Here is a 125,125-nt window from a genome sequence, read left to right as displayed (position 1 = left end):
TCACAAAGACACAGAACTGTGGTTGCTATCACATTTACAAAAGGATTATCCCAGGCATGAGGAAGCTGTCTTTGCCATCCATTCTGTAGTTCTAGTTCTCTTAGGTGGCTTTTTTTTTTTTTTTTAATACTCTCTTTTGCCAATTCCATTTCTATCTTTCCCTGTCAAGTTTGGAGACTGCCTCACTGGCAGTCTGGCCATTCACTTATGGAGAAACTGGGTATAGCAAAGATAAAATTCTCAAGAGTATCTCTCAGTGGATCTATGCTTGAGGTCTATTTGAAGTCCATTTCTGTAGGAGTGGCAGGATTTGGAAACTACACTAAGGGATTTGGGGGTTTTTTTGCTATTGTTTTTTCACCAGTGGATTGACCTTTTCCCCCCTCATCTCTCCTCACCTCCCAGCTTGAGGTATAATATAAGTGACAAAATTGTACATACTTAAAGTGTACAACATGATGATTTGATATAGGTATACATTGTGAAATGCTTATCACAATTAACACATCCCATCACTTCTCATAGTTACCTTTTGTGTGTGTGTGTGTGTGTGTGTGTGCACACGAAGAACACTTAAGATGTATTCTCTTAGCAAATTTCAATTCTTAAAAGTTATCTCCTCTCCGTAGATGTTCTTAGTACCCTATTCCTTCCTTCGAGATATTTGTTTCCTCACTTTTTAAAAGAAAAAGCAGCACTTTATGCCTGTCTTTTTATAGATAAATAACTGCACAGAGAAAATTACTTTTTCTTCATGATTGAATCCATAATACCTGCAATTAATAACTACCATCTATTGAGCCTTTACTTTTACATGCTTTCATTATTTTAATTAATCATAAGTAGATATAATGAATGCATTAGAGAGATGAGAAAATTGAGTTTTAGAGGGCTTAAAGTAATTTTCCCGAGGCCACAAAGCTTGCAGCTCCTGTTGAGTGTGGTAAAGAAATCTTTTATAAAGATAAGCCCACTGATATTATTTACTTTAGATAACAGCAATATAACTCACTATCCAGTTTCTACCAGATTTAAAATTGAAAAACACAGGAGTTCCATCATATGTTGGTTCTTACTTTCTTTTAGTAATGTTATTGCAAAATGTTATTCTAAGTTTAATTGGGAATGAAAAAAGTATTTATCAGCCACTATGTAAAAGAGGAAAAAAATCCTGAGACAGATTTTCTTTTGATTTGCCATATGCTGTGTCATAGAGTAATGCTCATTCTTTTACTCATCAAGTGTCCAAGGAGTGTTTTGTACAGGGTCTGAGTTTGGTAATGAGGAATACAAGACTGAATGGGAAACAGAACCTATCTTCAAGGAATTGATGATCTACTAAGGGAGATTATAAATATGTAAATAATTAAATTAAGTGGAATGCTCCAAGTTAAATTAAAAGGATAGAAATGCAAAGGTGGCATAAATTATTTTCGACTGAGAGGAAATCATACCTATGTTCTAAACATAAACAAGCATGTTTAGAATTTAGCTGTTAAATAGACCGAAGATGCTTTAGACAAATATCAAAGATTTGTTTATAATAAATTACAAAATTTTATTTAGTTACAAAAATCCAAGACATTTTCAAAAATGTAAATTTTATTATTTCCTTAAAGGCCAGTCTTTCATCTAAAGAAATGCCAAGGTTCATCTTATTTAGAATGTTAAGTGGTAGCATTTTGCCATTCTACAGATTCATCTGGCATTTTAGAGAATTAAATATTGTAATATAACCAACTGGAAGATTATAGAGAGCAGAGTGTGATCAGGAGTAGCACCTTGATATTTAAGGTACATCAAGATACTCAATAATTCAGATATTCTTAAATTTCTTCTTTAAAATTAAAAGATACCCAATCTCAAATGAGTTTATCCAATCAGTTTATCCAATGTTTTAACCTAATGCTTATGTCTCACCCTTTAAAAGATGTGTTGTACTCTTCCTATTGGCTTAGAATTTAAACCAATAAGGAAGGAGGAAATCTTTATAAATATTCACAAGGAAGGCTGGCATTGTGGATGTTGAGTAAAGATTGCTTTGTTCTTCATTTGAGTCTGACTTTAGAACTTTATAGTATTGATGTTTTTCTTTTATTGATATAGTAAGCAAACACTATTTTTTCTTTAAATATTCAGCCTGGGTGATGTCTTGCTGGCTTGAAATATATTTTCCAGTGTTAAGAATACTTTATTTCTTTTTGTTCAGACCTAAGATGTGATGAATTCTTAACAATGTTCAAAGGAAAAATCAAGAATTTAAATGCCAGTTTTTATTATCATGCTGATAATATTATCAGGATGATAATCATTTTATTATCATGTTCATATTTCATATGAATGAAATTAATATTAACTTGCTAGATTTCTTTGAAGTTTTTAATTACTAGGATTCTTTCATTACTAAAGTGGCATGTATCACTGTTATTAGTTTCTTTTAATGGCTGTTCAGAGGCAGAGATAATGTCAGGGTCTCAGCAATAGTTATTTATATCTTGAGATTCTGGGTACTTTGTTAAAATCTCTGCTGCTTCAAAATTAATAAAAGCATTGATAGGGGTGTTTGTATTTTAATTTCTTAACAGGGGCTCAAGGGACTTTTAAAAATACAAAAATCATACAAAAGGAAAAAAAAAACCAGACCTTTTTTTCCCGTGTGGTTTGTTTCATTAGAACATGTACCAAACCCGAGGTCCCTGCTTAAATATTTCGGGTTTCTAAAAAAACCACTAGAATGTTTTCGTGAGTTAGTGTTCCAGCTAGACCTAAATTAAGATAAAAATTCACTTGCATTTTCCCCAAATTTCCACTCAGTTTATAGCAATTACTAAAACAACACTGACAGTCTGTCTCTTCGATGCAAAGGAATACTTTGTCAGGGGGCTACTTCTTTCCTCTACGAAAAACACTGATGGTGGAACAAAAAGTAATTGCAAACGGAGGGGAACAGAGGTTGGAAAAAACAAATATGCATAATCACCACCCCCAGAAAGCAAGGGTGAAAAATTAGTGTGCCTGAAAACACTGAACATTTCACGTCAGAACACAGAAGCAAACAAAGGAAGGCAGAGTTTAGGAGGACAGAAAAATGGAGTAGGTTCTGGGGACGGTCTAATAACACAGTGAATGCAAAAGGGCAGAAAACCTCGTTGCTTTTTCTTGGCACCTGAAAACTGAAGCTCTAAGCAGGGCAAAGGTCAGCGCCCGCAGTTCTACGTTGCTAACATGGTCTCGTTTCTTTGTGCTTCCGCCAGCGTGTTCTGACCGCATGTCGGGGGCACCGGTTGGGGCCAGGCAGCCTCGGCCCCGGCTGCGGCCGCGGCTGCCGCCGACCCCTTTGTCTCTCGGCTCCGAGGCGGCCGCGCCGTGTCCGACGCCCGAGCGCGCAGAGGGGCAGCGGGCCGCGCGCCCGGAAACCTCCCGCGGACAGCGCGGCGCACGCGGAGGCAGGGTTCACGCGCCCGCCGCCGCCGTGGCCTTACACGCCTCGAGTCAACAGCTCAGTTACGCTAAGCTGAGGTCGCTTGGCTTGCCCCGCGGTCTCTCCCAACTTGCTGATGGGACTTGCGAGCTGGCGGGCCCGCCCCGGCTCCCATTTCCTCCCCCGCCTCAACCAGCGAGTACGATCTCGTGTTTCTGTTTTGCTTTTGAAGATTGGGAGAGAGTGAAGAGGCTTATATACGGCGGTGTCTAACACGGTTACCGCGCAGCTTGTTTCGGCCGAAATTATGGGCCCCTTATTGCTACGTTCACCAGCTCAAAACGGCTCCCGCCTTCCCCGAAAACCCGACGCGTTGAAAAGTGCTTGTTTCTCCGTGTGACCCCACGACAAGGAGAGGGGGAAACACGTCAGGCTTTCGGGCGAGCTTTTTTCGGGGGTGGGGGGCAGCTCAGATGCGGCAGGACCGGCCAGGCCGGGACCCTCTCTCAGTGGGGAGCGGGAGAGGCGGGAGCGCCCGCGGGCAGGGGTCACCGGGGCCGGCCCTGCGGGGCGGGCCGACGCGCCCCAGCGGAGCTCGGGGACGAACCAGAAGTCGTAGTCAGGAGCCGGCGTGGGTGGGGGAGGCGGAGAGCAGCGATCCACCTGGGCGACGTGGCAGCCATTCCCTACTCCCCGAGACCCCTCCCCATTCGGCCGCCCACCCGCCCTCTCGCGGCTGGTTGCTGCGAGGTTGCTCTTCCCCGGCCGGACGGAGAGCGGCAGTGTCTCCCTGCCAGGCGCCCGCCGCGCGTCTCCCCCCCCCGCTGCCGCCGCTGCTCGCCAGCCCTGCGCCGTGCCGGAGAGCGCAGTGGCGGCGGCGCGAAAGGGCTGCGGAATCGCGGCGCTGCGTCTCACACTCGACGACGCGGCCTCGGCCTCGACGCCCTCCGCCCGTTCCCGGAGCAGGTAAAGGCGGCGGGTGGGAGGCGGGGCGGCGGGACTGGGCTGAGGGTCCTGGAGGGAAGGAATCCCGGAGTCCCCGAATCCGAGCGGAGGGCCTGAGGTAAGCGGCGGGAGGCGCTGCCACCGAAACCCCAATCCCCGAACGTGGGGGCCGGCGCGGGTAGTCCGGCCCGCGGGCCCGGTCGCCCGGACGGAAGGGAAGTGAGGCGTCGGTGAGAGGCGGGCCATGGCGCGCCGCCCGAGGTCGGGCGAAGGCGGAAGCCGCGGCCGCTTTCCCGGCCCCCCAGTCCCTGGCGGGCCTCCAGGCCCTTGACACACCCCTCTCGCCCCCAGTAGCTTCCCTGTCAGTTCCCGCCCGGACTTGACCTCGAGGCCCTCCGAGCGTCTTCGGCTTTTCCCAGGCGGATCCTTCTTGGAACTTCGGGCCACCCTCCCGAGCACGCAGTCCTAGCAGAGCTGTTTATTTACTCACTTCCAATCCAAACACAGCCTCTCCGCACGTTCCGAGTTTGGATACCGCGGGGAGGCATTACCGGTTCCCTGTGTCTGTGCCGCTTGGATCGTCGTCCACACCCCCTCCCCCACGGCAACTTTGATCCTCGTTGGGTCCCTCCTTGAGCCCTACCGTGATCCGGACCCTCTCACAGGGGTCCGTGTGGAAGTCCGTCTTAGATAGAGTGAGTCACTCGACCTGGGGCAGTTTATTTCTTAAGCTCTTGGTTAAAACGTGGTGTTTTTTGGTTTTGTTTTTTTCTCTCCGAAAGAGAGCTAGAGTAATTTTTAAAAAAGTGTAAACGCCGGATCGCGCTTACTGTTGGCTTTAAAGAATCTTCTTTTCGGCAACAGTCTTTAGAGCTAGGATCCGATATTTGTGGCACGGACAGGTTTGTACACATTCTCGCCATGCAGTGGTTGTAATGTCTCCATAGCACAGTTCTGACTTGAAGGTAGGATTGGTTGGTTTTTTTACTCGACATCTTTAAGCCAATCAAGAAGCGCGGCTTGCCTGGAAACTGGATAATTCAGAAAAGGTGGGGATTGGTTGAGCTCAGAGAAAAAAATCCTGGACATGAACCTGGCTTCTCAGAAAAAACTGATTTGCAGCTGCCTCTCTTTCCCCACTTAAAAAAAATGTTACCTTTTCATCTCAACAGCAGGCTTTTCATTCATTTTTTTTTATTCCCACTGTTTTTCTATCAAACGCCCAGCTCTCTTTTTAACTCATTTTAACTTTAATCCTTCAGTTTTCAATGAAAGAATCCTTAAACGCCTTAAGAAATGTAAACATCATGTGTTTGTGTTTTGATAATAAGCGTGGTTTAATTTTCTTACGTTGTCTGTTGTTAAAGGTCAGAAATTAAATCAACAATTTTTTGTTCCTGTGCTAGAGCCTTTATTATTCAAGTGGCTGTGCTAGGATGGGGGGCTGCCATGATGGAGATGGTGAAAAGAATAGGAAAGAAGTGGCTGCTTTTCTGCATGGATGCTACACTTTAGTTCATGAAAAAAGACTAACGTATAAAACAAACAAAACTCAGGACAAATCAGCATTTAGTACTTACGAATGTCAGTTTGTGCACCTGTTGACTTTAGTTGCTTTGAAGGGGAGAGTAAAGAGGACCGAGCACTGGACTTCATATAGAAAAAGTGGGCTTAAGTTATGGAATGTTTTTTTCTTTATTAAAGTATCTGTACACAATAGAGCAAAATAAATATTATCAGTGTAGATGCATGTTTTTAATACTATCTGAGGAGTTTCCTTCTCTTAAAATCTCCCCTTTCTTCTTGATTATCAATGGTTATGCATGTCTTTTGATATGCAAAGCAGTTAGAAGAGAGCTACCATCTTTGCCTTCCTTCTATTCAGCTTTTTATATGCAAACTCACATTCTAAGTCTTGGGAATAATCTTAGTTTGTCAGGTCAAACATTAAATCTTAGCAGATCACATTATTAAATGCCTTTAGTAGTAGTTTTATTAGGAATTAAAGAAGAGATTGAAATTTTTTAAAAATATATTTATCATGCCAGTCTGTGAGTAAGCCAAACGTCATTAGAATTATATCTGGGGCTTCCCTGGTGGCGCAGTGGTTGAGTATCCACCTGCCAATGCAGGGGACATGGGTTTGATCCCGGGTCCGGGAAGATCCCACATGCCGCAGAGCAACTAAGCCAGTGCGCCACAACTACTGAGCCTGTGCTCTAGAGCCCATGAGCCACAACTACTGAGCCCGTGCGCCGCAACTACTGAAGCCCGCGCGCCTAGAGCCGGTGCTCCACAACAAGAGAAGCCACCGCATTGAGAAGCCCGCTCACTGCAACGAAGAGTAGCCCCCTCTCGCCACAACTAGAGAAAGCCCGCGTGCAGCAACGAAGACCCAACACAGCCAAAAATAAATAAATAAATAAAATAAATTAGAAAAAAAAGAATTATATCTGGACTCTTGACTTTTAATAACAATCCTTCCATCTTTTATCGGATTTTTGTAGCCATACCATTTAATTGTATAATGCTACTTTCATAATATGATATAGTATTTAGTAGAATGAATTTCCCCTATGTGTCTTTAAAATTTTTTTAAATATATCTGCTCTATTTATTAAATTTAAGAATTAGTTTTGGAGACTGACATGAATAATACTTAATTCTTCTGTTCTGAAGCAGGGTATCTTTAAAAAATTTTTTTCTTTTGTCTTTAAATTTGTTTTTTCCACCTGTAGTGTCTTCACTGTTCTCCATGTCCTCCTCCCCCTAAACTCTGTGCTAACCTACTTCAAGATTTAGGTGATACATGTTGTAAAGTCTTCTTTCCTTCCTTCCCCGAGCAGAGATAATCACGTACTCATTGTATTACCTCTGAACCATTACATACTTACTGCTATATTGAGCTACCTCCTCCCTATAGTAACTGAGTTTCACTGAATTTTACTCAATTTTTTTCTCTAACACTAGTCCCAAAGCTATAGTTGTATAGGTATTGAATAAATATTGGCATGAATAAAGGAGATATTTTACTTTAAAAAATATTTTTCCCAGTTACTATCTCTGTATGCTGATAATTCTTAAATCTCCAACCCAAAGCTCTTTCTTGATAACCGACTCGTATATCATCTACCTTCATGACATGTTCATTTGTATGCTCCCACAGGTAACTCAGACTGAGCATATCCCAAGCTGTAGTTATTATCAACCTTCCCTCTCCCAGCCTCAAACCAAAAGTATGAAACAAACTACGTCTTCTTTCTAGGGGAAGATTAAATGAGATAATGCATGTGTGCTAAGAATTCAGTAAATAGTAGGCGCTGCTAATAATAACTTGGCAGAAACATGAGCTATTCCTTTTCCTCTCTTTTTCGCTTCGTATTCTGATTGATCACTGAGCCCTGTTGAATTTTTTCTCCTTAATATCCCTTGAACCTGTGCCTTTTCCTCTATTCCCAAGGCTAACATCCAACTCCATGGTTAGCATCATCTCTTACCTGGATTGCTGCAATAGCCTCCTAAGTGGTATCCCTTCTTCCAGTCTTGCCTTGCAATCCACTTTTCCCACTGTAGCCAGAGTAATCTGTCTAACGCATTTAAACCTGTAACTCCCCTGCTAAAAACTTTTTTTTTTTTTTTTTGCCACACCGTGCGGCTGTGGGATCTTAGTTCCCTGCGCCCCTGCAGTGGAAGCAGGGATTCCTAACCACTGGACTGCCAGGCAAGTCCTAAAACATTTTTTGTGTGTGTGACTTTTCATTGCCTTCAGGATAAAATCTGAACTTAAAAAAAATTTATTTATTTATTTATTTTTGGCTGCGTTGGGTCTTCGTTGCTGTGCACAGGCTTTCTCTAGTTGCAGCGAGAGGGGGCTACTCTTTGTTGTGGTGCATGGGCTTCTCACTGCGGCGGTGGCTTCTCTTGTCGTGGAGCATGGGCTCTAGGTGCGCGGGCTTCAGTACTTGTGGCACGTGGGCTCAGTAGTTGTGGCTCGCGGCCTCTAGAGCACAGGCTCAGTAGTTGTGGCGCACGGGCTTAGTTGCTCCACAGCGTGTGGGATCTTCCCGGACCAGGGCTCGGACCCGTGTCCCCTGCATTGGCAGGTGGATTCTTAACCACTGTGCCGCCAGGGAAGCCCCTGAACTTCTTAATTTGGCTTTCAGGATCATGATCTGGCATGTTTACTTCTTCATCCTCTGTCACTTTCTCCTTTTGCCCTCAATGTGCTGCTAGTCATAAACAGTTACTTGGATTTCTCCCTCAAGATGCCACATTTGTTAAATCTAGGCCTGAGTACAGAAGCTTTCCTCTGTCTGGAATGCCTTCCCTAGCTCCCTGCTTCCTTCCCCTTTGGTTTTGTTAGCTGATACTTATCTTTCAGGTCTCCATAGAGGTGATGACCTCTCTAGGGAAGCCAGCCCTCTACTTGTTTGCCTAGCATTCTACATTCTCATTGTAATTGCTTATTGTTATCTCACCATGTACTGGTTAGGGTGTAACAAAGAAAGAGGTAAATTGACTATCTTAAAAAATGATGTGAAGGACTTCCCTGGTGGTCCAGTGGTTAAAACTCCATGCTTCCACGGCAGGGGGCACTGGTTCGATCCCTGGTCAGGGAAGATCCTGCATGCTGCGTGGCATGGCCAAAAAAAAAAAAAAAGGGCTTCCCTGGTGGCGCAGTGGTTGAGAGTCCGCCTGCCGATGCAGGGGACACGGGTTCGTGCCCCAGTCCGGGAAGATCCCACATGCCGCGGAGCGGCTGGGCCCGTGAGCCATGGCCGCTGAGCCTGCGCGTCCGGAGCCTGTGCTCCGCAACGGGGAGAGGCCAAAACAGTGAGAAGCCCGCGCACCGCAAAAAAAAAAAAGATGTGATTTGCATAGAGTGTATTAAAAAGGGAATTAAATAGTAATTTGGGGGTTTACCTAGTAGGGAAGAGAAAGACATTATATCTGATAGGTGAAAGTTTTCTAAGTAGGAAAGGCATATTAAGTAGGTCCTTTTACAGTTTCAGTGAAGTATACCTTTACATATAATTTCCATCTTATTCAGTTTCTCTGAATATTAGTTAGAGGTTATTAGTTAGGACTTTTTGGATTGCAAATAACAGAGATACAGTTTGAAATGGCCTATGGATGGAAAAGTTACTGGTTCAATAACCATATAACAGAAAGTGTATGGATAGAGATGACCATAAGGAGCTAAGGTGGGAACTTGCCCATAGTTAGATCCTTCCTATAATTTTTTTTTTTTTTTTTTTTTGGCTGCACCCCGCAGCACGTGTGATCTTAGTTCCCTGACCTGGGACCTGGCAGTGAAAGCGCCGAGTCCTAACCACTAGTTCTAACCACTAGTCCTAACCACTGGCGCCATCTCTCCTACTGCAGATAATGCTTCTTCACAAAGTGAGACCTGGTTCCTGGCACACAGGCTTACCTACTTAGAGACTCATGTCAGAGGATCTAGATAGAGTTGCTCACATGCCTGTCCTTTAACCAGTTCCTGCAGCTGAGGGGATGAGGTACTATGCCTAGTTCAGCCTAGATCATGTGATGTGCTTACTTATATAGCCAGGGGTCTATTAGCAGGAATCAGGCCCCTGGTGGAGTAGGGGAGGAGAAGGAGTTCTGGGCAGACACAAAGAATATCCGTTCTAAATCTTAACCACCCTTCTGACTTTCAATTTATTTTCCTAGATATTTTATTCATGGGAAAGAGATGCCCTGTATTATGGACCTGAGTATTCAAGGTACCGAAATGGTAAGTCCAGTATTTTAAAGAACTAAATTGGCTTTTTGGTTTGTGCTGGCATATAACAAATATTTGTTAAGGTTTTGTTTGCTAAATAGAAACACATTGTGAGATGCTTATAGACTAGTAGTCTAAACAAATAAATACAAAGGTGCTAAGGTAGAGGTGTATCTAGGATGCAGTGGCAGCTCTGTGTAAATCAGACTTTGGGATAGTGGAAAACTTTCCTGAAAGAAAGTTAATTGAGGCAAGAAATATGGGTTGGGTGGGATGGGGTAGAGGGACTTTTGGGGTAGAATATGTGTGAGGCACAGAGATATGAGATGGGCCAGGGGCCCATCTATCTAATTATTTGGGAAACAAATAATTAGATACAGGAGGGGTAGAGAGTACCTGGGGAGGAGTAGAGGAAGAGGACGGTAGGGGTAGGTAAAGGGCCAAATCATAGAAGTCCTTGAATGGTTTACCAAGGAGTTGGAACTTGATCTTGAAAGCAGTGGAGTCATTGAAGCATTTTAAGCTGGAACTCTCAGGCTTGAAGTGCCTGTGTAATATACACGTGAATATGTCTGTCAGGCAGATCTCGGAGAGAGCAGTGAGCGGTCCTGAAGAGAGATCTTAGTTCTCTGCCAAGGAATTGAATCTGGGTAGCCTGGATGAAAACCAGGAATCCTAGCTGCTAGACCACCAGGGGCTAGAGGCTAGAAGCAAAGTGGCCCTGGCTCTTGCCCCGGTTTGAAAGCAGGAATGTTTCAAGGAGGCAAAAACTGTAAAAACAGGTACAAATTTTATTATTAGAGACACAACACAACAAGTGGGAGAGCACACAGAGAAACAGTTTGTTTATTTAAGCCTGAAGCAAGGCAGAAATACACACCTGGAGAGAAAGGGTATGAGTCTCTTCTTTAATGAGGAGGAGCGCAGTAAAGAGGTGATTTAAATCATTTATATAGGACAGTCCTTCCGGGTCTTTGTTTACTTTAGGCCAATAATCTTGTTTCTTTTTTCATATCTGACCTGTCCTAGGACTCTCCCCAGCATGGGTGTGCAACTTTTTGCTAAGATGGATTCCACCGCAGAGGGCTGTTGGGGGTATGTCCACACTTATTATGGGGTGGCGCCCCCTCCCTTTTTGACCCCTCAAGGAGCTTTCCTGTGTATGTGCAGACAGGGAAGTTTTTGTAGACGTCAGGAGTGGTCATCTTATCTTTTTACTTCAGCAAACTCAGCTCTTGCCACTAACTTTGTCCTTGGAGTGTCTAGGGAAAACAAAGCTTCAATTTTACTCCACTTGACAAACACCAGCTGTCTAGCCCAGGGGCCCATCTATCTCCTATCTCAAGGCAGTTAACTATATTGGAGTTTGGGAGAGAATTCTTGGCTGGAGTCATAGGTACTGAAGCCATGGATTTGGATGGGCCTAGAAAAAGGTGGTGGAGCAGAAGGTTGGGAACAGAACCCAGGGTAACAATGACACTGAAAGAGTGAGCATGAGAAGAGCAATCAATGAAGGAGACTGAGAAGGGGCAGCCAGAGAAAAACCAGTAGATGTAGGCGGCAGATTGCATCGGATCAGGAAGTCAACAGAAAGTGGGAAGTTGAAACAATAAATTGTAAACTACTTTTATTTTAAGGAACTGAAACTGTCTAGGAAATACTGTGAGTTTGGATAGTGTGAGTTAAGAATACGCTTCATTGTTATCAATTCAGGGTGTATTGAGAAACCAAATTTCAAACAGTTTTTCCACTAGAGGAATTTGAACTTTTTAGAATTAGAATTTTTAAATATAGGGAGAAGATGATGGAGGCTTTTTGGAGGGTAGTAGTTGGTAGGAAAGAAGTGGTTGAATAGGGCATGGATATGGTTTATGTACAATCAGTCATATTGGGGTGTACAGAACACCTAGTAGATTATTCTGCGTATAGTTTCTGGAGCTATAAAGATTCAGTAAATCTATTTTATCAGGAGACCTAGAGTTGATAAATGATGGGATTTCTATTTGTGATTTTCTTTTCTGTTCTATTTCTGACTTAACCTCTCTTGAGTGAACATTTTCTTTCCCTTCTCTTACATTTGTTTTTCTTTGTAGTTAAACCCCTTATAGATTTTTTAAAATTGTAATAAACATATAACAAAATTTATCATCTTAACTATTTTTAAGTGAACAGTATAGTAGTGTTAATAATACAGTAAGTCCCCTACATATGAACAAGTTCCATTCTGAGAACGTGTTCATAAGTCCAGCAAAGTTAGCCTGGGTACCCAACTAACAATCGGCTGTATAGTACTGTAATATAATAGATTTATAATACTTTTCACACAAATAATACATAAAAAAACAAAAAGTAAACATTTTTAATCTTACAGTACAGTACCTTGAAAAGTACAGTAGTACTGTACAACAGCTGGCATACAGGGGCTGGCATCGAGTGAACAGGCAAGAAGGGTTACTGACTGGAGGAGGGAGAGGAGGTGGGAGATGGTACAGCTGAAGGATCGTCAGCAATAGGAGATGGAGGGCAAGCTGCAGTTTTACTCACGCCTTACTTGATTGGACATGCGAGCACATGTTTGTATCTTTGGAAGTTCACAACTTGGAGGTTTGTATGGAGGGGACTTACTGTATATACATGGTTAATACAACAGGTCTGTAGAACTTTTTCATCTTGCAGAACTGAAACTCTATACCCATTGAACAACCCCCCCTTCCCCACCTCACCTCTAGCCCCTGGCATCTGTCATCCTACTTTGTAAGAGTTTGACTACTATATTTGTTTATTGAGGTATAGTTAATGGACAATATTATATGTTTCAGGTGTACAACATAGTGATTGACCATTTTTAAAGGTTATACTCCATTTATAGTTATTATAAAATATTGGCTATAGTCCCTGTGTTGCACAATATATCCTTGTAGCTTATATATATATATATATATATATATTTAAACATCTTTATTGGAGTATAATTGCTTTACAATGGTGTGTCAGTTTCTGCTTTATAACAAAGTGAATCAGTTATACATGTACATATGTCCCCATATCTCCTCCCTCTTGCGTCTCCCTCACTCCCACCCTCCCTATCCCACCCCTCTAGGTGGTCACAAAGCACTGAGCTGATCTCCCTGTGCTATGCGGCTGCTTCCCACTAGCTATCTATTTTACATTTGGTAGTGTATATATGTAGATGCCGCTCTCTCACTTTGTCCAAGTTTACCCTTCCTCCTCCCCATATCCTCTAGTCCATTCTCTAGTAGGTCTGCATCTTTATTCCCGTCTTGCCCCTACGTTCTTCTGACCTTTTTTTTTTTTTTTAGATTCCATATATATGTGTTAGCATATGGCTCGTAGCTTATATTATACATAGTAGTTTGTACCTCTTAACTCCCTACACCTATCTTGCCCCTCACCCCCTTCCCTCTCCCCACTGGTAACCACAGATTTGTTTTCTATATCTGTGAATCTGTTTCTTTTTGTTATATTCATTAGTTTGTTTTATTTTTTAGATTTCACATATAAGTGGTATCATACAGTACTTGTCTTTCTCTGACTTATTTCCCTTAGCATAATATCCTCCCAAGTTTATCCATGTTGTTGCAAATGGCAAAATTTCATTCTTTTTTATGGATGAGTAGTGTTCCATTGTGTATATCTTCTTTATCTATTCATCTGTTGAGGGACACTTAGGTTACTTCCATATCTTGGCAATTGTAAATAGTGCTGCTGTGACCACTGGGGTGCATCTATCTTTTCCAATAAGTGTTTTCATTTTTTCTCACATATACCGAGGAGTAGAATTGCTGGGTCATATGGTAGTTCTAATTTTAGTTTTTTGAGAAACCTCCATACTGTTTTCCACCAATTGGCTGCACCAATTTACATTTGCGAGGGTTCCCTTTTTTCCACATACTCACCAACATTTGTTATTTGTGTTCTTTTTTTTTTAATTAAAAAAAATTATTTATTTAATTTATTTATTTTTGGCTATGTTGGGTCTTCGTTGCTGCACATGGGCTTTCTCTAGTTGAGGCAAGCAGGGGCTACTCTTTGTTGCAGAGCGTGGGCTTCTCGTTGCAGTTGCAGAGCACGGGCTCTAGGCATGTGGGCTTCAGTAGTTGTGGTGCACAGGCTCAGTAGTTATAGCTTGTAGGCTCTAGAGCGCAGGCTCAGTAGTTGTGGCACGTGGGCTCAGCTGCTCCGCAGCATGTGGGATCTTTCCGGACCAGGGCTCAAACCCATGTCCCCTGCATTGGAAGGCAGATTATTAACCACTGCACCACCAGGGAAGCCCCTGTGTTTTTTTGTTTTTTTGTTTTTTGTTTTTTTTGCAGTACGCGGGCCTCTCACTGCTGTGGCCTCTCCCGTTGCGGAGCACAGGCTCCGGATGCGCAGGCTCAGTGGCCATGGCTCACGGGCCCAGCCGCTCCCCGGCATGTGGGATCCTCCCAGACCGGGGCGCGAACCCGTGTCCCCTGCATCAGCAGGCGGACTGTCAACCACTGCACCACCAGGGAAGCCCCTTTGTTTTTTTTGATGATAGCCATTCTGACAGGTGTGAGGTGACATCTTATTTTTTTTTTAAGTCTTTATCAAATTTGTTACAATATTGCTTCTGTTTTATGTTTTGGTTTTTTGGGAGCGAGGCATGTGAGACCTTAGCTCCCTGACCAATCAAACCCGCACCCACCCTGCATTGGAAGGCGAAGTCTTAACCACTGGACTGTCAGGGAAGTCCCTCATGTGGTTTTTTTTTTTTTTTTTTTTGCGGTACGCGGGCCTCTCTTTGTGACCTCTCCCGTTGCGGAGCCCAGGCTCTGGACGCGCAGGCTCAGTAGTTGTGGCTCACGGGCCTAGTTGCTCCGTGGCATGTGAGATCCTCCCAGACCAGGGCTCAAACCCTTGTCCCCTGCATTAGCAGGCAGATTCTCAACCACTGCGCCACCAGGGAAGCCCCACTCATGTGGTTTTAATTTGCATTTCTCTGATTATTAATGATGTTCTGTAGGCCATCTGTATGGAACTTGACTACTTTAGAAACCTCATATAAGTAGAATCATACACTATTTGTCTTTTGGTGACTGGCATATTTCACTTAGCATAATGTCCTCAGGGTTCATCTATGTTAGAGCATATGACAGGATTTCCTTCTTTTTAGAGGCTGCATAATATTTCATTATGTATATGTGTGTGTGTGTGTATCCCACATTTTCTTTCTTTTTCTTTCTCTTTATTTATTTGGCTGCTTCGGGTCTCAGTTGTGGTGTGCAGGCTTCTCTCTAGTTGTGGTGCACGGGCTCCAAAGTGCAAGGGCTCAGTAGTTGTGGTGTGCAGACTTAGTTGCCCTGCGACATGTGGGATCTTAGTTCCCTGACCAGGGATTGAACCCGCATTCCCTGCATTGGAAGGCAGATTCTTAACCACTGGACCACCAGGGAAGTCCTTCCCACTTTTCTTAATCCAGTTTTCTATTGATGAACATTTAGGTTGCACGAACTTTTTTTTTTTAAATTACTTGTATGTTCTTCTGTATCAGCTAGTCTGCTGTCAACTCCTTGTGTGTATTTCATTTCAATTATTGTATCTTTCAGCTCTTACTGGTTCTTTTTTATATTTTCTTGTTTCTTGTTAAAATTCTCACTGTGTTCATCTCAATTTTTTCCAAGTTCAGTTAGCATTCTTATTACTAATGCATTGAACTTTTTATCTGGTAAATTATTTATCTGTTTCATTGGCTGTTTTCTTTTTCCCCAGGGTTTTTTTTTTCTTATTTTTTCATTTGAAAGAAGTCCCTTTGTCTTCTCATTTTGTTTAACTCACTCTGTCTCTATGAAATTAGGATACGTATCCCAGTCTTGAAGGGGTGTCCTCTGCATGTGAGTATGGGTCACATCTTCCCAGGGTGTGCTGGAAGCTATCACCTTGGTGTGAGGTGGGACTAGAGACTGAGAGGCTAGAGCCAGAGACAGGTGTGAACTGGGGCTTCTCCCATGTTCAGTGGCCATCACCGCCCTATTATGGGCATTGTCAGGTCCCAAGTGTTGGAGTTAGAAATCCTGAGGGTCAGGTCCTAGCTGGTCTGTTTTCTCTAAGTGTGCACTCTCCCCATGCCTGGCAATGGGGAGCAGCATTGAAGCAAGAGGAGCTGGATCGTGTGCCTGGTCCAGGCTGGGACACACGCTGGGACAGTTCTGGTATGCCAGTCAGAGCTCAAGACAGCTCCCTATCCAACATCTCCATGAGCACTAGCAATGGCTGCCCTTACCCCTTTCAGTACAGTGCTGGGCCCAAGTTGGCTCTGTCCCCCAAGTGTGAGATTGCATGGACTTTTAATTTGCTTCTACCTCTTGACTATTGTGAATAATGCTGCAATGAACATGGGTGTGCAAATCTCTCTTGGAGATCCTGTTTTCAATTCTTTTGGACGTATGCACAAAAGTGGGATTGCTGGATCATATTCTATATTTACTTTTCTGAAGAACCTCCATATCATTTTTCATAGTAGCTGCACCGTTTTACATTCCCACCAACAGTACACAATAACTTTATTTATTTATTTATTTGGCTGCATTGGGTCTTCGTTGCTGCGCGCGGGCTTTCTCTAGTTGCGGCGAGTGGGGGCTACTCTTGGTTGCGGTGCGCAGGCTTCTCATTGCGGTGGCTTCTGTTGTTGCAGAGCATGGGCTCAGTAGTTGTGGCTTGTGGCTCTAGAGTGCAGGCTCAGTAGTTGTGGCGGACGGGCTTAGTTGCTCCACAGCATGTGGGATCTTCCCGGACCAGGGACTGAACCCATGTCCGCTGCATTGGCAGGCAGATTCTTAACCACTGCACCACCAGGAAAGTCCCCACAATAACTTTAACTTTTTTTTTTTTTTCCCTCAAGGTTGCTTTGGCTATTTGGGGTTCTCTTAATTTTTAAAAAAATTTTTATTTATTTATTATTTATTTTATTTTATTTTTGGCTGTGTTGGGTCTTTATTTCTGTGCGTGGGCTTTCTCTAGTTGCGGTGAGCGGGGGCCACTCTTCATTGCAGTGCGTGGGCCTTTCACTGTTGCGGCCTCTCTTGTTGCAGAGCACAAGCTCCAGACGTGCGCAGGCTCAGTAGTTGTGGCTCACAGGCCCAGTTGCTCTGCGGCATGTGGGATCTTCCCAGACCAGGGCTCGAACCCATGTCCCCTGCATTGGCAGGCAGATTCTCAACCACTGCGCCACCAGGGAAACCCTCTTCTCTTAATTTTTATCCTTTAAAAATTTTTCTTTGATTTTCTTCCTTCCCTTACCACATGATTGAATTTTTCTTTTTCTTAGAACACATATGTAACCCGATACAACCTTTAAAATATGGAGTGTGCCCTGCTATTATTAAAACTTAGTATATTTGAATTCAGAGTTTCAAATTAAGGGTTGGTATTTGAATTTAAAAAGGATTTTTTACTTTGTAGAGGTAAACAAACCAGTTTACTTGAAGCATGGTACATATTAAAAACTTTTATTAGCAAAATACATAGACATATGTATAGAAAAGTAGAATAGTACATTGAACTCATGTAAACCCACCTCCTAGATTTAATGATTACTAATATTTTGCTACATTTGCTTTATATATGTGTATATTTCTATGTATATATAAATTTCCTGAGCATTTTAAAAGTAAATGGTGACAAATGAGGGGTTTTTTCTTTTTGTGTACTATACATTTGTGTTATAAATGTTATATGTATTTTGAACCTTGATAATTTCATTTAAGGATTTAGCTTGAAATTTACTCTTTTAAAAATTCATAAGATGTATTATCTTTGACATATCTTCCAGAAAAAGGATATTCTATATAACCACAAAACCATTATCATTCCTAGCAAAATTATCAATAATTCCCTAATATGTAATACTTGTACCATATTCAGATTTCTCTAATTGTTCCAAAGACATCTTTTATTGCCTTTAAAAAAAATAAGAAAATCTAGTCAAGAGCTACCCATTGTATCTGGCTGTCTCTTGAGTCTTTTTTAATTATAGAACTGTCTCTAACCTACCCACCCCCTTTACCACTCTCCCTCCTCCTCCCCATAATATAGATTTGTTGGCTCTGTTGAGAATGTCTGACATTTTGTATTGCTGATAGTTTCTTCATGGTCAGTATAACTTTTTCCTCTATCCCCTGTATTTCATATAAACTGGGAGTGAGATTTAAAGGTGTTTCAGATTCAGGTTAAACATTTTTGGAAGAGTAGTTCATTTAGCAGTGCTGTGTACTCATATTGTTTCACTTACAGGCATGTAATGTTTAGTTGTCCCACCATTTGGATGCTGTGTTTGATCACCAGGCCAAGGTGATGACAACCAGATCGTTTTATTGTAAAATTATGTTTATCTTTTTATATCTTGCAAATAATCTGTGGCATGGTACTTTGGCACCAGGTATGTCTCTATCAACCTTTCACCTAATGATTTTAGCCTTCATTGATGATTGTTGGTGATTCTTCATCAGCTATTTAATTATGGTTTACAATATGGTAATTAGTTTTAGATCCTATTACATGGTTGTCTTCAATAAAGAAGGTTTCCCTCATCAATTAGCGCTATTTTGTTGCCTTGAAATAATGTTCTACTTAAAAGGCAGAATAAATGCTTAGGTCTTTCCCTTTATATAACCATTTCCAGAGTGTAATAGTCATCTCTAATGGCTGTGGATGACGTTGGTCTTTTTTCTTTACTTTGTGGTTTTCTCTTTGGAATATGATATATATCTATATTATAAATATTGTATATATTTTGGACTTTGATTTCATTTGGGATTACTGTTTGATATAAATTTGCTTTTGTTACATATGTATATAATATATCATCATTTACATTTTTTTTAATAGTAAGAAGACATTATGTTGGATAACAGGAAGAGCTGTAGAGTTTGCATGTGTCAGCTGTGGCCTTAATAAGCACATTGATAGCATCAGTGATAGACAGATGGTAAGTTTATTGAAGTCTAGAGTGAGTATATTTTACACATAGGTTTTCAAGCTTTTATTTACATATGAGTGATTAAAGAAATCTCTCATAAGAAGGAAAATGTAATCACATATTTTGTTACTAGAATTTCTCAAAGAGCTTGTGGTTGCATAAAACATGCTGACCCAAGAAGTCTAAAGAACTGTATTGTGGTTTTCCCATTTAATGTGTGTTTTGGTGTCTTTGCTTCTAAAATACCACTTCTCACTCCTTCATATTTTACATATTTTAGCCATCCACGAATATTTTTTGTGCACCTATTTTATGTATGGGACTATGACTAAATGCCATATTGGAGTAGTATGTATCATAATCTGTGTTCGGAACATGGCTAATTGGGGAAATAAACACATACAGATGAAAATATGTCAGTAAAACCAACAATGGGAGAATCTAAAATATCTAAGGAAGATTAGTACTGGTAGTAAGTAATGAAGGAATATAGAAAGTGTTGAAGAATTGTAGAGAAATACTCTTTCCTGCCATTCTTTGGCCCAAAGCTGTATATGGTTCAGCAACTGGCTTTTCCCCTTAAGAATATGTCTCAGAGATCTTTGTGGTTTCTACATTATACCTTCAACTTTTTCATAGCTGCATAGTATTCCAAAGCATGATTTTTTTTTGCCATAATTTATTTAACCATTCTTTATCAATAGTTAGTATGTCCAGTTATTACTTATAATAGTTCTTATGACAGATGGATGCATTTTAAGGTTATTCGTTACCTTAATTTGGTTACATTTTCTATAAATACTGTCTTTTTTAGTGACACACCCTTTGGTGAGATTTAGTATCTACCTTCAGCTTATCAAGCAGTAGGCTTAAAATCATCTTGTAGGGTAACTTAATCCCCAGTAAAGATTGATGGTATTGGTTCTTGGTAGCAATTGTTTCTGAGAGAGATGTTTTCTGATCTTGTCTGGGATTGTGCCATGTTTGAGTCTTCTAACTTTCCTGTATGTTCCTTATAGAGAGATGATTTTTGTTTTCATTCCTTTTATGGTGCTTTTAAAGAACTAAAATACTACTGGTATATTTGATTGTTAGTATCAGTTTTCTTAGGCCTGTTATTTCTAGATGGTTGATACTGAGTATTAAATGGAATATCTTTCTTGACTGTTATAGACATTTATTCTGGTTATTTTTCCATAAAGGTAAGTTCTTTAAAATTACTAGCCTTTATAATATATACATGTAACAGATTTATTCATAAAATGATACAGGAAATTTTTTAAGTGTTTGGACTGTGTTGATGATGTAGTTTTTAGTAGGAAAGTTTTTTCCTGAAGTGGTGTTTATTGGTATATCCACTTTAATGGCAGTACTGACCATTACCATACCACTGTTAGAGTTCATGTTCACTTCAACTACTATTTATAGACTTCATGTTCACCCTGAATTTTTTTTTAATGGTTAAAAGAACATATATCCTTATCTGTTAAAAAAAAAAAAAAAGGAACTAGAGTTAATAAGACCTCTGCCTATCATGCTGAAATATTTTAATGATAATCTGTGAGCAAGTATGTATTGGTTAGCTTCTCTCAGGTTAAAACTGAATAATAGAGGTAGAAGAGCTTGGAAAATGTGTATATGAAATTTATATATATATTCATGGTATCGCTATTAATAACAATTTATATTATTTGTTTTTAGGTTCTTCATTTGAGAACCAGCCCTTTCATATTTCTCCATAATATATCAAACCTTCTTACCCATCCTAATTTCCCATATCCTTTTAGAATATTTAGGTCAGGTATGTATATGAAGAAGCTGCACAAGCTTGTTTAAACTAGTGTATTAATGAGGCCTTCTTTATGGAAAAATGAAGATATATAAAATCAGGTGATAAAAGTTAAATGTGAACATTACTTAGTGAATAAATAGGATTGAAGTAAACTGGATCTACAGAGCGATTGGGAGGTAGTGTCAGCTATGTATGTTTTTTTTTGGCAGTACGCGGGCCTCTCACTGTTGTGGCCTGTCCCCTTGCAGAGCACAGGCTCCGGACGCGCAGGCTCAGCGGCCATGGCTCACGGGCCCAGCCGCTCCGCGGCATGTGGGATCTTCCCGGACCGGGGCAGCAGACTCTCAACCACTGCGCCACCAGGGAAGCCCAGCTATGTATGTTTTTATACTTAAGAGTTTCTTCCCTATACTGGTTGGATACTTAAACTGCCTATATGTTTAGATCCTTTTCCATATAGGTAGACACAATAAAAAAAGGGGTGGAAGGATATATAGTTTGCAAGCTGGAGGAAGTGTATAGGGAAGTCCAGGATTCAGCTTTAATTGATATTAGTGGTTGTTTTTTCCCGTGATGATGAAAGAATGTCTATATTATAGATTATTTGGAAAATGCAAAAAGTAGTTTGTAAAAGGTAGATTAAAAAAAGTAGTAGTTAAAAATAAAGTTACCATTATCCAGGATTTCCTTTCCAATCTAATGTAGTCCAGTCCCATTTAGGTGTCTGTATAAATTATATTCGGTTTTGTGTCTTGCTTTCTTTTTTAACATAGTTTTTTAAAAAAACTCTAGTTAATAATATCCAAAATAGGGGCTTCCCTGGTGGCACAGTGGTTGAGAGTCCGCCTGCCGATTCAGGGGACACGGGTTCGTGTCCCGGTCCTGGAAAATCCCACATGCTGTGGAGCGGCTGGGCCAGTGAGCCATGGCCGCTGAGCCTGCACGTCCGGAGCCTGTGCTCCGCAATGGGAGAGGCCGCGACAGTGAGCGGCCCGTGTACCGCAAAAAAAAAAAAAATATATATATATATTATCCAAAATATAGTCTTTAATGGCTGTATAAAGTTCCATCTCATGAATCTACAGGGATATTGTATCTAGTAGAGTCTAGCAAACCTGGGTTCAGATCCCAGTTTTGCTACTTAAGAGCCTTAAGCCTGATAACTTACTTTTTCTAGTCCTTAGTTTTCTTACTTGTGAAATAGGCATAATATTAATTACTGTTTTAAGAATTAAGTAAAATCATGATCTTAACATTCTAGCTGGCATATGTTAAGTATTTAATACATTGTACTTACCATCATCAGATAGTTTTTTATCATTTCTTTCTCACCAACTATTTAGTTGTTTTCCATTTTTCTTTGTAAAAAGTTACAGTATTTTGAACATCTCTATATAAATATTTATGTAAATCTGTGATTATTATTATTATTTTTGTTTTTTTGCGGTATGCAGGCCTCTCACTGTTGTGGCCTCTCCCGTTGCGGAGCACAGGCTCCAGATGCGCAGGCTCAGTAGCCATGGCTCACGGGCCCGGCCGCTTCACGGCATGTGGGGTCCTTCCAGACCTGGGCACGAACCCGTGTCCCCTGCATCGGCAGGCAGACTCTCAACCACTGCGCCACCAGGGAAGCTCTGTGATTATTTTTTATGATGAGTTCCTAGAAGTAGAATCCAAAAAATGGGTCAAAAAATATAAGTAAGCTAAAATTTCTTGATACATAGTGCCATTTTGCTTTTTAGAAAGGTTATACCAGTTTACACTCATCACAATGTATAAGAATTTTTATTTTACTCTAGCCTTGCTAACACTGGCTATTGTCATTTTTAAAAGCTATGTTTGATTTAATAGGCAATATAAAAATGTTTTAATCCTATATTATCTCTTTTAATTTAGTTTTATTAATGGGTTAAACTTTTTAATGTTTATTATTTCTGTTTCTTCTTAGAATTCTGTACCTTAGAATTCTGTTGCTTTCTTGTTCTTGGTTCTTTTTCCCTGCCTTAATCCTTTATTCATCAGAAATTTATTGAGTGCTTACTATGTATTAGACATTGTTTTAGTATTGGTATTTAATTTTGATATTTACTATAGTTTAGTGATGGCAATGCAGGAGTGAACAGAATTGACAAAAACATTTTTTTTCAAAGAGCTTACTTTTAGTGTCGTATACAGGCATTAAACAAAATAAACATCTAAATTATAGAGTGATAACTGCTTTGAAGCAAAAAATAATGAAAGGGAGATGGAGAGAACTGTGTGTGTGCACGATTTTACACTGGGTGGTTAGGGAAAGCCTCACTACAAAGGTGCCATGAGTAAAGTCTTGTAAAAAGCAAGTCAGATACATATCTCGGGGGTGGGGAGGAGTACATTTCTGGCTATGAATCAAGTGTAAGGGCAGTAAAGCAGGAGAATACTGGGTGAGTTTAAGAAAGAGCAAGAGGGAGAGTAGCAAGAAATGACTTGAGAGAGTTATTAGGGAACCAGACTGTTTAGGATTGTAACTAGGCCATTTTAAGAACCTGGGCTTTTACTCTGCATGAGATGCAGAGCTATTGGAGGTTTTAAAGCAAAGAAGTGACCTGATTTGACTTATGATCTACTGATTCAGTGCACTCCCTGTCAGTGTACTGTCTGACGTTGCAGAAATTGACGAGCTGACTCTAAATTTCACATGGAAAATGCAAGGGGCCCGGAATTGCAAAACAGTCTTGGAAAAGGAGAACAAAGTTGGAAGACTCACATTTCCTAATTTTAAGACTTACTGCAAAGCACAATAATCAGGACAGTGTGATACTGGCATAAGAATAGACATATAGATGAATGAAATAGAACTGAGAGTCAAGCAGTAAACTCTTATTCTCATGGTCAGTTGATTTTCAGCAAGGGTACCAAGACCATTCAATGGGGAAAGAATAGTATTTTCAACCAGTGGTGATGGGACAACTGGATATCCACATGCAAAAGAATTAACTTGGACCCCTGTCTTACACCATATACAAAAATTAACTCAAAATGGATTGAAGACCTAAATGTAAGAGCTAAAACTACAAAATTCTTAGAAGAAAGCATGGCACATATCTCTGTGACCTTGGTTTAGGCAATGGTTTCTTAGGACACCAAAAGTGTAAATGACAAAAAAAAATTCATAAAGATAAAAAATATGCTTCGAAGGACACCATCAAGAAAGTGAAAAAGACAACCCACAGAATGGGAGAAAATATTTTATATTTGATAAAGGACTTGTATCCAGAAATATAAGGAACTCTTAAAGCTCAGTAATATAGACAAGTAACCCTTAAATTTAAAAATGGGCAAAGAATCTGAATAGACATTTCTTCAGAGAAGATATACGAATGCCAATAAGCACATAAGTGATGGTCAACGTTAGTTATTAGGGAAATGCAAGTTAAAGCCACAATGAGATACTATTAGGATGGCCATAGTCAAAAAGAGGGACAATAACAGGTGTTGGTGAGATTGTAGAGAAATGGGAATCCACATACAATACTGATAGAAATTGAAAATGGTGCAGCCACTTTGGGAAACAGTTTGGCACTTCCTCAGAAGGTTAAACATAGAGTTACCACATGATCTGAATATACGTTGAATTTAGAACTGGCAATATTTGCTGAATGATTAGACACGAGGTGTGAGGGAAAGAGGAGGCAAAAATGACTCAGTTTTTTTGGCCTCAGCAACTGGAAACTGCTATTGCTGCAGTTGAGAGGATTGTAGTTAGGGGGGGTCTGCAGTGGAGGATCAGAAGATCACTTAGACACGCTTGGTTTGAGATGTCTATTGGATACACAAAGTGGAGATGTTCAGTGGGTAGTTTGGTGTGGGTATGGAGTCAGGGAAGAGGTGCAGATTGGAGATGTAAATTAGTTAGCATTTTGTTAGTGTTTAAAGCCATGGAGAGATCACCAAAGGAGTGGGTAAGCCTGGAAATGCTCCACTGTTTCCAAATTGAGTGATGAGGAAATCCTGAGAGTGGCACTGTCCTGAGAAGAAGATAATGTTAAAAAGTTCTTTGGAGGAGGTATTTATCAGCTGAGTAAATGCGGCTAATAGGTCTAGACCATTAGATTTAATTTCATTTTCTCAATGTTGGTGTTAAAGAGATATACAGTCTGGCAACCTTGCTAAATTATCTGGGTAATCCAACAGATAATCTGTAAATTCTTTTGGATTTCATATGCACTCAATTTTAGTGTCTGAATAATGATGGTTCTATTTCTTCCTTTCCAATCTTTAGAACTTTTATTTCCTTTTCAAGTCTTAATGCTCTGGCCATGAGCTCTGGTACACTGTAGTTGATTATATGACTTTTCTTCTTTATTTTGTTAATATCAGGAATTGCATTAGTTGACTTTCAAATATATTTTTTAAATTAATTAATTAATTTTATTTTTGGCTGTGTTGTATCTTCGTTGCTCGCGTGCGCTTTCTCTAGTTGCGGCGAGCAGGGGCTACTCTTCATTGTGGTGCATGGCCTTCTCATTGCAGTGGCTTCCCTTGTTATGGAGCACGGGCTCTAGGTGTACGGCCTTCAGTAGTTGCAGCGTGTGGGCTCAGTAGTTGTGGCTTGTGGGCTCTAGAGCGGAGGCTCAGTAGTTGTGGAGCATGGGCTTAGTTGCTCCACGGCATGTGGGATCTTCCCAGACTAGGGCTCAAACCCATGTCCCCTGCATTGGCAGGCAGATTTTTTTTTTTTTTTTTTTTTTTTTGCATTACGCAGGCCTCTCACTGCTGTGGCCTCTCCCGCTGTGGAGCACAGGCTCCGGACGCGCAGGCCCAGCGGCCATGGCTCACGGGCCCAGCCGCTCCGCAGCATGTGGGATCCTCCCGGACCGGGGCACGAACCCGTGTCCCCTGCATCGGCAGGCGGACTCTCAACCACTGCGCCACCAGGGAAGCCCGGCAGGCAGATTCTTAACCACTGCGCCACCAGGGAAGCCTGACTTTCAAATATTTTGACAACCTTATATTCTTAAAATTAATTCAGATTAGTGATGCATTATTCTTATCAGTCACTAATTTTTGTATTTTATGTAACATCACTCATAATTTATGTATTACTACTTTTAATATTTTGTTTAGGAATTTTGTATCTATTTTCATGAGTGAAATAGGCTTGTAATTTTTCTTTCTTTTAATAACTTGCAGAGTTATCAGGTTATATTGGCCTCATAAAATGTGTTGGGAAGTGTTTCTTCTTTTTCTAGTCTCTGGAAAAGTTTGTATAAGATGGGTATTAGATTATTTAGTGGAATTTATTTTATTTATTTATATTTTTATAAATTTACATATTTATTTATTTTTGGCTGCATTGGGTCTTCGTTGCTGCTTGTGGGCTTTCTCTGGTTGTGGTGAGCGGGGGCTACTCTTCACGGGCTTCTCACTATGGTGGCTTCTCTTGTTGCGGAGCACGGGCTCTAGGCGCGCGGGCTTCAGCAGTTGTGGCTCGCGGGCTCTAGAGCACAGGTTCAGTAGTTGTGGTGCACGGGCTTAGTTGATCCACAGCATGTGGGATCTTCCCGGACCGGGGCACGAACCCGTGTCCCCTGCATTGGCAGGCGGACTCTCAACCACTGCGCCACCAGGGAAGCCCCCCCCCTTTTTTTTTGATATACAGGAATTTTACATTTAAATGTGGCTAGATGCGTTAGTACTTCTTTTTCTTTATGACCTTCAATTTGTACTTTTCTGTATATAAAGCTTCTTAGCTTCCTAAAGTGGGATATTCACTTGCCCCATGGAACTTATATTCTAGAACAGTGCTATCCAGTAGAACTTATGGAAAAGTTCACTGTGCAGTATGATAGTCATTAACTACATGTAGCTATTGAGCACTTGAAATGTGACTAGTGTGGCTGAGGAACTGAATTTTTAATTTTACATCCTTTTTTTCAAAACTAGACTTTTTGAGATTATAGATTCACATGCAGCTATCATAAATAATACAGAGAAATCTCCTGTACTCTTCACCCAGTTCCCTCAGTGAAAGAAGCATGTTTGCAAAACTTAGTATGGCATCACAACCAGGATATTGACATTAATACAGTCAAGATATAGAACAGTTCCATCACCACAAGAGTCCCTCAAATTACCCTTTTATAGCCACACCTACTACTACCCTCTCCTTTCTCCTCCTTAACCTTTGACAACCGCTAATCTGTTCTCTATTTCTATAATTTTGTCATTTCAAGAATGTTAAATAGGGCTTCCCTGGTGGCGCAGTGGTTGAGAGTCTGCCTGCCGATGCAGGGGACGCGGGTTCCTGCCCCGGTCCGGGAAGATCCCATAAGCTGCGGAGCGGCTAAGCCCGTGAGCCATGGCCGCTGAGCCTGTGCGTCCGGAGCCTGTGCTCCGCAATGGGAGAGGTCACAACAGTGAGAGGCCCGCGTACTGCAAAAAAAAAAAAGAATGTTAAATAAATGGGGACCATTCAGTATATAGCCTTTTGGGATTGACTTTTTGTACTCAGCATAATTCTTTGGAATTTCATCCAGGTCTTGTATATCAATAGTATATTTTCTTTTTATTGCTGACTAGTACTTCATGAATGGAAGTAACATAGTTTGTTTAACCATGTTACCCATTGAAGGGCATCTGAACTGTTTTCTAGTTTTTGGTTATAATGAATAAAAGCTGCTACAAACATTTGTGTGCAAGTTTTTGGGTGAACATAATTTTTCATTTCTTAGAGATAAGCGCCCAGAAGTGCAATTGCTTAATTGTATGGTAGTTGCAGGTTTAGTTTAAGAAACTGCCAAACTGTTGTCCAGAGTGGCTTTACCATTTTACATTCCCATCAGCAGCATATGAGCCATCCAGTTTCTCTGCATCCTTGCCAGGATTTGGTATTGTCATTATTCTTTATGTTAGCCAACTTAATAGATGTGTAAGTAATATTTCATTGTAGTTTTAAATTGCATTTACTTAATGGCTAATGATGTTGTAATCTTTTATGTGCCTATTTGTCATCTGTATATCCTTTTGGTGTAATGTTTTTTTCTGTTTTTTCCCCCCATTTTCTAACTGAATTATTTGTTACTTTTCCCCCTCTGATTTAATTAATCAATTTATTTATTTATTTTAAAATGTATTTATTTTTGGCTGCGTGGGGTCTTCATTGCTGCGTGTGGACTTTCTCTATTTGCGGCGAGCGGGGACTACTCCTTGTTGTGGTGCACGTGCGTCACATTGTGGTGGCTTCTCTTGTTGCAGAGCATGGGCTTTAGGCACGTGGGCTTCAATAGTTGTGGTGTGTGGGCTCAGTAATTGTGGTTCGTGGGCTCTAGAGCACAGTCTCAGTAGTTGTGGCACACGGGCTTAGTTGCTGTGCAGCATGTGGGATCTTCCTGGACCAGGGCTCAAACCCGTGTCCCCTGCATTGGCAGGTGGATTCTTAACCACTGTGCCACCAGGGAAGTCCCTGTTTTTACTTTTGAGTTTTGATAAAGTTCTTTTATATATTTTAGATACTAGTCCTATGTTAGATACATGGTATGCAAGCATTTTCTCTGTCTGTCACTTTTCCTTTCATCCTCTTAACAAGGTTCTTCACAGAACAAAAGTTTTAAATTTTGATGAAGTACAGTTTATCAGTTTTTCCTTTTATGGATCATACTTTTGGTGTTTTTGCCTAGCCCTAGATCCTGAAGATTTTCTTCTTTTTTTTTTTTTTTTCTAAAAGTTTTATAGTTTTATGGATTTAAGTCCTTGGTCCATTTTTTTTTTTTTTTTACTTTTTATTTTATATTGGAGTATAGCTGATTAACAGTGTTGTGATAGTTTCAAGTGCACAGCAAAGGGACTCAGCCATACATATACATGTATCCATTCTCCCCCCAACTCCCCTCCCATCCAGGCTGCCACATAACATTGAGAAGAGTTCCCTCCTTGATCCATTTTGAGTTATTATTATTTTTTAATAAAGTGTGAGACTTACTTAGGTCAAGGTTTATTTATTTTTTATTTTTATTTTTTTTTGCGGTACGAGGGCCTCTCACTGCTGTGGCCTCTCCCGTTGCAGAGCACGGGCTCCGGACGCGCAGGCTCAGCGGCCATGGCTCACGGGCCCAGCCGCTCCGCAGCATGTGGGATCTTTCCGGACCGGGGCACGAACCCGTGTCCCCTGCACCGGCAGGCGGACTCTCAACCACTGCGCCACCAGGGAAGCCCCTAAGGTTTATTTTTTTATCTGTGGATGTCTACCTGCTCCAGTTCCATTTATTGAAAAGGCTATATTTTCTCTATTGAATTGCTTTTGCACTTTTGTCAGAAGTCAGTTGGGCATATTCATGCTGGTCTATTTCTGGGTTCTCTCGTCTGTTTCCAAATCTATAATCTGTTCTCAGATCTATATGTCTGTCCCTCCCCTGATACCATACAGTCTTGATAAGTTTAGCTTTATAACAAGTCTTATAATTGAGTTGACTGATTCCTCTTGCTCTATTCTCTTTCAAAATTGTTTTAACTATTCTAGTTCCTTTGTCTTTCCATTTAAATTTATGAATAATCTTGTCCATATCCACAAAAAATCTTTGCTGGGGTTTTGATAGGAATTGAGTTAAACCTGTATATCAATTTGGGGAGAATTGACATCTTTACTATATTGAGTCTAACAGCCCATGAATCCATTCATTTACATTTTTGATATTTTTCATCATGATTTTGTATTTTTAGCATACAAGCCTTGTATATGTTTTGTTAGATTTATATCAGAATATTTCATTTTTTGGAGCATTTGTGAGTCATATTGTATTTTAAATTACAGTGCCCATGTATTCATTGGTAGAATATATAAATACAGTTGCTTTCGTGTGTTTATCTTGTATCCTGCACTTTGCTGAATTCACTTATATGTTGGAGATTTTGTCAGTTCTTTGGGATTTTCCACATAGATAGCTATGTCATCTACAAATAGGGACAGTTTTATTTTTTCCTTTTGAATCGGTATGTCTTTTATTTCCTTACCTTCTCTTACTTCACAGGCTAGAACTTCCAGCATTATCTTTAATAAGAGTGGTGAAGGTAGACATCCTTGCTTTGTTCTCAGTCTTAGGAGGAAAGCATATAGTATTTTACTATTAAATAAAATGTTATCTGTAGAGTTTTTGTAGATGCTTTTAATCAAGTTGAGGAAGTTCTCTTATATTCCTATTTTTTGGGTACCTTTTATCATGAATGGGTGTTGAATTTTGTCACTTTTTTTCTTCGTTCATTGATGCAATTGTGGTTTTTCTTCATTAGCCTATTAATATGGGTGGGATACTGATTTTTAAACATTGAGCCAGCCTTGTATCCCTGGAATAAACCTCGCTTAATCATGGTATATAATTCTTTTAAAATACATTGCTGAATTCTATTTGTAATATTTTGTTAAGGATTTTTATGTCTGTATTCGGGAAGTATATGGGTTTGTAGGTTTTTTTTTTTTTTTTTTAACTGGCTTTGTCTGATTTTGGTGTCAGGATAACAATACTGGCTTCATGAAGTGAATTAAGGTTCCCTCTTCCATTTTTGGAAGAGATTATATAGGGTTAGTTAATTCTTCTTAAAAATGTTTGGTAGGGCTCCCCTGGTGGCGCGGTGGTTGAGAGTCCGCCTGCTGATGCAGGGAACACGGGTTCGTGCCCCGGTCCGGGAGGATCCCACATGCCACAGAGCAGCTGGGCCCGTGAGCCATGGCCGCTGAGCCTGTGCGTCCGGAGCCTGTGCTCCACAATGGGGAGAGGCCACAACAGTGAGAGGCCCGCGTACCGCAAAAAAAAAAAAAAAAAAAAAAAATGTTTGGTAAACTTCTCCATTGAAGGTATTTGGGCCTGGAGTTTCTTTTTTGGGAATTTGTAAATTGTGAGTTAAATTTCATTAAAAATCATAGAGCTTTTATCTATTTCCTGTTCGGTGAGTTTGATAATTTGTGGTTTTTGAGAAATAAGTCTATTTCATAGAAGATGTCAAACTTTCACATGTACATTTGTTTATAATATTCCCTAAACTTTCACATGTACATTTCTTTTTTTTTTTTTTTTTTTTTTTTGCGGTATGTGGGCCTCTCACTGTTGTGGCCTCTCCCGTTGCGGAGCACAGGCTCCGGATGCGCAGGCCCAGCGGCCATGGCTCACGGGCCCAGCCGCTCCGCGGCATATGGGATCCTCCCAGACTGGGGCACGAACCCGTATCCCCTGCATCGGCAGGCGGACTCTTAACCACTGCGCCACCAGGGAGGCCCTGTACATTTCTTTATGATATTCCCTTATTAGTCTTTTTTTTTTTTTTTTTGGCGGTACACAGGCCTCTCACTGTTGTGGCCTCTCCCGTTGCGGAGCACAGGCTCTGGACGCGCAGGCTCAGCGGCCATGGCTCACGGGCCTAGCCGCTCTGCGGCATGTGGGATCTTCCCGGACCGGGGCACGAACCTGTGTCTCCTGCATCAGCAGGCGGACTCTCAACCACTGCGCCACCAGGGAAGCCCCCTTATTAGTCTTTTGATGTCTGCAGGGTCTGTAGTGATTGTTTTTCTGTTTTTAGTTTTATTCATTTCTTCTCTGATCTTTATTATTCCCTTTTTCCTACTGGCTTTGGGTTTATTTTTCTCTTCTTTTTCTAGGTTCTTGTGATGGGGGCTTAGGTTATTGATTTGAGACTTTTCCTCTTTTCTAATGTATGCATTTAGTTATAAATTTGCTATAAATTTCTGCCATTGCTGCTTTAGCTGTGTTCTATAAATTTTGATATCGTATATTTTCATTTTTATTCATTTCTGTGTATTTTAAAATTTTCCTTGAGACTTCCTCTTTGACCCATGAATTATTTAGTATATTGCTTATGTTCCAAGTGTTTGGAGATTTTCCTTTTATCTTTTTGTTATTGATTTCTAGTTTGATTACAGTGTGGTCAGAGAACATACTTTATATGATTTCAGTTCTTTTAAGTGTTGAGGTTTGTTTTATAGCCTAAGATATGGTCTATTTTGGTATATGTTCTTTGGGCACTTGAAAAGGATATGTATTCTGCTGCTGTTGAATGTAGTGTTCTATAAATGTTGATTAGATCCTTAAAGGATGGTGCTATTGAGTGCTTCGGTATCCTTGCTGATCTTCTGTCTATTTACTCTTATTGAGAGAGAGGTATTGTAGTCTCTAACTATAATTTTAATTAATTTAAATTTAAATAGGCTCATGTGGCTGGTGGCTGCCATATTGACATTGCAGTCCTGGAAGATGGAGAGAGCTATGACACAATAAATTTAATTAAAAGGTAAATTTTATAGTATGTTAGAAGGTGTTAAGGGCAATGGGTGGTTAGCAGGAAAGGGAAATTGGGGCAGAGAAAGTAGGTGATATGACTTTAAATTGGGTAATCAAGGAAGAAATCATTGAATGTGACACTTGGGCAAAGATTTGAAGGAATGAGAGAGTTAGCAATGCAAATATCTTGGGGCAAAGTATATTAAAGGCCAAAAGGGAGGCGGGCCATAGTAAGAACTTTAGCTTTTACTCTGAGTGACATGGAGAGCCACTTGAGAATTTAAAGCAGACCCTGATTCATTCCGACTTATATGTTGTATGAAGATCATTCTGGCTGGTGTGTTGAAAGTAGACTGTAGGGGACAAAGGGTGGAAACAGGGAGACCATTTAGGAGTCAGGAATACAGGTGAAAGATGACAGTAGCCAGACCAAATGGTTAGAGCAGGTTTTTGAGAAAATATCAGACATTTGGTTTTAGATGTGTTACATTTGAATTGTTTATTAAATAGATCCAAGTGGAGAAAGCAAGTAGATTGTCAGAGTTCTCCAGATCTATCAGTCCCTGCCCTTGTGGAGTTTACATTTTACTGGAATATGGGTAGTAAATACAATACATAAATAAAACAAATGGATAAAACATACACTATGTTAGAAGGTAAATCTTAGGGAGAAAATTCAAGTAAAGAAAAGGGATAAGTGGTGTTGGGTGACTGACTTGCTGAGAAGGTAACAATTGAGTAATGATAGGAGTAATGATAGGAGGAAATACATCTTTTAAATACCTGGGATAATATTAGTTTAGGTAGAAAGGACCAAATGTAAAGGTTCTGAGATGGAAGCATGGCTGATGTTTGAAGAAGGAGGTGAAGTATGGCTGGAGTGACATGAGCAAGGGAAAGAGGATTAGGGATGACAGCACCGAAGTAAAAAGTGTCTGCGTTATAGGCCCTTTTAAGGGCTCTGGCTTTTATCCTGAATGAGATGGGAAGCTAGTTGATAGTTTAGCAGAAGAGGGGCATGATCTGACCCTGTGGTTTAACTGAGTCACTCTAGTTGTTATGACTGAAGGGGCAAGGGTGGAAGCAAGGAGATTAGTTAGGAGACTTTTATACTAACCTGCTGTGGTAGCAGTGGATATGGTGAGGAATGATCATATTCTGGATACATTTTGAGGGTTGCATTGACAAAATTGGCTTACTGATTGGATGTGGGCTGGACAAGAGTCAAGGATTATTCCAAGGTTTTTGACCTAAGCCGTTGGAAGGATAGAATGGCATTAATTGAGATAGGAAAGACTAGGAAGAACAGGTGTGAAGTAGGTGATCAGGAGCTCAGTTTTGGACATGTTAAGCTTATGATGCCTAGTGGACATCCAAATAGGTGTTCAGTAGGCATTCTCATTATGAATACTGTTTTTTTTTAATGAAATAATTGTACTAAAACAGTGTACTCACTGTTCTGAAAATATATTACATTTGTTAATATCTTAATTTTTAACATGTTCAATCCTGAAAAACTTGAATATTTTGGAGAGAGAAATTGTTTGACTGCTTTTTGGCTTTGCTGCCACCAGAGTTGATGGTACTTTCTTAAATAAAGATGTCATTCCGATTTTAGACATGGAAATATAACTATAGTCTGAGTGTTTCAACTTGCTTTCTATTTTAGGTCCTATTACTGCTGGATTGTGCAAGATATTTAACCCTATTTTCTTTGAGGTATGACTTAAATATCAAACAAATAAGAGAAGGGAAACATTTTAGTTTTGGAAGTCAGAATGCCAAGGAGAAGGAAAAATCTTGGGGGAAATCCTTTTCGGAAGACTACAAACTCTAAGGAAGTTGTATCCAGTGTTGCTAGTCGTGAGGAGCCAACCACTACTCTTCCTTCCATGTGTGAGACAAACGTTGATCAGGAAGAACTCTTCACCAGTATCTCAGAGATGTTTTCTGATCTGGATCCTGATGTAGTGTATTTGATGCTTTCTGAGTGTGATTTCAAAGGTGAGAAAAAGTTTAGTTTGAACCCTTTGCATCTTATAAGAAGATTTCATGTACTATGCCATGACCAGTCGTAATATAGAAAATGACTACCTTATTTCTATCGTGTTCATCATTTTTTGAATATCTGCTGAGGGCAAGGTATAAGTTGGGTATTACAAGGGATATGAAGAAGAGTAAAGCTTAGCTTCTTTCAAGAAATGTACAGTTCTAAGTGTAAGATGTATGTGTAGATATCATATTCTATGTTTTATTTCTTTTTATCTTCCTTCTAGAATAGGTTGGCACTATTGACATTTTGGACCAGATAATTCTTTGTTGTGCGTGGCTTTCCTGTGCATCGTAGGATGTTCAGCAGCATTCCTGGCCTGTACCCACTAGCTGCCAGTAGCACATTCCTCCCTGCTACCCCAGCTGTGACAACTAAAAATGCCTCTATATATCATCTTATGTCCCCTGGGGGCAATATGATCCCCAGTTGAGAACCATTGGCCTGGAATGTAAGCTCCTTAAAGACAGGGATTTAAAAAACTTTTGTTTTACTGTTGTGTCTCCAAGCCCTCAAATACCAAATGACTCAGTAGGATCTCAGTAAATATTTTTTGAATGAAAAGGTAATTATAATTGTGGACATGAGAGCTGATTAAGAATTGAGGCTAATAGAGTAGTGCGGTTTCAAAAAATTGGCTTTGGAGTCAAGAAAACTAGGTTGGATTTCCAGCTCTGTCACTTAACCTCTCTGGTTTCAGTTTTCTTATCTGCTAAGGAGAATAATAATAGTAGGTACCTACTGGGACTTTTTCAGTGAAGGTTGAGTTTTAGTATTTTTGGTTTGTTTTGATAAAGTCTTCAGTATAGTAAGTTATTAATGACTTGTAATAAATTGTTTAGATGTATGTTTGCAGCCATAGATATCAAATTTGACTGATGAGTAAATTAAATATTGATGTTTAGTGTTGCTATTGGCCATGATTAGTATAAGATAAAATTATTCTAGGTTTAGGGAGTTTTGGTAATGTGATAAACTTCCATTTTTTTTACATTCCGTGGTCTGTGATGTGAGCATATCTTATCTATACTGTTATGATATGTATACAGAAAACCAGTTTTCAGCAGTCCACATGATGCTCAGAAATGATAGTGTTTACAATTTTACTTGTGGCTTCAACATTTATTTCCTAATTTTGATGCGTTTAAACTTTATTTGTTGCACATGCACTGACATAGCAATGAAGAATTACAAGGAAAATATATTACCCTTACATCCTAACAAAAAACATTTCAGTTTTCCAGGATCTTCTCTACACCTTGTTCATAAATACTGATGTTTTGAGTAGTTTGAATAATAACATTGATGAAATTGTATATTCTACTTTTTAAACTTAGCCTAACATAAGCATTTTTTTCAGTGTTGGCTGCAGTCTTTATATTTATTTCTAATAGCTTTCTAATATTCCATTGGGTTGTTGTGCTCTAATTTATTTAATTATAACTAAGTTTTACATGGATAATTAATATTGCAAAGAACATCTTGGTACAAATAACCTTTTCTGTCTTTTGGCTTTTTTCTCAGTCCCAAAGTTTTATTTTCTTCTATCACAGGGTTAGGACAGTTTTTGGCTCTTGGAAACATACTGCTAAATTGCCTACTAAAGAGGTGTGCCATATGGTATCAGCATGGGAAAGGGTGGGGTGGGATAAACTGGGAGATTGGGATTGACATATTCACGCTACTACATATAAAATAGATAACTAATAAGGATCTACTGTATAGTACAGGGAACTCTTCTCAATACTCTGTAATGACCTACATAGGAAAAGAATCTAAAAAAGAGTAGATATATGTATATGTATAACTGATTCACTTTGCTGTACAGCAGGAACTAACACAACATTGTAAATCAACTATACTCCAATAAAAATTAACTTTAAAAAGTAAATTTATTTTTAAAAAAAGGGGGGGTGTGGCAATTTGTAATGACACCAGCACTGTATAAGTAGAGGAGTTTCGTCACAGCCTTTTGAGCATTGAGTGGTATTATTTTAAGATTTTAGGAATAAGATTTTACCTTTTCTTAATGCTATTTTTTTAAGATAAAGAGAAATGTTGACTATATTTGTGTATGATTGTTTATTAATTCTTGTATTGTGTGAATTGTTCATGTGCTTTTCATTGTTTTATACCATTGGTTTTTTTTCAACATTCTGTGAAAGAACTTTTCTTTTGTGTTATATAGATATAGTTTGATCTTTTACTTATTTTTACTTAATACTGTTTTTTTTATTATATACACATTAATTTTTTTGGTTGATTTTTTTTCTTTTGTGATTTTTCTATCACATAGATTTTTTTCTTAGAAATACCTCTTATATTTGCTTTATTTTCCTTTTCTTTTTTCTTTTTTCCACGTTTAGGGCTTCTAGCTTTTGTAGTATTGCTATAGTCTTCTAACTGGTCTCTCTGTCAGGCTTGCCCCCTCCAATCCCTCTTTGTTTTTCTTCTTAAGGGAACATAAATTGGGTGCTTACTAGGTGCCAGTCCTTGTGCACAGCCCTTTTTCATGGATTATCTCATTTAATCCTCACAACAACACTATGAGGTAGGTACTTTTATTATCCACACATTGCAAATGAGGAAATCAAGGCTTAGGAAAGTTACGTAGCTCGTTAAAAGTGTTATTGCCAGCAAGTAGGGATTTAAATGTCGTTCTGACTCTTGACCGGAGCTTTTACCTACTGTGCTGTGCTGTTTCCACATTTATCTTCCATAAAACAAAACAAGATAAAACACAAAAATAATATAAAAAAGCCTCAAATTTCTGATGCTTAACAATTCTAATGGCTCTGTATTTATGTTATATGGGGAAGAACTCAGCAGTGGAGTCAGACATACCAGTCCTGGCTCTGTCACTTACTATCTGTGTGACTTGGGCTAAGTTAATGTACTTTCTGAACTTCATTTCCTTCATCTATTTGCTAGGAATACTGTACCTCATAGTATAATTTGAAGATTCAGTGAGATGACAAAGCATCTAGCCCAAATGCTATGATAGGTAGTTTCCCTTCAAGTTCCCTTAGAAAATAAAATTGATATTTCTTACCATGAAATACAGGAATTTCCCTTTCCAGTTTTATCTCCTCTTACCCACCATACTACCGTGTACTCGCATTCCAACAAACTTCTCTTAATACCTTAAACATGCTTTGTGTTTTCAAGACTGGCTTTGCCTTTCCCTTCTGTGTCTGACAAGTTTCTTTTTGATCTTCGACTCCCAGTTCACATATTACCTTATGTGAAATCTTTCCTTACTCTCCTATAAGGCTGTTAAGGCATTTTGTATATTATTAAAAGTGTGCATTATTTAACCTATATTATATTATAGTGTGATTGTCTTCTAACATAATTATCTGTAATTGCCTCCATTAGACTGCAAAAATCCTTTGAGTGTAGTTAAAAGCTGTCTTATTCATCTCTGTACAAAGTATGTCTGATACATAGTACATGCTCATACATATTTTTTGTTTGTTTGTTTTATTTTTTGGTTTTTTTTTTTTTTTCTGTACGCGGGCATCTCACTGCCGTGGCCTCTCCCGTTGTGGAGCACAGGCTCCGGACGCGCAGGCTCAGCGGCCATGGCTTACGGGCCCAGCCGCTCCGCGGCATGTGGGATCTTCCCAGACCGGGGCACGAACCCGTGTCCCCTGCATCGGCAGGCAGACTCTCAACCACTGCGCCACCAGGGAAGTCCCATATTTTTTGTATTAAGTGAAATTCATAGCATGGACCATATATACAAATTACATTTACTAGGAGAGTACTTAAAATACTTCATACTTAAAAGGACATGCAGTAGGTTAGTATTTGTTGGGTAAATCAACTGATTATAGGATCTTTATAAACAACCCTAATGTATATAATTACAAATATTTTTACTTTTAATCAATAAATTCATCAGACAATATCTACTTGATGGCAGTTCATTAGCCTAGTTTACTACTGTTTGTTTGAAAGTAACATTGCATGTCTTCATAATTTAAACCTTTCACTAATACAGACTGATATATTAGTAAAATATTAATTTAAGGAATGACTTGAATATTTATAAATTTCTCTGTATTTCATTCAATGTGAATTCTAGTATAATTTTATGTGGATTTTAATTAAATTATATTTTACTGTTTTCAATACATACGGATATATTTTGTTGTCGTTCTTGTACAGTTGAAAATGCCATGGATTGTCTATTAGAATTATCAGCCACAGACGCTAAAATAGAAGAATCGCCTTCAAAAAGCTTCGTTGCTTCTGAGAACCAAGTAGATGCAGTGGGATGTGAAATAATGGAAAAGTGTCCTCCTGAAGAAGAGAGTGAAGATTCAAAAATGGATTCATTTTTGGACATGCAGCTAACTGAAGACTTAGATTCCTTAATACAGAATGCTTTTGAGAAATTGAACTCTTCTCCTGATGACCATGCATACTCATTTTTGCCTTTGCGAGATGTTAATAATTTTAGTAACCCGAGTGCATTTATAAATTCAGATTCAAGTAGTACGACTCCCATTCTTTCTACCCAAAATATGGATTTGAACAGTGAAAATGTAGAGAGTTCTGCCTCTACATTAAGTTCAAATTCCTTAACTTCACATTCACTTGCAAATGAGTCCAAAAGTTTTACAAAGGATAACACATCGGCATTGGAAGATTCTCTTCTCAGTAGTTCTTTAAATGTAGCAAATGACACTATGATGGATTGTAGTAACCAAGTTCAGAAAGAGCTTTTAGAATCTGTGTGTGTTGAGACCCAGTTCTCTCAAGCCCCTGTAGATTTGGATGCCAACGAACTTCAGGCTCCTTTAAACCTTACTGTGCAAACTCTGGGGCTTGGTTTACTAGGTACAGGTGGAGATCAGAAATCTGTTCCTGATGTTTTTGTACCTTCTGAAGAATTCAATTTCCAGTCACACAAACAGACTGAACTGCCACCAAAGGGGAAGGATGTGAACTACTGCCCAGTACTTACCCCTCTCCCTCTACTGCTGCCTCCTCCTCCCCCTCCACCAATGTGGAATCCAATGATTCCTGCTTTTGACCTCTTTCAAGGAAACCATGGCTTTGTAGCTCCTGTTGTAACCACAGCTGCACACTGGAGATCTGTCAACTATACATTTCCACCCCCGGTTATTTCTCATACTTCCCCAACAAAGGTATGGAGAAATAAAGAGGGAACAAGTCCTTATCAGGTACAAGAAACTCCAGTTTCTCAGGTTGTAAGAAAGAAGACATCATCATATGTTGGACTAGTTCTTGTTCTTCTCAGAGGGCTTCCGGGATCAGGAAAATCTTTTTTGGCAAGGTATGAGGTTTAATTGAGTTTAAAGAAAGAGTGTAATGCATGAACTTGAATATAACGGCATGAATATGTGGAATACTTTTAGTTCATAGAGATGTTTACTAATTTTTTTAACTTTGTAGCTAATAGCACTGTTTTCTCTAGAAGTTTTCATTGAATTCTTTCATCTCAGAATATTTTGAGAGACACAATTGAGGAAAAAATTAAAGATGATTCCAAGATTGTGAACTTGTGAAATCAACAGAAATAAGTTCATGTGGAAGAGAACTAATTTGAGTGGGAGAAAGATGAATTCAGCTTTGATTGTAGAGATAAAGGGCCATAATTGATTTTGAATTCAAGGAAGTCTTATACACAAGAATTCTACTGGTAGTTGGAGATTTGGAAGTGCAGCGTGTTGTTAAATAAGGTTTTAGAAATGTATGACTTGAAGAAAGAACATGGGATGAACCACTGACAGAGAACTTCAAATTCTCAGTGATTTATTTCTTGCAAAATGTGCTCTCAGTTGTTTTATCTCAAATACCCATCTGTGTCCCCTTTGTAATCAAGGAATGTTGTGGATGCCTTGGTGTGAGAGACTAGAGTCAGGGTTAGAGGCAGCTTTGTTGTGTTTTCAGTGGCATTTGTTAAAGAGTGTTGTTTTCAAAGTTTTCTTCTACTCCCCTTCTTTAAATTCCAGAATATTTACATCTAATATATTTTATTTGCCAGTTTTTCCCTTTTTCTTCCAAATTTTAAGTCTTTGCTCTCTTCTATTCTTAGCTGGGTCTTTTCTATTTGATCCTGGGTGTATCTAGCATTAGTGAGTATGCATGTATACCTTGATGAGCTCATTTTCAGTTGTTTTTTTAATGTCCTTTCTTAGTGTGGATTTATTTCCCAATAAATTTCCACATATTCTACTCATACACTTATAAGTATATTCTTTTGTAGACGTAGGCTTTCTCATTGATTTAATGACCACAAGAATAAGAAACATTTTAATTTAATATTATAGACATTACAGTCAGTTATGATATTGCATTTTGTGAAAGATTGGAACAAAAGGCTGTACCTTAAAAGGTAATAGTGCTGTGACATTTGTTTGAAGAACTAGGTTTCAGAGGCCTTAGAGCCAGAGGCAGCTACAGTTAGCGATTGGGAAGAGAAAGAAGTGCTTGTCACAAAGTCAGAGCTTACTAATAATTTTTGAATGAATAGAGAGAAATAACTGGGAAGTACAGAGACATAGAAGCTGAGTTTTCTCAGAGAGAACAGTCCACAGTATTAAGCTAGCATGCAAGCCCAAGGAAAGTGAAAGATGAAAAACAGCTTTTGGATTGGAAAGAAGGTCATGAATGGATATCTTGAAAAACAATTTTGTTGCGCTGGGAATGTGGAAGACCTTAAGACCGTAAAAAAGCATTTATACTAAAGCAGTTAAGGGAAGGAGAGAAGTTGGGTAATAGTTGAAAAAGGAGTCCTTAAAGTGTGGTTAAAATTTTAATAGATAGCTGAGATGTATACACGTTTAAAGGGAAAAGAGAAACTAAAGTGTCAGAGGGGAAGACTTAGAGATGAAGGAGAAGAGGATAAATGTAAGAGTCTTAAAAAGTGGGAACAAGTGAGCATTCACCAGAATGTAAGCTCCATGAGTGCAAGAATGTTTGTTTTTATTCACTGATGTATGCGCAGTGCTTAAAACAGTGCCTGGCACTTAGTAGATGCTAATAAAAATTAAATTCAAAAGGTATATTTTAATATGGGAAAATAACCTAAGAAAGAGTAGATATATGTATAACTGATTCACTTTGCTGTACACCTGAAACACAACATTGTAAATCAGTTATACTACAATAAAAATTAATTTAAAAGTATATTTTAACTTTAGGAATATTTATACATGTTTTAGGAGAGGATAAATGGTGATATTTTACAAATGGTTAAGAGGGTAGCATTGTTATGTCTCTGTGGATTCTGTTGGCTTAGTTTTTGCATGTATCTCAATTACATAGAAGATAAATTCCAGAGTCAAGAAAGAGAGATGGGGGACTTCCCTGGTGGTCCAGTAGTTGAGACTCAGCACTTCCACTGCATGGGATACAGCTTTGATCCCTGGTTGGGGAACTAAGATCCCCTGCAACCTGCACAGCATGGCCAAAAGAAAGAGATGTCAGAAAAGCCCCAGAAAACTCTTAATTTTGTATAATTTAACAGATTAAATTAATAGTCTATTAACATTATATTTTTGGATGTTTTCGGCATACTCACTAAATTTATGGCAATACACAAAGAGCTTCATCTACTTTTGAAGATCGGTTGAATATCAAGGTACTCACCTAATGGGAAGTGACCTTCCACTTAGAGTGGGTAAGGTAGATCAGTGTGTATCAAGTGACCAGATGAGGGGATTGCCTCATCTGGCAATTGTGACTGTGATTGTGACTGATAAGAGTTCTGAAGCATTTTCAGTTGTCTGGTTTTCTTGATAATTAAAATGTGTTAATTTTCAAACCTTTATAGTATATAAAGCAAAGTAGCCTTGCCTCAGGTCAGTATACCTGGGAGTCAAACTTCTGCTTAGAGGATTTCTAGTGTGATTTTTTAAAAATATTTTATTTATTTATTTTATTTTTGGCTGTGTCGTGTCTTAGTTGTGGCACACGGGATCTTTCGTTGTGGCACGTGGGCTCTTTGTTGCGGTGCACGTGCTTCTCTCTAGTTGTGGCGCATGGGCTCCAGAGCACGCGGGCTCAGTAGTTGCAGCGCGCAGGCTTAGTTGCCCCTCGGCATGTGGGATTTAAGTTCTCTGACCAGGGATCAAACCTGCATCCCCTGCACTGGAAGGCATATTCTCAACCACTGGACCACCAGGGAAGTCCCTCTAGTGTGATTTGTTTGAATAATAAAATATTTTCATCCTTTTAAATAATAATATTTGAATTTTTAAGTTGGTTTTTTAAAAAATTAATTTATTTCTTTATTTTTGGCTGTGTTGCGTCTTCTTTACCTTGCGCGGGCTTTCTCTGGTTGCAGCGAGTGGGGGCTATTCTTCGTTGCAGCGTATGGGCTTCTCATTGTGGTGGCTTCTCTTTGTTGCGTGCGGTGGCTTCTCTTTGTTGCTGAGCACGGGCTCTAGAGCACCGGCTCAGTAGTTGCGGCACACGGGCTTAGTTGCTCTGCAGCATGTGGGATATTCCTGGACCAGGGATCAGACCCATGTCCCCTGCATTGGCAGGCGGATTCTTAACCACTAAGCCACCAGGGAAGTCCAATACTTGAATTTTTAATTGGGATTATGACTTTGCAAAAATTAGGAGAGAGAATTTAAATAGAAGAAAAATGAATGAAAATAATTAAATTTATCATTCACAGGACTTTGCAAGAGGATAATCCAAGTGGAGTCATTCTTAGTACTGATGATTATTTTTACATAAATGGACAATACCAGTTTGATGTAAAATACTTAGGAGAAGCACATGAATGGAATCAGAATCGTGGTAAGAATAGACATCAGATGATGCATAATATTAAGAGGAATATAAAGAAAAAAATCCACTTAGTGTTTGTATTTTGAGAGATGTATAACTTTTAAAAGTAATAATTATCTTTAATTCTAAATTATAACTATATATAATATAGGTAAAATTATAACAATTCTAATGTTACATAGTAAGTGAAAGAGGTAGTCTCATAGAGTTGTTATAAGAATTAAATGAGCTAAGTTTTATAGAATAGCTTAGAACATTGCATAACATGTTTAAGTTTTATTTAGTCAGTGGGTTATCTTGTCAGAAGTAGTAAGTCAGATTTTCTGTGCTGGTCTCTGAATAGCTCAAGGTGGTTACAGTTTTCTGGCTCTGGTTCCTGTTTCCTAAAATAGAATTTGCATTGTTAATCACTAGTCTTGCCTAGATTGGCTTAATTTTTATAGAGGATAGTGTGAGTGTAAAAATGACTCTCCTCAAACTGAATCTGCAGGGAGATCATAGGTAAAACCTTAATTTCTTTATTAGTGCAACTGTCTATTCACTGAAGATGGTTTTATTTTGAAATGTTTAGTTATGGATAGAGTTTCATGTGGGAAGTTCTTATTAAGACATAGAGACAATGTTTTACTTTGTGTTTCTTTTAAGATAAATGCACTGTGAAGGCTATTCTTGAGTTTGTCATCTTTAGATATTGTTAAATTTTTCTATATTCATTCTTGAACTAAATACTGAAGTGAAAACTCAGGAATACCAACACAAAAATAAACAGTGTGATGTGATGAAGAGCAGTCTTGAATTTCCCAGTTACTAGCTGTGTGATCTTGTGCAAGTTATTTATATTCTACAGGACCCAGTGTCTTCATCTGTAAAAGGGCTTAATAATACTAAACCCCCAGGATTCTTGTAAAGGTTAAATGAGAATGAAAAGTGCGTAGCTGTAGTTCAGTGTGCCCTTTCTATAACAACAACCGCAACAATGATGATATGAAATTAATTGGCAGAACTCTTTTTTTAAAAAGCTTTATTGAATGAGATAAGAATCAAATAGTTTTTAGCATATTCAGTGTTGTACAACCATCACCACAATCAATTTTAGAACGTTTTTATCACTCCAGAAAGACCTCATACCCATTAGCAGTCACTCCTCATTTCTCCCCAACTCTCTCCCAGCCCCAGGCAACTACTACTTTACTTTCTATTTCTATAGGTTTGTCTCTTCTGAACATTTCATACAAGTAGAATCATATAATATGTGGTCTTTGTGAATGGCTTTCTTTCATTTAGCATAACGTTTTCAAGGTTCATCCATGTTGTAGAAAGTATCAGTACTTTATTCTTTTTTATGGCTGAATAATACTCCATTATATGGATCTGCCACATTTTGTTTATCCATTCATTAGTTGATGGACATTTGGGTTGTTTCCACTTTTTGGCTATTATGAATAACGTTGCTATGAACATGCCTGTCTATGTCTAACCTTTTTAGTAACTGCCAAGCTATTTTCCAAAGCAGCTGCACTATTTTACATTCCCAGTAGCAGTTTATGAGGGTTCCAACTTCTCTATATCTTTACCAACACATGTTATTATCTATCTTATTTTTTTTTTTTTTTTTTTTTGCGGTACGCGGGCCTCTCACTGCTGTGGCCTCTCCCGTTGCGGAGCACAGTCTCCGGACACGCGGGCTCAGCAGCCATGGCTCACGGGCCCAGCCGCTCCGCAGCATGTGGGATCCTCCCGGACCTGGGCACGAACCCATGCCCCCTGCATCGGCAGGCGGACTCTCAACCACTGCGCCACCAGGGAAGCCCTATCTATCTTTTTGATTATAGCTATCCTGGTGGGTGTGAAGTGGTATCTTGTTGTGGTTTTGATTTGCATTTTCCTGATGGCTGATGATGTTGAGCATCTTTTTGTGTGCTTGTTGGCTACTTGTTTATCTCCTTTGGAGAACTATCTATTCAAATCTTTTGCCATTTTTAAATTGAATTATTTGTCTTTTTATTATTGAGTTATAAGAGAGTATACAGAACTTTTAAAACTTCCAAATATTTTCCTTGTAAGGCTTATTTATTGTGGCTCATCATTAATTCCCTGAATGGTCTAATTCCTTGGGAAAAAAAGGCAGTTTTATAAGAAAATCTCTTGCACAGGCATATAATAGTTTATTCCAAATCAAGACATCTTGTTTTTTGTCATGTGTATGTGTGTTTGCCTATATTTTTTGTTTTTAAACTTTATTTTGGAATAATTTTAGATTTATGGAAAGGTTTGCAAAGGCAGTATTGAGTTTCTCTATACCCCTCACCCATTTGGCCCTAACGTTAACACTTTATATAACTATGGTACATTTGTCAAGACTAAGAAATTAAAATTAACATTGGTACATTGCTATTAACTAATCTCCAGATTTTACTTAGATTTTAGTTTTTCTACAAAAGTCCTTTTCTGTTCCAGAATCCAGATTCTGGATTCATGGTATCCAGAATCTTATCCAGGATACCGTGTTGCTTTTAGCATGGTATGATATTGTTTTTACTGATAGCTTTTTTCCCCATTTATGCTATTTATACATGTAACACACACATCAAACTAAAATCAGACAGTTTTTATTTAATTTCTTTGATTATAATTTTAGTATTTATTTAGTATTTATTATTCAACATTTCCCTATATTTTAATTTTTTATATATTCAAAAGTAGTATTTAGAAGTAGAGTTGTGAATAAAATTAGCACATATCTATGATTTTCAAATTATGAAAAAAGATCAGATTTTTAAAATATCAAGATAATCCTTAATATTGTTACTAAAAGTGATTTCTCATTTTCTGTTTGTATTTCAGCAAAAGAAGCATTTGAGAAGACGGTATCTCCTATAATAATAGATAATACAAATCTACAGGCATGGGAAATGAAGCCATATGTTGCTTTGGTTTGTACCATGAATTATCATAAGTCTAATAGTGGGTTTGAAATTATTGGGGGGTGTTAATTACACAAGTGAATCTCAAGCAAACAGTCCTTGGACTGTATGTAACTGAGCTTTCTCTGGTCTTTAGCAAAATGAGAAAAATAGGAATAGTTTTCCATAAAACTAAATTTATTCAATTTTCAAATTTTGAGATTCAGTTTTTAAATTCTGAGATTGTTTTTGTTTTTTGATGTCTTTTATGAAAAGATAGTGGTATTATAATTTTATGTTTGTGTGTATTTATATGTATGTATGTGTGTGACTACACACACACACAACCATTTTCTTATTGCTTTTACTTGGCAGAATCAAAATTTGCTGGTTCTTTCTTAGTCCCCAAATTTCTTTTGAAATTTTGCTATTCTGAGAAATTCAAAATTCTGTACACTCAGCTATTTTCAGTTCTCCAAATTTGCTGGATTCCTTTTTTGTCCAACTTTGATGTCAGCTTTTTCAGGAAGTTAGCTTTCATTCACTTACTAAAAAGCTGAATTGGGCACTCTTTCTGCTTTCCTGGCACCCTGGCTTACTTCTGTCATAGTATTAAGCACACTGTTTTTATCAGTAGGCCATGGGTTGACTAACTTTTTTCTAGAAAGCACCAGATAGTAAATATTTTAGGTTTTGCAGGCCACAGTTTCTGTTGCATATTCTCTTTTAACAACCTTTTAAAGATAAAAACACACACACAAAAAAACTATTCTTAGCTCCTAGGCTGTACAAATACTGGATGATGGGCTGAATTTGGCTCTAAGCCATCCATTTTTCTTGAGGGTAAGCCTATCATTTTTTTCATCATTGAATCTCCAGAGTATAGCACTATGCTTGGCATATAATTAATATATATTCATTGAGTAACTTGGTGACTGAAGCTTTTGTGAGTATGGGTATTTTTTGTTTTATTACCCCAAGATTAGCACATCTGGCACATTGAAGCTCAGTTTGTTTCTTTAGTTAGTGAATATTGTACTTGCTGATTTATGTTCTTAACACATCCAACTTATACCCCCATTGCTGTGCCCAGTGCACTTGTACTGTTTTGAAGTACAAGGTGTGATTCTTCACTTTTCTGAAGAAAATTGTGTCCTTTGAACAAGTGAGATTTTACTTCTGTGCAGGGCAGTAGAGGGAACAAAGACTTGATTTTAGTGCATTGGGAGCTGAAACTCAGTTTGCTTTCTGGCCTTAGGAGTTCCTAGTTTCTAGACTAATATATTCACCACTGGGACCTGCTTCCCCCTTAACCTTACTTGACTCCTCTGTAGGTTTTTCTTAGCTTCCTGCTCTCATCTTAGAAAGTTCTGTATTTTCCTATGAAAATAGGAAAAAAAACACTTTATTTTCCTATGTAGAAAACAAAGAAGTCCTTGAATTATGTGTTTCTGATTTTCGTTTAGGCTTCAGCCTTCTATAATGTTTTCTTTCCCCTTTTTTATTATATAATGATTGAAAATATGAAGCTATTTTTCCAGTATTGATTCCTTGACTCTTTGCAACTCTACTTAGAAGTATAAAGGACTCCTGCTTATCATAGATGCCAAATGCTTTTGTCTTCATAAAGAAGTAGATGTAGGAATTACTGTAGAGAAGAGGATCACTTTTTGCTTCTTTTGGTAGTAAGATAATGAAAGCTGTAGGGGAGTGGAATAGAGTAGAGAAAACAGTCTATTACCATCTTGACTGTCATTTACAAAAGTAGCTAAAGTAGTAAGAGATAAATAGGGAGCAGTCAAGTATGCTTAGTGGCAATTGGCAAAACGTGTGTGTGTGTGTGTGTGTGTGTGTGTGTGTGTGTGTGTATGTATGTATATATATGGCAAAGCAATATTGTTCCTTGTGGGCTATCATAGAGGTTGACCTAAGTCAGAATCCTCTTAAGTAATGTAACGTATTATTAAGGTTTGCCTATTGATATGGGAGTTGAAAAAGTCTTTAAATTCATAGTCTCTCTTTTTCTCTTTGTGTATGCGTGCATTTAAAATTAATTTGATCCTAACAGCTGTATGATACCCCTTTAGGTAATTAGAGACCTGGGCTATTGCCAGGCCTTGAATCATTTGTATGAAATTTGGTGCTGAGGGGAGGAGATGGAAGTGAGTAAGCTCATTACAGGGTGTTATTGTCACTACCTACCTTGGTGTCTGGGTTGAATTTTGGACTTTTCTGTCAGAATGACAGAAAATAGCAATGACCACTCTTGGCATCTTGTCATAAAGCTGAGAGGATCAATAGTGGGAGTTGAGGACAGAGATGTAATGGTGGTTGGGGAGATGGTAGGGCAGATTATGTAAGGGCTCGTACATAGATCACTGTGAGGACTTTGGATTTTACCTTGGGTGACTTGGAAGATAACATTAGTCTGCTCAGGCTGCCATTAAAAAATACCATAGACTGGGTAGCTTCAACAAGAGGAAATTAATTTTCTCATAGTTCTGGAGGCTAGACGTCCCAGATCAAGGTCCAGCAGGGTCAGTTTCTGGTGAGAGTTCTCTTCCTCCCTTGCAGGTGGCCATTTTCTTGCTGTGTTCTCACATGGTGGAGAGAGCAAGTTCTCTGGTGTCTCTTCTTTTTTTTTTTTTTTTTTTGCGGTACACGGGCCTCTCACTGTTGTGGCCTCTCCCGTTGTGGAGCACAGGCTCTGGACGCGCAGGCCCAGCGGCCATGGCTCATGGGCCCAGCCACTTCACTACATGTGGGATCTTCCCGGACCGGGGCACGAACCCGAGTTCCCTGCGTCGGCAGGAGGACTCTCAACCACTGCGCCACCAGGGAAGCCCCAGGATGTCTCTTCTTATGAGGGCACTAATCTTAACAGGTTAGGGCCCTAACCTTTTGACTTCATTTAACCCTAATTACTTCTATAAAGATCCTGTCTACAAACACAGTCACATGGTGGGATGGCGGTTTCCACATATGGGATCTGAGGGGACACAATCATTCAGTTCATAACAGGGTTTTGAGTGACATGATCTGACTATTAAAAGGATCACTGTAGTGCAGCATTGAGAATAGACTTAAGAGTGGGGAAGAATGGAAGCAGGGAGACTAGTTAGAGGGCTATAGTGTTAATTAAAGTAAAGGATCACATGGTTCAGACCAACATGGTAGCAGTAAAGGTGATAGTGAGTAGAGATTAGATTCTGGATATATTTTTAAAGTAGAGCCAACTGAATTTCTTGTTGTATTGATGTGGATGTGAAAGAAAGAGAGGCATTAAGTATGACATCAAGGTTGGTTTTTGGCTTGTGGGAGGTTGTCATCAATTGATATGGAGAGGGTTCAATTCAGGTAGAATAGTTTTGTTTTGTTTTTTTTGTCACACTGCACAGCATGTGGGATCTTAGTTCCCTGACTAGGGATTGAACTGCAGAGTCTTAACCACTGGACTGCCAGGGTAGTCCCCAGGTAGAATAGTTTTGTGGTGGGTGTGAGGTAATGAATTTCAGAAGTTTAGGTGTGACTGTGTTAAGTTTGTTTAATAGGTAATTGGATCTGTGGGTTTGGAGTTCAGGAGCGAATTCTGGGCTAACAATATATATTTGAGAGTCATTACCTAATGCATGATATTTAAAGCCAAGGAGTGGCATGATAATTACTGAGGAAGTGAGTGTGGATCAAGAGTAGAAGACCAAGGACTAAGTCTGGGCCATTCCATTGTGAGAAGAGGTCTGGGTGAAAGGGATGGACTAACAAAAAAGACGGAGAACACCCACCCAGTTGGAGGAGTAGGAAAAGCAATAGTAATGAAAACAGTGTAAGAAGAGAGTGATGAACTGTGACAAATGCTGCTGAGAGGCAAGAGAGTGAGAATTAACCATAACATTTTTCAATGTGGAAGTAATTCATGGTTTCCATGCCCAGTTTCAATGGAGGAGCCAGTTGGAGTGGGTTTGAGAGGCTAGAAGGGGAAGAATTTGAGACAGAATATAGTTATTATTTGAGACGTTTTCCTGCAATGGGAGTAGGAAAATGGGGAGATAGCTGTCAGGGGATGAGGGGTTAGAGTAAGATGGGAGAAATAACTGAATGTGATGAGATTGATTCAGCAGGGAGAGAAAAATTAATCATACCTCAGAGGGGAGAGTTGCTGAACTCAGTTACCCTTGAGATAGAGAAGATGGATGTAGTGCACAAGTATAGGGCTTGGCTTTTAGATTACAGCCATATTAGAGTTTTGAAAAATAGAATGAGCTATCTTTTAGAGTGGTTTTAAACTTACAAAAGTCGTGCATGTATATGGTAGGTATTCAAACCATAAAAAAGAATGCCTAAAGTCCTATCCCCTTTAGGTGGGTGCTTTTCATAGTATTTTTGAGAATCTTTCCAGAAGTTTTTATACATATACAGATGTGTAACTAATCCTTTTTTATTCAAGTGAAAATTCTGTATCTTACTTTCTTAACAATTTATATTAAGAACATTTTCTCATTAACACATAGTATTTTTAAAACCATTGTATATATTTTCACTGTATGGCTGTATCTTCATTTCTTTAGCCAGTTCCATGTTAATAGACACTAAGTTGTTTGTATTCTTTTGCCATTACAAATAATGGCAAACTGGATATCCTGCCGTATATATATTTCTGCACTCTGACATAAGTTTTTATCAATAGCATAAATTTCTGGAAGTTCATTGCTGGATCAAAGAGACTGTACATTTTACCAGGTAACACACTCATCAAGATTAGATAATCTTTTAGGTTCTTTCAGTTTTAACATGCTGTGAATTTGAAAACAATGAATTAAATTTCATGGAAGTAATTATTTTAAAATGCATTTGTCTTTTTTGTATGTAGTCTCAAAAACATAAATATAAAGTCCTTTTCCGGGAACCGGATACCTGGTGGAAATTCAAACCAAAGGAACTTGCAAGGTAAAACTTGGAGTTTATCTAACATGTTTTTAATTTCATGAGAGTGATAGAAAGTCCATCTAGATTTTTTTCCCCTTGTAAATAATGAACGAAACAAAATGTATTAGATTGCGGCTTTGCCACTTAAAAATTGATAACAAATTTTGTATTGCCTATAGGCTTTCTTTTTTCAGTTTGTGAAGAATTTGTCTTTTTCTTCCTAAATTGTTAATTAGCAGTCAGGAAAATTCCAATTGTCTTATATAGTCAGTACTTTATTACTTATTAATAATATAATGTCAATATCTGAAACTAGAAGAGATTCTAGGATTTGGCAAACCTGAACCATGTGCTACTGGCAGGAACAAATTGTTGTAGCTGCCTAGTGACTCACAATGCTGGAAGGAAGTGAGGAGGTATAAATGGAAAAGGTAGCAAATGTTCAGTTGTCCAGGTTTTTCACTTCCCACTCTGCTTTCCCCCCAAGGTTATACTTTTTTCTTTGATTGTTTGACTTGGATAAAAATGTTAATTCAGGACATGGACATACAGTGTATTTTGTTTTGTGCTCTGTATTCCCTTAGAGATAGCCCTAAATTAATTTTGGTCAGAGTATTTTCTCCATGGTAATTTAAACTAATGTCAGTACTAAATAAAGGACAACCTAACTTTAGGACATTCACAATGTTGTGCAACCATCACCACTGTTTAATTAATGAACGTTTTCATTACCTCAACAAAGAAACCCTGTATTTGCTATTAGTCACTCCCAATTCCCCTTTCCCTTGGCAACTACTAATCCGCTTTTCTGTCTCTATCAATTTGCCTATTCCAGACATTTCATATAAATGGGATCATACAATATGTGACCTTTTGTGTCTGACATCTTCACTTAGCATAATGTTTTCAAGGTTCACCCATGTTGGAGCATGTATCAGTACTTCATTCCTTTTTATTACCCTTTTGATACATTACTAGATTTGGTTTTCTAATATTTCATTTAGGATTTTTGCATCTGTATGAATGAGTGAGATTGACTTACAGTTTTTTCTTCTTTGCCCTGTCTTGCCTGGTTTTGGTATAATGGTTTTAGGTTCATAAGATTAGTTGGGAAGTATTTCTTCTCTTTTCTGAGTTTATGTAAGTTTGAATGTTTGATAGAATTTACTTATGAAACTGTCTGGATCCTCTATTTTCTTTGTGAGAAGTTTCCATTGGAATTTGTCCATTATACCAAAGTTTTCAAATTTATTAAGACCGTTTATGGGACTTCCCTGATGGCTCAATGGTTAAGAATCTGCCTGCCAATGCAGGGGACACGGGTCCAAGCCCTGGTCCGGGAAGATCCCACATGCCGCAGAGCAGCTAAGCCCGTGTGCCACGACTACTGAGCCTGCGCTCTAGAGCCCGCGAGCCACAAATACTGAGCCCTCATGCCACAATTACTGAAGCTCACGTGACTAGAGCCCATGCTCCGTAACAAGAGAAACCACCGCAATGAGAAGCCTGCGTACCGCAATGAAGAGTAGCCCCCACTCCCCGTAGCTAGAGAAAGCCCATGTACAGCAACAAAGACCCAACGCAACCAAAAAATTAAATAAGTAAATAAATAAATAAAACAAAAATCTTTTTATTAAAACTCTTGTAGTATTCCCTTACCATTTACATCTCTGCTGCATCTATACTTCTCAATCCTAATGTGTTTATGTGTATCTTCTTTTTTTTCTTGATTATTCTTAGCAGAGATCAGATTTTTGTGTTTTTATAAATTTATTTATTTATTTGTTTTTATTTTTGGCTGTGTTGGGTCTTCGTTGCTGTGCACGGGCCTTATCTAGTTGCAGCAAGTGGGGGCTACTCTTCATTGCGGTGCGCAGACTTCTCATTGTCGTGGTTTCTCTTGTTGCAGAGCATGGGCTCTAGGCACGCGGGCTTCAGTAGTTGTGGCACGAGGGCTCAGTAGTTGTGGCTTGCGGGCTCTAGAGCGCAGGCTCAGTAGTTGTGGCACACGGGCTTAGCTGCTCTGCGGCATGTGAGATCTTCCCGGACCAGGGATCAAACCTGTGTCTCCTGCATTGGCAGGCGGATTCTTAACCACTGTGCCACCAGGGAAGCCCGAGATCAGATTTTTTATTAGCCTTTTCAAATAGACATCTTTCTGCTTTGTTGATCTTTCTATTATAAGTTTGTTTTATGTTTCATTCATTTCTGCTTCTTTTATTCTACTTTCTTTGCTTTAAAAAAATCTATTTTGCTTTGTTTATTCTTTTTTTTTTTTTAGCTGCATTGGGTCTTCGTTGCAGTGCGCGGGCTTCTCATTGCAGTGGCTTCTCTTGTTGGGGAGCACGGGCTCTAGGCTCATGGGCTTCAGTAGTTGTGGCATGTGGGCTCAGTAGTTGTGGCTCTTGGCCTCTAGAGCATGGGCTCAGTAGTTGTAGTGCACGGGCTTAGTTGCTCCACGGCATGTGGGATCTTCCTGGACCAGGGCTTGAACCTGTGTCCCTTGCATTGGCAGGCAGATTCTTAACCACCGAGCCACCAACAAAGCCCTAGATCATTTTCTAATATGAGCATTTAATGCTATAAATTTCCCTAAGTATCATGTTAGATGCTCCTAGAATTTTAGTATGTAATATCTTCATTTTATCATTTATTTTCTAGTTTACATTACTGTTACTTTAATTCTTTAACCCTTGGGTTGTTTAGAACTATGTTTTAAATTTTGGAACAGATGGTTTTAAAATTTATCTTTTCCAAAAAATTGGTTTTCAACTTTACTGTAGTAGATAAGATTGTGCAGTTTGTATGATACTAATTCTCTGATATTTTTAAAGATGTGTTTCACTAGTTCATTGTCAATTTTTTATAAATGTTCATATTTGCTTGATAAGAATGTATAACAGTTGTAGTATATTAATATATCATTAAATCATGCTTATTCTTTTGCTTGTATCTGTAGCTTTACTTTTCAGAAAATTTTGCTTGATGGATTAATGTTTAAGAGAGGGATGAGAAAATGTACTATGGGAGAGGTGTTGATACCTCCCTCTATTATGTTGATTATGTCAGTTTTTCCTTATAATTCTGCCCATTTTTGCTTTAAATATACTGAGGATATTTTTTGAAGTGCATATAAGCTTAAGATTTTTATATCACTCTAATTGAACCTTTTATCCTTGTCTAGTAATTTTCTTTTATTAATATTAATTTTTGTTATAAAATCTAATTTGTCTAATATAAATAGAACTATACCAGTTCTTTAGTTAATATTTGAGTGTTATTTCTTTTTCTATACTTTTTCTTTCAACCTTCAGTATCTTTGTGTTTAGGTGTACCTCTTATAACCAGTATGGCTGGGTTTTAAAAAATTCACTCTATCTTTGGCTTTTAATTGATAAGCTTAGTTCTTTTACAGTTATTTTGGGTATTCATATAATTGGTCTTGTTTCTTGCTGTCTCTCTCTGTACTTTTTATTTACCTCACCTTTTCTGTGGTTGTTATTTCTCCTATCACAGAAAATTATATATTTGATTTTTTTCCTCCTGTCTTGCCTTTTTTGGATTTTTTTAATTGAATGCAAATTTTCTTACTCGTTTTTTCCTTCTCTACTAATTTGGAGATTATAGACACTTTCTAAACTCTTTTTTTTTTTTTTTTAGGTAAGCGGGCCTCTCACTGTTGTGGTCTCTTCCGTTGCGGAACACAGGCTCCAGACGCGTAGGCTCAGCGGCCATGGCTCATGGGCCCAGCCGCTCCGCGGCATGTGGGATCTTCCCAGACCGGGGCACGAACCCGTGTCCCCTGCATTGGCAGGCAGACTCTCAACCACTGCGCCACCAGGGAAGCCCTCTAAACTCTTTTAGTGGTTACATTAAAAGTTTTATCATGCAAACTATTTTCCTAGCTTTCCTCTTCACAAATACAAGGCCTTTCAAACATGTTAACTCTGATACTTACCTCCCTTCCAACTTACATGCTGTGATTATCTGGAATGTACAGATGGTGTTTGTTTTCACTCGTGTAGTTATTTGTGCTGTGTGTAGTGTTTTGTGCTTAATTTTCCTTTCATTGTAGGTCTTTCATCTGAGAATTTCCTTCTGCCTGACATTCATCTTTTAAGATTTTCTTTACATTGTAGACCAGTTTCATGTCAATCTCTTTTTTTTCTTTTTTTTTTAAATCTGAAAATCCTTTTATTGTCCTCATTCTTATAAGATACTTTTGCTGAGTGTATATATCCTAGATTGACAGTTTCTGTTATTGATGATGACATTTGTCCATTATTATTGTTGTCAGGTGTAATTCTAATAGTTGGTTTCTTTGTAGATGATTAGTTTTTTAAAATTTCTAGTTGTTTTTAATATTATCTCTATCTTTAGTGAATGACAATATCAGTACTGTGTTTCTAGTTGTAGATTTCTTATTTATCTTGCTTAAGATTTGTTGGATTTGTGAGGTTAGGAGATTGATGTCTTTCATCAGTTCTGGAACATTCTCAGCCATTTTTCTTTAAATTGCTTCTGTCCCACGTACTCTCTCTTCTCTTTCTGGGACTTGGATTAGATGTATACTAGACCTCTTTGCTCTGTCCTCTATGTCTATGTCTCTTAACCTCTCTTTCATATTTTCTATCTCTTTGCTTTTCTGTCATCTGAAACCAGACAAGACTGAGGTATTTAAATATGAAAGCCAGATTTCCCCAGGTGGCAAATGCTAATATTAGCCCCGGGATCCAGACACTAAATGTTGGATCCAGCCTGAGATAGGAGAGTTTCAACTGGGATGTTTTCATTAAGACAAGACCCTTGAAGGACTAAAGCATACCATCTTGCCTCCAGGCAGATGCAAATTCAGATGCTGTATGAATGAAAGCACCCCCAGTTTAAGGCCTAAGGATTCCCATATATTAGATTCAACTAAGTGTGAGCTCATAAACAAAAACAAAGGAATAAGCTACCATGAATGAAAGCACAAATATAACAAACTTCATATTTGGACATCCGGAGACTTCAAATACTAGGACTGTTTTTTCTTTACTTGAACTTAAAATGTGTTAAAGTGTGTGTCTGCTTTAATTTGTATGGGATCCAGTTTTACTGTAATAGGAGTGTCCTTTGGCACATCTAGTCTGCTGTACTGGCATAAGTGGAAGCCTCTGTAGTGGAATTTTTTTAGTCACTAGTTAATAATTAATCAATTGAAATGATGGTCATGTTCGTATGAGATTTTTTTGTCAGAGCTTGAGAATAACTTCTCTTAAAGTTACTAAGATCTGCTGGTTTTTTCCAAGTTGATGAAGGATGTTTGGAAAAGATTGTATGGCATGATTAAGAAAATGGTGATTTAGGACATTCTGAATAAAATGAAACTTAGAATCAAATAGTTTATATTGTGTCATAATAAACCAGTTTTGATATTTTTATATATTAGAAATGTATCATTGTTTCTCTTAACATTATATGAGCTGATTTTTTAAAAACTTAATTACCAATGTTCCTTCTACCCTTTTTTTCCCCTGGAATTTTTAGGCGTAATATTCATGGGATAAGCAAAGAAAAAATAACAAGAATGTTGGAACACTATCAACGTTTTGTTTCAGTGCCCATAATCATGAGTTCTTCAGTTCCAGAGAAAATGGAACGTATCGAGTTGTGTGCATATTCTTGTGACAGAAGTACTAGGTAGGTTAAAGTCTCTATGTACAGAAATTCAATTTAAAAACTTAATTTTAAAAAATCTGATAATTTAGGAACTTCTAAAATCACTGCCAAATAACTTTAAAAATAAGGTAGGCATTTGTTGTTTGTAGGGTTTAGGTATAGTCTTACCTGGAACAGGATATATATGGTTAGCAAGAGAAGTAAAAGTTTATGTGGGTGATGACATACATGGGGGTTTCATTGTCTTTTGGTTTATGTAGGTCCCTGTTTACACTATGAATACTCCGGCCTTCTTTATTTAACTTGCTGCTATTCCAGTATTTATCTGTTACATTATCTACCCTCTATTGTTATTTTGTATATAGTCACATTACTTCTTAATTTTCTTAGGTATTAATAAAAATACTCTTTCAAGCTAGTATCGTAAAAATGTATTATGCATGGTATACTTTTACTAAGTAATAACAAGTCACAACCTTTTGAAAGTTTGCAATTCAGGATAGTACTGATTATGTTAAAAACATTTAGGATACATAAACAATTGAATCAATAAGTGAGTAAAGAAGAGTCTTAAATATAGAGTTCTGAATTGCTCACATTTTTTGATGATTAGGGATGAGAGACCCTTTTAAAAAGGAGTTGGGAAAAGAAAATTCACAAATGCTCTTTTATTGAGGAGCAGTATTGCAAAGTGGTTAAGAATGTGGGCTCCTTAGCTGTATTTCCTGGCTTCAAATCCCAAAGATTTGTCAGATCTTTGACAAATTATAAAATCTCTCTATACTTCGGCTCCTCATTTGCAAAATGGCAATAGTAACACTTTGCTTATAAGGATCTCATAAGGATTATGAATTAATACTTGTGAAGAACTTATAATATACTATCATCTGGTGTATAGAAAACTGAATGTTAGGTGTGATTTCACTTAGGAAGACTTCATGGGATAGTTGGGACTTTGAGAACTCCTGCAATAAAGAAAGAAAGGAAGATGAGTTGTTAAATAAGGAAAATGCACTGAAGTTAAAAGTATAATGATTCGGCAAAAGTGCTCTGAGCCTGAAATTAACATCGAGGATGGCTTTAAAAAATTTAGCAAGTGACATCTCAAATGAGAGCTGTCCTCCCTTTCTCTCATTTCACTTAATTGTGCAGATCATGTTGGTTGACTCTTTGAGACTTTGTAAATCAATCTTAAGCATTTTCCTCTGCAACAAATGACAGGTGGTATAGAGGCAGACCTAGTTTCACATATATTAAGCTTAAATAGGTTGGAAAGGAGCTAGGGAGGTGTCCTCTTCTGGGAACAAATTTAGAACCTTAACTTTAATATTTAATGCATAATAAACACCTTAACTGAAAATCTCATGTTAATTATTCAATTTGAAAAAATCTGAGTGCTTCTTGTATGCCAAGCGTTGTGCTAGGTGTTGGGATTACAATAAAGTGATGTGTTCATAGTGTATTAAGGAAGGATCAAGTGTCTCGTCTTTCAGTTGAATGATTCTTTAAATCATAATATTAATGGCAACATTAAGAGATTTCCTTATAATACTTAAAAACAGATCTTACAGCCCAAGAGACAATGAAGATATTGCCTCTGAAAAAGAAGAAAATGTTTTATCCTCGTCTCTGAAGCATCCAGAGTTAATTGAAGAGAAGAAACATGATGTGACCAAAGAAAATTTGTTACCTGAGAATGTTACATATCTCCCTAATGCAGATTTAAACAACGGAAAAAAAGAAATAATTGGTATGAATCCTAACATTCAGAATGCTTTCATTCAGGAAGCTCCAGACATTTATTTTTCTGATTCTGAAAGCAAAGAACGAGCAACAGACAAAAGTAAAAAAGAAGAACCAGTAGAAATGGCTCCTGAAAAAGAGTGTAGTAAAACCAATTCAGATAGTTTTGTAGAGAGAATATCACCAGGTATTTGCTATGGTGGAAATAATCAAGAAGACTGTGGTCTTTCAAATACTGTACCACTTCAAAATGAAAAATCTTCATCTAGTGAAACGCTGGAAGAAAGAGCAGGAGTAAAGAAAAAAGCCTTTGGAAAACAAAAAAGCAAATCAACTTCGGAAAAGTTCCCAAGACAAGAGCTGTCTTTTGTTGGTGACTGGCCAGTTGATAAGTCTATCGGTCAGAGGACAAAAAGGAACCGAAAAACTGAAAAAGCTTTATCTATACAAAGTGACAAAAAGTATAATTGCCCTCAGTCACATAAAGTATTAGACAGTAGTTTATCTGTGAGTATAGATTGTATCCAGCCACGAGGATCTCCACATGAAAACGTAGAGGATGACAGCAAGTCACAGTGTGATGATGCCTCAGAATCTTTCAATAGCTGTAAATATGGTACTTATAAAAATACTGAAAAAGACTCATTCAACATTGTGGGTGCCTGGCCTTCATCTGATTCTTTAGCTCAGAGAGAGCACAGATCAAGAATGCCAAAGGCTGGCTTAAATGAACCCAACCTAGAATTTGGAACTAACAACAGTATGAATGAAATGTCCTTATATACAGCACATGAGGCCTGTTGGGGCACAAGCCCTGAAGAGCTAAAAACATTGGGTAGTTCTACTCGAGGAAGTTCTGAAATGCTGCCCAATGAAATGACTTGTGAGAATAAAACTTGTCCAAGTAAAAAGATTCATAGGCAGCACACATTGTCTCTTACTTTTACCAATAGTGTGCCAACTGCTCCTGGAGGAGTGGGACCACAAACTTTAGCTGAATTTCAAGAAGAAAAGACTAAAGAAGTCCCTGGAATAGAAGTAGGCAAGTGTACTCAGACTGAACCACAGGATTTTGCTCTCTTATGGAAAATAGAAAAGAATAAAATTGGTGTTTCAGATTCTCTGAGAGTATTAACAGGAAGATTAGATGGATTTAAACCGAAAGCTTTCAATATTAACACAAAATTAGATGTTCAAGAAACAATTCCATATAGGGTAATGTATGACAAAAGCACATATGTTGAAGAAAGTGAGCTTACCAGTGCTGATGAATCTGAAAATCTTAACATTCTTTGTAAACTATTTGGATCGTTTTCATTAGAAGCCCTAAAAGACCTATATGAGAGGTGTAACAAAGATATTATTTGGGCCACAAGCCTTTTATTGGATTCTGAAACTAAATTATGTGAGGATACTGAATTTGAGAATATAGAAAAGTCATATGATGAAGCACAAATTGGGCCATTTTCTCTGGGACTGAATTTGAAGGAAATTATTAGCCAAAGAGGAAGCTTAGAGGAGTCTAATTCTTCTGTGCCAGAATTTAGCCATGGAATTGGTATCAGTAACACTAACGTACAGTCTACCTGTAATTCAGAAAAGGAAAACTTAGAGCAGGCAGAAATAAAAGCTATAACTACTGAAAAACCTGGATTAATAACAGGTATATTTCCTAATGTAGATCTCAAGAATAATAATGAAGTACTTCCTAATAGTCAGGCAGAACTTTCAGGTTTATATAATGTTAAGCAGTTTTTTCCAGGCACTCTAAAAGCTACTACCACTAAAAATGTGGGTGAAATGGAGAAGAATCCAGAAGTCACTGAGATTGGAGACAGTATACATTCTTCTTTGAATTTGTCTGATATTTTAAATTCTGTATCGAGCACTTCGGATCTTGAATTACATGAAGAAATTTATTTTACTGACTCTTTTGACATAAATAAAAGTGAAAATCTTCCAAAGGATTATGTGAAATTTCCAAACACAGAAGAATTTATGAATGAAGATGAACTGGAAGTGGAAAAAATTCTAATGTCAGGGAGTGCTTTGTCAGCTGAAGTTACTGAAGGAGATAAAACTGAGACGTTGAATCCCACGCCAGTGATGGCCAAATCGCTGACCATAGACTGTCTGGAATTGGCATTGCCCCCTGAACTGGCTTTTCAGCTCAATGAATTATTTGGCCCTGTTGGTATTGATTCAGGTAAGGAAAAAGTAAATTACTTATATGTGTATCTTTGTGTAAGTAGAATATAGATACAGGGTCTAGTTCAATTTTAAAATTATTTTATGTTACTAGAAGTGTAAAAGTAATTTGTTTTGCCTACCTTATTATTTTTGACACAGTGTATTTGTAGAAGATTTTTAAGTATATAATTTGAAGAAATAGTATTTAGACGGACTTTGTATTCATCTTGTGCATATACTGGAGTTTTCTCTGGTATTTACCTCATACTTATTTGCACAGATACATCTTTTTGAATCCTTTGGTGCTACTCCAGATACACTTAAGGCAAGATAATTCCTTAGAATACGCCTACTGGAAAGTCTTGACTAATGGAAATGAATATATTAAATATATTTAGTCTAATGGACATGAATAACTTAAATATATGAAACATAATATAATTGTACCTGCCAAGAAGTGTGAAAACAATGACATATTACATAAAAATATTCCAAGAGATTTAGAACTAGAGACATAGGTTAGTAATTAAAAATACAAATTAGTTTTATGATGCATAAGGTAGTTGAGTATGTTTTCTGCAAATGTATAATGAGTAATGATCATATTTTCTTTTCTTTTCTTCCCCCCCTCACAAGGGTCCCTAACAGTTGAGGACTGTGTGGTTCATATAGACCTGAATCTGGCTAAAGTGATTCATGAAAAATGGAAAGAATCTGTAATGGTTGGTAGGCTTCTTTTTAAAGAAAGCTCCTTTTGTGTACATTTTGTCACCTTTGCTCTTCAATAAAATCTGTTATATGAAAGATTCTATTGAATTTTGACTTTGAGAGAGAATTAATTTTACCAGTTAACAGGTTACTGATTTTTTTTTTCTCCTTCCAGTATTTTAGATTATTTCCAGACTGGCCAAATTATATAATTAATGACGGAGCTCAATATGATTGTTGATTTTTTTTTTTTAGGGAAAAAAATCATAAATAGTTTTTTACTCCTTAAAGACTTGCAGTGCTAATTAAGTTTCATAAACAGTTTTTAAAAAAATCACAGCATAAGAGCTCTATAAGTAGAAAAAATATATAGATGGAATCAATTTATAATTATATTTATCTACTTTTATTAGATTTAGCAAGAATGATTGATAGTTTTACAGGGAGAAATGATTACTAGAGAAAAATAATATAAGCTTGTTTTCTAATGCACCCTCCTTTGCCAATCCCGTTCTGCCTCTGTGTTTAGGAGCGACAAAGACAAGAAGAGGTATCCTGTGGCAAATTAATGCAAGGTAAAGCACATATTTTCACTTGTAATGTTCTTGTCTTGATGTTGAAACTTGGTGTGTGTGTATGAATTTTAACTCTTTTTTTTTTTTTTAAGTGTTTATGTATTTGGCTGCGCCAGGTCTTAGTTGTGGCATGCGGGATCTTTGTTGAGGTGTGCGGGATCTTTAGTTGCGGCGTGAGGGGTCTTTTAATTGTGGCATGCAGGCTCTTAGTTGTAGCATGCGGGATCTAGGTCCCTGACCAGGGATCGAACCTGGGCCCCCTGCACTGGGAGCAGGCCAGGGAAGTCCCTGAATCTTAACTCATTTTAAATATGCTTCCACAAAATATGTTACCCAAGAATTTTGATTTGCAAATAAAAGTTTTAACATTTAATATTGATACAAAAGAAAATAAAGCTTAAAGAAGAAAAAAGCCCCTATAATATCATTTAACTTTCAGTTAACACCTGAAAACTAACACAACATTATAAATCAACTACATTTCAATTGAAAAAAAAACAGGAGTGCTGTGGAACACCCAAGTTGTGCTCTAATGCACATAGTCAGGGTGTTTCCTGTTTATGATTTTGCTCTGAATGAAGGGAAACTTCTGGTTTGAGAGCAATAAAATATTCCTGTGGGGCTTCCCTGGTGGCGCAGTGGTTGAGAGTCCGCCTGCCGATTCAGGGGACACGGGTTCGTGCCCCGGTCCGGGAGGATCCCACATGCGGCGGAGCGGCTGGCCCCGTGAGCCATGGCCGCTGAGCCTGTGCGTCCGGAGCCTGTGCTCCGCAACGGGAGAGGCCACAACAGTGAGAGGCCCGCGTACCGCAAAAAAAAAAAATATATTCCTGTGTTTGAGAGCATCATTGAAATATTACTTGGTTTTTCAAATTTTTTATTGATGTTAATATAATTAGAGCACGAAAGTCAACCTGCTTTTTGATTACATCTGCCAAATTGAAAATAATTGATTCCAGAAGATTTCTTAGATAGCATTGTTGTAAGTGGTTAGTGCAGGGTGGCAGACCTGTTACAGGGTCCTCCTTTTGTGCCTGAGTTCCTCCAGATGCCTCTCTTGTCCACTCCATACCTAGGACTCCAGGTTGAAGATTGTTATAATGAAGATTCCTAACTTTAGTTCAGACCTGTGTTGTAGCTTCAAGAGCTAAAGCTGTTTGAGAGCTAGAAGTTCCCAAAGAGTATCAGAGTTATTCAGATGACAGTATTTGCTATTTCTTCACTCTCCAGGAAATCAAAGGAGTGTATCAGAATGTGGTGCTCTTAGAAAAGCTGAAATATTATACATTGTCTTGTTATTATGAATTTTTTAGAATGTTTAGTTCCTTCCTTATGTTGAATATCATTTGTTCAATATTTATTGTAGGCCTCCAGTGGGTTACAGATTTGCAGAAATATTCATCCTTTCAGTTCTTGGAGTGGCCAAGCAGAGCTGACCAAAGCTGCTCACTTCTGGCTGGCTGCAGCTTCCTCTGTTTACCAGTGTATATGTGTGTCACTGTTTTCTCTGTGTTGATGTGATATGAAAAAGAGTGGGGAAGCATTGAGTTGATTTACAGTAATACCCAGATCATTGTTCATTTGAATATTTCTACATTTATACTTGCTTGCGATTATGTGAAGATGTATTTTGCAACTTTGAAATACAACTTGGAATATTGTATTTATAAGCAAAGAGTAAAAAATCATGTTTTCTGGGTCTCTCTGAGGTAGATGTAACAGAATGAATAATGCCTAATTTGTACATTTATTGTTGGTGGTCTGACACTATTGATACTGCTTTTGTAGATCCTTCCCTGGTTGGGCATGTTGGTCTTGATAATCCAGAACAAAAATCATCTCAGAGAACGGGCAAAAAATTACTGAAGACTTTAGCAGCACCTGAAATGCAACCCTTATTGGATCATTGGAACACTCATACTAAAAAAGTATCACTCAGAGAAATAATGTCAGAAGAAATTGCCTTACAGGAAAAGCATGATTTGGTATGAGTTAGTATAAATATTAAGCCTTTGTCTCTGACTCTAATTTAATCATATGTTTACTTTTTGATTTTCATTTGATTCTACTTTTCCTAGTCTGAAATCATATTTTAACCTGATTGAAGTTAATGTTAAAATTGAAAAATGTTTTTAAATGTAGTTTGAAGTTGGAGGTCTTTGCTTCTGGAAAATTAGTTGATATTCTATAACAGTAAGCCAATTTATGTTAAATCTGTTGTTTTAGATTTAATTTTGCAGGTGTATGTATCTTATCTTTAACATTTACTTCTGCAATTTTTTAATTCTAGAAAAACATGAAAGAAATATTTCCTTTGAAGATAATTTCATTTATCATATAATAGCAAATGACACTCGCTATTAAAGAATTGTCCATCTTTGAAACAATTTTTTTAGAGAAAAATTTTAGAAACTTATGAATATGAAATTAAGTACTCTTATTTTTTATCTAACTTTTCAATTAAACAAGTTCAAACAGATATTTCACTTTGCTTTGAACTTAATTTTTGTTCTTTATTCAACATATCTAATTATATGATATGAAGCTGTAAGAGAATTTGGTTTATTTTGCATTTCTTTTTCTTAACCTTCCTTGGAATTCTGAAAATTAGTATTAGAGAATTTCAGAATCAAAAGGGAAAAGACCTTAGAGGTTATTTAGTCCAATTCTCAAGGAAAAAAAATTTCTTAGTTGGTGATCTTAAAGCATTTTACCCTCTTTTTTCACTCATTTGACTGCTCAAAGGAACACCTTTATATTGGCTGAAATACATAGAATTGGGGCATAGAAGGAATGATGGGATTCTTCTACCTTCATATTTATCTCCCCCAGTTATCTTGTTAATTAAGTTGGAAATAAGCTACCATTACCATCTTTGCATGTTTACATAATCCAAAGAACAATCTCTTCAGTAGGATCTTATAATTTAGTGTTGTTTCAAATATCCTTCTTCAATTTACATATGTAATAAATTGGAGAAATAGATTTTCTTAAAAAATAAGGAAAGCCTAGAACTTATGCTCAAATGGTGTGACACTTTTTGTTGAAATGCCGTTTTCCTCTACTGAAACTTATCTTTATGGTTCTAACCTGCCTTTTAATCTCTTAGTATAATAATGAACAAAAAAGTTTCTTTGACTTTCCAACTTAAATTTTTTTTTTTTTTCCTATCAGTGATTTTTGCTTTTCTTTCCATGGATTTGGTAATAGAAGCTGTACTCTTCACCCTGAGGGTATTCCCCCTTAGAGCCTCAGTTAAGAGAATTTCTGGAGAAATTTCTCAGTAAGAGAATTTCCCAAAGGAGAAGTATCATTTAAATTCTTTTAAAGCAAAGCATATAAAATAAACATTAGGCATAATGTATGAATAGGATAATTAATTGTAACATGATTACGGTTATGAGTTTTCCGTTTATTGATGGGACCTTAGAATTTGTAGTTTAGAAACTCTATGATCTGGCAGATTGCTAGTAAATCTGATCACTGAATTTTTTAGTAAGGTCGGATTATAATGTATATCTTAAATAAGACGTGAATATTTAAAATTCTCGAGGTGGCTTGTTTTCATCACTCTTGTGATGTCTGATCACTCCTTTTTACTGGTCAGATTGTCACCTGTTGTGGTTCTTTTTTTATTGTTGTTTGGTGTTATAAATGGCCTAAATATGGTTAGGCTTCAAAACCATTAATTATTCCAGGATTTTCCTAAATTATTATAATTTTTGTATTTTCAGAGACACCTTTGAAATTTTATAGGAAGTTATTTTTCAGACATTAGGATTTTTGGAATAAACAAAAATATTACATAGTTAAATCACAATGTCAGTAAATTGTCTTAGAGTTAGAAATCACTTTAAGAATGATTACCATATTCCTCAATTAGAATTCAAATGGCACATTTTAGGAAAGCTCTTTCGGTTTGGCTATTTAAACAATCCAAATATGACTTTGAAAAAATAACAATTAGTAACAATTCTCATGCAATTACTTTGGAGTAAATATGTTTGTGAAAAAAAATTTTTAATGTGAATTTTAAGATTTTCTGTCAACCTGAATTTGCAACTTATTTGTACATTGTAGTTTCTACCCATTGAGGAGAATATGTTTTTGAGGACGTTGTTCACAGCAGCACACAGTGTCCCTTTAATGAGGACCCATGGGAGAAATTTCTCTCAGGTCTCAGTACCAGAAAAAGCTGTACTTCTCCTGAGCAACTGGTTTGTTTTTATTTTATGGACACTGAGAATCTTTGTTTCCCCCTTTGCTTTGGCCACTAAGAAGCTAAGAACTGAATTTGTGGCCCACCTTTAGCAATTGTACAGGATTTTGTGGCATGCATTTATATACTAATTTTACTTGCTAGCTTTATCCTATATTCTTACCTTTATTTTCTCTACTCTCTGACTTCATTTATTTATATCCTGTTTATATATATATATCTATATCCTTTTTTGTATAATATGATTGAATGTGTTGGGTGTGTATATGTGAGAGTATATATACACATGCACACACACATATATGTATATGTGTGATTGTGTGTATGTGTGTGTGTGTGTGTTAATGAACAGCTTCAAATACTTAGCAAAAAATGGGATATAAATAAATTGTGCAAGAATACTTATATTACTAATTTCAGCCTTTAATCAGTGAAGAAAGTCTGTGACTGCTTTTAAATTATTAGTCTTGTTGCAATAAAATAACCATGCTTTTGGGTCAGCATAACTAGTATTGTAAATTCCATCATAAAGATGGTTTTTGTCTTTTTTTTGTTTGTTTTAGAAAAGGGAGCCGCTTATATTTGAAAAAGATTGTGCCACTAAACTAAAGGAGAAGCAGCTCTTTAAGATATTTCCAGCCATTAACCAAAATTTTCTGGTGGACATTTTCAAGGACCACAAGTGAGTGCTAGAAGGATTGTGTGTAGTTTCTGTTGTGATGTCATTGAAAGCATATGTCATGCATTTTAATCTCTTATTTTTATTTTTCTGTTAACAAAAATAATATAGGTATATTATAAACCATTTAAATGCGATAATGTAGAAAGTGAGGAGTTTCTGTCAATTGGTTCATATTCCTCCTCAGTTTTTTCTCATATACATACACTAATGTATGTGTGTACATGTGTACCTATTTGCTTTTGTGTCTATATAAACACAAAAATAAGTTGTGTTTTATGTGCTATTTTGTAGTTTTACTGTTATTTATTTTTTCTGTCCATACTTTGTGATCTACTCTTTTCTTTTTAAAGTCTACAGAGTATTCCATAGTATTCTTAAGTGATTTCTTAAAGTACCGTAGTTTCTTTAAACATGTTCTGTTTATGGGCTTTTTGACTATAAGAAAAGGAAACCATGTTGCACTGAGTATCCTTGAACGTACATTTTTGTGTGCATGGGTGAATGTTATTGTAGGCTAGTTCCTAAAAGTGAAATTGCTGGTCCAGAGTGTGTATATTAAATTTTTTTACAGCTAATGCCAAATTTCCTTTTAAAAGGGCTTTCCAAAGCGAAAGAGAGGCATGGACATATATACAGTACCAAACGTAAGGTAGATAGATAGTGGGAAGCAGCCACATAGCACAGGGAGATCAGCTCGGTGCTTTGTGACCGCCTGGAGGGGTGGGATAGGGAGGGTAAGAGGGAGGGAGATGCAAGAGGGAAGGGATGTGGGAACAGATGTATATGTATGACTGATTCACTTTGTTATAAAGCAGAAACTAATAAAAAAAATAAAAAATAAAAAAATAAAAAAAATAAAAGGGCTTTCCATATTAGTTATATGCGCTGATAGCGTAACCTGCCCTGGATATTAAGAATCTTTAATTTGTTTTTTTTTTTTTTTTTTGCGGTATGCGGGCCTCTCACTGTCGTGGCCTCTCCCGTTGCGGAGCACAGGCTCCGGACACGCAGGCCCAGCGGCCATGGCTCACGGGCCCAGCTGCTCCGCGGCATATGGGATCCTCCCAGACCGGGGCACGAACCCGTATCCCCTGCATCGGCAGGCGGACTCTCAACCACTGCGCCACCAGGGAGGCCCAAGAATCTTTAATTTTTTTGCCAGTCTGGTGTGAAAAATATTTCATTGCTGTTTAAATTTTTATTTTCCTTATTACTACTGAGGTTGAGCTTTTTTTCCATTAATTTCTTTTTCTATTAATTGCTTACCCTTTGCCTGTCTTCCTTTTGGCTGTTTGTATTTCTTTCTAGATCTGTGAGAGCTCTTTATATATCATGTGTAGTTATCTTTGTTAATATAGATTATAGTAATTTTTCCTGATATAGCCATATACATATTTTAATTCATGTTTTATCAGAAAGTCTTTTCCCTTATTGGTTCTGGGTTTTATCACTTTTTAAGAAAATCTGTCCTACCCCAATATTATGAAAATATTTTCTGCAGTATTTTTAATAGTTAAATTTAAAAAGTTTATCTAGCATTTTTATGTGTATGGTATGAAGTAGAGTTTAACTTAATTGTTTTTTCCAAATGATTAACTGGATGAATAGGTCACCTTTACCCACTGATATAAAATAGAATTGCTAATATTTACTACATTCTCAAATATACATTTTCTTTTATAGACTCTTTGATTCCATTGAGCTATTTGGTCCTAAGTTTCCACCATCTTGTTTTAATTATTGTGGTGCTGTAGTGTGTTTTGATGCTTAGTATGTTAGGAATGCTTCTGGTTTGAGTAATACATACTCTCGATCTTAATGTATTCCTTAAATTCCTATTTTAGCAAGAGTTGTTTTAAATAGATGCCTTTTTAGAATCTTTGGAGAATCCAATATAGATTTTTTTCCTTTAGTTTATTAGTATACTTCATGGCAGTCACAGTAATTTCTGGAATAAAAAAATCTTTCAGGTTTTGTTTTTTTCCTTTAATGTAGTGTCGGAATTGATTTCAGGATTTTTGCAACAGTAGTTAAATGAGATAAGTCTGTGATATTCTGTTCCTGTGTTATCTTTGTCAGATTTTGGTATTAGGGTTTAATTTGGTGTTTGGCTTAATAAAAGAACCTGGCAAGACTGCCATTTTTCTCTGTGCTCTGGAAAGTTTAAATAAATTAGTACCTTGAAGGTTCTGGGGTTGTGCCTTTTTAGGGGGAAGGTCTCTTCACTTTTCTTTAGGGAGAACGTCTTTTCACTATCTTTTTAGGGGTATTGCTTTATTCAGGTGTTTGCTTTTTTTTTTTTTTTTTTTTTTGCGGTATGCGGGCCTCTCACTGTTGTGGCCTCTCCCGTTGCGGAGCACAGGCTCCAGACGCGCAGGCTCAGCGGCCATGGCTCACGGGCCCAGCCGCTCTGCGGCATGTGGAATCTTCCCGGACCGGGGCACGAACCCGTGTCCCCTGCATCGGCAGGCGGACTCTCAACCACTGTGCCATTAGGGAAGCCCAGATGTTTGCTTTTTTTCCATGAGTCTTTTCTGGTAGTTTGTCTTCTAGAAAATCATCAGGTTTATTATTGTTAAGTTGTATATAATATTCTGTGATAATTAAAAACATTATTTTGTATTTATCATGTCCTTTTTTCCTAATTTTTTTTTCTATTTTCTTTGTCATTGCTGTTTATCAGATTGGCCCTTTTAAAGAACAGGCTCTTGGTTTATTGATCAAAGTCTGTTTTATATTCTCTAATCATTTATTTTTGGTGATTCTTTTCTATTTTTGATGGTTCCTTTCTCTTTAAATTTGTTATGTTTTCAACTCTTTAGTTAGTTTGTTTCCTTTCAATCTTTAATAACAAATATACTTAAGGGTGTGAATTTTTTTCTGTATAATGTTCTTGATATATATGTAATGTTTTGATTTTGATATGTAGTATTTTCATTTTTTTTCTAAATAATCTCTGATTCACTTTGACTTTCTAATTTATCCAAGAGTTTTAGATTTTCTAAATGGTTTGATAGTTTGGTGGGGGGGGATTACTGTTTGTTTTGTTGTGTTGGGGTATAAGAATGCAGCCTGAAAGAGTCCTACTTTTTGGAAGTTAAGATTTCCTTTGTGGTTTAATACATGATCAGTTATTACAAATATTGCACAAAGTGCCTTTTTAAAAAAATATTTATTTACTTATTTATTTGGCTTCTTCGTGTCTTAGTTGTGGCATGCAGGATCTTTAGTTACAGCGTGCTGACTTCTCTCTAGTTCTGGCTCGCGGGCTGCAGAGCACGCAGGCTCAGTAGTTGCGGCACATGGGCTTAGTTACCCTGTGGCCTGTGGGATCTTAGTTCCCAACCAGGGATTGAACCCACGTCCCCTGCATTGGAACGTGGATTCGCAACCACTGGACCACCAGGAAAGTCCCTGAAAGTGCTTTTGAAAAAGAATATTCTCTGCTGAGTATGCAGAGTCCTAAGTATGTCACTTGAATCAAGTTTTTCATGGTATTATTTCAATCCACAATTTTTCTATTTATTTTTGCTACCTGTTTTCTTAGAGTTATGTGTTAAAATATCCCAAGGCACTGGGGGTTAGGAGGGTGGTGCTGGCACATGGTAACTCTCTTCTGTGGGGACCTAGGGCAAGAAGCCCTGATGTGAAATTACCCAGAGCTGTGGCTCCCCAGGCAAGGTAAGGAGACTGAGTGGAGTCCTTCCTCTCGATGCTCAGAGTGATTGGTCAGTCAGGCCCCTCGGGGCAGGTATTATGGTATTAAATGATTACCTCCATTTCTCTGACAACAGCTGGATAATTGTCTCAGTTACCATTAGCTTCAGTTTCACCCTGGTAAGAAGGGTAGGTTCATTCAGTTACTGCAGTATAGGCCTGCAGTGTCATCTTCCAGGGCCACGCACTGCTAACAGCACCTGTGGTGGAGACTGGCTTCCAGCCCTAGGAGTGGGCAAGCCAGGTGATTTTAAGAACTAGTTAGGGGCTTCCCTGGTGGCGCAGTGGTTGAGTCCACCTGCCGATGTGGGGGACGCGGGTTCGAGCCCTGGTCCAGGAGGATCCCACATGCCGTGGAGCGGCTGGGCCCGTGAGCCATGGCCGCTGAGCCTGCGCATCCGAAGCCTGTGCTCCGCAGCGGGAGAGGCCACAGCAGTGAGAGGCCCGCATAACGCAAAAAAAAAAAAAAAACTAGTTAGGATGTGGTTAATTTCTGGTAGCTTCTAGCCCCTAGAAACCCCTATTTGTTGAGCATATGTGAGGCGGCAAGATGAGAGTGCTCAAGGAGAATTGTTAGTCCCAAATGGTTCCCCTTCAAGGGTTGTCTTTAATAAATTGAAGAATAGCAAAATATCACAGTATTTTAGATAACTATTTATCACATTTCAAAAACAGTCCTTTGTGGTCAGCTGTTCATTATCTGGCCATGGAAAAGATCAGAGGCATAAATAGTCTGAAATAATGAGCAGTATAAAATCATTTATAATTTGCTTTGGAATGAGTTTCTTTGGATACGGGGACATTAGTGTTTCAGATGTTTGTCAATTTTTGTAGAATTTCATATTCCACATAATATAGTATCACCATGAAAATATGCCTAAATAATGTAGGGGTGGGAGGTAGGGTAGTGTTTTAGTTTTTCCTTTCTATATCCCTGCTTAGAATTTCTTTGACTAGAACGCCATGGTATAAGTAAAATGTAAAATTTGACAGGATAAAAATGTCAGTTTAAGGATTTATTGTCTGTTTTTGATGTTTGAAGGAAACTGAAACCATGTGTGAATCCAACAAGGGACTTAAGTATAGGTGATAAGATGAAAGAAAGATTTGTGGAAAATTTACCTGGAATAAAAGATAAGAAAATGAATTAATTATCAATATGTTACTTTTTGGTATTCATTTAAAAAATTAGTTCTTGAGAGCCTCTAACTTGACACTTTCCTTCTGTTCATTCTTGAGTCTTGAGATAAACAATGAGTGTTTAATTTTCATGTTTAAAACTCAGAAGTGAGCCAATTTTTCATATTCTTCTAAGATTTTGAAAGATTGCTTATGTTAATGTTTCCACATAACTTTTATTTTCATTTACTGACCTCGTATTTGTACTTCAACTCTCTACAGCTATTCGTTAGAACACACAGTGCAATTTCTAAATTGTGTTCTTGAAGGAGACCCTGTAAAAACAGTGGTAGCACAAGAGTTTGTTCACCAAAATGAGAATGTCACTTCTCATACTGCACAGAAGTCTAAGGAGAAAAAGGTATAGAGCTACTTAATTTTTTACAGTAATGGTAAATAATTGTGTTTGAAAATGTAATTGGTTTGTTAGATAGTTTAATGATTATTTCTCACCATTTTTCATAGACTGGAAATTTAACCACCAATAGCATATTTGGTTTAGAATATCTGTTTGCTCAAAATAGTGAATTTATAGCTGATTATATTTTTTTCTTTAAAGCCTTTGTGCACAACAAGCATTGGAATTTCTGTAACTTTTTATGTGTAGACTACACAGTAGAGTATGAGGCTTAATTGAATAGCAGTGGGTGTAATACGATGGGTCTTAGGGCATAAATAATGTGGGTGGAAATGTTCAGCCATTTGAGAAGCTACCAAGCATTTTCCCCAAATAGCTACGTTCTTTTACATTTCCATCAGCAGTGTGTGAGGGTTACAATTTCTCCACATCCTCTCTGACACTTGTTATCATCTGTCTTTTTGATTATAGCCATCCTAGTGGGTGTGAAGTTGTTTTATGGGTACCTGGGATTTGTTTTAATCAGGTATGGTCAGACACCCAGACATGGAAATGTTGTGAAGGAAGTTTATTATACTCACAGATCCCTAGGAGGCATGGCCCAAAGCCACATGAGGAAGCACCAGGGTCAAGGAGGCAAAGGAAGTAGGGGGGAAGTGTGGGCAAGAGCCTTTTTTGTGGTGTCTGCAGGAAGGACTGGGCAAGGCAGAGTAATAAGCAGGTTTAGGATGGACTAGTTTGAATAATTTCAGCAGGCTCTGGGGCATAGGAACTGTCCCTAGTTTTCTGGTACCTGGCTTCGGTGATCAGGGTATATAGATGGTAGTCAGAGAGTGAGAGCCCCATAAAGAAGGTGGTTGGGGGTATGGGCTCTAGATTGGATGGTTTGAATATATAAAGCATTCTAGCAAGTGAGTTGTTTCCTATCTCTAGGAATTAGCTAACCCCAAGGTGGTGGGTGCTGTGTCTCTGGGGGTTAGCAAGGCCCCAGATGTCAAATCATCAGAATACAGGAAATAAAACACGTGGCTAATACAGAAGTAGTATCTCATTGTGATTTTGATTTGCATTTCCCTGATTACTGGTGATGTTGAGCATCTTTTCATGTGCTTACTGGCCATTTGAATAACTTCTTTGAAGAAATGTCTATTAATATCCATTACCCATTACAGTTAAAAAAATTCTCCAGTTGTATGAATTTTTATATAGCCTACGTACAAGACCCTTATCAGACATATGACTTGCAGAATTTTTCCCGTTCCAAGGGTTGTCTTTTCACTTTTTTGATGATGTCCTTTGAAGCACAAAAATTTTAAAAATTGATCACGTGCAATTCATCTTTTTTCTTTTTATGGATGTACTTTTGGTGTCATATCTAAGAAACTATTGCCTAATCCAAGGTCATGAGGATTTACACCTGAGTTTTCTTCTAAGAGTTTTATAGTTTTAGTGTTTACATTTAGAGCTTTGATCTATTTTGGGTTAATTTTTATATATGGTGTGAGATAGGGGTCCAGGTTCATTCTTTTGCATGTGGATATCCAGTTGTCACAGCACCACTTGTTGCAAAGACTGCTTTTCCCCATTGAATTTTCTTAGCACCCTAGTTGAAAATGAATTGACTATAAATTTATCACTAGACTCTCAGTTTCATTCCATTGATCTGTATGTCTCTCATTATGCCAGTACCACAGTCTTGATTACTGTAGCTTTGTAGTAAGTTTTGAAATTGGGAAGTGTGAGTTTTCAACTGTTTTCAAGATTATTTTGTCTATTCTGGTCCTCTTGCATTTCCATGTGAATTTTAGGATCAGCTTGTCAATTTCTGCAAAGAAGCCAGTTGGAATTTTCATGGGGATTTTGTTGAGCCTATGGATCAATTTGAGGTGTATTGTGATCTTAACAATATTATCTTCCAGTTCATGAATATGGAGTACCTTTCGATTTATTTAGGTCCTCTTAATTTCATTCAACAGTGTGTTGTAGTTTTGAGTATAAGTTTTACATGCCTTTAAAAAAATTTATTTCTAAGCATTTTATTTTTTTGATGCTATTATAAATGAAATTGGTTTCTTAATTTTATTTTTGGATTGTACATTGCAAATACGTAGAAATACAATTGACTTTGTATATTAATCTTGTATTCATTTTAGGCTTTTTTTTCTTTTTTAAACAGTCCTCAATCATCCTGCTATACTTACTTATTAATAAGACTGCTCAGGGATAGTGGAGCACCACTTGTGTGTTGCCTTTTTTCTTTGAATATTTCACCATCACTTAGCTGATATGTAGAACTTAGGTAATTTTGGTTTTCATGTGATCTGTTAGTGTGTACACAGAGCAGGAACCAAGTGTACCACTGATGCCTGTGTTCATCATGGATAGGTGCAGTATATTATAAGCTTCAAGGAGTGTACAAGATGATGATGAGACCTTCAGTGCCAAACTGGGAATGAAGATTACTTTTTCACCTGATAATAGAGCAAGGCACTCTTGGTCATTATGGTGATAGAGGAAGTGATGGGGACAAAGTGTGCTTGCTCAAAGTGGGAAATGGTTAGAAATGTTGGAATCAGAAAAGGGATTTTGTGAGTTGTGTAAATGTTGGCCAGAACGTAAATTTGGGTAAGTTATACTGGAGATTATTCTTAGCCTTTCTCAAAAAAACGTAGGCAGGTGTCACAACACTGATAAAAATCTTTTAAGATCTGTGAGCAGAATAGTCTGTCTTTGATATCCCAGGATCCCAAGGGATCAGAGATACTAAAGGGGAGTATCATGATACCAGTAACATTTTGGTTTATCTGCTTTGTTCAAGAAACTAACATTTATTTAAAACTGTGTTTTATTAATACTACTACTTTTTCCCTTTAGCCTTTAATAAAATTTGCAAGTTTGTTACCATTGGAAATGGTTTTGGCATAATAGTACATCACACTTTCAAGTGACACTAATTACATTAATTCTTAGGCAGCATGTATTTCACTTGGCCCTTGTTAATGAAGTTATAGTAAACCACATCACTATGAAAGGGATGTAAAAATAAATTTTGGTTTTATTTTAAAAGAGAGTAGCTATTTGATAAAGTATCTCTCATTATGTACTGTCTGTTTTTGGCCACGCCATGCGGCTTGCGGGATCTTGGTTCCCTCACTAGGTATTGAACCCCGGCCTCTGGCAGTGAAAGTGCTGAGTCCTAACCACTGGACCGCCAGGGAATTCCCTGTTTTTTCTTTTTTAAAAATAAGAAATGAAAGGTCCCTTCCCAGAGAACCAAATGTATTTGCATTTTTTAGTATGAACACCAACAGTGAGAGACTTTAAAGCTGTGAAATGTTTATGTCCATATTGTTAGGCACTGTGGTCTTTTCAGAGGTCATAGAAAGTGTTTTTATTATCCTCTCCCTGGAAAATCTTTGATTTTATCAGGGATGCAAGCCATATACTCACAGAATATTTAAACATTAATATGAAAGAAGCTTGTGATTATTTACTACTGAGCGTGACATAAGGATGTAGGTCCTATGAATATTCTTAGGTAAGAGAGAGCCTTGGGTTTGTTGCAAAAAATAAATTGACTGTATATTTACAGATTTTTGACTGTGGTAATGAGTTAGGAATATGGTGACACATTAATTTTATTCTTTTCTATTTGGTGGAGAGTGTTGAGGCGTATTTGTATAATAATTATTATTTTCATTAACCTTGTGTTTTAAATTAGAGTTAGTTTAGTTTCTTTAATTTAAGGTCCCATATGGGTAACAACTACTTGATGATATTTCAGAAAACTCAAAAAGTCAACGCTACCGTAGCGGCTAGTTGGTAGTCAGCTGATTGAAAACTGCCCATAAACCTCCTTATGATTTTTTTACCTACTATAAGGCATGGTTACTCCACATGCCTTTCTGTTTTAACAAGAATATTATTCAATTACTTTATCAATTGGTTTTTTAAAATATTGAAATATGCCATTACTTCCTTCAGTGGTTGGACTGATCCTTTGAATGGGTTTACAAACTAAAATTTGGAAAATGTTGCATTAGATAAATGAACATCATTCCTTGAATATCTTATATTCTCTCTTTTGGCTTGATTTTTTTTTCATAATTTTAGAGGACTTTTTAACATCTTCTAAGATAAGAATGGTTAAAGAAGGAGTACGCTTATAGCATGAAAAGGTTAACAGTAGTTGCTAAGTGCATGACTTACTAGATAGACAGTAGGGAGAGTCTGTTTTTTAAGAAGAAAGATAAAAATTAGTAGAGCCCAGTTTTCATGTACATTTTTTTGAAGGTAAAGTTTGTGCTTTCTACTTTTTTTTCATATTTTACTTATTGTGTAACACCTTACAGGTAAAGAAATTGAAAGAGACTGAAGATATACCAAGCGAACCATCTTTCCAGGATTTTGAGTACCCAGAGTATGATGACTACAGGGCAGAGGCTTTCCTGCATCAGCAGAAGAGGATGGAATGCTATAGCAAGGCAAAAGAAGCTTATCGGATGGGGAAGAAAAACGTTGCCACGTTTTATGCCCAGCAAGTAAAGAGGAAAATTATTTTTTCTTTGTCACTTACAACGTCTGAATAATCTTGAAGCAGATAATACTCATACTGTGGCTTGATTAAGTTATTCTGGGGAATGTACATTGTATAAGTGATATAAAGTATCCTAATATGTAAGAAATGTGTGGTTCTGAGAATTCCGACAGTCCATATTTTCTTTTAGGTTGGATTCTCTCATTCAGTACTGCTTCTAAACAGATAACCAATTTTCTGGAGGAAAGGAAGCAGAATGTTAATGTTGGCCATCCCAGGGTGGGATTACAGAGGTCTTGTGCTTTCTATCATGCTTGAATTTTAAGTTGTGTATCACTATCATAGTCAGAAAAAGAAAGTTACATTAATATCTCTCAGGGAAGTAAAATTTCTACCTGGTCTCATACAGCATGGTATTACAAGAAACCTGATTGATTTACTTTTTGTTTTCTGTGGTTCCATATCACTTACTTTTTTATGATGGAGCAGAAAAAGGTATCAAACCGGTATAACCTTGTGAGCAATAATAGCAAACCTTGAGGAATGACTTCAGGGGTAACTACAAGGTTTTAAAGGGTTGAGACTCAGGATTATCAAAAGGTAAACCAGTGGATTCTTCTTGAGATGTGTGTTGTTTATTTAAGTGTCCCTTTCCTATGATTTTTGGATCAGAGAATGTGTTAGAAATGATGATTTAGTAGTTTAAGAACTATGTTATTTGTCCACTGAAATTCACCTAAATTTTGGTGCATTCTTGCATATTAGCCCATTGCATTATTTAAAATTTTACATTTGTTGTTGCCTTTTTTGTTCTTCCTTTTATTTGGGGCACTATTTGTTTCCTCATTGCTTACTAAGTAGCAGATATCAAAAGTGATTACTGATGATATATTTATAATTAAAGGGTAGTCTCCATGAGCAGAAGATGAAAGAAGCCAATCACCTTGCTGCTGTGGAGATCTTTGAGAAAGTCAATGCCTCCCTGCTGCCACAGAATGTTTTAGACCTCCATGGGCTGCATGTGGATGAGGCTATAGAACATTTGATGACAGTTTTACAGCAGAAAACTGAAGGTAGGACTATAGTCATGACAGATTTTCACAAATTCAAGGAGTCTGAACGTGCAGGCTGAGGATATCTGTGCCACATTTATAGATGTTTGTATTAGATTCATTCTTCAAGAAAACCTTGGGAAAGAATTCTAACTGCCATGTCCATTAACATTTTTATTTTCCTGTTTCAGTTATGTTTGTATTCCTTTGTTATAATTGTCAAAGGGAGGGCATGATGTAATCTGAGAATCCTCTGGACCATTCAGGAATATAATCTTTGTTCAGTAGACATTTATTAAAGCTAATAGATACTTATTAGATGTCAGTTGCTCAACAGATGTTTAATAAAATGCAGAAGTAGGGCTTCCCTGGTGGTGCAATGGTTGGGAGTACGCCTGCCGATGCAGGGGACACGGGTTCGTGCCCCAGTCCGGGACGACCCCACATGCCGCAGAGCGGCTGGGCCCGTAAGCCATGGCCGCTGAGCCTGCGCTTCTGGAGCCTGTGCTCTGCAATGGGGAGGCCACAACAGTGAGAGGCCCATGTACCGCTAAAAAAAAAATTTAAAAATGCAGAAGTAAATTAGGTGATAGGATTTTTACAGAATTATCATAAAGGCGGCACCCCACATGCCGCAGAGCGGCTGGGCCCGTAAGCCATGGCCGCTGAGCCTGCGCTTCCGGAGCCTGTGCTCTGCAATGGGGAGGCCACAACAGTGAGAGGCCCACGTACCGCTAAAAAAAAAATTTAAAAATGCAGAAGTAAATTAGGTGATAGGATTTTTACAGAATTATCATAAAGGCAGGATTTATGAGTGTTTGCATTATGGTGGTATGCCCTTCTCCCTTTCTGCTTGTATGTTGTCTTTGCGGGTCAGTAGGAATGCTACTGCCTGCCTCTTACAATCAATATCATGTACTTTATATACGTTAAAGTATCTTGTTGGTTTATCATCTTGTTTCCTTTTCATCACCAAATGGTAGCACTTGGGAAAATTCAATCTGTTGTAGTACCCCAGACTCTAATACTAGGGAGTCATCTCCTCTTAGCACTACTAGGATATTTTGAATTCTCAACTTGGCTTTCTCTTTGTCTTACATTTTATTGTGGAGACATGGAATCCATGCCTTAGTTATCACCCTGTGGTTCAATAATACTTCTCTGTCATTGATAGCTGTATTGTTCTGGTTAATTAATTTGTATATATATTAGAAAGTTTTATACTATATGTTATATAGGTTTATCAGTTCAGCACATATAGGTTTTACAATTCAGTTGTAATTAAATGCTTGATTAAATATAATTGATATAAAAAGTTTATCATGAAAACCACATTGAAAAAGTTGCGAGTAAAATAACGAACACCTCTGTACCCATGAATGTAAGTAACAAGTGATAACATTTTACTGTATGTGCTTCATATATATATATTTTTGTTGTTATTGTTCCTCCCTTTGCATTATCCCCAATCCTTTTCTCTTTCTTCTCTCCCTTTCTGATGGAAATCAACATCCTTCAGTTTGGTCTGCATCATCCTGGACAGTTTTGAAAATACCTTTACTACGTGTAATGTACATTCATCCATAACTGGTCTGTAGTATCCTTTTTGTGAGTTTAAAAAAATGAACATACATGGTGTCACACTATATCGTCAGCCAAGCCACTTATTTTATTTTTACCCAATACAGTTTTCAAGATCTACTCATCTCGACAGACTGAGTTTTTTTTTTATTATAACTGCTGTGTAGTATTGTGTGACCTTATCACAATGTATCCATCCCTCTATTGATGGATGTTTAATTATAATGTTGCAGTGAGCTTTATTTTGCATATCAACATGTGTACTCTTATCATTATCCTTTTTCCTAGCTTTTTATATTGAAAAATTAAAAACCTGCAGAGAAGTTGAAAGAATTGTACAATATACATATTGTACAAATTTTGTACAATATATGAATTGTACATATATCCTTTACCTAGATTGATCAGTCGTCAACATCTGGCCACATTTGTTTATTATCTCTCTAGAATTTTTTTCTGCTGAACCATTTGAGAATAAGTCTCATTAAACATTGTGGTGCTTTACTTTTGCATATGTCAGCATGTTTATCCCTTGAGGACAAATTCATTCTCCTACATAATCACAATACATTATCACTTTTAAGACATTTAACATTGTTATAATGATATTGTCTAATATACAGGCCATATTCAGATTTTTCCAGTTATATGGAAATGTCCTATGTAGCTGTGCCATGTTCCACCCCCAATCCAGGATCTAGTCATACATCATATGTTCCAGTTGATTGTCCCAAATCTGTAGCATCCTATAATATAGAAGAGTTCCTCAGTCTGTTTTTTGTTTTCCATGTTATTGACATTTTTAAAGACTCCACGCCAGTTGTTTGGTAGATTGCCCTACAATTTTAATTTGTCTGATTGTTTCTTCATGATTAGATTCAGTTTAAAATTTTCTTGGTGAAAATACCGCATAGGAGATGTTAGGTCATCCTTGGGGAACTAATCAAGAGACATATATGGGGCCTCCCTGGTGGCGCAAGTGGTTGAGAGTCCGCCTGCCGATGCAGGGGATACGGGTTCGTGCCCCGGTCTGGGAGGATCCCATATGCCGCGGAGCGGCTGGGCCCGTGAGCCATGGCCGCTGAGCCTGCGCGTCCGGAGCCTGCGCGTCCGGAGCCTGTGCTCCGCAACGGGGGAGGCCACAACAGTGAGAGTGAGAGGCCCGCATACCGCAAAAAAAAAAAAAAAAAAAAAAAAGAGACATATATGGTCAGTTTGCCCCAGTATTGGTGGTGTTAAGTTTGATTTCTTAGCTTAATGTGGGACTCTATCATATCAGATTTCACTTTGTAAATGTACCTTTTCTCCCTTTGTAATCAATTAGTAAATTTTGGTGATTGATACTTTGTGACTGTGAATAACTGTTCTCATTTTGCCTAATGATTTTAGCATCCACAGATGATCCTTGTCTGAATCAATTATTATACTGGTGGTTGCATAATGGTGTTTTTTAAAAAAATTATTTTTTAAAATATATTTATTTTGGGCTGTGTTGGGTCTTTGTTGTTGCACGTGGGCTTTCTCTAGTTGCGGTGGCTTCTCTTGTTGCAGAGCACTGGCTGTAGGCACGCGGGCTTCAGTAGTTGTGGCATGCGGGCTCTGTAGTTGTGGCTCACGGGCTCTAGAGCGCAGGCTCAGTGGTTGTGGCGCACAGGCTTAGTTGCTCTGCAGCATGTGGGACCTTCCAGGACCAGGGATCAAACCCATGTCCCCTGCATTGGCAGGAGGATTCTTAACCACTGTGCTACCAGGGAAGTTCTCATAATGGTGTTTTATAATTTTGTGTTCCTTCTCTGTTTATTAGCAGACATTCTTTGATAAAGTAGAGGATCCCCCTCCCCCAGTTGTTTTTTAAATAGAATTTTGAAAATCTTGGAGAAAGAACTAGAAAACAACAACAATAAAGATTAGAAAAGAGAAAATTTAAGAGCGGTTTAAATACATTATTTAATCTGGAGAAAAGAAAAGTAGAAGTATTATATGGAAGTATTATAAAGGAATACTTTGTCTATAGAGGATGAGTAAATCATTTACTCAATAAAATTTGATTATCTTCTATATTCTAGACATCAGGGATAAAGCAGTGAAAAAGACACACAATCCCTGTCTTTATGGAGTTTGCTGTCTAGTAGGATAAATGACAGTGAATAAATAGTTACATAAATGGTTAGCATTGTGATAAGAAAGTACAGGTTGCTATGTTTCATTTAGCATAAATTCCCAGATCCCTACATGATTGTTCCTTGGCCTGTCTCTACATTCTCATCTCGTGTTTTGCTTCTTCTCCTTTTCTTTATGTTTATCTACATTATCATTTGTTAACCTCCAGATTAAATTAGGCTCCCTATTGAAAGCCTCTCATCGTACTCCTCTGTATCACAGTACTTATAAAAAGCTTCTTGTATAATTGATTATTAAATGTCCATCTTTTTGGCCAAGAATTGAGTCAGTGATGATTATTGAATCATTATTGTATATTGAGCCTTTCATTCACCACTTTAAAAAACTTTTGAATAAATGACTGAATAAAGGGTAGGTATTCCTCTCATTTTATAGGTAAGGAAACTGATGATATAAACAGTTTAATAAAGTGGAAAAGAATAAATGTCAGTAAGGATACAGAGAATTGGAACCCTCATATATTGCTGGTGGGAATGTTAAATGGTACAACCACTGTGGAAAAGGTTGACATTCCTTGAAAAGTTAAACACAGAGCTACCATATGACCCAGCAGTTCTGCTCCTAGGTTTGTACACAAGAGAATTGAAAACACAATTCATCCACACAAAAGCTGGTACATGAATGTTCATAATAGCCAAAAGGTGGAAACAACCCAAATCTGTCAACTGGTGTGAATGGACAAAATGTGGTATATCCATACAATGGAATATAATTCAGCCATAAAAAGGAATGAAATGCTGATATGTGCTACAACATGGATGAAGCTTGTAAACATTATGCAGTGTGAAAGAAGCCAGTACAAAGGGCCACATATTACATGATTTCCATTTATTGTACATGAAATGTCTAGAATGGGCAGATCAATAGAAACAGAAAGTACATTAATGTTTGCTGGGACTGGAAAGGGGGGAATGGAGATTGCTAACAGGAACAGAATTTCTTTTTGAGATGATGGAATGTTCTGGAATTAGATCGTGTTGATGGTTACACAACATTGTAATAATGTACTAAAAACTACTGAATTGTACATTTTAAAATCATGAATTTTATGTTAGGTGAATTTTATCTCAATAGAAAAAATTATGAGAATAAAAGTGTTAAATAATTTGTGTAAGGTGATAGTGGATCAGACCCAAGATACAAACCCTTTTTGGAAGCCAAAGCCCATCTTGTGCCTGCTACCTGTGGTAGCCTGTAGTTACTGACATCACCAGCAGATGGTAGTATTGTTGAATAGAAATGTGTCCAGGAGAAAAATCTGTGGCTCTGCCCCGCATTGCTTTTAGTCATAAAAGATGATTGTCAAAATTGGGGATGAATTAAAAAAAAAAAAAATCTGACCCTTTTGTGTCTTCTTATTGAAATATACACCACTACTACTCATGAAGCTTCTTTTGCCCCCAAATAACCAGAAGCAAGTAAAGCCTTTAGATCTGACTACTACTTGATACAGATTTATAGGGAACAGAGGAACATGTTAGATGGCACCATGGAGATACAGTCAGCAAAATCCAGACTGTAAATATCTAGGATAAATGATCTAATTTTTTCAACAAATTGTAAAAAAAAAAAAAAGAAAAGAAAGTGCACACACACACACACACACAGGGGGAAGGAGAACCTTTAGATTAAAAGTTAAGAAATATATCAACCAAATACAATGTGTGGAGACTTGTTTCAACCCTGATTCAAACAAATCACAGTAAAAACATTTTTTTGAGACTACTGGGGGACATTTTTAGCCATTTTTAGAAACATATTAAGGAACTATTTTTAACTTTGTACCATATGATGGTGACATTGTGGTTATGTTTTTTTTAAAGAGTCCTTTTTGAATACATACTGAAATATTTACAGTTGAAATGTTAAGAAATCTGAGATATGCTTAAAAATCAGTTTAAAAGGTGATAAGCAGGATTAACCTGAAATTCGGGAACCTAAGCATATTAATTCATTCAATAAACATCCTCTGACACCCTACTTCGAGGCATGTGAGAACATTTTCAGAGCAGTAAGTAAACTATTGAAAGGTGAAATGCTGTAAATAACTGACTTAACTGATGAGAGGAGCGGTAGTGAAGGAGTGACGAGAGCTGAATTATGGTTAATTGAGAGATTTTTTTAAAGTAAGCCTTTATTTGTAATATCACATAAAGAACAATGCACAAATAATTATTGTATAGCATAAAAACTTTTTACAGAATGAATACCCGTGTATAGCCATCACGCAGAGAGAGTTGAATTTTGAACAAAATGTTGCTTGAAGTTATGGAGGTGGATCTTAAGCAAAGAAGGAATTATAAATGCAGGAGCAACATATCCACTAAAATTCTAGTCTAAATATTGCCCTGGAGATACGAGACTCGAAAAACAGCCTGTTTGTGGATCTGATGGAGTCTTAGGGCAACTTACTGAGCAGAATATGGAATGTTTATGTGTATATGTATTTTATGCTAAAGGTCAAAACTTGTGCTTTTTTTTTTTTTTTTTTTTTTTGCTGTATGCGGGCCTCTCACTGTTGTGGCCTCTCCCGTTGCGGGGCATGGGCTCCAGACACGCAGGCTCAGTGGCCATGGCCCATAGGCCCAGCCGCTCCGCGGCATGTGGGATCTTCCCGGACCGGGGCACGAACCTGTGTCCCCTGCATCGGCAGGTGGACTCTCAACCACTGCACCACCAGGGAAGCCCAAAACTTGTGCTATTTATAACTGAGGAACAAGTATCTATTGAATTATTAAATCAACTCCTGTTATTAACAGGTTTTTTTTGTTATTTTATTGTAGCTATTACTGACTTTCAGGATTTATATACTTGATTTTCACAAGGTCATTTCCAAAGCAGAAACTGTGGTCTTCTAAGAGTCTCAGGTTCATTCAATATTATAAAATCATCTGTTTGGAAGAGTTTCTTAAGTTAATAATTGATTATCTTTAGCAGTAAGACTGCAGTCCATGCTATAATTAGTGGATTTGCTAATGGCTATTCCTGAGGATGATATTCTATAAAGCAGTTGCCTTATACCCCATTTTATTGTTAAGGAAATAGGCACAGATAGGCTAAGTAATTGTCCATGGTCCTATCACACAGTCATTTAGTGGCAGAGCTGCTAATCAGACCAAAGCTGGGTGGCTTCAGAGTAATAGAGTTGTCGTAAAGATTCTTAGTTAATAAATATAAGTCACTTAAAGCAATGCCTGACTCCATGTGTGTAATAATTGTTAAGTATCATTAATATTATTGTTGTTATCATTATTTCAGAGAGAAATTCTGATAGCACATGGAAATCTCTCTCCCCACAGGAGAAGTCCCACTAAAGTCTTTAGGTGGATGAGTTGCTAGGAAGCTTCCATACTGAAAATGTAGATGAAACAGTACATTTAAAAACATTAATTTGGGGATTTTTGAAGTGATAAGTCTCTAAATCCTCATGAAAATTATTTCATACATGTTTGAGTAAAGGTTTGTTTTCTGTTGAGAATGTAAGATAGATCAATTTTAACGGTTCCAATTCCTGTTGTAACAGAATTTAAGCAGAATGGTGGTAAGCCCTATCTCTCTGTGATTACGGGGAGAGGAAACCACAGCCAGGGAGGAGTTGCTCGCATCAAACCAGCTGTCATTAAATACCTCACAAGCCATAGCTTCAGGTGAGTATAGATTTCTGTTATCGATAATGGCAGTTGCCCATATGCAGATGGTAAACACTAATAGTTTGCTCAGAACAATTTGTTAAAATAGTTAAGTAAATTTAACCATCTGATTCTAGCCATAAATTCATGACTAGATTATGATACATAACATTCCTTTCTAGATTTATGATGTCCACTAAACCAGAAATGAGAGAAAAATGTTTGTTGTTGAAGTAATCATTTGACAAAACTATTTCATATATCATAAATTAAAAATCTAAAAGAAAATAAGTATATTTGTGTTTTTTTGATAATGTATCATTCAAGGTAGTTAGATTATACATATCATAGTTTAAGGTTGCTGTTTAATTAATTCCTTTGAAAAGAAATAACATGTCTGTGGATTTTGGAAGGAGTTGGAGCTTCTGCTAAAATGTGGTTATAATTTGGATGTATTTAAACATTAGTGAAAATCTCCAGTCAGTTACAAATTTATACATCTTCATAAACTAAGTGCCATTATTGATCTTAGCTGACAAACATGAAATGTCCTTTTTCATTAAGTGGTTATGAGGAATCTAAGTACCCTCCTTCCCTTACTTCTAGTTTCAATGAGTGTAGCATATTTTGTTTGTCATGTAATAAAATGTTGGCTATATTATAGAAAATGGTAGTGTTAATTCTGAGCATGAAAATAGATGACATATTAGAGTTACTTTTACAAAAGGAGTAGTTAGACCACATTATCATGTTGGGATTAATGATCTGTTTTAGAGACTTGTGTTTCTTGTTTTGTTTTTTTTTTTCGGTACGCGGGCCTCTCCCGTTGCAGAGCACAGGCTCCAGACGCGCAGGCTCAGCGGCCATGGCTCACTGGCCTAGCCGCTCTGCGGCATGTGGGATCTTCCCGGACCGGGGCATGAACCCGTGTCCCCTGTATCGGCAGGCAGACTCTCAACCACTGCGCCACCAGGGAAGCCCCAGAGACTTGTGTTTCTTTAAATTTCACAGTGAGGGAGTTGAAAGCATTTCATGGCCTGATGAATCAGACTTACCTATTAGAGATTTCTTGGTACTGTTACAATGCATAGAAATAATGTAATGCAGACATCGTCTTATCCTTCATGCAGAGTGCTGTTGTTCATGAGGGTCAAATACAGGCTTGAGAATTTTAAAAAATCTTAAATTGTAATAACTACTAAATTAGGAGTAACCCCCAGCCTTAGTCATGTATTTATTTTGACAATAGATTAAAAGGAACATAAGCATAGATATTAGTGCTGGATTTAACTTAAAGGAGTGTTTTGATAGTGAATATTATGTTTACCAAAGGCACTTGAATTGATTACAAGATTATGTTTCTTAATCAGTTTGAAATTCTTATCTTTAAAATAACTCTTTTTTTCATTTCTGCAGGTTCTCTGAAATTAAACCAGGGTGCTTGAAAGTCATGCTAAAGTAAAATAAATGTCCTTGACTTAAAAGTGTGAAGGTTTGTAGGTTAAAATTAGTTTTATTTGCAGTAATTTAGTCAACTGTACTGTAAATGTGTGTTTTATTAGAAGTAATGTCCAGTTATAAAACAGAAAAACATTATGTTTTTCAAAATTCAAGAGAAGTTTAATTTTTTACTGAATCACATGCCAAATAGGTAGTCTATTAAAAGTATTAAAGAGAATTTTTACTGATTACAAAATGTCTAAGAAAATTATCAGCTGCAGTTTTAAAGATTGAAATGCTCTGATTCTTTCTCAGACAGAAAATGTAACCTTTATATTAATTGTTGTTTGACATTTAGTAAAGTCTTAAAGGCTTCTATGAGAGGTATTTAAAGTGCTTTGAGACCTGGTTCATAATACAAGCCCTTCAAAAGCTTGTATTTAAAAAAGAAATACTGGGCTTCCCTGGTGGCGCAGTGGTTGAGAATCTGCCTGCCAGTGCTGGGGACACGGGTTTGAGCCCTGGTCTGAGAGGGTCCCACATACCGCGGAGCAACTGGGCCCGTGGGCCACAGCTACTGAGCCTGCGCATCTGGAGCCTGTGCTCCACAACAGGAGAGGCCGCAATGGTGAGAGGCCCGCACACCGCGATGAAGAGTGGCCCCCGCTTGCCGCAACTGGAGGAAGCCCTCGCACAGAAACGAAGACCCAACATAGCCAAAGGTAAATAAATTAATTAATTAAAAAAAAAAGAAGTACTAGTACCAGTAGTAATGAAAGAAAGGAGATCTAACAAAAACACTTGAGTGCTTTTTGATTTCAAAACAATACAAAAAAAATCATTTTGCTGTATCCTACAGGAAGGAAGACATGTTGTTGCACTTTCTTCTGCTTTGTATATGATCGTGATCTCTTATCTTTTGTTCCTTTGTTCTGTGTGTGTACATTTTCTAGGAGTAAAGTTGGAGTCTGAGATTATATTGCAGTTTTATACCTTCCATAGGCAGGCAAGTTTTCAGAGAAGGAGAAATGGTTAGATATCTACCAAGTGCTCCTGTCTTATAAAACTGCTTCTAGTCTTATAGAACTGTCTGTGTAAGTGGTATTGAAGACAGTACTTAAAGAGCTATATTTTATATTTGAGGCATGTAATTTCTAAATTACAGTAGGTCAAAATCCTATTAACTTAAGTAGATATAGAAAACTTTTTTGATATAATCATAAAAGAAATTATTACAATTTAAAAGTTTTTTACCTTTATTTTTAAAAAGAACCAACTTTCTGAAAGGAAATTTTCATTGACTTCTGTTTTTTGGTGAGCTAAAAAGTCCTGTTAGTATGTCAGTTATAATTTCCTTTATGCAAGTTTAGTGTGGTGAAGTATAATTTTCCAATGTGAGACACTGGCTTAGATAAATTTGACTTTGGATATGAAGGATATTTTCAACATACGTAATTTTAGCGAACAGTTGCTTTTTGATAAGCATAAAAAATTATTTGGATCAGGAATGATACGATTGAGCTATTACTGAAAGAATCCTGAATTTCAGAATGGTTTCCCAAAAGAACAGACATTTTAATGAAAATAAAATTCGAAAAATGTCTTTATATATCATGAAAGCATGCTTGTAAAAGAAGAGTCATATCATTGAATTCATTACCACAAAAATAAAAATATATGTTTATTAATTAGAAATAGTGACTGGTATTTAAGTATTATTCACATTTGTTATGTTTGTGGTAATTTGTTAAAAAAAAAGAAAAGAATGCCAACAGTTTGGCATTATGTTTTGTGTGATGTCTAGAAGAATTGTGTACATTAAAAATAAAGCAGTTCCTTTCAGCAACTTATAAAACTACAACTGTTAATGAAATAAAGTCTTTCTACATATAAATTGATATGATTTAAGAAATGTGAATAACAGTACTAAAACCTAGAATTATTCTAGTGTGTGCAGCTGCATACTCATTTTCTGTTTTTATATTTCCTTACCCAGTTTTAAAAAGACATCACTTTTGAGCACTTCAGCTAGACTTATTTCAGTATTATTTATTATAATTATGATTGATGTGGGAGCAGTCAAAAAGAACAAGAGGTAGGATATTTTGTGGGCAGAAACCAAATGAAAGAACCTATGTTTTGTACTGTATCAACTCTAATTTTATGCTTTATTTGGTAAATCTAAGGTATTTCTTCTTAATCATCCATAAATATATAGGCAAATTTTGAGCATCATAAATGTTTTTATGAAGTTGTTTAGTACCAAACTGCCTCCTACCCCACTATGTAGCATAGTTTAACCAACCATAGTTTAACCAACCAACATAATTATGAAAGAAAATTTTATAATTGCCCCTTTCTTGTGTTGCCTATTTCTAAATCCTGTATGCCAAAGGTAAACAGAGCTTGAGGATTATCAAATTTTTCTCTTTTGCCCATTTCTAAATCCTGTGTGTCAAAACTAATGATAATGTGGGGATTATCAAAATTTTCATGTATGTGTTGGTATATTTGTGCTAAAATATGACTTATTAGAATGGCTCTTTGCAAAGTTATTAATATTTTAAAAGTATAACACTTCTGTAATTTGCAAGAGTTTAGTAACAGTTATATTCTTTCAAGAGTCTCTTACCAGTATCTACCAGGGGGAAAAGAGAACTAATGTGGAAACCACAGGGAAAGTGGGGTTGGACTCTTAACAGTATTTCCAACTATTCATTTCCTTCCTTCAACAGGAGAAATGGAAGCATGTTGTCTTACATTTATTGGATGTTCATATATCTCTATATTGTTTTCAAGTTGAGGTTTCTTCAATTTATTAGTGTTTCAATACTACTTGCAATTTAAAGGCCTTTAAATGTAGGACATATTGTATAGTAGAAATCCTGACTTTAAAGTGTCTTGTGTATTATAACACATTTTGAGAAGAAAAGCTAAATAATTCTGTTGGATTGTTTCCAGTCCTTTATTTTGGTCTTTGTCTTTTTAAATTCAAGTGTTTTGTATGCTTAGAAAAAGGACGTGTATAAAAGTAAGATTGGTTATTTCTGAGCTGGAAATTGGAAACTTTGAAACTCAGGAAATTGCTCTGACAATGTTTTAACTGCTCTCAATTTAAGAAAATGACAAAATGTATAAAAAAGACACAGAAATAATGTGTGCTGTTTTTTCCAAGTGCTTCTTCTAAGTGCTTTTCCATTGTGCAATTGAGGTGAAGTTTGATAATTTTTCTGTGTAGTGGTTAAATATTGCTTATTTTTATTTACATGGTAAAGAAAACAGATTTAAATGTTTGCGTGGCCAAAAAAAATTGTCATTTAAAAGGTGAAGTAAGTTTGTGTAGAATGTATGTTAATGGTGCTTATTTTTAAAATGTAATTCAAGTTTACAGTGTTACTTAATGTCTCTTTGCAGAATTTATTAGAGAAATAAGGCTAGAATACATCTACATCCCGAAGAGCTTTTTATAACTTCACATTACATGATGATGAATTTTATTATTTTCCTTAAAGTTGAGCAGTTGAATTTTATGGTCCAAATGATGAACCCTGATTAACAAATGATTGAATTAACCATGAGACTTCTCATTAAAATATATTGCAGCTGTCAGTTGGAGAATATATTATAAAATTTTCAGATAGTATATAAGAAACAAAATACTTTTATTTGTACTATAAAGAAAATGTAATTTTGCTGTTAACTCTGTACTTTTTTATTGAAAATGTTTTATAACTTTGCTTTTAAAATTTCTTATGAAACCATTTGCAAATTATGTACTTAATTTAATAAAATACTTTAACCACTGTCTAGTGTGAGGATATCCTTCATTTGATGTGGTAGGGTTAGTGGTTTAAATATTAAAATATATGTGTATGTGTAACTTTGTAATTTCAAGGGAAAAGGGTCAAAAATTTTTCATTTTTGTACCACACCTTTTATTCTAGTTTAAATTATTTTGCTATAGCAAATAGGGGTCTACTTTTGAACCAGGTAAATGTGTTAGCTAGATTTGTCTTCATAACCTTATATCTTTTGACTGATGTCAAAATTAAGAATTGCATCTCTAAGGGATTCAAGTAATACTTTAATTAATATTAAAGGCCTTTGAACTTTATTCACCTCCAAAGCAGAATAATTTACTCATTTAGCAAGGACTTAAAAATATTTATTCAACAAATATTTATTGAGCATTTGTTACTAGGGATACAAAGTGAGACAGACAGAGCTTCTATCCACAGGTATCTTACAGTCTCATCAACTATTTTGTGTATAGTGATTTATATGGTGGAACACTTTTCATATACATTATATTTTAAGACTCAAGAGAATTTTATTACATAGGTATGTTACAAAAGCTTAGACTGATTTGCCTAGTTAGTGACAGAGGTAAGACTTCAACTTAGATTCTCTGACTCCTAGTATAGAGCAACAGCATTTGTCATAACAGTAAAAATAATTACTGAAAAAGAGATAATATCCTATTATCCCCAACTGAGAGAGAGGTGGCTCCACAGTATATGTCTATGAAAGTCTGTCATTTATAAATCTGCCTTCCTCCTTTATCCAGGGGAAGCTGGTATTATGGATTTTCCCAATGGCAAAGATAAAAGTTCATTTTTCTCTTAATTTAAAATTCAGAGATATAAAGAGTCCAGGACTGATGGGCATGCTCTTTTCCACAGTTTTTGGGGATCTAGGATCCTTTTAGCTCACCACTCTACCATATCCAACGTGTGGCTTTCATGTTCCTAAAGCAGTGTGGGTGGCTACAGCTCTGATCATCACATCTACATTCTGTTGGAGGGAAAACAAAGAAGGGAGCAATAGGCAAGTGCCATGATCTTTTATAGAAGAATTATGGAAGCTGCCACAGGACACTTCCACTTACATCTCATTGGCCAGAACTCAGTCATGTGGTCACATCTAGCTGCAAGAGAGGCTGGGAAATTGTCTTTATTTCAGACTGCCAAATATTCAGCTAAAATCTGGGCATTCTCTTGGAGGAAAGAGAATGTATATTAGGGGAATGAAGAGCAGTCTCAGCCACATCATTTTTGATTACTGAATGCAAGTAATGTGAAAATTAGTTCTTATATGTTTATTCAACAGATCTTTGTTGATGACTACTATGTGCTAGGAATAATAAAAAAGATAATCACAGTTGTATGTATTTAAACTTAAATATTCAAATAGTAACCAACATGGCTGATGGAATGGGTTTTCAGTTGATGATTTAACTGCTAGTGGGATCACTTTTAATCTAATAACTCAGTTGTGGCAACTAGATTAAGTACATAAGTTATTTCTAGTGATACTGCTTAATATATTTGCATAGTGACTTCTGTGTTTTCTTAAACATCCATTAATCACATTCATGTGTACAAGCAGTACTTGTTACAAGTGATGTAAAGCTAATAAATAAACTGGGGTACGGAGATGTAAACATGTAAATGTCCTAAGAACTAGAAGCTGTGTATAAAAAATTGTGGAAGCACTGTGGGGAATAAGTAATTCTTTTTGGAGGTGGTAAACTTGAACTTTGCTCTCTTGATTGAATTTTTAAGTGACTTTTTGTAGGGAAAAGATTAAACACTGCAAATTTATGGCTTTTGTATATGTATAACCATACAATTGTACCTTTCATAGGTTCTGGAGCGCTTCTCTGGGTAATCTCAATTTAAATGTAATTTTGTGACTGGTGTAAGACAGTGGTCCAATTTCATTCTTTTGCATGTGACTATCCAGGTTTCCTAACACCATTTATTGAAGAGAGTATCTGTTTCCCCTTGAGTATTCTTGGCTCCCTTGTCAGATGTTAGTGGGTTTATTTCTGGGCTCTCTGTTGGGTTCCATTGGTCTGTGTCTGTTTTGATGATTGCTATAGCTTTGTACTGTAGTTTTAAATCAGGAAGTGTGATGCCTCCAGTTTTGTTCTTTCTCAAGATTGCTTTGGCTATTCAGGATCTTTTGTGGTTCCATACAAATTTTAGGATTGTTCTGTTTCTGTGAAAAATGCCACTGGAATTTTGATAGGGATTGCAATGAATCTATAGATGGATTCGGGTAATATGGACATTTTAATGTTAACTCTTCTGATCAATGAGCATGAGATAATTTTTCCGCTTATTTGTGTCTTCAGTTTTCTGTCATCAACCTCTTATAGTTTTCAGTGTACATATCTTTCACTTCCTTGGTTACATTTATTCCTAAGTATTTTATTGTTTTTGATGCTGTTGTAAATGGGGTTGTTTTCTTTATTTCTTTATCAGATAGTTCATTGTTAGTGTATAGAAACACAACTGCTTTTTGTATGTTGATTTTGTATCCTGAAGCTTTACTGAATTCGTTTATTAGTTCTAACAGTTTTTGTTGGCGTGTTTAGGCTTTTTTTGTGTGTGTGTGTGGTACTCGGGCCTTTCACTGTTGTGGCCTCTCGCGTTGTGGAGCACAGGCTCCGGACGTGCAGGCTCAGTGGCCATGGCTCACAGGCCCAGCCGCTCCGCAGCATGTGGGATCCTCCCAGACCGGGGCACGAACCCGTGTCCCCTGCATCGGCAGGCAGACTCTCAACCACTGCGCCACCAGGGAAGCCCTAGGCTTTTCTATATCAAGATTATATCATCTGCAAACAGACAGTTTAACTTCTTCCTTTCAGATTTGGTTGCCTTTTATTTCTTTTTCTTGAATAATTGCTCTAGCTAAGATTTCAGTACCGTGTTGAGTAGGAGTGGTAAGAGCAGGCACCGTTGTCTTGTTCTTGATTGTAGAGGAAAGGCTTTCAGCCTTTCACCATTGAGCATGATGAGTCACCTTGACTTCAGTTTTCAAAGTCTCATTGGGAAGCAGTGAGAAAAGACAATGGCAAGCAAACCTGGAGGCTAAGAGACACCCCATAAATATAGCACCTGAAGGGGCTTCACCCTTAGTGGGGATGAATCAGAAGTAATGTTTCCCTTCTTCTCCTTCCCACTGCCGAAAGACTGCAAGGACTCAGTCTTTTGGACTGCAAAAGACTCAGTTGCCTTGGCACTGAGCAGAACAAGAGACCAAAAAAAAAAAAAAAAATCATAAAAACTTAAAACCACTACTGGCCCTCACAGATTAGCAGCCCAAAGTCACATGATGTAGGTAGTCCAAATAACTTCAATGAATTGAGTTTGAAGAGGTTCCAGCCTGATAATGCCACCATTAGCTGCTTGGCAGAAGCAAATGCACATCTTCTCAGGGAGAATACACCTTCATCTTGGTGGATTAAAAAAAAAAAAAAATCCCATATATTATTTCCAAGGAAAACAAGCAGTTTATAATAAAATAACCAAGCATACAAGGAACTAATTCACCAAGAGTGCCAATTAGTAGAAATAAGAGAGCAGAAACAGACATGTAAAAACTGTCTTCATTGGCAACAATAGATTAAAATATAATCATAAAAGATATATCCTATGTTCTTAATGACCATATATGCAGAAATCCTAACAAAATACTATAAAAACAAATCCAGTGATACATAAAAAGGATAATACATCACAACTAAGTGGGTTTTACAAGGATATAATTTACCACAGTAACAGAAGGGGAGAAAAAAATCATGGTTAACTTGCTAGATATGGAAAAAGTATTTGATAAAATTCAACACCTATCATGGTAAAATACTTCAGATAATTAAGAATAGAATGGAATTACTTTAGTCTGATAAAGAGTATTTAAAAATCACAAATATATTTAAAGGTAAAATACAGAAATCTTGCCTCCTGAGATCAGGAAGCTAGATCTATATGAATTAAAATCAAAATGGATTCCTACCTAAACATATACATAGGTGGGCTCCAGAAGGATTGATTCAATTGTGACCCATGAAGCTATAAAATTGTGTCATCAATTTTAAGAATCACGATTTATTATTTCTGAAAATGGGATGAGCCTTACCATAGATTTTTTAAAAATTGCCATTGGCCATTTTTTCCCACAATTAAACATCTCTGATATCAGTATGTGTCTTCATATACTGCATCTGAGATTTCATTAAATATGAAAAATAGTTTTGGAAAACATCTTTGTCACGTAGGGATGGAGAGGAATTTAAAACACTCAGAAACAAAAGCCATAAGGCAAAACTGTGATGCATTTGATAACAAAATTAAGGTTTTCTGCCCAATGAAGAATGTCATGAGTGACAATAGAAAATATTTGCAATGTCTGAGGGACAAGGAACTAGTTTCTAAATACAGAGGAGCTCTGGTAAAAATAAATCTAATAGGAAAATGGTCAAAGAATATGGTAAGGCCGTTTACAGAAGGGGAGACTAAAAGCCAGCAAGCCAATAAACATGCTCAAGTTTATTCCTAATAAGAGAAATACAATTAAAATAAAAATGAGGTATTCTCTCACACCTATTATTAGTCTGGCAAAATGGAAACCTGGACAATGCTACATGTCACTCTCATGCACTACTGATGAGAGACCTGGAGAGCATTCTGGTAGTGCTCAGTTGAGTTAAAATGTTTATATATCCTATGGCACAGCAGTTGTACTGCTGGGGGGTGTATCCCTAAGGAATTTCTACACAAGTTCACAAGGATGCAGGAAATTGGAGGTAATTTAGGTCTTCATTACTGGGAGAATGTGAAGGTGGTGGATAATACACTATTGAGTACTGTGAAGGAGTTAGAATGGGCAATGATGTACACACAGCAATGTGGATAAATCTTAAGAACAGTGCTGTGTGGGAAAAAAGATATATAGCACAATACTATTTATGTAAATTAAAAATACATACACACAAAAAAACAGTGCATGTTTTACAACAGATAACAATGATACACATGCAAATACAAAGTTTGCGTGGGGGTGAGGAAAGGATATGGAAATGAGGAAAGCAGCAAAAAGGGAATAAATCAAAAAATGTAGGGGCCTTTCACAGAACAAAGGTGATAGTTGCCATGAACTAGGGAGAATGACTAACTCAACCCTCTGCTATGAAATCCACTAAATAAATAACTTGATGGGCCGGGTGTTGGGGGGAAGCCAAAGTCTGCTTGTTTCTAGAAACTGATGCTTAGACATGCTTTAGTTTGGTTTGGGTCATCTTTGCCCAACTTCTGCTAATGCTAAAACTGCATGGTAGAGCCAATGGTTAAAGTAATTGAGATCTTTTTCTGAAAAAATACCTGGAATTGTTCTCGTTCTGTTAACTGAACCCTGACTAATAATACAATGAGGTTGCTAAAATTGCTTAGCCAGGTTAGTAAAATGAAGTAAAGAAGAGGTTATCCAGGATCTTAAGCTATTTAAATCATAATTATTGGAAACGGCAAGCTTCCCAGAAACAATGTAGACAGTAAATAGTGTATCTCTTGGGAGACCTGTGCTTGGCTGTAGCAGTCAGAAATGAAAACAGATTTTTTGGGTAGTTAGACACGTTGTAATTTTGAGCAAACAGTTCCGGAAGCCCATTATCCAAATGGCCTTTGGGAGGTTTCCGACTATCAGCTTTATGTAAGCTAAAATCAACAGTCTAGGAAGCTCAGACTTACAGTTTATCAAGAGAAAAGGAAGACACATTTTACCTGGGCTGTCATAATAAGCTAATGAATTGGCTTCTCTTTAGGTGGATCTTGGTAATACTACCTCTTTGGAGTATAGTTAATTAAAAGATCAATTGGATAATACTGTTAGGAAAGATTTCCTGCCTTTGATGGGTCAGGTTGTTTATCCCCATTAACTGTATAGTTGTGGTCCCATCTGATTGAATGCAGAATATTATGTTTTTGTTTTGGGTTTTTTTGGTGGCTTCTACTATCCCAGAAAGGTATCTAATACATAGAATGAACCAGTTGCTCAAAAATCAGTGGAAATCACCTTATATTGTCAAAAACAAAACCAAATCCAACTTAAATCTGACCAAGCCTATAGATCCAACACGCAATTTATAGGAATTACAGAAGACAGAGGAATATGTTAATACCGTGGGATGCAATCATCAAAATACAGACTGTGGGGGCCTCCCTGGTGGCGCAAGTGGTTGAGAGTCCGCCTGCCGATGCAGGGGATACGGGTTCGTGCCCCGGTCTGGGAGGATCCCATATGCCGCGGAGCGGCTGGGCCCGTGAGCCATGGCCGCTGAGCCTGCGCGTCCGGAGCCTGCGCGTCCGGAGCCTGTGCTCCGCAACGGGGGAGGCCACAACAGTGAGAGGCCCGCATACCGCAAAAAAAAAAAAAAAAAAATACAGACTGTGGGAAACTCTTAACAACACAGATTCTTCGAAAATTACAAAGAGAAGAAAACAAAAAAACCACAAAGGGAAAGGGAACCTATACACTGAGATTTAAGAGGCATATTAGCCAATTGCAATTTGTAGTCCTTATTTGGGTGCTGGTTCAGAAAAAAAAACTGAAAATTTTTATAACAATAACAAGACAAGTGGCAATGTGAAGATTGATTGGTTACTTAATTATATTAAAGAACTTTTTTGTCTTCTTTTAGGGATGATGATACTGTGGTTGCATTAGGAAAACCCAGTCTTGCTTCCTGTGTGTTTCTTTTCTGTGTGTCTCCTTTACTATTCACACAGAACACTTCACTTCTGGTCACCAAGTGTGTGGTTTTCGCCCACACCAAGCAATGGTCTGTGACACCAGTGGGTGTTCTACAATTCAACTCAATTTGACACTGTCTACCCAGAGATAGCATCAGATTCCACAGGTTAAGGGCTCAGTCTCACAAGACTTACTCCCCCCCACTTCAGATGACAATCACAAGTAGTAGGTCCCCAGGTTACCCACAACTTTTTTTTTTTAATAAATTTATTTATTTATTTATCTTTGGCTGTGTTGGGCTTTCTCTAGTTGTGGCGAGCAGGGGCTACTCTTTGTTGCGGTGCACAGGCTTCTCACTGCGGTGGCTTCTCTTGTTGAGGAGCACGGGCTCTAGGTGCGTGGGCTCAGTAGTTGTGGCTTGTGGGCTCTAGAGCGTAGGCTCAGTAGTTGTGGTGCACGGACTTAGCTGCTCCGTGGCATGTAGGATCTTCCCAGACCAGGGATCGAACCCATGTCCCCTGCATTGGCAGGTGGATTCTTAACCAGTGTGCCACCAGGGAAGTCCCTACCTGCACTTCTGTCTGACCTGGCTACATATTGGAGGTTCTCATGAGCCTCTCCTCAATTTCAATTAATTTGCTGGAGTGGCTCACTGAACTCAGTGGCTCACTGAAATACTTCCTTATGTTTACTAGGTTATTAAAGAACATGATAAAGGATACAGATGAACAACCATATGAAGAAATACATAGGGCAAGGTCTGGGAGGTTCCTGAGCTCAGGAACTTCTGTCCCTGTGGAGTTGGGGTGTATCACCCTTCTGGTGTGGAGGTGTTCACACACCTTGGAAGCTCTCTGAGCCCCAATGTATTAGGGTTTTATGGAGGCTTCCTCACATGGGCATGACGAATTTTTTAATTTTTATTTTTTTCTTTATTTTTGGCTGTGTTGGGTCTTCATTGCTGCACACGGGCTTTCTCTAGTTGCGGCGAGCGGGGGCTACTCTTTGTTGCAGTGCGCAGGCTTCTCACTGCGGTGGCTTCTCTTGTTGCGGAGCACAGGCTCTAGGTGCATGGGCTTCAGTAGTTGCAGCACGCGGGCTCAGAAGTTGTGGCCCACGGCCCTAGAGCAGCCTTAGAGTGTGCAGGCTTCAGTAGTTGCAGCACACAGGCTCAGTAGTTGTGGCACATGGGCTCTAGAGCACAGGCTCAGTAGTTGTGGTGCACGGCTCAGTTGCTTTGTGGCATGTGGGATCTTCCCAGACCAGGGATCGAACCCATGTCCCCTACATTGGCAGGCAGATTCCCAACCACTGCGCCACCAGGGAAGTCCCTGGGCATGATAAATTTAAAACTGTTTCCATCCCCTCTCCCCTCTCTGGAGGATAAGGGGTGGGACTGAAAATTCCAAGCTTCTAATCATGACTTGGTCTTTCTGAGGACCAGCCCCCATCCAGGAGGCCACCCAGAGTCACCTCCGTAGAATAAAAGATTCTCCTAGTGCTCTTATCACTTAGGAATTTATAGAGGTTTTAGGAGCCCTTTGTCAGGGACAGGGTCAAAGACAAATATTAGAATAAGAGATGCCCCTCATGTTCTTATCACTTAGGAAATTACAAGGGTTTCAAGAGCTCTGTGCCAGGAACCAGGGGCAAAGACCAATATATATTTTCTAATCTCACAGTGGTTGTATTTTTTTAAAGTGTCTTTGCTTTTTGAAAAAATGATACATATTTACATAAAATGATAATGATGTCTGGGATTTGCTTGAAAATAAAATAAATTGGGTGGGGGTACTTATGAAATAAGACTGGCCTAAGTTGGTAAATGTTCAAGATGGGGATTCATTATTCTATAATGCCTATTTTTGAAAGTATTTAAAACTCTATAATAAAAAATATATTTTAAAAAGTTGGTAGAAGAGCTGAAAAAGTGGGTTCTAGACTTGGCTTGGGGAATGACTTCCAGAATACAGCAGAATTAACCTGCCATAGTAGCTGCCACCTCTGTCATTATTAAAAGATGGGCAATCAGGAGGCCACTACGACTTACTCTCAACATACCCAGAGCTTGTGACTAGACACTAGAAAAATATTGCCGAAAACCCTGGCATCTTCATAACCTGATTTTTAGCAGAATGAGCAATAGCAGTAGATAGATGCCCTCCAACTTATTTCCACCTCCCAAATCTCATAAGAGTATATCTAACTGCTGGAAATTATTTTATACCCAGATTTTTAGCTGCAAGAGGAGTCTAGGAAATGTAGTTTTAAACTTTCCAGCCTCTACAATACAAAAAGTCTCATTAGAAGAAAGTGGAGCTGGAGGATGAATTATCAAATGTCCGTATTTACAGCACTTATGGTACTTGTCAAATCAGGCACTAGAAATAAACTAGGTTGATGTATTTATCACAAAAGCCTTGCATGTCAACTAAGGTATGTAGAGGTATGCCAGGGGTTACCACAAGCCCAGGATAAACTTAGCATATCTTTCAGAAGCATTAATTTTACTCAATGGCAAATAATGCACATTATTATTTAATGTACCTTATTTGTATATTAAAACAAAAATGGATAAATTGTGGAGAAGAATGGAAAACTGCCTTAATTTTAAAAATATAACAGTAGGGTTCAGACGCAAGAGGGAGGAGATATGGGGATATATGTATATGTATAGCTGATTCACTTTGTTATAAAGCAGAAACTAACACACCATTGTAAAGCAATTATACTCCAATAAAGATGCTAAAAAAAAAAAAGTAAGGTTCAAAGAGATTAATCTTTAGACTATTTACCTGGACTCTCCCCAGAGTAGTTTCTCAAACTTTAGTGTACACAATAATCATCCACAAAATGCTCAGTTAAAATACAGATTTTTGCATTCCTTCAGATTTCCTGAAACAATTTCAGGAGGTTGGGCTCTGAATTTTAAATAAATACCCCAGATGATTCTAATGCAGGTGGGCCACACCTTAAGAAATGCTACCCTAGTATGATAGGCCCCCATGAACACTTTATCCTTTTCTTACTTAAGGCAGTGTTTCTTGGCTTCTACCCCAATCCTGGTTTGCAGGTTCTCAACCATAATTAACTCTTCAATGGGACACAGAAAGAAATATGTACTCTTTTAAGTTTACATGCAGTAACATTTAATTCTCATAATAATCCAGTGAGGGAAGTTGAAGAACAAAGAGGTTAAGTGACTTGAAGATTACACAGACAAGAGGTGATGGGACCAAGATTCAAACTAAGGCCGTCAGGTTCCAAAGCCTGTGCATTTAACTATGATGTTTATTACCTCCCAGCAATGGTCTAAGAAGCTCAGACTTCAAATTTATCAAGGAGAAAACCAAGATACATTTTACTTGCACTGTCATAGTGAGCTAATGAACCTCCCTGCCCTCCCTGGCAGTCTCCTCAGAGCCGACCAGGCTTCACTAACCGTCTCGCCAAGGCCCTTTAAGTTTTCACTAATTTTCTCCTCAAGTTTCTTCCAGCTTCTTCCAAATGCCAAATTCCAAAGCTACTCTCACATTTTAGGTTTTTGTTATAGCAGAACCCCCTTTTTTGGTACCAAAATCTCCATTAGTTATCTATTGCTGTCTAAGAAATTATTCCAAGACTTAGTGGCTTCAAACAACAATAAACATTTATTATCCTTAGAGTTTCCCAGGATTCTGGGAGTGGTCTACCTGGGGAATTCTAAGTTGGGGTCTTTCAGGAGGTTGTAGCCAACATGTCTATTGGGGTATCAGTCATTTGAAGGCTTGAGTGGGGCTTGGAAATCCACTTCCAAGGTGGTGGCTCATTCATATGTATTGTAAGTTGGTGCTGGTTGTTGGTGAGAATCCCGAATTTCTCCCTATGTGAGCTTCTCCACAGGCTGCTTGAATGTCCTTAGAACATGGCAGCTCTCCCCAGAGTGAGCAATCCATGTGAGCAAAACAGAAGCTGCAATATCTTTTATGACCTAGTATTGGAAGTCTCACACCATTATTTTTTTCTTTTCCATTATGGTTTATTACAGGATATTGAATATATTTCCCTGTGCTATACAATAGGACCTAGTTTTTTATCCATTCTATATATAATAGTTTGCATTTGCTTGTCCCGAAATCGGAATCCAACCCTCTCCCAGCCCCCCTTGGCAACCACAAGTCTGATCTCTATGTCTGGGAGTTTCACACCATTATTTTTGCCAAATTCTATTTGTTAGAAACAAGTCACTAAGAACAGTCTACATTCATAGGTAGGGGAATAAGCTCTACTTTTTGAAGGAAAGAATGTCAAAGAATTGGTGGACATTTTTTTAAATGTATTTATTTTTGGCTGTGTTGGGTCTTCGTTTCTGTGCGAGGGCTTTCTCTAGTTGGGGCAAGGCGGGGCCCCTCTTCATCACGGTGCGTGGGCCTCTCACTATCGCGGCCTCTCTTTTTGCGGAGCACAGACTCCAGACGCGCAGGCTCAGTAGTTGTGGCTCACAGGCCTAGTGGCTCCGCGGCATGTGGGATCTTCCCAGACCAGGGCTCGAACCCGTGTCCCCTGCATTGGCAGGCAGATTCTCAACCACTGTGCCACCAGGGAAGCCCATGGACATCTTTAAAACACATCATGTCTACCATGTGCCAGGCACTGCTAGGTACTTTGCAAATGTATCCAGCATAATCTTTATAACCACCCTCAGGGTAGGTATCATTACCCACATGGCAGAGGTTGTCAGCCTACCCAACAGCTATTCTTCTTTCTCATTATCCCAACTCTTTTTGTTCAGGTATCTGGTGGCAATGTGCTCAGGTATTTGTGTATTGTATCAAGTGATTTTTCTCCAGCAATTCTTAGGAGTCAGAGAGGAGAAACAGAGACATCAGTTGGGTTAAGTAGAGTCAGTGGTTGGCAAACAGGTATGGTAGGTGGTCAATGTGGGAAGGAAGGGAGGAGGAATTTAGGGTGTTATATATGTAAAGTTGAAATGGCTGACTGGGAGATACATACTAGGTAAGGAGTCAAGTGGCACCCAGAGGGGGCTGGTAGACCGGGGAAATGGAGCTGAATAATGAAGATAAAGAACAGACTCAGAGCATGTGAGGGAAAGTGGAAGGAGGTTGTAGATAGGGAGAGAATTTCAGAGTACAAGATGTTAGGGATGTGAATATTTGTTCCCAACAGAGTTTGATTTGTGGCTGAGAATGGAAATGATGGTTGTCAGAGTGGAGAAGGTCACAGAGCTGATATCAAATTTCTGGATCATCCATTTAATGTACATATTGCCCAGGAAGGTGACAGGCAATGGAGTCTAGAGGAAGATTGAAAGCCAGTCTGCTGAAAATATGGATGGATTAAAAAATGTTTTCTTTATTTGCATGGTCCCCATCCTTCACACTGATAGGATGTGACTCAACACAGCCCCATGTTGAGGAAAGATTTATAAAGATTATTCTGCTTTTATCTGCTGTTTTGCACCAAGTAGAGAGATGAGATGGATGGGGTCATTGGGAGGAGCTGAGAGGATTGTGGGAAATGAACAGTTTCTCAGTTCTTTCTGAAATAATTCTTTGCAGTGGGATTTCACTGTTATGTTAGAAGTGACTCTTTCCTGTTCATTTATCCATCTGAATATATGAAAACCAATGAAATATACTTTAAAAATCACCTGCTATTTTGAATTATCTCAGTTTCCCTGTGTGTATAAACAATGGGGAATATTTTTTTAAACATACTTGTCTGAGTACATTTATTTTTGTTTTATTTGTTTATTTTTTTTTTGGCTGCATTGGATGTTCGTTGCTGCATGCAGGCTTTCTCTAGTTGCGGCGAGTGGGGGCTACTCGTCGTTGCAGTTGACGGGCTTCTCTTGTTTTGGAGCACGGGCTCTAGGTGCGTGGGCTTCAGTAGTTGTGGCACACAGGATCAGTAGTTGTGGCGCATGGGCTTAGTTGCTCCGCAGCATGTGGGATCTTCCTGGACCAGAGATCGAACCCATGTCCCCTGCATTGGCAAGCAGATTCTTAACCACTGCACCACTACGGAAGTCCACAATGGAGAATTAATGGCACTCTCTTGAATCTCTTTGTTAAGACTCAGAAGCAGGGGGAGCTGTATAGTAAGAAGTTCTCACTGTCTTTTTAAGGTCTGGGCTAAGTTTTTCTTTTCATTGTTCTGTCTTAGGTAAAATTAATTTCTTCCTTTTAAAAATAATGTCTGACATGTGGTTACTTAGGAATCTGTTTTTAAAGGACCTTATTAATTTTTTATTACACTCGTGAAATGAAATCATTCTAGAATTTCTGAATATACTTTCTTCCTTGGCCCTTATATTTCTTGGTTCCTGTCCTTGGAGTCATGTTAACAGTTTTAGGTCATATGCCTGTGATTTCACCATAAAATAACTCAGATCTTTTTAGAAAGCAGGCAGGATATAAATAAATACATCTATGTGTTTAAAGGAAAAAGAAGCAAGGTGCAAAAGAGAAAAAGAAGCAAGGTGCAAAAGGGTACTTACGTGTTTAAGGGAAAAAGAAGCAAGGTGCAAAAGGGTACTTACAGTATGATCCCATTTGTGTTTTTTGAAAAGGATTTATATAGATAAATCCACTTATATACTCTACAGCTCTTTCTGTGTACACACACACGAATGCAAACCCACAAATAGAGTGAACAGAATAGATCCTGGGTCTTTAATGACTCAGCCTCAGAGCGTATCGTGTTCAGAAGACAGTAAAAGTAATTCTAATCTTTATTTGTATTTCTCAAAGAAGTTACAAGAAGCACTAGTGTTTTATATAACTTGTGTTATGTAACTTGTATGAACACCTCTTTAAGTCTGCATTCCCACATAGTCTTTCTGTCTCCCACTCTCTCATATCCTGTAGATAACCCAAAGCCTCTGCCCCATAGTTCTTACTCCCCCTTTCACCAAAACCCTCCCTGATATCTTTGCCAGTGCTAGGCCTCGTCTATTACCCCTGCTTTCTTTCCTTTTCCTTTTTTTTCTCCACATGGTGAATAGGCCTGGACCTTTATTTATTTATTTATTTATTTATTTATTTGGTTGCACCAGGCCTTAGTTGCGGCTCACCGACTCCTTAGTTGTGCCATGCGAACTCTTAGTTGCAGCATGCACGTGGGATCTAGTTCACTCACCAGGGATCAAACCCGGGACCCTGCATTGGGAGCGCAGAGTCTTAATCACTGGACCACCAGGGAAGTCCTGATGCATATTTTAAAATACAACGAAAATGTCATACTTGATAGAGTGAATTATCTAGTGTGTAACTTATATGTATATTATTATATTTCACTTAAGGCTGCTTTACCAAATGTTATACTTAGATAATTTAGCTGATATCTGTGATGATCCAATATTATCAGGAAAAGCATTAATATACCTTTTTAAGCTCTCAAATGGATACTTTCACAGCTAGGAGAAGAGGGGGAGGGCAGATCCTGGAGATCTAATACGTAAGTGAATTACAAGGGAAAAGCCAAATTTAATAGATGCAAATTTTCCTGAGCTGAATGAAGACTTGAATTTGCAGGTACACCAAGTTCTAGACAGGATTGATGAGAAAAGGCACGCCCTTAAATATATTCTGATAGAATTCCTGAATATCAAGGTTGAAGAGAAAAACCTTATAAATTTCTAGTCAGAAATAAGGAATTATTTACAAACGGAAAAGAATCAGACTGGCATCAGACAGTGGAATAATGTCTACACCTTTTGAGAGGAAAAAGATGTAACCCTAGAGGTCTTTTTCCAACCTAGCATTATTCACCTGCCGGGGTGAAAGGGATGCAGAAATGTAAGGATACCAAGAATATATCACTCATATGCCCCATCCAAGGAAACTATAAAAAAAGGACTCTAACTAAACAACAAGTTAATGAGAATAGAGATCTCAAGAAAGGAGAAGGTGAAGTAGAAAGGAAAAAATGGTGAGTGAACAGTGAGCTCTGTAGTAAACATGGATAATGATGGATTGGATGGGAATGTGTATTGCATATGTTCAATAAATAGCCTTCAGATAAATGAGACTCACCTAATGAGAGCCTGGAAGTAAAAGTTGTAAAATTTCTCAGCAGAACCCAAGAGGAGGGGTTGGGGGAAGGGAAGTGGAAATTAAAAGCATTCTAAAAGTATTATTTTATTGAGATGGAGGGAAAGTATCAAGAAATAGACTAATGTGGTGGAGAAATAGTATCTTTTCAAAGACTAGTAATAAAACATGCATTTGGTGATGCACATTAAAAAAAGAAGATAACCACTAGTGGAATGGGAAAGAATAATATCATTTTGAAATCAGTAAGGGGAAAAGGGGATAAATTATAACTTGATTATACTAGTAAACATAAATTAAAGGGAAAAGGGAAATTAATGAAGTAAATTCAATAGAAAGCATAAACAAGAGAGAAGAAATAAATCAAGAATATTAGTGATTATATTAAATGCAAATGAGCTCAACGTTCCTATCAAAAGACAGAGACTGTCACATTAGATTAAAAACAAACCCAACAGGCTTCCCTGGTGGCGCAGTGGTTGAGAGTCCACCTGCTGATGCAGGACACGGGTTCATGCCCCGGCCCGGGAAGATCCCACATACCACAGAGCGGCTGGGCCCGTGAGCCATGGCCTCAGCCTGCGTGTCCGGAGCCTGTGCTCCGCAACGGGAGAGGCCACAACAGTGAGAGGCCCGCGTACCGCAAAAAAACAACAACAACAACAAAAACCCAGCTATATGTTGTGTACAAGAAGCACACTTATGTAATAAAGAATTATTTTAAAATAAAGAGATTGGAAAAGCACATAATGCAAGTAAATTAAAACTAGGAGAGGAAATATTAATATCAGATAAAGTGATAGTGAACAGGAGGAAGAACATTGCCTATAAAAGATGTAACATATGAAGATATGCATCAAACAATACAATAGCTAAATATTGTAAGGATGTATTTGTATGGACAACTAAATATATGTAAGGACAACTGCATTAAAATAAAATTAGTTTTTTATTATACCTTTTCCAGAGCTAGACAGATCTAGTAGATCAAAATATTAAGAAAGACCATACAAAGACTAATATAATCAACATATATACATTATTAAATATGTACAGTATCTTACATTCTTCAGAGAATAATATATATTTCCAAATGGCAATTGACTATATATGAAAAGTGGCCATAAACTTTGCCACACACACACAAAAAAAGAAAACCAATAAGAAAATTTTAAAGTAGAGATTTTTACAGGTCACATTATCTGATTAAATTAGAAGTAAATTAATTAAATTTTTAAAGATAATTTAATCAATTATTTGAAATTTAATACTGCCATCCTGTGATCATTTCACAATATACAGGTCAAATCATTGTGTTGTACCTCTGAAACTAATGTAATGTTGTATGCCAATTATACCTCAATAAAAAATATTAAAACAGAAAAAAATCCATCCAAAAAAAAGACTACCCTCCTAAATAATCTCTGCATCAAATTAGAAACTAAAATTGAAATTGTAAACTCTCTAAAGTGAGAAAGGAAAATCCAACAAAACCAAATCTACAAGACCCAAGGAAAGCTGTTTGCAAAGATTAGAAATACAAGAACTCAATATTCATCTTAAAAAAATTAGAAAAAGAACCAAGAAGACAGTAGAAGAGGGAATTAATAAAAAGAAAGACTTAATTTGATGAAATGTGGAAAATAGTAGAAAAGAAAAATAAATTAAAAGCACTCCTCCCTCACCTCCCACCCAAAGATAAACCCCTTATGAACCAGAGGGTAAAAAAAAAAAAAAAAAAAAAAACCTAGTAAAACTAAAATACAGATTTAACTTAGCAATTCTACTCAATAATTCTCATGGAAATAAGAACATAAATCTCAAGATATATTACATATTCAAGGATATTTATTTAGTAATGTTCATAGTGACCAAAACTGAAAACAAAGTGCCCTTGCAAAGGTAATGCTTGAATAAGCTGTGTTATAGCCATGCTGTAGAAACATACAGCCATAGAAAGGATGACTTAATCCTCTTCCAGTTATCCATTGCTATGTAACAAAGTTCCCCAAAACTCTTACTGATGTAAAACAACAATTTTATTATGCTCATGGATTCGGTGGGATTTGGACAAGGCACAGCAGAGATTACAAGCACAGTTGAGATGGTTTGTCCTCTGTGGTGTCTGAGACCTCATACAGAAGACAAGAAAGCTGAGGGTGACTTGATGGAAGGGATCTGGAATTTTGTGAAGGAAATGAAATTTTGGAATTTCATTCACTCACACATTTGGCAGTTTGGCTGTTGGCTGAGACTTCAGCTAGAACTGTCTGTGAGAATTTCTACACATGGGCTCCCTGTGTAGCCTGGTTCCTTCACAACATGGTGCTGATTAAGAGAGAGAGAGACAGGGAAACAGGGAGACAGAGAGACAGGGAGAGAAAGAAAAAGAAGAAGAAGAAAGAGAAATGGGTGGAAGATGTGTCATGTTTTCTAACCTAGTCTTAGAAGTCACACAGCATCACTTTTGCCACATTCTATTTGTTCAGACAGTCACAGGCACAGCTGGTTCAAGGGGAGGGGAAATAGACTCCACATTTCTATTGGACAGTGGCAAGGTCCTGGAAGAGCATGTGGAACCAGACATATTGTTGTGGCTATTTCTGGAAAATACAGTCTTCCATAGATCCTTACCAGTTAGGGCATCCCGTGATGTATTGTTAAGCAAACAAACAATAAAATCAGAAAACGGTACATAATATAACTATTTTTGTAAAACAGTTAATGGCAACTCCAATATGTATATATTTATGATTATATGAACAGGAAGAAGGCTATGTATGTAAAGATAAACAGTAGGTAGTTAACTTCGGTTGAGGAACTAGAAAGAAGACCGAGATAAACAAGAAGGAAAAAGTACGCTTATATCTACCTACATAGATACAAATATAAGAAAGTGCCAGTAGTAGCGATAAAAATTTGGAGAGTGGGGACTTCCCTGGTGGCGCAGTGGTTAAGAGTCCGCCTGCCAATGTGGGGCACACGGGGTTCGATCCCCGGTCGGGGAAGATCCCACATGCCGCGGAGCAACTAAGCCTGTGTGCCACAACTACTGAGCCTGCACTCTAGAGCCCGTGCTCTGCAACAAGAGAAGCCACCGCAGTGAGAAGCCCGCGCATCACAACGAAGAGTAGCCCCCGCTCGCCGCAACTAGAGAAAGCCCGCACGCAGCAACGAAGACCCAACACAGCCAAAAATAAATTTTAAAAAGAAAAAAAATTTTGGAGAGTGGGCTTGGCAATGTTGAATGTGCATGTGGGTTCTGAAGAAAAAATTTAGAACAGTGGAAAGGTCTGTGATATGGACCAGATGTCATAAGTTTCACAGACAGCATTGTTTCGATGGAGCTCTTATAATTAAGTAAGATTGGGGAATTTCCAATTTTATTGCCTATGTTAACAGAAATAGGCAATAACAGACTTGAGTTAAAGTGATCACCCTGTTGTCATCAGGGAAGATAGTTTTGATTTTCTTGAAAAAGAAGTTTCTTCTCAGATTTTGTATTTGCTCTGCTATTATTTTAATAAGAATATTGTATTAGTGTAATCTTTGACCTATGAGGTCAGTGTCTGAATAGTTACATCCACTTTATGGTTTCAAAACTTTTAAGTCTAACTAGTTATAAATGATAGTGGAAGGATTACTTTCTGATGTCTAAATGTTGCATTCTCCTTGGAGTATCAGCATTGTTTTTTGTTTTTGTATACACTTCACTATGTGTGATTAAGTGATGTATCTGCACTTGTTAGCACTTACATGGTCATTGATTGTCCATACATTTCTTTCCTTCCTTTGCTTGCTTGTTTTTGGGTTTTCTCCTAATCACTAGTACTCTGAAGAGGCTGGGGCAAGGAAAAGAGTCTGAACATAAACCGAAGGACTGTTGCTTTGCACAGACTTCTCGTCTAAGGCTTGTTTGCATGAGGCTGAAATCGACGTTGAAGTGTAAGTCAGCCAAGGAGTTCACTAACATTGCAGAACCACCTAGAGTCAAAGAGACCAGTGACCTCCGAGATTGTGGGTGACTGTCTTCCCCTTAATCCTTTTAGCAATGGATTCTCTCCCCAATGGTAGCAATAATTCAGGATCGAGTATGATATATTTGAGGACCTTATTACAACGTTACCACTAGGGGTCAGAAATTAGCCCATGAATCCTGCACAGTTTCACCAAGAGTATGCTAGCTGATAATGCTTTATGTATTTTTCCTTTGTTTCCTACTTATGACGAGTCTCAGAACACTAATCAGATAGCTTTGAGGTTTAAAGGGAACCTCTGTAACTTTTTTACACCAAACTTTAGTAAATGGATTACTTGGAGTCTTTACTCTAATCCACCCTCAATCATTAAATTTCTTTTTGGCCTACTCACTATACACACTTACCATCCCAACATTAAGAGTTCATTGTGGTAATATAAAGATTACAGATAAAATAAAAAATGAACTAGGTAGACGTCTAATAAGGATCTCAGCAGACCTCATCAATTTTTGTGCTCTAATTAGAAATTGTCAATTACCTATATTTTTTCAGCTGTATCTTTTTGGCCAGATGCTACCAAATGAGATAATTTCCTGTTCAATAGCTATGGTGAGTTACGCATTAACTTAAATGATTGAGTTAATGTGTCATGGGTCATTTAAGACAGTGTAACTGTATTTCAAATATCCTCTTGTTCAATGATGTCTCTCCCACTTTGGTTCCTCTTTGGTGTTTGGAAAAGGATTGAAACTAGGAAACAAATGATATGAAATATATATTTTACATGTTTACACTTGAGAGATTTAATTGTTTTTTGGAACTTGTTTGAGAATTCATTTTTCATATTTTGGTGAACTCAGATTGGCATATTTTATTTAGTGGTGTCCAGTTTAATGATTTTATCAGTTATGTTGGGGTTTGGTAGAGGCATTTTGATGTGTTTGGCCAATCTTGCTGGGTTGTGTATTTAAAGGACTGGGCTTCCACTTTTCTCCGTCTGTCTTCTGCCCTTGGCTAAGCCCTCCAGAATGAAGTGCTAGAACATGTTATCATCATCCTTGTTTGCTGCGGGCCTCTCCCTACTGCCAGGAACTAGGTAGGAAAATAGGATTCAAGCTGCAGGAGAAGGCTGCCAGCCCCCTTGGTGTGATGAGAGTGCTGTCTTGTACCTCACCTATTGCTGCCGTGATTGGTGTCCCTGCTACTTTTGCTCCCAGGGATAATGCTGGGTGCTAGTCCCCATGCAACATGGCCAGAGAAGCAGTTCAAGGCTGTCTGATGACGTTTGGGTTTAGCTTTGGATTATTGCCTAAGATGTGGCAGGGTATTATGGGTTGAACTGTATTCTCCCAAAATTCATACTTTGCAATTCTAACCCCCAGTATCTCACAATGTGATCATTGAGTTAAAATGGTGTCCTTTGGGTGGTCCCTAATCTAGTACACTGTGTCCTTATAAAAAGGTAAAATTGGACACAGCGATATGCAAAGAGGGAATATAATACAAAGAAACACAGGGAGTAGAGGGCCATCTACAACTAAGAAGAGCGGGGCCTGGAACAGACCCTTCCCTCACAGCCTCAGAAGAAATCGACCCTGCTGACACCTTGATCTTGGACTTCTAGCCTCCAGACCAGTGAGACAATAAATTTCTGCTGTTTAAGCCACCCAGTCTGTGGTCCTTTGTTATGGCAGCCCTAGCAAACTAATATAGTGGGTTTAGATCAGTTCAACTCAGCTGTGTTTGTTTAAGTGACCATTTAAACCTGATGAGAGTGACCATTTCACTACAACCTTCCCAACAATATATATTGTAGTCTCCCAATATCCAGCACATGGCCTGTATTAATGTTTGATGACTAAATGAACAAAAGACTATATTGAATCTATGATGTTTCAAAGCTAAGAACTTTTTTGTCTTTTTGCAAAAGCACCACCCAGTTTTCCCTGTAGGAATCTCTGGGAGTAGGTCCAGGTGACACTTCCCTGATGGTGTTTGCTCCCCCAACTCTAGTTCTGCGCTCACCGTCAGCAGAGAACATCCCTTGCAATCAGGCCAACTTTCCCTTGAGACCCTTATGTCCTCAGAGGGGCTGGTCTAGGAAACCTGTCTGTTATACCACCTCAGTAGATTGCTCAGATCCTAGATGTGAGCAAATCCACAACCCAAAGTTGCAAAAGGAAGTTGACTGTCCTAACTCCTGGACCTCTCTGGAAGGTACCCTATGACGACAAAGAGTCCTTGCTTAGAATACAGCTAGATGAGGACTCGATGTGATCTCTGCCATGTTAGGTACTGTGGGGATATGGAATAGGAGGAAACACAATAGGACACATAATTGCTATACTACAAGGTAGCATTATGATAAATACTATGGGGAAGAGGCTATAGGGAAACATAAAGAAGTTTACTTTGACTGGGACAGCCTGGAAGGGGTTCATGGAAGATGGAGCACCTAAGCAGGATTTTGTGGATGGAGATGGAGGTAAATGTGCTCTGTGCAAGGAGAAAATGTATACAAGGGCTCAAAGTGATGGTCAGGATATTCCCAACAACACCTTCCCTTGAAAAGTGAGCCTGAAAACAGGATGACGTTCAGTGGGAATACATCAGTGTGAGTGGACCACTTAGTTATAATTAAATTGTGTTTTCACTGCATGGTGCCTGGGCCGGACTCCTGTTAAATGTTTTGAATATCATTCCTACTAGTAAACCAACAATATTTCTTTTTCTCTGTGTTGTAACTTCTTCCTCTCCTCTCCTTTCCTTTCCTCCCTTCCCCTACCCTTTTCTTCTTTCGTTTTTTTTTCCAGAACTGATTTCAAGAAATAGAAGGTACAGATTTGAACTTTTTACCCATAAATGTTCCTTGATTTACTTATGATTATAAAAGCAATAAAGCTTGTGAGAAAAACACTAAAAAAAAAGAAAAAAGAATTTAAAAACTCTCTATTAATCCTATTCAACACAAAAAAAATGCTAGCATTTTGATTTTCCTCTGCCAACTTTCTGCTTTGTATATAAATTAAATATTTAAATAGCTGAGATCATACCTTGCATATATTTTTGTATCCTGCATTTTACAATGAAAGTTAAACCATGCATCTTTTCTTATGGTATTAAAGGTCATGATGATAGTTTTGAACATACTCCGTAGTATGGATTACTGTAACGTAATTTATTTTCCTGTTTTTGGACATTCATGCTGATCAAAGTTTTCATCATTAATAATGTATGTGATGAACATCTGTCTCCACTTCTGATTATTTCCAAAACTAGATTCCTAGATTCCTTTGAATCTTTTGTTATCTCCTCTCTTCTTTGATTATATCATTGTTTATCATTCCAGGAGTGGAGAGTGTATAATTTCAACAAAAAAAAACCCTCTCAAGGTGATTGTGATAGGCATACCTTACCTCTCCCCCAACTCCAGTTAAGAACTGCAGGATTACGGCAATGAAATCACTCCATGGTGTCTGAAGAAAATAGGATAATAGGAACATAATAAAGACCCCAATAACTGTGACATGTCTTTTTTCATGGAGTTAACTTTAATTATTCAAGCTCCCTGTTTGCCTCTAGACTTCGAAGTTAAAGCAGATGTCACCAACAGCCAGCTCTATTCTGCCTTCTAGAATTTTCCTCCAGCAGGGGAGGAGGAGACCTGGGGCAGTGCCCCGAGGAAGCTCAACTTTGAAAACAGAATTTGCACAGTATTTTGAACTTGAGGTGTTTATGAAAGGAAATGGTTAACTAGGTTCTTTGTGGGATTTTAGGTGATCTGGTATCATGCAGAGAGAAAGAAGGGAGGGAAAGAGGTAGTTCTTCCTTGTTTTGCTTTTTAAGACTTCTTGCTCAACTAGAGCACAGACTTAGTGTGAGGATATCTGACTTTTTAATATCAGACAAATTATCTCATTATCTGTCACCTGAGCCCTCGTTTGTATTGTGTAGGATTCTGGGTCTCCTTAAGGCTGCTTCCAGTTCTATCGTTTTGTTCCGCAGTCATCTTGCACCCAGGCCTTTTTTGGTAAGAGCCGGTCTTACTTTTATAAATCATATGTAGCCTAGATGTCTGTTGGGGTCACCCTGTCTTTTGAAATTCAAATAAAATTGCCACAACTAAATGTTTTTATTATGAAATGAGAGAAACTGAAAAGAGGCTGAGCATTTAACTTAAGCAACTTAAGAAAACAAAGAACAAAATAAATCAAAGAAAGTAGCAGGAGGGTGAATTGTTTACTCAGAAATGAGTACAGCGGAAAAACAGTCTACCTTTCTGTCACCTGTCAGTGTCAATACAAATGAAATAGGTAAAATCAGAAATGAATGAATTAGAAAATAAAAATGTAGCAGGAGTTGGTAAGTAAAACCAAAAGCTGTTCCTCAAGATATATAAATGCTATAGAGAGAAGTCTGGCAAGACTCACCAAGAAAAAGAAAAGAAAAAACAATTCAGATTTAGGCATGATACTCACAAATATGGAATAGATAAAGGAATTACTAGAAAAATTAATGGTACCTGGTACTCAGGCAGCATGTGCATTTTTGGTAGATTTCAGTGATTATTAACAAAACACGGGCACACTTTAGCATTGTAAAATCAATGAACAAACTTGATCTTTAACTACAATTTGTAACAAGGAAATGATCAAGCACTCCAGATAACATAAAGTTGCCCAAGGCTAAAGAAAGTTTTTGAAAGGTTTGTACACAGGGTCACCCCTGATACTTGCTCAACCTATAAGCTAAATATATAGGAAACAACCTTCCTTTGAATGTTAACCGCACATTTGCCTCAGATGGGATGACGGGTTTGTGCAGCTGCTGTTTGAGAGCCCTGCCTGTCAGGGCAAGACTCAAAGTTGAAACATCTAATTCCTACCTTAGGCTCTTCTATTTGCTTCTTCTAACTTGTTGAGCTTTTGCAGCTGGTACTTCTATTTGATTTGTGTGTGGCAGTCTGACTTTCTCAATTGCAGTCTTCAGTTTTCTGTCTGTCTTCATTTGCAGAGTTCCGTTTTACTGATCCAGGCAGGTGGCAAAAAGGTTAAGACCATTTATAAGGATTAGATGCATTCTGGAGCATTTATTTATGGGACATATCAGATATTAAAACATTTTGGGGGCTTCCCTGGTGGCGCAGTGGTTGAGAGTCCGCCTGCCAATGCAGGGGACGCGCGTTCGTGGCCCGGTCCAGGAAGATCCCACATGCCGCAGAGCGGCTGGGCCCGTGGGCCATGGCCGCTGAGCCTGCGCATCCGGAGGCTGTGCTATGCAACGGGAGAGGCCACAGTGTACCGCAAAAAAAAAAAAAATTTTTTTGGAAAACTCCTGTCATTAAGGTGCAGCAAAATAATGGTAGCTAATGTTTATTGAAACTTCCTATATTGCAAGGGATGTTCTAAACACCTGGTATGTACTAACTCATTTAATTCTCACAAAGCCATATGAAGTACAGATGCTAGTATTATCCCCATTTAATAATTGAGGTAACCAAGGCACATAGAAGTTAAATAACTTTCCTGAGTTTACACAGCATAATCAGGATTTGAAATCAGGCAGCTTGGTACAAAGGATTGTACTCTTAACTATTACATTATTGCCATGTAATTTTGAAAGAATGATAAATCATAATTATAGGAAAATATTGTTTACATTTTGGAGTGGTAAATAGTCTAATCAATCTCAGAAATTAAAACTTGGGCACAGCAAAGGTCACCATAAATAAAATTAAAAGACAAATAACAGACCTAGTGATATTTTTGTAAAATATATATAAATTATTGATATCTTTAATATATAAATAATATTTCTAAATCAATATGAAAACAATAAATAATTCAATAGAGAAAAATGGGCAGAGGATATAAACATACATTTCAGAGAAGAAATAGAAGTGACCAGTAAATATGTGAAAAGATGTTGAATCTCACTAATTAATTAGCACGATATCACTTTTCAGCTGACAAAAACTAAAGAGATTTATAATACCTAGTGTGGTGAGAGTATAAGCAAGTAGGTGCTCTCATTCATCACTGGCAGACTTCTCTGGAATGTAATTTGATAATATCTGCTACAGTAAAAAATACATCTCTTCAGAAACCTTGCAAAGTCTCTTCCTGTCATTTATTCCACAGGAATACTTAACTGCTCATGCACAATTGCATTAAAGTGTTACATTGTTTTGTACAAGTACAGCACTTGCAATAGCAAAAAAGTCAATTTACATCAACATGGACTAGTTAAATTAACTGTGGTACTTCCATATGATGGAATACTATGCTGTTATTAAAGGATGAGGTTAACCTATCTGAAAATATGTCCATGGCACATTGATTGGTTAAAACAAAACAAAAATATGTTGCAAAACAATATGTCAAGCATGACTATTTCTGGTGTAAAGAAAAATGATATGCAAAATATATGTAAACATGTCATTAAAACATGCTAATATATGCAAAATATTTGTTCTAAAAATCATTCCATATTGAATGGGAGACATAGCATTTATACCTATTTTTCTGGGAATTTGGGGAAGCTTATGCTTAATATAAGCTCTAATTTCTAGCCCTCACTGAACAGCCTTTTAGTGTTTCATTCTCTCTTGACCCCTTTCCCTTGATTTTCCAAAAAACCTGCTCACACCAGGCTATTATGTATACAGGATTTTTACTGAGAATTTGGTTGTAACATTAGGGAATTACATTGTAGCAGAGTATACTAGGTGACTTAATATTTAATATTAGTCATCTTTATTCTTAAAACTTCTTTAGCCAAATCTGTACCCCCATCCTCTCCCCCAAATAGTCATTGGTGGCCCTAACTTCTCACCATATTGCTAGCCCTGCCACGCCACCACCCCACCCCACCCCACCCTTCTTCAGCCTTCTGTTTTCTTTTGCGCCAGCCCCAAACCTCCGACTTTCTATTAATGTCTTCTGGATAATAATTTGATGATATCGTTGTCACCCCTCTTCTAAAAGCATTTTTGTCAGTAGCTTATCTCATAAATTAAGGGGACTGACCTGGTGGCACAGTGGTTAAGAATCCTCCTGCTAATGCAGGGGACACGGGTTCGATTCCTGGTCTGGAAAGATCCCACATGCCACAGAGCAGCTCAGCCCGTGTGCCACAACTACTGAGCCTGCGTGCCACAACTGCTGAAGCCCGTGTGCCTAGAGCCCATGCTCTGCAACAAGAGAAGCCACCACAGTGAGAAGCTGGTGCACTGCAACGAAGAGTAGCCCCTGCTCACCTCAACTAGAGAAAGCCCGCATGCAGCAACGAAGACCCAACACAGCCAAAAATAAATTAATTAATTTAAAAAGAAATTAATGTATCAATTAGGATTAGGTTAGGTTGTGTGTGACAGAAAACTCAAAAACAATAGTGGGATGTGCAAGATAGGAGTCTATTTCTCTCTTTTGTGAAGATGGAACCCAGAAGTAGGCGCTCCAGGGCTGGTGTGGCAGTAACAGGCTCATCAGGGACCCAGCCTTCTCCTTCTTCCAAACTCAGCTCACGGCTTTTATTGATTTCGTGGTCCAGGTGGGCTGCTCAAACTTAAGCATCTAAGAAGGAAAGGACAAAAAGAGCACCCCTCTTCCTATATGTCCTAGCCTTCCTTTCAGCTGGAGGTTGCCCACACCTCAGTAACCAGAACAAAGCCACATAACTACATCCAGCTGAAAGGAAGGCTAGGACAGGTAGCCTTTATCTTGGGCTGTAGTGTGCTCAACTGAAAATTATTTTCTATTATTGAAGAGGGGGATTGAGGGGAATAACCAGCAGTCTCTGCCACATCTGGTAGTGTTTACCTTGCACAAAAGGAAAGGCTTTTCAGGTATGAAAGAGTGTTCACTGTAGCTGGAACAGAACATGTAGTAAGGCATGGGACTAGAAAAGTAGGCAGGGGCCATGTGAGGAAGGACTTTGAAAGTCAAGCTGGGAAGTTTGAGTTTGGCAATAGGGCACCAAACATATTCTTATACTTAATATAAATTCTTCCAGGGATTTATACTGCTATACCTCATTTTATTGCACTTCATTTTATCGTGCTTCTCAGATACTGCATTTTTTTTACAAATTGAAGGTTTGTGGCAACCCCGCATCAAGCTAGCCTACCGGTGTCTTTTTTCCAACAGCATTTGCTTCCTTCATGTGTCTGTGTCACATTTTGGTAATTCTAGCAATATTTCAAACTTTTCATTATTATTATATTTGTTACGGTGATCTGTGATCTTTGATGTTACTACTGTGACTTGATGACGGCTTGGATGATGGTTAGTACTTTTTAGCAAAAAAGTATTTTTAAATTAAGCTATGTACGTTGGTTTTTTAGACATAAGGCTACTGCACACTTAATAGACTACAGTATAGTGTAAACATAACTTTTATATGCACTGGGAAACCAACAAATGTGTGTGACTAGCTTTATTGCGACATTCACTTTATTTTGGGGGTCTGGAACCAAACCTGCAATATCTCTAAGGTATTCTTGTTTGTATGAGTTACTTCATTTTATATTTTTTAATGTAAAGATTATAACATATGAGACCCAGTATTTAGAAAACAGGGGAATGGATAAAAACAATCTATGGGCAATTCTATACCCCTAAGACAATTCCTGTTAGTGGTTTGGGTTTGTTTCTTCACAATCTTTGAAAACATTGTTGTAATCATAGTGCATGTACAATCCCAAGTCCTGTTTTTCTTTTTTCTTTTTCTTCCCCACATAATCTTACATCATGTGGCCACATGACCTTCCTACATATTATTTTTAGATAACTGTATAATATCCCAGTAAAATAATCTACCTAACCATTTCTTTTTATTTTCAGCTTTATTGAGACATATATGACAAATAATATTGTGTATACTTAACCATTTCTTTATGACATTCTACACTGTTAGCCATTTAGGTTGGGTATCAGCTAATTTTTTTTTTTTTTTTTTGCTAAATTTTTTCAATTTCAAATTTTATTTATTTATTTATTTATTTGGCTGTGTTGGGTCTTCATTGCTGTGCGTGGGCTTTCTCTAGTTGCAGCGAGCAGGGGCTACTCTTCGTTGCAGTGCGTGGGCTTCTCATTGCGGTGGCTTCTCTTGTTGAGGAGCATGGGCTCTAGGTGTGTGGGCTTCAGTAGTTGTGTCACGTGGGCTCAGTAGTTGTGGCTCGTGGGCTCTAGAGCTCAGGCTTAGTAGTTGTGGCACACAGGCTTAGTTGCTCCGTGGCATGTGGGATCTTCCCGGACCAGGGCTCAAACCTGAGTCCCCTGTATTGGCAGGTGGATTCTTAACCACTGCTCCACCAGGGAAGCCCCAATTTCAAATTTTTTTGTTTCAATTTTTTTCAATTTCAAATTTTTGTTATATGTTACTACATCGTTAGAAGACATTCAGTTGCAAGTATTAGAATAACGAACTGTGGCTTAGATAATACCTGCATTTCATTACCTCATATAATAAAAATTAAGAGGTGGCGAGTGGGTCAACAGTGTTCTGCCTCTGTGCCTCTGCAGGTTTCTGGGCTTTCCCTGTGTCCTGAGATGACCACTTTAGTTGTCAGAACATCACATTCTCATATGACAACAGTCAAAGCATGAAAGGAAGACAGGTGTTTTTTGATGTCTCTCACTGATCTAACCGGTGAAGAATACCTTTCCCGGGAACACCCAAGAAGACTTTCCTGAATATTTCATTGAGTGGAACTGGGTCACATGGCTACCCATAGCTGCAAGGGAAGCTGGGGAGCCGGGAACCAGAAGAGTCTCTTTCACTACCTTAGACTGGACATCATGATTCATTCCCTGATTTGGGACACTTTGCCCATCACCAGACAGAGATTCTTTTTAGCAAGGAAGAAGAAGTGACTTTGGGGAAGGTAGACATTCAAGTTAACAGTTAAACATTGGGACTTACTGCAGACACAAGGAAAACCACAGAAATGGTTTTTCAGGTTAAGTTCTCAAAAACCTGCCCTATATTGCTACATGGGCTAGAAGAGAGAGCCAGATCTTCAGAATATGGCACTGTGATTTCACATTACTTTTTTAAAAATTGAAACCACACATACCTTTTTTTAAAATAAAAAATTCCCAGCAAACCAAAAAACTGAAGCGAAACCACATGCATTAGAGAATCACTGACGAGAATGAACTGTATGTTTAGAGCACTTTATTAAAAATAGCTGGTAATGTTTGTTTGACTGATTATAGAGTTAATCCTTACTGATAGCTAAACATTTGCAGAATACAAAAAATCAGAGAAAAATAAATGAAAAATCATCTCCAATTTCACCATTCAGAGATAATCACCATTACTGTTTGATATAATTACTTTTAGTCTTTCAGACATGAATAATTTTTTTCATATAAAATTAGGATTTTATTGTACAGGTCCTTTATTTTTGTATCTTATTCTTTATACTGATAAATCTATGACCATTTAAAAATAATGGATTTTCTGCATTTTTTGCATGTCTCTCTTCAGTGTGTATCTCTTATCATGTTTTAATGAATCAGTTGGGAAAAGTAATTTGTTTTCTGCAGGGAAAATGCTATAGAGGTAAATTGGTCTAGAGAGTTGTCTCACTAACTGGCTGTGTGGCCTTATATAAGTTGCTTAACCTTTTTAAGTTTCAGTTTTCTCATTTATAAAATGAGGTTGCTGAGAATAATAATAATATTTGTTTTGCTATTTTACAGTGATCTTGTGAGGACCAAATACATGAATATACATAAAAGTACTTTGTAAGTTGTAAATTGAATCTGAAACATAAAAATTCAAAGTTAGAAGAAAACTTAGTATTTTAATATTTTTCTTCCACAGCATTAAAAAAAACTCATTATTTTATATTTAGAAGATTAAAAGGCAGGAATTATAGAGAGCAAAACAATCTTACTTTATGTTTTGAATAATAAATATACCATAGAGATAGCTTTGTTCAAAATTATAAAAAAAACATTTTGTTTCTGATAAATTTTTAAGAACTTAAATTTCTTTTTTGGAAAAAATGTTTTAATAGAAATTTTGCCTTTTAAAAGGTTTATGTGGTTAAAAAAAAGTAAAGGGTAACCAATATTTTGTCATTGGACATTGAAATTGTTTTCATTTGTCTCTACATTAAATAAAACTGCACTGAACAGCCTTGGAAATAAATCTATGTATGGGTTTCTTATTAGTTTGTGAAGATAAATTACTTGAAGGAGATTGGCTGACCAAAGAATTCACCATAATTAAGGGATGTTTTTGTGAGACAATTTATAATTTATATTTATACTCATATATGTGTATCTATGTACTACTATACACTACTCATGTGAATTTAAATGGTATGAAGGTATATAGGTTTATGTATACGTGTATGTATTTATAGACACATATACACATAGGTATTTTTATACATATACATATTAATATGTATATTGTATCTATAAACATGATAGAATTTAAATTCACATGAGTAGTGTATAACAATCCTCATTTCTTCATACTACCCCCATCCTGATTATTAACTTTTTACTTACCTTTAATAACTGATGATACTATAAAAAAAGTAAAGGGAGTAGACATTTGTTTATGACTAACCTTGAAGTTTTATATATCATTTTAAATGTCATTTAAACAGAAAGATTAAATGTCATTTAAACGAAAGATTAAAAGAAAATTAAGGAAAATTTACAAAAATACTCCCTTTTCTCCTAAATGATTAAAAAATGTGCAACTATAATAATTTAGGTAATAGTAATCATAAGAAAACAGCAGATTTAATTTGAAACCAAATCTTGCAATCGTTGACTGCACTTGTCACAAACATGTTTACCTCTAATAAGCACCAAGCATTTCCCACTACCTCTTTCTTTTTGAGCTCAGACACTGAATAAATTTCCCAGAAACCTCACTTTTATTTCTGAGTACTCCTTTATCTTTCCCAGAAGATAAAGCTACTAGATAGCCTAGGATCTTTCCCAGCTATGATCTCCATTTTAAGGGAAATTTAAGATTGGACTTCTAAGAGGTTTAATGCAAAAGCCGCTGGAATCTCTTGTTTTTGAAGTCTGTGTGGAACTGGAATTTGCATCTGGTTGGAATCATCTAAATGTGACCCAGTATAGGCTGAGCGATGAGGAAGATGACTTTGCAAGGTTCAGCTATGGCTCAGTGATTCTATTCTGAGAATCAACTGCTATAAAATCACTGGTTATTACGCAAAACATATTGCAGCTGAAGCAGTAACAAGGGTTTATGGAGGAAACAGGTAGACTTACTCAATGCAGCTAAAAAAAACCCTATAATTTTCTATCTGGCTTACATAGGTGTTAATATAGAAAATTTGGGAAATACAGAAAAGGAGAATGTAAAAATTACTGGTGTCCTGTCACCTAGAGATTACCTCTATTAACATTTGCATATGTGTATATAATAACAAGTTGAATTCAAATTCAAGTTTTGTCCTGCTTTTTTTTACTTAACAGTATATTGTGTGCACATTTCCATGTCATTAAGTATTTTTTGATTTATAGTGAGTTGAAATTGCCTGCCTCTTAGGAATGAGTCACCATCAGCAAAGAGATGAAATCAGTGCTTTCTAGAAGGAAGTAGTTGCCTCTACTGCCTACACCTGCCTCTCTTTCATTGCACCCATAACTATTTTTCTAATAAGCAATGCCAACTGGTGTCAAGTCTCAGCTGGATGACATGATGTTTTGTTTTGTTTTGATCTATGGGTTGAAGTGCAATTTATAAATACTCTAAGTACAAACTTTCACACAAATGTTTCAAGCTAGTTCTCTCCATGAAGGTTGCATCAGTAATAAAGTGAGTGGAATTCATGATTTTACTTAGTAGACTCAACATTTATCATTTAAGCAAGTGGGTATTTCCAACATAGGAAGTTAACTGGTAAGGAAGAAGGGTTATGCTCCTCTGAGTCTGGCTTCCCAAAGCTCAGGCCACATTATTCTAGGTTTGCCAACAGGTGAAATATAAATTTTCTATTGAAGTAAACACTGGCTTAAGAAGTATGCTACTTTCTGGTAAGCTTAAAGAGATATTGAGCTGATTTTCTTAACCATTTTTAATATTGTAAACAGAACCTTAAAAAACAAATGAACAAAAAACAACTACATTCATCCAAGGACAAAAATCTACACACATTCCTGGCATTTGTGCAAAAAATTTTAAAAACTGCTATATGAAAGTAAAACACCACTGGTCATCTTATCTTCGACTCAGAACATACCCTGACTTCCTTGTGTTGGTTATATATTCCTATAAGATGTATTTCATTCATTTAAGAGAGCTACCTGTTCAGATTATGAACTGACAAGTAATATAAATTCTAGTTTCATGTGATTTTCAGAAGATAGTGCTTCGTCTCTTCCATAAATCAGTATATATCTGTAATAGCTTCCAGAACTTTTTTCAGAAGAGCATATGAAAGACATTTTTACACATGTCCTTCACATTGTCAGCACAGCTATTCAGTAGTGGGTGAAATTCCTTTTTTTTGTTGTTGTTGTTGTTTGTTTTTTAATTTATTTTTGGCGGTGTTGGGTCTTCGTTGCTACACGCGGGCCTTCTCTAGTTGCGGCGAGCAGGGGCTACTCTTTGTTGCGGTGCATGGGCTTGTCATTGCAGTGGCTTCTCTTGTGTGGAGCACAGGCTCTAGGTGCACGGGCTTCAATAGTTGTGGCACATGGGCTCAGTAGTTGTGGCTCGCAGGCTCTAGAGTGCAGGCTCAGTAGTTGTGGTGCACGGGCTTAGTTGCTCCGTGGCATGTAGGACCTTCCCAGACCAGGGCTCGAACCCATGTCCCCTGCGTTGGCAGGCAGATTCTTAACCACCGCACCACCAGGGAAGTCCTGAAATTCCTCTTGCTTATTGGTATAGTGGCAATAGCTAACAAAAAGTGCATCTAAAAACAAAATGTTTGAATTCCCTGGCGGTCCAGTGGTTAGGACTCCACACATCCACTGCAGGGGGCACAGGTTCAATCCCTGGTCAGGGAACTAAGATCCCGCATGCCACGCACTGTGGCAAAAACAAAAACAAAAACAAAACAAAACAAAAACCCCAAAGTGTCTAAAATTCATGCCTATACACTGAGTCATCTTAGGAAAAAAAGACAAAAAAGGGGCAAAGAACTATTCTGAAAAAGTGCAAAGAAAAAAACAAGATATTTTTTGGATGAAAATACTGACAGCTTTTTTTTCTTTTTCTTTTTTTTGCGGTACACGGGCCTCTCACTGTTGTGGCCTCTCCCGTTGCGGAGCACAGGCTCCGGACGCGCAGGCTCAGCAGCCATGGCTCACGGGCCCAGCCGCTCCGCGGTATGTGGGATCTTCCCGGACCAGGGCACGAACCCGTGTCCCCTGCATTGGCCGGCGGACTCTCAACCACTGCACCACCAGGGAAACCCTACTGACAGCTTTTGAAGTTTAAAATCAATCTTCGTGGCTACCCTGGTGGCGCAGTGGGTAAGAATCTGCCTGCCAATTCAGGGGACACAGGTTTGATCCCTGGTCCGGGAAGAACCCACATGCCGCAGAGCAACTAAGCCTGTGCGCTGCAACTACTGAGCCTGTGCTCTAGAGCCCGTGAGCCACAACTACTGAAGCCCGCGCACCTAGAGCCCATGCTCTGCAACGAGAGAAGCCACCACAATGAGAAGCCTGCGCACTGCAACGAAGAGTAGCCCCTGCTTGCCGCAACTAGAGGAAGCCCACACGCAGCAATGAAGACCCAATGCAGCCAAAAAATAAGACAAAAAACAAAACAAAAATAAACCTGTTGAGACAATCAACATATGACTTAGAACCCTATGCATGATCTGTAAGCTTGTATGACTTTATTCAACCAGAATTTGGCACTGGCAAAGCTTCTCAAGTTCTGAAATATAACAGTTGTTATTTAAAGTGGGGGTAGAAATGGAGGGAAAAAACTCCAGAAGGCAAAAGTCCAAAACAGGAATAGCTATTAATAGACACCATGTATTGAGTGTCTACTATATTCCAAGGACTATGCAACCGTTTTACAAAACCCTTCCCAGGTAGATGTAATTATACCTATTTCCCAGATGGGAAGATCAAGACCTCATCCTTGCTAGTAAGTGGAGCTGGGGTTTGAATCTTGCTTTGTCCAAATCCAAATTTATAATTCTCCAAAATTTCAGATTGCCTTTGGGTACAAGCTTCAACCCGTTCCCTCCAGAACTGTGCTGGAGATCTGTTATTTTGTAAAGATGGCAAGTTAGCACTCACTGGGCCCTGCCTTTTAACTGAAACGTCTGCAACCCCCACTCTGAGCAGGTGTGCTGAGATGCAGTTACCCTGTGATGTTTGTGCCCAAAGCGAAGATTCTTATCAAGGCAATGAGTAAAATATGAATGCGAGAAGAAGCAGTGATGGCTTTCTTCTTTTTTAAACAAATCAGAATTTCTACATCAGAGAGGATCTTGTACGCAGTGCAGGAGTCCCCTGGAAGTTCATGCACTTGACCCAAAGATGCTACTCTTATTCACATTACATTTCAAACTCCTCACCTGGATTTGCTCTCAGAGCCTGAGGCACAGTCTTTCAAATTTCTTCAGTGATAGCCAGCCTTTGTCCTTTTGGGGTGGATTTGATTTTGGGAGAGAGCCCTTTGGAGCTACCTCCAGTGAATAAGGTAGGTGACCAAGCCAGATTATATTTTGAGTCAAAAACAAGTTGTGAATAGAATGCAGCACTACTGGTTTTCTTTTGTAGTGTATTAAGCTGTCTCGGAAGGTTCTAAAAAGGTTCTGAAAGTGCATTGCCTGATGTCTGCAGGGTTGGAAAAATACATTAACTAACCAGGGACTGCTTTGAAGGGTTACAGGCGTTCGACAACATTAGCTCTGCTCTGACACTTAAAAAAGTTACACCACAGCTTGAATGATTATGTTGAGTGCTATTATCTTTTGCAACAAGACCCTGCATTATTATGAATTATGGCTCTGCAATAAAAAGAACCAGGATATAAATGTTTGCTCGATAAACACAGTTATACAGGGCAAACAAACCAGGATTAAAATGGCAGATGAGAATCCTGAGAACCTGGCATTCACTGAAACAAAAAGCAATACATTATGTTACATTAAAACAGTTAAAGAGAAAATAGATGATGAGAATCACAGCCAGGGAAATGATGTTTTTATAGCTATGGCTGTAAGAGGGAAGCTAGAAGATGTTTGAAATGATACTCTGATCTGGTTAGGGAGGCTGTTGTTTCTAATGAATTAAAATGCATAAGGAGGAAATCATTCATGTGATTTCTAGCCTGTGGCATTTCTAGGA

At 37.7% G+C, this 125,125-nt stretch overlaps 1 protein-coding gene across 7 annotated transcripts; it reads left to right on the top strand.

Annotated features, from left to right (window-relative positions):
* The first annotated feature begins 4,018 nt into the window (after nt 1-4,018).
* N4BP2 (NEDD4 binding protein 2) lies at nt 4,019-87,397 on the top strand. Of its 7 annotated transcripts, XM_060110772.1 has the most exons (22): nt 4,019-4,387; nt 10,061-10,124; nt 18,981-19,080; nt 32,055-32,137; nt 33,797-34,131; nt 38,351-39,485; nt 42,840-42,964; nt 45,800-45,888; nt 50,726-50,802; nt 56,311-56,463; nt 58,005-60,391; nt 61,012-61,097; nt 61,613-61,658; nt 63,447-63,643; nt 65,739-65,834; nt 66,441-66,559; nt 71,678-71,816; nt 76,166-76,354; nt 77,255-77,423; nt 84,688-84,811; nt 86,210-86,285; nt 86,592-87,397. In XM_060110772.1, the coding sequence occupies exons 5-21, from the start codon at nt 33,906-33,908 to the stop codon at nt 86,253-86,255; spliced, it is 5,403 nt and encodes a 1,800-aa protein (XP_059966755.1). In that variant the 5' UTR covers nt 4,019-4,387; nt 10,061-10,124; nt 18,981-19,080; nt 32,055-32,137; nt 33,797-33,905; the 3' UTR covers nt 86,256-86,285; nt 86,592-87,397. The 7 variants fall into 7 exon arrangements, with proteins under 7 accessions (XP_059966755.1, XP_059966746.1, XP_059966761.1 ...); XM_060110763.1 differs by lacking the exon at nt 86,592-87,397 and having other exon boundaries at nt 86,210-86,375; XM_060110778.1 differs by lacking the exons at nt 65,739-65,834; nt 86,592-87,397 and having other exon boundaries at nt 86,210-86,375.
* Nucleotides 87,398-125,125: the final 37,728 nt, after the last annotated feature.

Source organism: Mesoplodon densirostris, chromosome 1 (genome assembly GCF_025265405.1).
Source record: "Mesoplodon densirostris isolate mMesDen1 chromosome 1, mMesDen1 primary haplotype, whole genome shotgun sequence".
Taxonomy (NCBI): Eukaryota; Metazoa; Chordata; class Mammalia; order Artiodactyla; family Ziphiidae; genus Mesoplodon; species Mesoplodon densirostris.
The sequence above is the reverse complement of the archived record's forward strand: the minus strand, read 5'-3'. Positions and strand labels throughout refer to the sequence as shown.

Coding starts and splice junctions, on each gene's coding strand:
- N4BP2 (XM_060110772.1), top strand. CDS start 33,906: ATGCCAAGGAGAAGGAAAAATCTTGGGGGAAATCCTTTTCGGAAGACT. Junction 34,132..38,350: donor TTCTGAGTGTGATTTCAAAG/GTGAGAAAAAGT, acceptor GTTCTTGTACAG/TTGAAAATGCCATGGATTGT. Junction 66,560..71,677: donor GACATTTTCAAGGACCACAA/GTGAGTGCTAGA, acceptor AACTCTCTACAG/CTATTCGTTAGAACACACAG.